Source organism: Rhipicephalus sanguineus, chromosome 5 (assembly GCF_013339695.2).
Source record: "Rhipicephalus sanguineus isolate Rsan-2018 chromosome 5, BIME_Rsan_1.4, whole genome shotgun sequence".
In the NCBI taxonomy this organism is placed as follows: domain Eukaryota; kingdom Metazoa; phylum Arthropoda; class Arachnida; order Ixodida; family Ixodidae; genus Rhipicephalus; species Rhipicephalus sanguineus.
This window is the reverse complement of record NC_051180.1, coordinates 87,790,157-87,919,364: the sequence shown is the minus strand read 5'-3', so window position 1 is coordinate 87,919,364 and position 129,208 is coordinate 87,790,157. Positions and strand designations below refer to the sequence as shown.

Sequence of the window (129,208 nt, the reverse complement as noted above, 5' to 3'; positions counted from 1 at the left end):
CGATGTTATCGATTTGGAATTTATAAGGAGCATGACGGCAACGAGGACGACGGTAAAAACCCACCTAGAGTGTCCATACAGTTGCTACCGCAATAATATTAAGGCGAAAGTCTTTAATGTCTCATACTTGCGTCCGTCCGTCCGTCCGTGCTCTGGCACAGTGCCAGCTGGGGCCTCTCCCCCTCACACTCTCTCAGCAATCCCGTGATGGCACAGCGGCGCATAGCAACAGTTGAGCGTCACTCCTTCCAGCGCGCGTTGCGCAACTGTTGCGCAATACGGCGGCGGCGTCCGTCGGCGGAGTCGAATGGCCACAGGCTTTCGCCGAAGACACTTTGGAATTTACAAAGTGTCCTTCAATTTTTGGGGGACCACAGATTCACAGAGGACACACAGATGCGTCCGGGTACAATGTCGCTACTGAGCCAAAGAGAAGCGTTTGGCATTACTCTGTGAGCAGGTGGACTTTGCCTCAAAAGGTGAGGTAGCGGCAAATAGGCTTAGCTCAACCGAGTTCACGCAGCTTTTCTTCAGTACGGCCCCTTACTACAACCTGTAGCTTGCTCATTCTTGGCTAAGTGATTTCACTGGTTAGCCGATCTTACACTGTGGTGTTGCGATGGCACCGTAAACCATAGTGTGTGGTGCTTTAGTGTACGATACTTGTAGGTGGATATAATCACCGCAACGGACGCATGACGGATGCCGCAAGCACCCTTGTAACATGTGAAAACTGCGCGAAAAACTTAGACAAAGGAATAAACGGACGACACATGACACATGACCTTCGTTTGTCTGCGTTTTTCGCGCAGTTTTCACATAATGCATTACCAACTCGCCAAACAGTCTGTTCTACACCCTTGCAAGTAACTTTTAAAGACCCGTGCTATCATTAGGTGTTCGATTACATGCGTGTTCGTTTTAATCATTGTGTAGGCACGCATCATTGAGGTCCATTGTCAAGCCTCCACCTGTCTCTTGTCGGCAGCAGTCCCACTCAGTCTGTCAATAAATATATAATTTAGTTGAGGAGCAAAATCAGGTAAAAGCCCGGCTATCCGAGTTTCCATTGTGCCGTCAGGCGCCGCCACAACGGAAATACGTGAAATGTGTGCAGCTGTCGCACACATTTCACACAGCCTTGAAACTGGCGCAGTGCACCGCATAGCATTTGCGAGCAACGCAAGTGTGCTTCGCACGCGCGCAGCAGCCGCATATTGTGGTGCCGACGTTACCACTGTTGGAACCGAGTTGACCAGAATGCATGGCGTAAGCACGCGACGGTAACGGTCGAGCCAGTGCGGCATCCTGTCTTCGTACTCCTTCTCATTCAGTAAGTCACAAGACATAGTGCCCAGCTTCTGGCTGAATGTAACTATGCGCGGTAAACACCGCCCTCCAATGGCTTTTGTTTTATGATATATGACGCAAATTGCTGTGCTACGTATTGTCACTTGAAATCAAAAGTAAAGCAAGGAAATATGTTAACGTTCACAAAACTTATATTATTTGTGATGGTGGGAGCCGCTTGAAACAAACCCGCGTAGTAATCCGTATATAGTAAATCATATAAATTGCACAAGACGTTCTTAAAGGGGTCCTGAGTCCCACCTTCGACTTCTCGAAAAAACACATTCTACGGATAGCAAGCACCGCTTTGAACAGCTAAGCCGAAATTGTAGTCGTGCATGACGATATTGCCACGCCCGCTTCTTCTTTTATTTTGATGTGTTCGAGTTTGACCAGCAAGGACGGTTATCAACGCTCGACGCTGGCCGTGAAGCAGTGTTCGAGAAGCTTCACGATTTTAGTAGATCGTTTTGTTAAGATTGCGTGCCGCACGCGAATGATCCAGCTTTGTCGAGAGATAACGCCGCCACCAGCGATATTGCTGGAAAGTTCCATAGCGCCTGTATAAAAGCCGACGCGCTTGACCGCTTGTCAGTTGATCGACGGTCGACGCTCTGTCCGCCGCTATCAGTGTGTTGCTGTAGATTGACTTACAGTTTCCCGGCCACAAGTTCGGCCAAATAAACAGTTTCATCTCGAACGTGCTGACTGCTGTCTTCGTCGTCACGACCACGTGACATCTGGTGGAGGTGCTGCTTCATGATCCGGACGCCACCGCGGGGCGCTGACCCAAGCCCAAGCCGAGAAGAAGACGACGCTAAGGACAACCCGGATCCTCGAACCAGCCGCCGGCAGAAGGGACTACAACCAGAGTACGGGCTCCTTCCCGAAACACCAGGCAGCCGAAGACCGTCACATCGACCGCCGAGACGATGACAGACCCCCTGCCACCTACAACGGTAGTGATGCAACAGCCAAGGGAGCCACCGACTTTCCGTGGATCGTCGTTTGAAGACCCGGAGAGCTGGCTGGAGACGTACGAGCGAGTCGCCGTCTTCAACCACTGGGACACTGAAGAGAAGCTGCGCCACGTCTACTTCTACTTAGAAGACGCCGCGAAGACGTGGTTCGAAAACCATGAATCGAGCCTTCAATCCTGGGACCTCTTTCGGACGACGTTCCTTAATACCTTCGCGAGCATCGTCCGCAAGGAAAAGGCCGCTGCTTTGCTGGAGACAAGAGCACAGCTACCGAATGAGACGGTCACCATCTACACGGAAGAGATGACGCGACTTTTCCGCCTGGCTGATGCTGCGATGCCTGAGGAAAAAAAGGTCCGCTTCCTTATGCGGGGAGTGAAACAAGACCTCTTTGCAGGATTGGTGCGGAACCCACCGAAAACTGTCATCGAATTCCTAAAGGAGGCTACAACAATTGAAAAATCCCTCGAGATTAGGACGAAGCAATACAACCGCTCAACCCTGTCGACAGGCTACACAGAAGCGCACTCGCTAGGCACCGACGACCTACGGGAAACCATCAGAGCGATAGTGCGGGAGGAGCTGCGCAAGCTGTTGCCTTCAGCGCAGCCTCAAGTGGATTCGATCGCCGACATGGTCCGCGAGGAAATCCAGCAGTCGCTGGGCACCCCCGATGCAGCGCAGCCGCAGCTGCAAGCAATGAACTATGCTGCAGCAGCCCGACGCAACGCCCCCGCTCCTCGTCCACGTCATGACGCCGCGCCGCCGCAGCAGTTCGGCCGCCAGACGCCGCCGCCGCCACCACCACCAACGCCCTACCGTCCTCCTGTCGCCGGCGCTATGCCCCGCGCTATGCCCCAAGGAAGACCGACGTTTGGCGCGCCCCTGACAACCGCCCGCTCTGCTACCACTGCGGGGAGGCCGGCCATACCTACCGCCGCTGCCAGTACCGTCAGATGGGGCTACGCGGATTCGCCGTCAACGCGCCGCGCCCCCAGCCAGGCGAACGGCCTCGCGACATCGACGACTTCCTCACCGGAACACAGTGGCAAGAACGACGACCTTCCCGCTCGCCGTCGCCCGGCCGCTACATGTCACCGCACCGCCGGCAGTACACTGGCCCAAACCGGGGCCGGTCGCCTAGCCCGTATCCGGAAAACTAAGGGCAGCAACCGATGGAGGTGCGGTTGCTGCACGACGAAATGCCGAAGATCCTCCGCGGCCGCCGACGACGACAACGCGAGGAGACCTGCAGAACACGACGCGAAGCAGACGAAGTCCTGCCGATGAAACCTCGCGGACCGAAGTAGACCTGACGACGCAACGGGGAAGCAGCGGAACAAACCGACGTAGCCGTGACCCCACGCCACGACCTAACTGCAACGCGAGACGACGAACTAGCGACCTCGACGTTCTTATCGACGGCCACAGCGTCACAGCTCTCGTCGACACCGGAGCCGACTATTCTGTCTTCAGTGGACCGTTCGCCACCAAGCTGAAGAAAGTAAAGACCGCTTGGAGTGGACCCGAAATCCGGACAGCTGGAGGCCACCTGATAACGCCGATTGGTGTCTGCACGGCGAGAGTCACCATCAATAACCGGACTTATCCTGCGAGCTTTGTAATCCTACAAAATTGCTCTAGGGATGTGATACTTGGAATGGACTTCCTAAGTGACCACGGCGCCGTCATCGACCTGAGATCTGAGTCGATAACGCTAACCACAGACAAAGCGCTCCCGCCCCACGCGACGCCAGGGAACCATGCATTGAATGTGATAGAAGAGCAGGTGACCGTTCCGCCCCGCTCCAGCGTCATTATTTCCGTCGGCACCGAAAAACCTGCGAACCTTGAAGGCGTCATCGAGGGCGATCAGCAATTACTCCTGAACCGTCAAATTTGCGTCGCAAGAGGTATAGCCGAACTGCGTGACGGTAAAGCAAAGGTAGTGCTGACAAACTTCAGCCACGAATATAGGCACCTCAACATTGGTACGACGGTTGCCTACATTGACGAATGTGTAGCCGCCAGCGATGCTTTCGCCCTCTTCGATGCTGCCGAACCTGCTTCGACGAATAGAGGTCCCGAACCGGATTTTGACGTCAACCCGAACCTTGCGAAGGTCAAACAAGACCAGCTCAAAACCCTGCTCCTGCAATACAAGGATTGTTTCTCGTCGTCATCGCGGGTACGACAAACGCACCTTGTTAAGCACCGCATTATAACAGAAGAAGATTCTCGACCACTCCGTCAGAGCCCCTACAGAGTTTCGACTCGAGAGCGCGACGCGATAAAGAAACAAGTCGACGAGATGCTACGCGACAACATCATCCAGCCGTCCAAGAGTCCGTGGGCGTCACCCGTGGTGTTAGTGAGGAAGAAGGACGGGACACTGCGCTTCTGCGTTGATTATCGGCGCCTGAACAAAATCACGAAGAAGGACGTGTACCCCCTCCCACGGATAGACGACACCCTGGATCGACTTCACAACGCGACGTACTTTTCATCGATGGACCTCAAGACCGGCTATTGGCAGATCGAAGTAGACGAGAGAGACCGAGAAAAGACGGCTTTTATAACACCCGACGGCCTCTTTGAGTTCAAGGTCATGCCTTTCGGTCTTTGCTCGGCACCTGCGACGTTCCAGCGCATCATGGACACTGTACTGGCCGGATTGAAGTGGCAGACGTGCCTTGTGTATTTGGACGACGTCGTCGTGTTTTCCTCGACCTTCGACGAGCATCTCCGGCGGCTCGAGGCAGTACTTCAAGCAATAAAGGCCTCTGGACTGACCCTGAAGCCAGGAAAGTGCCGATTCGCGTACAACGAGCTCTTGTTTCTGGGCCATGTGATCAGCAAGTCTGGAGTGCGCCCAGACCCGCGGAAAACAGCGGCCATCGCCGACTTCGCGCCTCCCACCGACAAGAAGGCCGTGCGCCGATTTCTCGGCTTATGCGCCTATTACAGACGCTTCGTCAAAAACTTTTCACGCATCGCCGAACCACTGACGCTTCTCACGAAGACTAACGTGGAATTCAGGTGGGAAACGGAGCAAGTGCAATCATTTGAGGAACTTAAACGACGCCTGCAGACGCCACCCATACTTGCGCATTTCGACGATTGCGCCGACACTGAAATACACACCGACGCTAGCAGCGTAGGACTCGGTGCCGTCCTTGTGCAAAGACTGACGGGCTTGAAAGGGTTATCAGTTATGCTAGCCGGTCACTATCCAAGGCAGAAGCCAACTATTCCACAACAGAAAGGGAATGCCTTGCCATCATCTGGGCTACGTCAAAGTTTCGCCCCTACCTCTATGGCAGGCCCTTCAAAGTTGTCAGTGACCATCACGCCTTATGCTGGCTAGCTAACTTGAAGGACCCTTCAGGTCGTCTCGCACGATGGAGTTTGAGGCTTCAAGAATTCGACATTACCGTCGTGTACAAGTCCGGACGAAAACACTCTGACGCCGACTGCCTCTCTCGTGCCCCCGTCGACGCGCCGCCGCAAGACGACGACGATGACTGCTTCCTCGGAACTATAAGTGCCGACGACTTCGCCGAAAGGCAACGAGCCGACGCGGAACTGGGGGGCCTTATGGAGTACCTCGAGTGCAAGACCGCCGTTGTTCCGAAGGTATTCAAGCGAGGACTGTCGTCGTTTTTCTTACGGAACGGCGTTCTCCTGAAAAAGAACTTCTCGCCACTTCGAACGGACTACCTTCTTGTCGTGCCCTCATCATTGCGACCAGAAGTCCTCCAGGCCCTACACGACGACCCGACGGCTGGACACCTCGGTGTTTCCCGCACCCTCGCCAGAATACAGGAAAAGTACTACTGGCCACGCCTTGCTGCCGACGTCGCCCACTACGTCAAGACTTGCCGAGATTGCCAGCGACGGAAGACACCACCGACTAGGCCAGCGGGACTTATGCAGCCAATCGAACCACCTCACCGGCCGTTCCAGCAAATCGGGATGGACCTACTGGGGCCGTTCCCGACGTCGACTTCCGGCAACAAGTGGATCGTCGTAGCGACTGAGTACCTCACCCGCTACGCGGAGACGAAGGCCTTGCCCAAAGGCAGTGCCGCCGAGGTAGCAAAGTTCTTCGTTGAGAACATCCTCCTGCGTCATGGCGCCCCAGAGGTCCTCATCACCGACAGAGGTACGGCGTTTACTGCTGACCTAACTCAGGCAATACTGAGATACAGCCAAACAAGCCACCGCCGGACCACAGCGTACCACCCACAGACCAATGGCCTCACCGAGCGGCTAAACAAGACCATCGCCGACATGCTGGCCATGTATGTCGACGTCGAACACAAGACGTGGGATGCCATCCTTCCGTATGTGACCTTCGCATACAACACGGCCATGCAAGAAACGACGCAAATGACGCCGTACAAGCTGGTCTACGGAAGGAGCCCGGCAACAACGCTCGACGCAATGCTACCAACCGCCACCGACGAAGACGATCTCGACGTTGCCGCCTATTTGCAACGCGCCGAAGAAGCTCGACAGCTCGCCCGCCTGCGCATCAAGAACCAGCAGAGGGTCGACAGCCGTCACTATAATCTTCGACGACGCCACATGGAGTACCAACCCGGTGACCGTGTGTGGGTCTGGACGCCGATACGCCGACGTGGGCTCAGTGAAAAACTTCTTCGGCGATACTTCGGCCCATACAAGGTGCTTCGACGTCACGGCGCTCTTGACTACGAGGTCGTCCCGGACGGCATTACGAACTCCCAGCGACGCCGCGCACGACCTGAAGTCGTCCATGTCGTGCGCCTTAAGCCGTTTTTTTGCGCGTTAGCGAACCTGAGAACTCTACTTTTTCCTTTGTTATTGTAATTTATTTGTGCATGCATTTGTTTTTTCCTTTGCATGTTCTGTTGCAAGCATCGGGACGATGCTTTTTCAGAGGGGGGCAATGCCACGCCCGCTTCTTCTTTTATTTTGATGTGTTCGAGTTTGACCAGCAAGGACGGTTATCAACGCTCGACGCTGGCCGTGAAGCAGTGTTCGAGAAGCTTCACGATTTTAGTAGATCGTTTTGTTAAGATTGCGTGCCGCACGCGAATGATCCAGCTTTGTCGAGAGATAACGCCGCCACCAGCGATATTGCTGGAAAGTTCCATAGCGCCTGTATAAAAGCCGACGCGCTTGACCGCTTGTCAGTTGATCGACGGTCGACGCTCTGTCCGCCGCTATCAGTGTGTTGCTGTAGATTGACTTACAGTTTCCCGGCCACAAGTTCGGCCAAATAAACAGTTTCATCTCGAACGTGCTGACTGCTGTCTTCGTCGTCACGACCACGTGACAATATAGAGGAGCGCGAAGTTGCCACTTCCTCAGGGCGCGACTTTCATACAGAGGACCATCCTCATTCTTTTCCAAGCCGGCAGCGGCGGCTCCGTATCATCACTTAGATTGCTGTCGTTGACCGATAGCTGTCGTTGACCGATAGCTGACATAACTCAAGAGCAGTGTTTATATCAAATTCTTGCCACATGGTGCCACCGTATAATGGCACTGCGCTCTATAGTGTGCTATAATTACACAGTAGCAACACTAGCGTGCACAAGAACCACACCGGGAGTGACGCACGGTCACAATCAACAGAAACACAAGTACACATTTCACTATGTACTTTAATATGCGAGAGATGTAAGACGTCCGGAACCTGAATATGAACTTACTAACTGATTGCGTGCTTAGAAAAAAAATGTTAATTGATATCTAGAATTTTAGGTGCCGAAACCACGGTATGATCTTGATGATCATATACATGGAAACCACGGTATGGTCATATACATGAAGACAGCGTTATCTTACGCCATTTATATTTCACCACCGCAGACTAACAGTAGCTAATGGAGTAACAAACAGGCAAACTTATACACGTGCTATCACATCAGTTGGCGACTGCTGCTATATGCATACTCGAGCATATGTGGCGGGCAAGTGTGGTGGCACCTCAGGTTGGCTCATATGCAGCTTCAAGTTAACTCATCATATTGTCACGTAGGCTTGGCGATGAAGGAAAATCCAAGGCGTTGAAAGTCGAACTGTTTATTGGGCGAAGCTGTGCCCAGCAAAGCAAGCGAATGACACTGCAAAACGATAGCCGCGAGTACAGTCATCGGTACCCGGAAAACTGATCGGCGGAGAAATGCGTCAGCTTTTATACATGCGTCACAGTACATTCCATATGCTCGCGCACAACTTTTCTTGGCAATGAAGCGAAGGCTATAGAGCGAAATCGTGCGCATCCTACCGCTAATGAATGTAGTCGCACGATTGCCCCACCTGTATTTTCTTCGTAAGATACAAAAAATACTCCTTTATTTTCTACATATAGCTCTTTGATAATAATAATAATAATACCTGGTGTTTAACGTCCCAAAATCACGATATGATTATGAGGGACGCCGTAGTGGAGGACTCCGGGAATTTCGACCACCTGGGGTTCTTAACGTGCACCTAAATCTAAGTATACGGGCCTCTAACATCTCCGCCGCCATCGAAAATGCAGCCTCCGCGGCCGGGATTCGATCCCACGACCTTCGGGTCAGCAGTCGAATGCCATAACCACTAGACCGCCATGGCGGGTCATGTAGGTCTTTGAGACACGACACAGGTCACACAAGTGAGATATTTGCATTCATTTCACATTATACGTTGTCACATTGCGTTCTTGCACGCGTGAGAAAGACGCGCCTTTTATGTGTATGTACCTTTCTCGCACATGCCAGTCGCACATGTCGCACATATTTTCTCGCACATGCCAGCAATAGGATGCCTTTAATAGGTAGCATATGAAGCTCCATATTCCATTTCCGCACCACAAAAAGTCGTGTGTGGACCTTTTGAGGAAAATACTTCATCCACGTGAGTTGCTATTTGTTCTGACAGGTGTCGAACCACGAAGGAAATTAAAGACTACGGGACTCTGAGCTTTATAAAGCACGCCATTGCAAACGCTCCTGAACTGACCACGTTATCTATAAGCACCTGCATAGTTGCCCTAGGCAGTCGCTGATCTTTGACCTAATAGATCTTTGGCAACTTTTCTAAAAAAAAAAACTACAAACAGCGAGAGCCCATAAGTTTTTAGGCAGCTTTTTTTATTTTACTACCTATTACGCTAAAGAAAAAGCTATCAATCAATGCATGAAGCAAACCACCTCAATGAGCTTAGCCACAACGAGTAAAGTATACAACGCTTTCGGTTCCTATAAGCAGACGCTTTCAAACTTGCAGGCGGATTGACGGCGTTTGCTGTACGTGAACATCGTGTGTCAGTTCTGAAACCATATCCCCAATAAATAAATATTTGGAATATGTATGTAAGACAAGACATGGCATAATATCACACCAGAATCAACTTTAAGTTGAAGAAATAATACTTGCGTTGACATGATATTCGGCGGCCATCACAGCGCAGGCGTCGCAAGTTATGACGCAGCATACTGAAATGTGCGTCTGCGTGTACACGTTCCTTCGTATGTGTGTTTGTGTGGGCATTGCGTTATAGACTATGGTATGGGCGCCACCATCATGGGTTGTTAAACGAATGTTTTCTTATATTTGTATCCCCTGACGCGACCTGATAAAGTCAGGAAACACCGAATGCACCAACGGAACAGTTTTCATGTGTATACGCCCACCGTAAAACTGTTCGCTTAGCTGTTCAAGATAAAACACGGCAAGGTTAACAGCCCAGCATGGGGGCACCAAAACCCGTCCGTAAAACAGTCTATACTGATGACGGCCAGCGCAAACGGAACACAGACGAGAAAAAGAAAGGACGACAGGCGCAGTCCAACAACTGAATGTTTATTAGAAAAAACACCAGATATATATGGGTAAGAAATATTAACAAAAAAGTCACAGTTTCGCCGCAACGGCGAAGCAATGAATGCGATAGCAATAAATAGGAATGTAACGCGAAGAACGAAAAGCAGCTCGAAATTGCCAGCGCGTCGCTCTAGCCCAAAGGACGCACGAAAAGAACGCACGCAGGACGAGTGCGAACTAATGCGCCACAGCTCGACACTTGAAGCGCACTGCTCAAACATAAAGCAGGACGCACGAAACGAACGAACAGGTACACACAAGACGAGCGCGAACTAATTGTCACAGTTGTTACTTATTTCTGTTGAACAGCGCGCTCCTTTCGCAAACGCGGCCGCTGCAGCGAGCGAAGCGAAGCACCCCACCGGCCGCCCCTTCTTTCCTCGAGATAAGCGCACGAAAGCGACCACGCCCTGTAGGGCGAAGAGCAACGGCGTTCGCAGGAGCGGGGCGACGATCTTTAAAGCGTACCACACGCGCGCACATCGCGCCATCTATGTGGCCACTAAGAAAGCATGCTGAAGTACATGGTGTATATAAATAGCTCGCCGTTAGCAGGCTGAAAGACGGTGCGGTCGTGGTCTAACATCTAACGCGTCCGGCTGCAGAGCGAGAGGTCGCCCGTTCGATTCCGCGCGTCGGAAAGTATTTCTGAATTTTTTCTTGGTGGCTTTTCTATATATATACATACTTATACATATGCGGTGAATGGCGACGGGGACGGACATTTTCCAGCCGAGACTGTCCATATAATTGCTATCCTAATAAAAAAATTTGGCCGCGTATCTGCGTGCTTCGCTGCATATGTCGTCGAAAGACGATAGAGAAGCGCTACGTTAGAGTTACTGTATATGCTACCTTTGGGTAGCAGAGTTGCGCATAGGTCTGGCTAGCAACCATGGCTATGTCGCGAAGACTCACTCCGTTTTTGCAGGCGACATGCCTACCGGGTCACCGGTCGACATGTTTGGCGTATCGAAGACCGGTGATTTACTTTGATGCGAATGACAAGTGTCAGTCCAGTTCGCTGCAGCAGCGCCATCGAGAAATACAAAAATTGGCCCCAGCGTCAGCTTCTCCGCAACGCATAGTTGCTAGCGGCGTTTGGAAGACAGATGCGCAACTCTGCTACCTAAAGGTAGCATATGCAGTAACCGCTGATCTCCCCTAGGTGGAGATCAGTGGCAGTAACTCTACGCTGCATGAGATATGGGCGCCATCTGGCAATACATAGGGAAACGAGCTTGTGCAGAGGGCACGGAGGAGGAAAGTTCTTTCCTTCCTCCGTGGCAGAGGGCTTTCGTCGGCGCGTCGCAGTTTCAGCGCAGCCGCATTTTCAGCGCAGCTTAAGAAACTAGGGTCTTTAGAATTACGTATCTATGTATTTTCTATTAAAGGAACACACCCCATAATACTTACCTAGTGATGTTGCGCCTCAGACATGCGTAATATTTACTTTTTGGTCGACAACGTTCACAAGTATGAACAGCCGCACCAGTTCAAAATGGGTGGGCGGTAAGCAAGTGCTTCAACTTTGGCCGGGTGGCTGAATCGGGTGACAGACAGACAAACAGAAAGACAGACAGACAGATCAAAATTTCTGCGTTTAAGTTCCCCAAAAAAGACTATCGTCTTTAAAAACCGTGCCACCCCCCCCCCCCACACCCCACCTCCCAAAGATGACCAACAACCACAGCAATAATATCTTGTGTAGAATATCAGAACTGCGCACGTTCCAGGAAAGCCACTTCCTCATCAATCAGAGCAATAGAAAAACAGCTCACGCGCGTGTCTTTCTTTTTTATCATTTCGAACGCCTCCGCGATTTCCTCGTGGGGTCAGCCACGCAATACAACTGTGGCAAATATCTAGGAGGCCTTAGCGTCATAGTCATCTTCGAGTGGATAGAGTTGAGACATCATGATAGCGCTATCAAGGTAGTACACTCCTGGGTGCAATTACCTGCAGTGAGACGGCTTCTGTTATCAAGCAGTGGCGGAACTTGGGCGTACCAGACAAAAAGCCACACGAAATTGCTGCCCCCTGCGATTAGGCGTCCACTCACTCCCGCCGACCTGCGGGTCACACTCAAGCATCCCACGACGTTCCTTCAGCAACTTTGCTTACATAAATACGAACGTTGGCACCCATTACGTCAAAGGATACCTTGCCCGTGAGTTTCTCGTACATTATTAGCTGGGCATAGTATTTGATACAGAGACCATTGTTTAGATTACGCCTTTTCAGTCTAAAAGCTATACACTGTGGGTTATGAGGGGCGATGTTGAAGATGGCTTCAGAGAATTTCGGCCCACTAGAATTTCCCAAATCCAAAACAAAATCTATAGGAACGCAAACGCTCCCGCATTCTTCTATCGAAGCACGGCCACCTACAGCTCATATTTATCAGCTTTATGCAATGAGCACTATGCCGCCCCGATCTGTCCCGTATGCGCCGAGAGTGTTTCCGTTGCGCTGAAGAAAGCAGTTGTAAAGCAGGCCTGACTGTAGGCGGGCCAGTTGTTACATACTGAGCGTGAAAACCAGCCTTTGTTCCAATTATATCTAAAGATATGCAACAGGTTGATGGCGTCGGTGTGTGGCAAGCTGCTGTTTGCGACGTCAGGAATCTTGACTTATTTCCAGGTTTATTACTTACGAAATGTATGAAGTAATGTATCAATGCGTTATCTCATTTACTATGGCAGACACGCTTGTAGTCAATTTATTTAGAATTATCTTGCATGTTAAACCATTCCCAGGAGCGTTGACACCGTTTATTTCTAGAGGAGGTGAACCACTACACTCACCTGAAGTCGCAGCATGGACAGTCCGCCTCAGCTATCCGACGAGTTGCCATCGGCGTTCCTCGAGAAAGAGCTGCCCAAAATCTACGACGAGATTAAAATGCATGATCATGAGTCTTCGGTCGAGCTTCTGAACTGCTGGCAGGCATCGTTCTTCACTAGCCGTAACGAAGACGGTGAATCCAACGAGCAGTATCTGGACATCGGTTGCGGCCCGGGTAACTTCACGCGCCACTACCTTCTGCCACTCTGCCCGCCCGTCAATGAGAAGACTAGTAGCGGTGGACAACTCGCACCCCATGATCGATTACGCTAAGCGAGAACACGGCCACCCGAAGATCGAACACCGGATGCTGGACATTGCGATCGACGACGAGGTGTCTCAGTTCATTGAAACCGAAGGGCAGTTCGATCGCGTCTATTCCTTCCTGACCTTTCACTGGATACACGACAAAAGTGCCGCGCTAAGGAACGTCGAACGCTTGTTGACCTCAGGTGGCGAGTGCCTGATCGTCTTCAATCCTCATCCTGGACCGCTACAGCTTTCCAAAGCAATGATGAACTCGGATCGATGGAAGGAATACAGTGACGTGAGTAACTGCATGCTCACGTGGTCCAGCTACCACATATAGTGTGAGGCCAAGCCCCTCAAATCGCGCATTGTTGACTACGTAATAACTTGGTCATAAGGCATGTTCGGAGGCAACGTAGAGCCGCAACAAAAAAGAACACATATAATTTATTTGTCGCGCTATATCACTTTCCTTCGAATGTGCTACAGCGTACACACGAGGCATTGTTGAAGCTGCTCCAGAGAATAACTGCTGTGCACAAGCACCACCATATATTCTGCTTGCGCCTTCCATTGATCTAAACGAGGATGAGTTCTTTCTTTGTCGGTATATTCTATTTTGTCTGAAATCAACTTCCCTATAATTTACTTTTATTCCTCCCTTTATGGCTGAGTTGCTTTTCATGCGGTGTCAGCACGCATGTATCTCGATATTGGCGATATTCAGGACAGTAGCCAGCACGTTATTTCGTGAGTGGGGGTGCGAAATTGATATATGCGCCGTTTTCTTTTTGCTTTCTTTTTTTCTAGAGAGCCATATCCAGAAACCAAGACTGAGCTAAATTTCACGGGAGTGTAAAGCTAGCCTAAGTATCTTTCACTTTTAAAACAACTATAATCAAAATGGAAAATTCTTTACTGTAACGCGAACTCGAAAAGATAATTTCGAATCAAAAATGAGCCAAATTCTGCACCTGTTTGAATCAAACTGCGCCACATCCATTAAGCCAGCGTGGAATGAACAATCATGACAAAAAAGGCGAATATTGCCGCATCCAATCTGTTTCATTTGTATCCTTGTTTATTTGCTATCGTGCTTTTGTTCCGCAATTAGTTTTTTTTTTAGCGAGTTAGTACTTACTGTAGGACATGATGTTGTTGGGGAAAACTCGAACATATTGAGAGTAAGAGGCCGACTTTCCTATTTCTTTCTGCCTCTTAGTGTTTATTTTCGAGTTTTTTGTCGCGTTATCATGTCTTTCTTTCGCCCCAAGACAGTATATTTGAAATAGAAGACAACTGATTTACTTACTTACTTATTCATTTATTTATTTTTATAGCCATCAACATTCAATGCTCAAAATACTTCAAAAAATTTCGCAAGATGAATTCTTGGCCAGTCCCCCGGAGTGGGTATGAGCCATGCGGTAGAGGATACTACTACTACTACTGGCGCGGCGTAAAACGAGCTAAGAGGAAGAAGAGCTGAAGCATTTTTTGAAGGCCTTCAATAGATGCAAACGACAAGAAAACGCTGCCGACAGTCCAGAATGGTGCGCCTTTTGCTAGAAAGGACCACTCGCTCTTCAAGTCTAGGCATCGCCATTACGGCCGTGCAAGAAAAGATGGCATGCACGGAGGCACAAGGATGGTGTTAATTTCGTCGAAAAATATTGCTAAATTGTTAATTCGCTGCGATTCAGACTTATCTTGCGAGCTAAATCAAGCCTGTTACAAATACATGAAATTCTCCCACATGAAAGTCTCCACTCTATAAAAGCCAAATCCAAACTTTACTCCTAAATACCTACGATAGTGGGTCACATAAATTTTAGCCGCAGTGTAAATTTGAGGAATTTTGGTGACATGAGCCCACTGGCAAAAGATTGTTGGGGCAGGCCCGATCATATTGTCAGTAGTACAAACCTACGTTTCTCTCAGTTTCAGTTAAAGCGCACTTGGCTTCTTACAGAAAAAAAATGCCTCATTTATGTTTGCGCATGTGCTTAAATGCGTGCGTGTACACCTAAAATACAAACTGCGAAAATTTCGAATTTGTAAACCCCCCCCCCTCTGGTAAACCTATGTTGCTCTTCAGTCTCCTTTTTCCTCTCTGCTGATGTAGAAATATACTCAGTTGTTTCTCTGAGCCGCGCTCAAACCAGTGTTTCCGAGGATTGTGCCATCGTTTTCTCTTCATCAAAAACCACCAAATTTGGCATTTGGTTCAATATTTGAGGCTGCTTTTTCTGTAATAACCTGGCTCGATTCATGAATTTCGGTACTCAAACATTCATGATTGCAATAAGCAGGTGCTGAAGAACGTTGGGCCAGAATTCCCCGGCACCAACAGCCCAACATACCTGAGAAACTACATTATCGACATCGTGAGATCAACCAGCCTCGTGCCGCTGACGTGCGAACTGCTGCGCGTGGAGGCCCCGAGTGCAAGTGTGGACGAACTGACACGTAAGTTCTTGCGCAAGTTTTGCCAAAAGCTATGCGCTGCGGTTGCCTAGATATCACAATAATGATGGTCAGTACGTGGAGTTCTCATATTCTTGTCCATGGCTTCAAAAGTTCTGCAAACATTTTTTTTTTGTTACGATCTATTTTTTTAATCTTCCAAGTGGTCACGGACTTGTAAGCATTACAAGGCAGTCTCAGCTATAATATACAATTACTGTATATTGTAGAATAATGAAGTTCTCTTTAAAATAATGAGTTCACAAGTTAGCAAGGGCCCTTGAAACAACAGTTGAGATAAGCAGGTCCTCGTTTAGCCCATAACTTCCGTGCTGAAGTATTCGTGAAGTTTCGTGTTATGAAGGATTCGCTAATGACTGTGTATTGAGCTCGTCACGGAGGCTGCAGACAATCCCCCCCTGACACGACGGCGAGACAGACGATGTCCAAGATGCTTACACTGCAAGCCATATTTTCAGCTTACATAAAGACTAGCACCTCATTTCCACCTTCTGATATATAGTAAACGAGACGCCATGCACGCAGCTTTAATTGTAGCCCAGGGCACAATATGTTTAGTTTCACAACAACCTCGCCTAGATTTATGTTTTCGGCGTCGCTAAAGCGGTGGGTCTCACAATCTGTTAGGCGCATTTAGTATGCTTGGTTGTTACATCTGTATTACGGCGATAGCAATGATATGGACACTCTCAGCCGGATTATTGCGTCGCCGTCATGTTCTGTATAAAGTCAAAATCGATAACATCACAACTCGCGTAGTATGTTCTACGCGCGAGTTAAGGCGTGCGAACGCTGGCGACGAACGCAGCTGAAGCAGAGATGAAACGAGCCGGCCATCTCTGTCGCACGAAGGGCGCATGCGATAACATCGCTCCGTGTGCGAAGCCTGCCTTCGATGGCTCCTCAAGCAGTGAGGAAACGCCCCGCCCGTCTTTCGCCGTGTGATAGAGCATGAAGGAGCACCGGTAGTGGAGGGGGTCTGCGTGACTTGAGCGGCAACTGCGAACTTTGACCAAAAGGCTGCGGTCGTGCGCGGTATGTCTACACACATCAGTAGACGGTTCGTATACCCTTGCAAATATTGTGCTTTCACCGCTTACTTTGCGTTGAGGTGACAGACAGCAAGAAAAACCGCTTCGCTCCATGGAGCGGCCATGTTCCCTTACACCAGCGTTTTGTAGAGTTACGTGAGATTGGATACAATGAAGTTTGTTGCTAGCTTTACTTCGAATAATATTCCAATTTGTTGCTATTGCATTCATTGCTTCGCCCTTGCGGCGAAATTGACTTCTTTTTACATACGTGATCTGTGGAACATCCAATTCACTACAAATACTAATTTTAAAAAACACTTCAATTTACTCGTGTGCGAGTGAAAGCGGTTCAGTATTTTTTTTTCATGAATATCCAGAACGGCTTCAACATTTAGACTGCTGTATACGAAAACATTCTGAAATCATTGTGAGGCATAGGCGGCGCAATATTGGCTCTCTGGAAACTATGAACCATTCATGAAACAAGAAAAGCCGACAAACGGCATCCTTACTGTCTTATTGTTGCGTGTGCTACCAATAACCTAAACAATCCAAGCTGCTCAATATAATTACCTTATTGACAGGCTCCCCTCGAAAGATTTAGTTCCTGGAACACGTGAGCCTATAGTGATAGCGACAGCATCATGTTGTCAAAAAGAGAAATGTAAAGTTTAGTGGCTCTGAAATTTGACCACTGTCATGACGACAAGGTCTGTAAATGAGCACTCTGGATTATAAGTTTAGGCTCAAAAATCCTTCAGTGAAATCGGAGATTATCGCTGTTATTGGAACCATTCGTTCTCTGTTTTCACCGGTTGTCAGTTCGCCTTTCGGTAACCATTGATAAAGCGGCTGATATTACATGCAAAGTACGCGTTTTCTGCATCGCGTCGGTAAAATTTGACGCAGTTGACTTCACTGAATTGAAATAAAAAAAAGACAGCCCTCTAAGTAGCCACTACTATTTTCCTCATTTTCCTGTCTCGCTTTCTGACTGCAGAAGTTCTGACATAGGTGCTGGAACGTGCATGACGCAGTCCATCGCCGGCCGGGTGAAATTTAAATATTTGATATATGCCGCGATCACTCAACAGTCAAAACTTAATGATCCGTAAGATCAAGTATCTCTGGAAGTTATAAAATAATGACGGCCTACTCAAAGGCATATAATAATACATTTCTCATCTTCACAGATCTCGTTTTGCCGATGAACCCCGTCTATTCGCTTCTGACAAAAGAAGGAAAGGCCGAGTTGGAGAACTTCGCCAAGGAGCTCATGACACAAGGACATTGCTCGAACTATTCATGTACAGGGACACTTCGGAAGCTGAAATTCATTTTTCACGGATATAAACCGTAGTGCTTAGCGCTGCAGTTCACAAGCTAGGACTCGAAGAGCTAGTGCATACACTCACTTCAAGACCTCCAAGACCAAACGAATACGCCTATCAAATGTTTCGGCGTTTGGAGTGTTACAACACAAAGCTCAATTTTGCTGCCCCAAAGCAATTTGTCCTTGTGTCTGCTTTGTTATTATGCGACCGAAAATAAATGCAAATTGCCTAAAAGCAATGAACTTCCGGTTCCATTTCGCACACAATGCCTATCAATACTATTCCTCGCAGATGGCCGTAGAAGCACGCACACCTCAACAGCCTATTAAACTGGTATAGTTACAGTGGTTCTAAACTGATCCTTCTGAAGCAACACCCCCTATGTTTAGCGCTAGTCTCAAAATTCCTGCATACATAGCTGCAGTCATGTATATTAGAGTAATGATGTGTTCACCAAAAGATAGTGGTGTTTGACGTGGCACGTAGCTCTGCCGACGTGTATGTACCCCTGATTACCGAAATGTTATCAAGTTTTTGTTTTTGTATGTAGTGTAAATAAACTTTGTCTAAACAGTTACCATTTCTATTCTTGTAGTCAACAGAAGCTCATTTCTCCCAGTATCATACCAGATTTTTCACACACCGCACAGAAACCAAATTAGGTAAATTCGAGGAAAGTTGTATTCCGCAAGAATATTGCTCAACGAGGGGCGTTAATTTACCGCGTCAAACTTGGTTAACTTACAACTACTATATTCACAGCCATCATTTTCGCTGCCTGTGGTAATGCAGAAACACCTATTCGACTCATTTAATGTGAGCAAGAAATGCACAGAGCGTCATTCTTCATTCCGTTTCTTCATGCACCTTTTTTTCCCAGTTTTATAAACCTTCAGTTATCACTAAACAGGGGTTTGCTCATAAGCAACTATATTTTTTAGCCTATTCCCTCAGGTACGACACGTCTTGAAACTGTTGCGAAAGTCCTTGAGAGTGGCTTGAAGTATATACTCCGAAAAAAAGAGTAAGGGAGCATAGGTCGTTTCTGAAGGATTAAATCATTAAGAGGTTTGTAAGTAACTACATAATCAGTATAAATTGATCATTTTATCTTGATCCGTTCTACTCGTGGCCGATCTCCCTGAGTTGCAAGGTGCCAGTCACCCATGCATGATCGTCATCATAATTATCATCATTTCAGCAACTATTTCATGGTCACTGACGAGACCTTGTAGCTGGTCAGCGACCCTCCCTGTCGTACAACGGCAGATTTGGCGAATCAGTTCTACGGAATACCGCGAGGAGAGGAATGGTTATGTAAGAGAAAAACTGCTATTCATTCGTTCATCGCTCGCAACTACAAGGAAACCCGCAACGATTTCTTAGAAGGGCTTCCTAATTGACGAAAAAATTGCCCTGCTTTGTGGCTCTAATCCAGGACCAGCACCTTCCCGGAGTGGCCACTCTGCCGACTGCTTCAGTTTTAACTACCATCCTCATGTCGTATGGCGACTTCTTTCATAGGACTTCACGCTCACTGCAATATTTTTAATCACTAAGACACTGATTCTTGAAATACACTTTTATGTAACTTTAGGCAGGGCTGTCAAAGAAAATATTACAATTATGCCAAGAAAGGCAAGGAGTTATAGGTCCGAGTCATTTAATCTCGTGCCGGCGTATCCACGAAATTGCTCTTTCTTTATGTCTCTAGCTATTATGTGTTTATCAGTTTTATTCTCATGTGTGAAATCTGACGCTACAAGTTGGTTCACAGTGCATGCGCTTAAAGTTCTAAAATTAAGATTTTGCTAAGTGACTACGTAAGTAAAATGGCGTGCTTCTTCAAAAAGAAGACACTAATATTTCTTTAAATATCCGCGAGTGAGAACATGATGACCGCATTGGCCAGCACTCAACAATTATTTTCGTATCCGGTGAAAACCAATAAACCTCTAACTCTGACGCGCAGTATTTTGTTCAGGCTAGATGCTGTCGGGCCGAGCTCACAGGACACTAACTGCCATAATAACCTGCTATGACTGCTATACGTTAAGGTGCTATTGTGTAAACTGCTATAAAATAACGTCATTTCATTTAATGGTACGTTTTAAAGTAATTTCAGAGCGAAAATATTTTGAAGACTTGCTTCCGCTGGATCCGCTGGTTTAAACAGCCGGAACCTGAAAAAAGAAAACGCAAGGAAATATTTTACGAGCGACTATCACTGCTTTATATGTTCCTAACTGTACCTTTCAAAATATCTTACACGGCACTGTTGCCTTCGAAGGAATCTAAACCATCGCCAACGACAAAGAGCTCAAAAATACAGAAAAGTGCCAAATAGCTAGCGTACCAACACAGTCGCGTTATCGGATAAGCTGCGCGAACTGAATCAACAGCGGGTAGCTGAGAGGCACGCAGATGACGGAGTCGCGGTAACCGGAAGTGGACACTGTCGCGAAGAGCGCGTCGGCGATGACATATGTGACGTGAGATTGGGAGGGGCACTCGGCGCGGAGGGCAAAGCGCCTTTGGAAGAGGAGACATCCCCCCCCCCCCCGGCTTATAGCACGGGGGGTGACCGCATATTTTTCGGGAAGATAGCCGCCGTAGAAGACTGGTTGCCACATTTTGAAAAAAAAAAGTAATTGATTACCGGCAATCAATTACAAGAAAATGTAATTGAATTACTCAGAACTTTATAATTTCGGAAAAGTGATCGATTATAGTACAAAATTAAAAGAAAATGTAATTTATTGCAAGTAATCGATTACTTGTAACGCGCGACGTACCGTATTTATTCGAATCTAAGCCGATGTTTTTTTTTTTCGAAAAAACGATGCGTGAAAGAAGGGGGTGGGGGGTAGGCTTAGATTCGAGTACAATGATTATGTTTCGTTTTTTTCTGGCCTTGCGAATTTCGGGGGTCGGCTTAGAATCGGGGCCGGCCTAGATTCGAGTAAATACGGTACAACTCTGCACGCGAGCTACAAGACGTCAGGGGCGTAACAAAGGGGGGGGGGGGGAGTAACCCCCCGAAAACTTTTCAATTTTGCTTCCGTATATATACGCGCACACATGCAAACGAACGCACGAACATACGCAAAGTATGGTTGAACCCCACCCCCGAAAAAGATTGCTAGCATCGCCCCTGCAAGACGCCTTATTTGCTAAAAGTGCTGTCGCGGCAGAAATATTCGTTAGAACCGCCAATGGACTGGCGAGCTTTCCGTTGTCTGTACGAGGTCTCTCACGGTTCTGCTGTCGGCGCTGTTCTTCGAAAGTTGGGTGACGCATGCGTAAGTGAGGCATCGTTGTCTCTTAACGGACAAGGAGTTCGCCTATCTTCTCAGCACGTGTACCGTTAGGTGATACGCTATGTTACTTTTTCCATTTCTTTTTAACACTCCTGCTTAATGTTGATACGTTTCTTTTTTTTGTTGCTTTTACGTTCATGTGTTCTTGAAATAAATCTTTTCAGTTGCGAGTCAGCGCTCGTCCGTGTCCATTCTGTTCTATTCAGTCTTCGTCGTTCCTTGCGCTGTACCCAAACATGTCTTCGAAAGTTGTCTGCTGTTCGGGAGTTCGTATGATCCGTGGCCTGCCCGTATCGAAGTTGTAAGTTGAAACTACTGCGCGCGAGCTCGGCGGCACGGCTGCCACGGAATGAACGACGTCACTGACGGCGCAGCCAATGGAGAAGTTTCTAGCGACATGAGGACAGGCGGATTTTCGTTTCGCCTAGCCATATACAACTTCGCTGTAAGCTCCAGCGATTGAATTGTACCTCACAATGCCAATCTCGCCAGGGACACTCTACCATCGCAATATGGGCCTTTGCGTGAGCCACTGGTGTTGATCGCCGAATATGACCCCTTTTCAGTTTTTTTTTAGTTTCAATTAATTTATTTTCGTACCAAACATAGATGCTTACATAAGTATACAGTAGGAGGTCCCAGGGCACATGGTGCGAGGGGAGCCTCCTGCCAGAAAATGCGTGTCATATCTACTGGTAAATTACAAGAACTTGTAGGGTTTTGCGGCTGCAGCCAGCCCTGAACCCTTTAGGGATGAGGCCGAGACCTAAAGAGACACGTCTTTACTGGTGCAAGCCTCGGCCGCAACTGCCCGTGACACGAGCGCACATGCGATCGTCGTTTTCTTCTACGCGCACAGCCACCGAGCGCCCCCATGAACTTTAACAACGCAGAGGTAGTTATACAAAAAAAAATGTAGTACGAACTTGAAATAGTCGAAATTCAACAATTACGACAAGAACACTGCTTCGAAGATTTTACACCAGACCAAACCAGAAATGGTGGCTAAATGAAAAATGGACTATCAAATAAACAAACAAATTAAGGCAGATTCGCACTAGCGGTGAGAAGCCTGAAGAAAGACGGAGCTGGGCTGCCTGACTTGTCTGCCTTTTAATCTGTCTTTCTTTCGCCCGTTCTGTCTCTTTTTCTTTGTCTCGATTTTTACTATACTTTCTTTTTGTCTCAGGCCCTCTGTTTATTTCTGTTTCTCTCTATTTTTCTCGGTTCTTCTTTCTATATATATATATATATATATATATATATAAAGAAAGACCGAGAAAAACAATATATATATATATATATATATATATATATATATATATATATATATATATATATATATATATATATATATATATATATATATATATTTCTCGCTTCCTTTTTCTTTCCATCTCCTCCTTTCTATCAGTGTTGCCCTCTCCTTTTTCTATCTCTTTTTTGTGTCTGCTTCTTTCTATATCTTTCTCTCTGTTCATTTCTTTCTCTGTCTTTCTATCCTTTTTAGATGCGAAGCAGCTTTTGCTCGGGGCTGTGTCCGGCGGTGGCGTCCGCGCTCCACTGCGCATGCGCCTACTCTCTCTCTCCCACCCTCCTCCTTTACGCAGGTGTTCAGTCGCCTTCTCTCCTCTCCTCCCCCGGCCTGGAGCCGCGGCGCAGCCTCTCCTCCCACGTGATGCGGCCGCGCCGCTGTGAGTGTAGCAAAGCCATTTGAGCGCGCGCTCGCGCCAAGGAGAAGTCTTCTTCCTCTTGTTCTTCGACCGCCTATATGATACGTGCACAGCACTTTAGGGGCCCGGGCTGCCGTATGCTGTCCTAGCTTGGCGTAACGCAGACAAAACTGTGTGCTGGCACGCCTGTGTAAGGCCTGTGTAAAGGGCCGAGGTAAGACACTGTGACCTCTCCCCCTTACACTCTCTCAGCAATCATGTGATGGCGTCGGAGAACGAGATTCTGCAGACGCGCGATGAACCAACGCGTTGTATCCTAGTCAGAACACGCGGGCACGAGCTAGCGCGTTCGGGCCTGTGTAAGGGATTCGCTGTGCCCTTTCCCCCTTACACTCTCTCAGCAATCACGTGATGGCGAAAAGCAACAGCAACTACATTGAATTCATGGTGTGATCCACTTGCAAGGACGCGTTAACATCGGGGAAGGTGCCATCAGGGGCGTAGGCAGAAATTTTTTTCGGGGGGGGCACCTCCTTGATCTGTAGTGGGGACGAGCAGGCAGATGTGGACGAGTGTCATTTTCTGCTCTGTATGCTATGGCAAAAAAAAATTTCGGGGGGGGGGGGGGGGGCACGGGCCCAGGTGTGCTCTAACGTGGCTACGCCCCTGGGTGCCATGAACGGAACTTTAGGTCAACCCATGCGCTGCTTCGCATCCCCACATGGTTCCCTTTAGTGGGAGATGGTGTAATTTTTAGATGCGAAGCAGCTCTTTGACTAGCCTGTGTAACGCTGTCCCTCCGTCCGCACAAACGCGAGGCAACGCGCTTCCCTCGGCGCAGGTGTTGGAGCGATGCCAAGTAGGTCACGCCGCAGCTGGGCGTTGACGTCACGCTCCCCTCGCACGCATCCCTCGCAGGTGCGCGCGTACGTCACTCTCTCCCTCACCCGCCGGAGCGCCCGCAGCTGCCGGCTCCAACGCCCGCTCGCCTCCCGTGTCTGCGTTTCAAACAAACGTTTGCACCGGTAAACGCTACACCGACTTTCGCTTCAAACGAATCTTCCAGCGCTCACCGCAGCACCCGCGTTAGCGCCGTTCAACCCGTGACGCCACCCGTGCGCAACGCTGCTGCTTCGCATCCCATCAGGGTTCGCTTCGGGGAGATGGTCCAATTTTTTGTCATTCTTCTCATTCTATTTCTTTCTTTCTCTCACCCTCTCTCTGTACTCGTTCTCTCACTCATCAGAGTTATTGCATTCCACGCCGGACAAGTCGACGCCCGTGTTCAGGGAGCGAAGTAGGAGATGAAGAGGAGGACGAAGAGAGCGCGTGCCGGTTAGTGACGACAGTTTTCTGTTCGCTCTGCACGGACTAACGTTCCACTTGAACAGCTCTGCTGTTAAAAATGAGCAGGTGTGGTTTATTATGCAAGAACAACAGCGCTAATAAAGACACAGACCAAGAAAGACGCGACACAGGCGCTGACTATCAATTACTACCAACTATTACCACCAACTAGCCCAAGTATCCCTTCAAGAGCAGGTGTGGAAGTATGAAGAGTAAATGAAATCGGAACAAGTGAAGATTTCATACATATAAGAACTCAAGTTATCCAGTAGAATTGCGATTGATGTTTTTTTAAGAGATAACGAAGAACACCACTTAACATTTAGAGGGAGGCCGCTCCAGGTCGAACAATGATGCGAAATAACCAAGGTGTTTTCCATAGTTCAGGCTAGAGACAATAATAAAATTATCGATCGATTGCCATCGAATTAAAATCAGTCCTTACTTCGACACCACACAATTTCCCATCGATATCTATTACATACAATAGCTTACACAATCCAGCTTCAGACAATTGTCTTAAACGGCGTCGTGTGCATTGTTTGGTAGTCGAAGCTATTATATTAAAGGACACGAAGAAAAGGTATGAGCCTTAAAGTTTAGTCTTTCTACAGCAGTTTCCCATTGGGCCCATCAAATACGCACGCAAGATATCTTCAGGCTGACCGGAGCCAGTGCGAAGGCTTTTCCAGATAGAGAACGTTAGCCTCGCCTACGTGATTTCGGCTCCGACGAAGCAGTGAACTAGTCCTTTCATTCAACGAAGGCTGACGCTTGTATTCTCACAGAAGCCTCTACTCGAACTTCACTTGACTGAGCTTAGCACAGCGCCGCCGCTGGACTGAAAATGACTCAGCTCTTCTCACGAAATGATCCCGGCTATCGCTCATACGCAGCGAACATTCCTGCCGCCTTGATGCTATGCTTCGCGATTTTCCGTTACACGAAGCGAGCGTTGGCCGGCGTGTGCAGTTTTTATATGTTTGCGTGTTGTGCGCTCTTGCCGCCGCGATGGTTAACGGTACGCACCATTCGTTCATCATGCTATGGTGCAAGGATACTTCAAGACCGAGTTCCGCAAGATTCTGCCATGTTCCGAAAAACTATAGGTCAGCATGCGGTTTGCGCTCGGAGCCACACATACGTAGCTTCATTGCAGTTGGGCAACAGTTGTTTTTAATCATGGCTGAATCGTGAAGAGCACGATGTTGCAGTTAATATCGTTGTCCTAAGAAGCAGCGAAAATAAAGCACTTTATGGGGTACATTTTAGCGCAAACTGTGAAAGAAAGCACGGGAAAAGAGTAGAGGAAAGCAGAAAGGTCGAGCGCTAAACTTCAACTGTTTATTCGAAATGTGAGGCCAACAACAAATAACTGTGTGCGCATGCGTGCGCCAGTAAGGGAAAAAATCACACTTTCATATCCATATTAAGAAGAGAGGCACGAGTTGTATCAGTGATACGTCTGTTTGTCTGTTCCAAAACGAGATGCAATTATTTGATATGAAAGTGTGATTTTTTCCCTTACTGGCGCACGCATGCGCACATGGTTATTTGTTGTTGGCCTCACATTTCGAATAAACAGTTTAAGTTTAGCGCTCGACCTTTCTGCTTTCCGCTACTCTTTTCCCGTGCTTTCTTTCACAGTTTGCGCTAAAATGTACCCCATAGATTTCAACCAACTCGCCCAGCGACAAGTCTTACTAAAGCAATTTAGACCCGTAGTTTAACTCATGTCCGCCGCGGTGGTATAGCGGTTACGGTGCTCGGCTGCTGACCCGAAGGTCGCGGGTTCGATCCCGGCCGCGGCGGTCGCATTTCGATGGAGGCGAAATGGTAGAGGCCCGTGTACTTAGATTTAGGTGCACGTTAAAGAACACCAGATGGTCGAAATTTCCGGAGCCCTCCACTACGGCGTCTCTCATAATCATATCTTGGTTTTGGGACGTAAAACCCCAGATATTATTATATTATATTATTATTAGTATTTAACTCATAGTTTAATTGCGTGTCTGACATGACTGCGTCCTTGGAAGTGCGTTTTGCATTTTTCGCCTGTTTATCACTCGCCATCGTTTAAATACGCTTTTCTGAGGCTCTATGTATCTCAGCTTGCACTGTGCAGAGACGACGAAACTACGTTTGCGTAATGCGACTGCGTAATTTGTCTCGTTGGAATTCATAGTGCCGCGTGTCTTATGTTTCATGAGTTGAAGCTACACCCCCCAAGACTGTCAGCAACGCTCAGCGCAAACCGCGCCACATTGTTCGCGAAGCTTCCCGATCATTGTAGATCGTTTTGTTAAGATTGCGCGCCGCACGCGAATGTTCCAGCTTTGTCGAGAGATAACGCCGCCACCAGCGATATTGCTGGAAAGTTCGATAGCGCCCGTATAAAAGCCGACACGCTTGACCGCTTGTCAGTTGATCGACGGTCGACGCTCTGTTCGACGCTATCAGTGTATTGCTGTAGTTTGACCTTCAGTTTCCCGGCCACAAGTTCGGCCAAATAAACAGTGTCATCTCGGACGTGCTGACTGCTGTCTTCGTCGACGTCACGACCACGTGACATCTGGTGGAGGTGCTGCTTCATGATCCGGACGCCACCGCGGAGCGCTGACCCAAGCCCAAGCCGCGAGGAAGACGACTCTAAGGTCAGCCCGGATCCTCGAACCAGCCGCCGGCAGAAGGGACTACAACCAGAGTACGGGCTCCTTCCCGAAAACGCCAGGCAGCCGAAGACCATCACATCTACCACCGAGACGATGACAGACCCCCTGCCACCTACAACGGTAGTGATGCAACAGTCAAGGAAGCCACCAACTTTCCGTGGATCGACGTTTGAAGACCCGGAGAGCTGGCTGGAGACGTACAAGCGAGTAGCCGCCTTCAACCACTGGGACACTGAAGAGAAGCTGTGCCACGTCTACTTCTACTTAGAAGACGCCGGGAAGACGTGGTTCGAAAACCATGAATCGAGCCTTCAATCCTCGGACCTCTTTCGGACGACGTTCCTCACTACCTTCGCGAGCATCGTCCGCAAGGAAAAGGCCGCTGCTTTGCTGGAGACCCGGGTGCAGCTGCCAAACGAAAACGTCACCATCTTCACGGAAGAGATGACTCGACTTTTCCGTCAGGCCGACGCTGCGATGGCGGAAGACAAAAAAGTTCGCCTGCTCATGCGGGGTGTCAAACAAGAACTTTTCGCGGGACTTGTCCGCAACCCGCCCACGACGGTCGCCGAATTCCTTACCGAGGCTATGACTATTGAAAAGACACTGGACATGCGGACGAAACAGTACAACCGCTCACCGCTGTCTGCAACCTATTCCGAAGTGCACTCACTAGCCACCGACGACTTGCGCGAAACCATCCGAGCGATCGTGCGGGAGGAGTTGCGCAAGCACTGTTACCTTCGCCGCAGCCTCAAGTGGATTCGATCGCAGACATTGTCCGCGAGGAAATCAAAGAGTCACTGGGTGTTGCTCAGCCGGCACCGCCGCAGCTTCAAGCAATGAGTTATGCTGCTGCAGCCCGACGCAACGCCCCCCCTCCTCGCCCGCGTCAAGACGCCGCGCCGCCCCAGCAGTTCCGCCGCCAGGCACCACCGCCGCCACCACCGACGCCATACCGCCCGCCAACCGGCCAGCGATACACGCCGAGGAAGACCGACGTTTGGCGCGCCCCCGACCATCGTCCACTCTGCTACCACTGCGGAGAAGCCGGCCACACCTACCGCCGCTGCCAGTATCGACGGATGGGACTGCGCGGGTTCGCCATCGACGCGACGCGTCCACAGCAGGGTGAACGACCACGTGACATCGCAGACTATCTGGCAGGAGCGCAGTGGACCCCCGAGAACCTTCCCGATCGCCGTCGCCAGGCCGCTACGCCTCTCCCCAACGCCGCCAGTACATTGGCCCATTCCGGGGCCGGTCGCCTAGCCCGTATCCGGAAAACTAAGGGCAGCAACCGATGGAGGTGCGGTTGCTGTACGACGAAACATCGAAGATCCTCCGCCGCCGACGACGACGCCACGACGAAACCTTGAAGACCCGACGCGAACCAGACAAAGCCCTGACGACGAAGCCTCGCGGACCGAAGTGGACCTGACAACGCAACGGGGAAGCAGCGGAACAAACCGACTAGCCGTGACCCGACGCCACGACCTAACTGCAATGCAAGACGACGAACTAGTGACCTCGACGTCCTTATCGACGGCCACAGCATCACGGCTCTCGTCGACACCGGAGCCGACTATTCTGTCATCAGTGGACCGTTCGCCGCGAAGCTGAAGAAAGTTAGGACAGCCTGGGAAGGCCCTGAAATCCGGACAGCTGGAGGTCATCTAGTAACACCGGAGGGAATCTGCACAGCGAGACTCACCATTAACAACCGGATTTATCCCGCGAACTTCGTAGTCCTGCAGCGTTGCTCGAGAGAGGTCATTCTTGGTATGGACTTCTTAAGCCTTCATGGTGCAGTCATTGATCTGAGATCCAAGTCGATAACACTATCCACAGAAAAAGCACTACCGCCGTACACGCCGCCAAAAAAACACGCCTTGAATGTGCTGGAAGACCAGGTCACCATTCCCCCTCGCTCCAGCGTCATCATTTCCGTCGGCACTCAGAAATCAGCAGACCTGGAAGGCGTCGTCGAGGGCGATCAGCACCTGCTTCTGAACCGTCAGATTTGCGTCGCAAGAGGCATAGCCGAGCTGCGCGATGGCAAAGGAAAGGTAGTGCTGACAAACTTCAGCCACGAATATAGGCACCTAAACATTGGTACGACGGTCGCCTACATCGACGAATTCGTGGACGCCAGCAATGCTTTCGCCTTCTTCGATGCTACCGAACCTGCTTCGAAGGATCGGGATCCCCAAACAGATTTCGACGTCAACCCGAGCCTCCCGAAGCACAAGCAAGACCAGCTTCAAGCCCTGCTCCTGCAATTCAAGGACTGCTTCTCGTCGTCGTCAAGAATCCGACAGACCCCAGTCGCGAAACATCGCATCATAACAGAAGAAGGTGCCCGACCAATCCGTCAGAGCCCGTACCGAGTTTCGACGCGAGAACGCGAGGCTGTTAAGAAACAGGTCGACGAAATGCTACGCGACGACATCATCCAGCCGTCGAAGAGTCCGTGGGCATCCCCCGTGGTGCTAGTGAAGAAGAAGGATGCAACTCTACGTTTTTGCGTCGATTATCGTCGCCTGAACAAAGTGACGAAGAAGGACGTGTATCCCCTTCCCCGGATAGACGACGCCCTGTATCGATTACACAACGCAAAGTACTTTTCGTCGATGGACCTGAAGAAAGGTTACTGGCAAATCGAAGTCGACGAGAGAGACCGAGAAAAGACTGCCTTTGTAACACCAGACGGCCTGTTCGAGTTCAAGGTCATGCCCTTTGGTCTTTGCTCGGCACCTGCGACATTTCAACGCGTTATGGATACAGTACTGGCCGGCTTGAAGTGGCAGACGTGCCTCGTGTACTTGGACGACGTCGTTGTGTTTTCCTCAAACTTCGACGAACACCTTCGGCGCCTTGAAGCTGTACTTCAAGCAGTCAGGACCTCCGGACTCACCCTGAAGCCTGAAAAGTGCCGCTTCGCGTATGAGGAGCTCTTGTTTTTGGGTCAGGTGATCTGCAAAGATGGTGTTCGCCCGGACCCGCGCAAAACAGCTGCCATCGCTGCCTTCTCGCCACCCACCGATAAGAAGGCCGTACGCAGTTTTCTCGGCCTGTGCGCCTACTACAGACGCTTCGTCTAGGAATTTTCACGAATAGCCGAGCCACTAACGCACCGCACGAAGACCGACGTGCCATTCAATTGGGAAACGGCGCAAATCGAAGCATTTCAAGAACTTAAACGACGCCTTCAGATGCCTCCAATACTAGCGCATTTCGACGAAGGCTCCGATACGGAAATCCACACCGACGCAAGCTGCGTAGGACTCGGCGCCGTCCTCGTGCAGAAGACTGACGGGCTGGAAAGGGTCATCAGTTATGCTAGCTGGTCGCTATTAAAGGCAGAAATAAACTATTCCACAACAGAAAAGGAGTGCCTGGCCATCATCTGGGCTACATCGAAGTTTCGCCCCTATCTCTACGGCCGGCCCTTTAAAGTTGTGAGCGACCACCACGCCTTGTGTTGGCTAGCTAACTTGAAGGACCCTTCAGGTCGCCTCGCACGGTGGAGCCTACGACTGCAAGAATTCGACATGACCGTCGTGTACAAGTCCGGACGAAAACACTCTGACGCCAACTGCCCGTCTCGTGCCCCCGTCGACGCGCCGCCGCAAGACGACGACGATGACTGCTTCCTCGGAACTATAAGTGCCGATGACTTCGCTGAAAGGCAACGAGCCGACGCGGAACTTGGGGGCCTTATGGAGTACCCCGAGTGCAAGACCGCCGATGTTCCAAAGGTATTCAAGCGAGGACTGCCGTCGTTTTTCTTGCGGAACGGCGTTCTCCTGAAGAAGAACTTCTCGCCACTTCGAGCCGACTACCTTCTTGTCGTGCCCTCATCATTGCGACCAGAAGTCCTCCAGGCCCTACACGACGACCCGACGGCTGGACACCTCGGTATTTCCCGTACGCTCGCCAGAATACAGGAAAAATACTACTGGCCACGCCTTGCTGCCGACGTCACCCACTACGTTAAGACTTGCCGAGATTGCCAGCGACGGAAGACACCGCCGACTAGACCAGCGGGACTTCTGCAGCCAATTGAACCACCTCACCGGCCGTTCCAGGTAATCGGGATGGACCTACTGGAGCCGTTCCCGACGTCGACTTCCGGCAACAAGTGGATCGTCGTAGCAACTGACTACCTCACCCGCTACGCCGAGACAAAGGCCTTGCCCAAAGGCAGTGCGGCCGAGGTAGCCAAGTTCTTCGTCGAGAACATCGTATTGCGTCATGGCGCCCAGGGGCGTAGCCAAGGGGGGGGGTTGGGGGGGTTCAAACCCCCCCGAAATTTTTCACTTTTGCTTGCCTATATATACACGTACACATCAATCGCACGCACAAACATACATAAAGCATGGTTGAACCCCCCCCCCGAAAAAAATTTCTGGCTACGCCCCTGATGGCGCCCCAGAGGTCCTCATCACAGACAGAGGTACCGCCTTTACTGCGGACCTCACTAAGGCGATCTTCAAATACAGCGAGACGAGCCACCGTCGCACCACCATCTACCACCCACAGACCAATGGCCTCACCGAGCGTCTAAATAAGACCATCGCCGACATGCTGGCCATGTACGTCGACGTTGAGCACAAGACGTGGGACGCCGTCCTTCCGTACGTGACCTTCGCTTACAACACGGCCGTCCAAGAAACGACGCAGATGACGCCGTACACGTTGGTCTACGGAAGGAGCCCGGCGACGACGCTCGACGCCATGCTACCGAACGTCACCGACGAAGAAAATCTCGACGCCGCCGCTTATTACAACGTGCCGAAGAAGCTCGACAGCTCGCCCGCCTGCGCATCAAGACCGAGCTGAACACCGACAGCCGTCGCTACAATCTTCGACGACGCTTCGTGGAGTACCAGCCCGGCGACCGTGTCTGGGTCTGGACACCAATACGACGACGCGGACTGAGCGAGAAGCTTCTGCGTCGATACTTCGGACCGTACAGGGTACTTCGAGGTCTCGGCGCACTCGACTACGAGGTTGTCCCCGACGGCATCACGAACTCTCAGAGGCGCCGAGCTCGACCCGAGGTCGTGCATGTGGTGCGCCTTAAACCGTACTATGCACGTTAACGCACCAGAGGACTCTAATGTTTGCTTTCTTTATTAGTTTTCTTTAGTATTGCATGTATTCATGTTCTGTTTTAAGCATCGGGACGATGCTTTTTCAGAGGGGGGCATTGCCGCGTGTCTTATGTTTCATGAGTTAAAGCTACACCCCCCAAGACTGTCAGCAACGCTCAGCGCAAACCGCGCCACATTGTTCGCGAAGCTTCCCGATCATTGTAGATCGTTTTGTTAAGATTGCGCGCCGCACTCGAATGTTCCAGCTTTGTCAAGAGATAACGCCGCCACCAGCGATATCGCTGGAAAGTTCGATAGCGCCTGTATAAAAGCCGACACGCTTGACCGCTTGTCAGTTGATCGACGGTCGACGCTCTGTTCGACGCTATCAGTGTATTGCTGTAATTTGACCTTCAGTTTCCCGGCCACAAGTTCGGCCAAATAAACAGTTTCATCTCGGACGTGCTGACTGCTGTCTTCGTCGACGTCACGACCACGTGACAATAGTTTGCAACTGCTTTCCTTCAGGACGTAAACGTTTTCGGAGTTTTCGAGAAGGCCACAATGCGTTTGCCCAAGGAGGGGTTAACGACTATAGAATCTGCTGTCCCCGAAGTTTCGATCCGCAACTTCAAGTGCACCAGCTTTCTACTCGGCCCCCAGTGCTTTCTTTCGGTGCGTGAATATTCCATGTACTTACAGCTGAAAACGTACTCTTCGTGTTTATGTATTATCTCTGTAGTTACCTATAGAAACGCTGCTCGAAGAATCTGCATGCGTAGACATGAGTGTTGTTGCATTTTTTCTGGTGAGCCTTGAGTATTACAAGTGTTCTATATGCAGAATTTCACTGTTTGCGTTTATCTCAATGAAGTGCTTAGCGTACACGGCGTGACGTTCTCCCTTCAGTGACGTTATCTTACAGCTATGCATTGTATTCGCGGTGAAAGAAAAGCTGCGTAGTAGGCTTATTTCACCTGGCCATTGAGTAATACGCGTTTCTTCAAATGTTATGTGCTGCTGCATAAACTTTACCATCGCCTTCATCCCGTTGCCGCCAGCTAATTCTCCAGTGGTCAAGTACAAATAATGTGTCTCTCTTTTTAGTGCAATGTACTGCTTACTCTGCTAAATCTGCATTTTCATTTTGCTTATCAGTCTGCTGCATCAAGGGGTGCAATATACCATATACGACAGTGTTGTGTTATTTGCTGGCGTGCTGGTAGGTGGTGTCTTGTATGTGATTGGCTACCATCAGCAAAGAGGCTTCAGGTGTTATAATGACGGTGCCGAATGAGAGAAGGCTCTGGGGTCTCAGAGAATGGCTCATCCAGTCGCTCGCCGCTCTATGCTTTACTTTAGTCTTTCCTTTTATCATGTAAATAAGTTTGTAAAAGTGCCATTAAACTTGTTTGTTTTCGTTTTCTAAACTTCCGAGCATCAGTTCTTCCTCAACCCGAAGAATTCATTCCCGCTACCAATGGAGTCCGTCTCAGAGGCAACCCTGACGCCACAACAGTACTCTAAATCAAGAACTATTTCTTCTAAACAACCAGTGCATTCGCATTTTGTTTTAAGCACCTATAGTCAAACGTCTTTTGATTTTATGAACTTTCGTGGTCAGTGCCCGTTTTTATTGTCCTCGTTAAACTTCTTGCGTGTGAGACGTTACACATCTTCCGTGTGTCCCGTCGGTCGAGCCCACAGGACAACATGCTTCCCAATAGATGTAAAAAATGAAAATTATTATTTCATTATTTCTCTCAATTTTCTCTCTCCTGCTCGTAGTGAACCAGTGGTGAGTAGTGGGATTTTCCCAATTTCCGTGCCACATACCCGTGACGATAGCCATTTCTTGGGCTAATTGTTGCCTTCTTCATTTTTAGTGGACAAGTGGTGAGTAGTGGGATTTGCCCAATTTCTGTGGTACATACCCATTCATGATGATGATAGTTTTCCGAGAGGCCGCACAAATTACGGCTAGCTTAAGGAGCTTCTCTGTTTAAAAAATTATTCACCTTTTTTGAAACTCGTGAACCTAGTGACAGTGTCAGCATCGCGCTGTTGAAAAGAGGCATGCGAACATTAGTGGAGGCTGTGGAGCCAAAATGCGGCCGGTATGACGAACACAGTACTATAAATGAGCACGCCGTAAATCGAGTCAGACTGAGAGGGCCTTCAGTGCATTCAGGACTGAGTGTTGCTAGTGAACATTCTCTCTGCTTTCTCCGGCAGTAGATTTACCTTTCATAATCAATCCGCCTCTTTCATTTTCCTGTGCTGCCCTCTGCCGTTTTGGTAGGGGTTTGGTAGGGGCCGGGAGAACCGGTATTGCCAGAAGCGAAGCCTCCGAGATGAAGAGGCGTTTCGCGACTTCTCTGCTACGGGACAACGCATGCGCCGGGGCTTCGTGAAAAAGGCAGGTTGATGAAAGGTGTTGACATAGGCGTGCGCAGGGTTCCCCATTAGGGGGGGGGGGACAAAATTTTGTCGCAGCGCCTGAAAATAGAGTAATGACGTGCTTCTCACAGTGGACTGCCTTTGGTCCCTAGCATTCCGGGAGTAAAAATGGGAAAAAAAAACAGTTTTTGGAGTGAAACATCAGGGGCATTAGGCCGGCATTATCGTCAAAAAACTGCGTGTTCGTAACCCCGCTCTTCAAACAATGACGGGGCAGGTCCGACTTAGTAAAATTATGGGGCAGACTCCCGCTTTAGTGATCAGGGGCGGCGGTCATCCGCCCGAAAGTCCCAAGATTTTTGCCCTTTTGAAGAGAAAAATAATCTAGGGACTTTAGCCCGTCCCTCTACACCCCTCGTGCGCACCCCTATGGTGCTTTTGACGACGGCTTCGGGAAGACCAGTCGAAAGTGCAATAGCACGTGGCAGTGCAGATGAATGAAAATATCAACTGAATCCTTCCGAGAATGCGCTTAATACTCCGGTTTTCATGCAGACGTCGAGATGTGCTCATGGGGTTGTGAAATGGTAAGCGATAAGAAGATGAACCCGCTTATGAAGTAGACATAAATGTGAAACGGAGCGAAGGGCATTGAATGCCCGTGGATCCAAGTTCTTGCTTAAAGTTAGCAACACTGGAATGGCGGTCGTAGTTAGATTACATGAATCTGGCGACCCTAATTTTGGATCGATTCTAGCTTGTTAATCTCTTTACTCTATGTCTTGTTAACCATAACCACTGTAGACCACCGTGGCGGGTCGTGTTAATGTTTATAGTCTAGTCAATACATAAGAAACCTGGTCCGGGCCACTGTTCCGTTTGAAATATACTTAGCATACAGGCCATCACGGAGACGCCGACGGCGGAAATTTGTCTGGAGCGTCATTATAGCTTTTTCGCAATAGAGTATTGTAACTGCGCAATACGTCGCGAGATCTGAGCATTAATGCTACTATTTTTATACAAATGTTCCAGTGCTCTCTTTATATGTATATACATAAACTCTCCTGCACCAAGTAACGTCCGTCTCCCCCCCCTTTCCCACGGAACCCGTGCTGAAGTGTCCTGCGTGGCGCTAAGCGTTTTTTCTTTTATTTCGTCCCGACGAGCGCGCTGGAAGCTACACAGGGAAGGATGACACGGCGCAGAGAAGCTACGTCAATGCGCATCATGAATTGATCTTTCTTGAGCTTATTTGTATAGCTTTTTTTCTATTTTTGCCAAAGCTAGCATAGGTGCGGTCAATGTTTTTGGTCGAGCATGTTCTAGGGACCTCTATTACCCCACCTTAAAGGGTCCTGAACAACCACTACTACTAGGTAAAAAAACATATACTGCGGAAAGCAGACGCTGCTGTGAATAGTTCAGCTAAATCTTGCAGTGTGCGCGGCAAGGAGCGTTCACAAGCGGTCACTTGTTCAAGTGCCCTGTCTTCGCACAGAGGACCATCCTCGCTGTCGGAGCTGCCAGCGCCAGCTCTATTTTGTCATGGAGCAGGTTGCTTCTATTGGCTGACAGCTGAAATAGAAAAACAAGAGCGGTGTTTGGATCAGACGCGCTTCGTGACACGCGGTGCCGCCACACGCCGGCGCCTCGCTTTATAGTGTGTTAAAATTACACAGCAGCAACACTAGCGTGTTTTGGAATCGCACCAGAAGTGAGCGAACGCGCTTCGTGGTGCGTGATCAACCTCATGACACGCGCTGACGTAGCTTCTCTTCCCCGTGTCATCCCTCCCTGTGTAGCTTCCAGCGCGCTCGTCGGGACGAAAAAAGTAAAAGCGCTTTAATGCGCGCAACAAATCCCTGTAACTCGTACTGCGTATACGTACTTGACGGATTCTAAACATTTTTGCGGCAATCGATTCGTGATGCATTCAACTCCGATACTAGAGTCACTTGATGATTACTTGAATTGTTTCAGGAGCCCTTAATGTAGACTTAGAGCAGTAATTGCACCGCCAATCGATGTCCATTCGCTGTGTCTTTTTTTAAGTGCACCTCGAATTTTTTGTTGGTTAGTAAATAAGAAACATCAAAGCTACAGGGCTTCCTAAAAAATTCGCAGACAACTGAGTCACTGGATTGAAATCAAATGATGAGAAGAACATAGCGCTGTTTAGACTTTGATACATATGCGCTGCCGCGTCGTATTTCTTTTTCTGCTTTCCTATTTCGGTATTATTACGCAAAAGTTTTAATCTCTTGCTTTCTCTCTTTTATTGTGTAACGTTATATTTCTTTATGTTTATTTAGTTCATTTACTTCCGTTTGTATAGTCTTGCTTTTCTTCCATGCTTATTCAGGTAAGGAATTGCCATCTCACATCGCGTTACCACACGTCACACAGTTGCGGAATGTAAGTGGAAGCTGCCTAGGAGGGCCTCGTTTTCCCTGCACAGATCGAATGAAGCTGACCTGCTACATTGTGACCAATATGAATTCACTGTAAGCCTGCACGATAATAAAAGCCAGGGGCGTAGCCAGAAATTTTTTTCGGGGGGGGGGGGGGGGGTTCAACCATACTTTATGTATGTTCGTGCGTGCGTTTGTATGTTTGCGTGCCTATATACGCAAGCAAAACTGAAAAATTTCGGGGGGGGGGGGTTTGAACCCCCCCAACCCCCCCCCCCTTGGCTACGCCCCTGATAAAAGCAGACAGCGTCGTTCCAACCTTGAAAAATTCCCAGGGGTTCTGCACGCCTTCCTTGATCGTCTTGGCCTTCGGCAGCCTCGGGTTGTTGGTGGGCGTGAGCACGGCACAACAGCGGATGAACAACAGCACACCGAGAAGGAGCATCACACCGATCAGGATCGCCACCCAAGTGTATTGCTGCAGCGGTTTATCGTAATAAGGCATCAGGGATCCGAGCACACGAAGGCGAACACTGCGCGTGATATCTGGCGTCAGGCATACTAGAGCTGTGCACGGGTTGTATTTCCGAGCCCGAGCCCGGCCCGGGCCCGCTGACTTTGTCGAAGGCCCGCCCGAGCCCGACGGCAAAAGGCTGCGAGCCCGCCCGGCCCGGCCCGACGTACGAAAACACAATCCCGGGCCCGGCCCGGCCCGGCTTTTTGAAGGTTCGCTGCGAAAACAAAACATCGTTTTCCGGTAATTTGGCATGCAACAAATATTTTATTTGCAGTGCATACCTGCGACAGCGCGGCTCTGTTGCTATACAAGTAGACGACCTCATGCCAGCAGCAATGGAGTTCGCTCGTCAAAGCCGTCACTGTATGAGGTAGAGCACTGCACGGGCCGAGATTCTCGGCCCGGACCCGGCCCGGGCCCGGGACTCGTTCCAATTTACCCGCCCGAGCCCGGCCCGGCGACTCAAAGCGAGACCCGGGCCCGGCCCGAACCCGAGAAAAAAAATTGGCCGCGTATCTGCGTGCTTCGCTGCAAATGTCGTGTAAAGACGATAGAAGAGGCGCTGTGTGAGATATGGACGCCATCTGGCAATACGTCGGGAAACATGAGTGCTGTGTTGCGTGCTGGTAGTCCCGGCGCAGCAGCAGGCGAAGACCGGCGGTGACCAACGCGACCGGCGTTGACGCCAGCCAGCCCGAAAACGCGGTTTGGCGCGAAGCGCTGAAGCAGAGAAACGTCCGCATTCAACGAGTACTCTCCACACACTCTTTTATTTACACGTCGCCTGGGTAAAACAGGAACGCCAGAGCGGCGCCCACAACCGGCAGCCTGAAGGCCGCCCACAACGCTGCTTTTTCATTTTTTAAATATTTGTTTTCACCTTCTTGGCCTTCTCAAAACTAAAGTTTTTCAACACCAACCCATGGCATTCGTACAGTGCAATACAGAACCGAAACCGAAACACAACAATGAGCTCATGCGAAGGGCACGGAGGAAGGCAAATTTCAGCGCAGTCGCTCTTTTACTTCGTCGTCGTCTAGTGAGCGCTGTTTCAACAAAGATGAACGCATACCAACTCGCTCAAGCTTCCATTCTTATGCATTTTCAGCGCAGCTTAAGAAACTAGGGTCCTAAAAATTACGTATGTATGCATTTTCTATTAAAGGAACACGCCACCTAATACTTACCTAGTGATGTTGCACCTCAGATATGCATGATATTTACTTTTTGATCGACAACGTTCACAAGTATGAACAGCCGTATCAGTTCAAGACGGCTGGCCCTTGGGCAAGTGGTTCAACTTTGGCCGAGTGGTTGAATCGAGGGACGTGCCGACAAACAGAAAGACAGACAGACAGAAAGACAGACCAAAATTTCTGCGTTTAAGTTCCCCAAGAAAGACTATCGTCTTTAAAATTTCGCCTACCCGGCCCGGCCCGGCCCGACCTCAGATCGGGCCCGACAGAGGCCCGAGCCAATAATATAGGTGGTGTTGCCCGAAGATAGAATCGACCGCAAGAGCGTTTTAAGCGGCAAATATCTACGCATGCTTGGCGCATGCTTCGCTAGCAAGTATACTTTAACCTACGGTACTTCCTTGTAAAATGGGGCTGGCTAACCGTGGAAACGGTTGAGCGGACATACTGAGCACAATGAACGTTCGTTCGCCAGTGGTATACTGTACCTAATTTTCTAGGAATACAATTGGGATCATAAAGAGCGTTTTGTAGCAGATATTGTTGGAAGAAGAGTGATTTGCAGGATGAGTCCGGTTTCGATAAGGAGTTCAATAAAAACAGAGGGGACAGACAAGAGAACGCTCTCTTCACTTAGTGATTACAGTGAAACCTCGGTGATACGAATCTCACGGGACCACCAAAATTATTCGTATCATCCGAAATTCGTATCACCAGAAAGCATGAAAAATTACCATGCGACTAAAGAAAGCCGGTGTACATTTTCATTTATTGTTTTTCAGGGCCGCAGTAACATCAGCAAGAACCCTGAATAATTGTCAGTTAAGTTTTTAGATGTCGGCAATTATACCAGCACTCGTAAATATACGGCCCGTACGCTCGTATTTAATTAATGAACCAGGTGCGTTGTGACCCGCGACAGCAGTAGCCCCTTCGAAATTTTAGTATGCTTTTTTGTATGACAAAGGAGTACTGCAGCGAAAGTAACAAAAGAAGCGCTTTGACGCGATGAATCAAGGCCAGAAAATTACTAAACCATGCTCCTGTGTTATGATTTTGTCATTGCGGAAGTGTTGGGGATGCTTTTTGGGAGATTTACGGCTGCGCCCGCACAAGTGCAACCTCAACGGTCGCGCACGTTGACGATGTGAGGCCTTACTTCTTCGCCAAGACCGTCCTCGCTTTCTTTCGGTCCTCGTCCACCTGTCATAGGATGTCTGATGCTCGATGCAGGCACGTGTAAACACAGTACAACGACAGCAGCCCGCGTCGACATGTTAGAAAAAAAAAAGCATGGCGCTAATGTCCGCTGCATTCTAAACGCGAAGGCACACGGGGGCACATAAGAGCCTCAAAGATTCGCGCACACAATCTCGGAGGCCGTGGCGCGTTTCTGAAGGTTCATTCTGACCGTAAGAAAAGTGTTTTTCTTGCACCGTGATTCTGACGGTTTGGTGGTGCGGCGCGCATGCCCACGCTTGCGTTCCCGCGCTCGCACGTGCTTGGCGCGTCTTCCGCGACAGCGCGGACAGCACCTCTTCGTACCTGGGCGGTAGCGTTCGTTCGTATCAAACATCGCTGGGTGAAAATCGGTTCGCAACAACCGTAATACATTACAATGCAAGCCAATGGGCCTTGGCCGAGACCAACGAAAAATTCGTATCACCCCGAAATTCGTATGAGCTGTGATCGTATCACCGAAGTTTCACTGTATTGCGCTCTCCATTGAAATTTTAATGGACACGAAAGTGAAACAATGAATCAGATTAGACTGATAAATTTACTCTGAGAAATCTAATGTGGTTAATTTTACCAATAAGATGCATTAATAAAGGATAAAATTAAGGTCAAGTTTTCATTTTTAAATATCGCGCCAAAATCTCCAGGCGTGACAACACGGATTTTAAAGCCTATTTTTCGTATTTTGGCGACTTTGGATTTCCTGAAGCTTCGTATGTTAAGTCTATGCCCCCCCCCCCCCTCGGAAAACAATGCACTTCATTTTTACTGATTATGAACTGCGTAGAACCTATCAGACGCCGTCAAAATCTATGACGCGTTTGATGCGGGAATTTCAAGGTGGCGTTGCTAGTCGTAATTTCTTTTCGTGCATTTTCTCGCTTCCCATGAGTCTTCTCGCGGCGGCCGGCATAGGGATTTTGGAATTGTGAAAGAGTAATTTACTAATAATACGAAAATCGTTTTTCCCTTTAGTGTCCTTTTAAAGCGTGCTGTAAGACAGTCAATTTTGCACCCTTCTTGATATGTAGCACATATATCTTCATCATAGTAGCGCCTTTCCACATCAAGAAAAATAGAAGAAAAAAGCCAGATTTATTACATTTATTGTAATTACATTAATCTACATAAAAAATATAACGTACCGCACGCACCACGTACACTTCGGAAATACGTATAAGAAGCCGAATGAAAAAAAAAAGAAACTATATGTCATAGCATTCTTTTCCTATATCACACCACTACTATTATGTAGAGTCTATACGTTTTGTGCCATATTTTATAGTTTATTTGTTCGCATGTTATTGTACAAAAAAATTAAATTATAAAGAGATTCCATTATATGTCACACTTACGTGGCGGTCTTGGCCCGGAAGCACGGAGACGAGGCGACTTGAAAAGAAATAAACTTTATTTGAGCGAACTTGTGCCCATAAAAGAACTGCGTGAAAAAAAACGGTCGGTGGCCTCGAAACGGCCTGTGCGGTTCAGCGTCGGCGGAAGGAATGCCCGCGCTCTCTTCGCCGATACGCATCAGTGTCTCACGTGGTCCCACTGCTTATCAAAAGCATGCCCAGCGCGCGAGCGACGGAACGACGCGCTACCGACGCCACACTGTAGATAAGCTGAGGGCGGTGCTGCGCAAAGAAGTGGGCACCAACATAAACGCACGTGGCAGTGCTCCCCCACGAAAGAGCATCGTCCCGATGCTACAAAGTAATCAATACAAATGAAACTGGAAGCTTTCTAACAAATAGTGTAGGAAAAAAATATACACATCACAAAAGATTGTCCGTGAGTCCGCTAACGCTGGAAAAACCTTTTCATGCGCACGACATGCACGACTTCAGGGCGCGCCCGGCATCGTTGAGATTGCGCAACCCCATCAGGAACAACTTCATACGTGAGCGGCCCCAGACGCCGTGTGATCTTGTAAGGTCCAAAGTAGCGACGAAGGAGCTTCTCGCTGAGACCGCGACGGCGAATTGGTGTCCATACCATTACACGATCACCAGGTGCGAAATCCTGCTCGCGGCGTCGCAAGTTGTAGTGCCGGGCATCGGCGTGTTGCTGCTGCTTTATGAGTGTTCGGGCAAGCTGGCGGGCTTCCTCTGCACGTTGTAGAAATCCGGCAACATCTTCGTCGATGTTCTCATCATCGACGTGTGGTAGCATGGCGTCCAGCGTAGTCGTAGCGTCTCGGCCATGAACAAGTTTGAAAGGAGTCATATGCGTTGTCTCCTGCTGCGCTGTATTATACGCGAACGTAACGTAGGGGAGAACTTCGTCCCACGTCTTGTGCTCGACGTCCACGTACATAGCAAGCATATCGGCAAGCGTCTTGTTGAAACGTTCCGTGAGGCCGTTTGTCTGGGGGTGGTAGGCTGTCGTACGGCGATGACAGGTGTGGCTGAAACGCAATATCTGTTGTGTGAGCTCTGCAGTGAACGCCGTTCCCCTGTCGGTAATAAGGACCTCAGGTGCGCCATGACGGAGAACGATGTTCCTCACAAAGAATCTTGCGACCTCTAGTGCACTCCCTGACGGTAACGCTTTCGTTTCGACGTAGCGCGTCAGGTAGTCCGTAGCCACCACTACCCATTTGTTCGCATTGGACGACGTCGGGAACGGACCAAGCAGGTCCATACCGATTTGCTGAAAGGGCTTCGTTGGGGGGTCAATTGGCTGCAGGAGTCCAGCCGGCCTAACAGGTGGGGTCTTGCGCCGTTGACAGTCGCGGCAGGTTCTTACATAGTGAGCAACGTCGGCGTTGAGACGCGGCCAGTAGTATTTTTCCCGGATTCTTGATAAAGTACGAGCGAATCCAAGATGTCCGGCGGTCGGCTCGTCGTGAGACGCCTGCAAAATCTCTTGCCGCAGATTGTGTGGCACGACTAAAAGGTACGTCGACCTATTCGGTGCAAAGTTCTTCTTCAAGAGTACGCCATTGCGGAGGCACAGTGACGAGATGACACGCCTGTACATCCTTGGTGGTGAATCGGTGTTGCTCTCCAGGAAGTCAATGACGCTGGATCTGCGCGGGATCTGCGCGTTGGTTGTCTGCGAAGTCACTAGCACTGATTATCCCGAGAAAACCGTCGTCGTCATCGTCGTTAGGTGGAGCTGGTTCAACGGGTGCTCTTGAGAGACAGTCTGCGTCTGAATGTTTTCTTCCCGACTTGTAGACCACTGTTACGTCAAACTCCTGTAGCCGTAAGCTCCAACGAGCTAAGCGACCGGACGGGTCCTTCAGGTTGGCGAGCCAGCACAAGGCATGGTGGTCGCTGACCACTTTGAACGGCCTGCCGTACAAGTACGGTCGAAATTTTGTGACTGCCCAGATGACGGCCAGACACTCCTTTTCAGTTGTCGAGTAATTGCGTTCAGCCTTCGAAAGAGATCTGCTGGCGTACGCGATGACCTGTTCCTGTCCGTCCTTTGTTTGGACCAGTACAGCGCCAAGCCCTAAGCCACTTGCGTCTGTGTGAACCTCGGTGTCGGCGTCCTCATCGAAATGACCAAGTAGTGGCGGCGACTGTAGCCGTCGCTGAAGTTCCCGGAAGGAGTGTTCTTGTGGCTTCTGCCACTCATAATTCACGTTGGATTTCGTGAGGCGAGTAAGGGGCTCGGCGATTTGTGAGAAGTTCCGGACGAAACGCCTGTAATAGGCGCAAAGTCCCAGAAACCTCTGCACCGCCTTCTTGTCAGCTGGTGGTGGAAAGTTTGCGATGGCGGCTGTTTTCTGGGGGTCAGGGCGTACGCCATCACGATTAACTACATGGCCTAAAAACAGAAGTTCTTCGTAGGCGAAGCGGCACTTCTCTGACTTTAACGTTAGACCCGACGATTTGATTGCCTCGAGTACTGCCTGTAGCCTTTGGAGGTGTTCTTCAAAGTTTGCTGCAAAAACAACGACGTCGTCGAGATAAACGAGGCAGGTTTGCCACTTGAGTCCTGCCAAAACTGTGTCCATAACTCGTTGAAATGTGGCGGGTGCAGAACAAAGTCCAAATGGCATGACTTGAAATTCAAATAGGCCGTCCGGTGTAATGAATGCGGTCTTCTCCCGGTCTCTTTCATCGACTTGAATCTGCCAATAACCGCTCTTCAAGTCCATCGAGGAAAAGTACTTGGCACTGCAGAGTCGGTCAAGAGCGTCATCGATTCTCGGTAGTGGGTACACATCTTTTCTCGTGATGCTGTTGAGTCGGCGGTAATCGACGCAAAACCTCAGTGTACCATCTTTCTTCTTCACGAGTACGACGGGTGAAGACCACGGGCTATTCGATGGCTTAATGATGTTTTCGCGAAGCATTTCCTCGACTTGTGCTCTGATTGCGTCGCGCTCTCGTGGTGAAACGCGATATGGGCTCCGGCGGATGGGTCGGGCTGATTCGTCGGTGATTATACGGTGCTGCGCAATCGGCGTGTGTCCGATTTTAGATGACTTTGAGAAGCATTCGGCATAACCCAGAAGAAGGCTGCGTAACTTTTCTTGCTTGTGCTCTGGAAGGGCAGGGTTGACGTCAAAGGTCGGGTCATCTTTCATCAGCGATGATACGTCGGCGGATGATTGTGACAGCGTACATGCGCTTCCTACTTCGTCAATCTGTTCTACAAATGCGATCGTCGTGCCTTTATTCAAGTGCTTGTGCTCGGAACTGAAGTTCGTTACGAGAATGTCTGCTCGGCCTCGATGTAATTGCACCACGCCACGTGCGACACATATTTGTCGATCTAAAAGCAACTGCGCATTTGTTTCGACGATCACGACTCCGGCTGATTTTTCTTTCGTTTCGACGGATGCGAAGACGCTTGTACGGGGTGGGATTGTCACTTCATCTTCAAGGATTGCGAGGGGGGCACTTTGGTAGCCGGTGCTTTCCGGTGACAAGGATCGCTCACTGGTAAGCGTAAAAGATCCCGTTTTGAGGTCGATCACTGCACCATTTTCGGTCAGGAAATCCATCCCAAGGATGATGTCACGTGAGCACTGTTGCAAAACGACAAAGTTCACTGGGTACGTATTACCGTGAAAAATCACTCGCGCGGTGCAACGTCCAATTGGCGTTACGAGATGCCCTCCTGCCGTGCGAATCTGTGGTCCGTCCCACGCAGTTCTTACTTTCCTCAGATGCGCTGCAAACGGTCCGCTTATCACTGAGTAATCGGCGCCAGTGTCAACGAGCGCGGTTACTTGACGTCCGTCGATCATGACCTGTAAGTCGGCACTTGGCGTACGGCTTCGGGGTCGAGTAGTGATCGATTGTGCGGTGTGTCGCTTGGACCGGTCACGGCTGCGTCGACTGCAAGTTTCGAACTTGGGCGTTGTCGCGCTGTTAAGTCGTAGTGACCCAGCGTCGGATCGTGGCGTCACGTCGTCGGGTTGTCGCGCCACGGCAACGGTTCGTGGCGTTGCTGTTGGAGGGTCTTGCTTGGTTCGCTGGGAAGCGGCGTCACCTCCGTACGTCGCTGTCGTTAGTTTCCCTGACGAGGGCTTGGAGATCGCTCTCCTGTTCCGTAGAAGCGCGCTGAGTGTGGCGACTGGGTGCGGCGTGATTGCGGTGAAGGCGACCTGGGGCGGGGCTGCGCTTGTCCTTCCATTTCTCTCAGATATGCCTCGATTTCATGCGGCCGCTGGCCTGGAAGGGGGCGGGGGGCGTTGACGCTGAAACCTCGCAGGCCCATCCGGCGGTAAGGGCATGTTCGGAGCACGTGGCCGGCTTCGCCACAGTGGAAGCATAACGGGCGTCGGTTTGGTGTCCGCCAAAGGTCAGCCTTCTTCGCAGTGGCTTCTTGATAAGCCATAGGTCGGCTTTGCAGCGGCGGTCGTGATAACGGCGTGTAGGGCTGGGGAGGCGGTGACGGTGTGTACGTATCAGTGCGCGTGACTAGAGGCATCTGGCTACGGATAGCATCGGCATAAGTCATCACTGCGGGCTGCGGCACTGGTTGCAACACCGTCTGGGTCGGAAATGCTGTTCCGAGCGCCTGATGCAGCTCGTCGCGAATGACGCTTGTCAGAGGTGCGACGTGTGGGCTAGCCGCAGGGAGCAATTTCTGAAGTTCTTCGCGGATTATGGTCCGTATGGTCGCACGAAGACTATGAGCGTCTGGTGTATCAAAGTCCACATTGCCCGAAGAAACAGCTGGCAAGCCGCGGTTGTATTGTCTGGCTCGCAGGTCAAGTGTTTTTTCAATTGTTGCCGCCTCTGTCACAAATTCTGCAACTGTCTTCGGCGGGTTGCGAATGAGGCCGACGAACAACTGTTCCTTCACGGCTCGCATCAGGTACTGGAGTTTCTTTTCCTCAGTCATATCGTCGTCCACGTGTCGGAAGATCTTCTGCATTTCCTCGACAAACACAGTTACAGGCTCATTGGGGTGCTGCTGACGGGTCTCGAGCATCGCCTCAGCCTGTTCTTTTCGGTGGGCGTGTGAGAATGTAGATGCCAGCCGTCTTTTAAAAATGTCCCAAGTCGTCAAGGAAGTCTCCTGGTTTTCATACCAAGTTCGGGCGGAGTCTTCGAGAGAGAAAAAGACGTTGCGCAGTTTGTCTTCTTCCGACCACTTGTTATACGATGCGACTCTCTCGAACCTGTCCAGCCACTCTTGCGAGTCCTCGCAGGCGGAGCCATGAAACTTCGGTGGTTCCTTCGGTTGTTGGAACGTAAACGTAGCGGGATCAGCGGTGTTTGTCATCGTTGTTGAAGGATGCGCTTTCACGTGTCGTTCAGGGTCTTCCAACAGTCCGTACTCCGGAGGCAGTCCCTGGCGCCTTCGACTGGTTCGGGTTTCTCCCGGGTTGTCTACCTTCACGGCTTCGGTGCGGTCGTCTTTGCGTAAGGGGCTAGCTTCACGGCTTGAAGGGGGTGATCCAACCATAAGCACCTCCACCAAATGTCACACTTACGTGGCGGTCTTGGCCCGGAAGCACGGAGACGAGGCGACTTGAAAAGAAATAAACTTTATTTGAGCGAACTTGTGCCCATAAAAGAACTGCGTGAAAAAAACGGTCGGTGGCCTCGAAACGGCCTGTGCGGTTCAGCGTCGGCGGAAGGAATGCCCGCGCTCTCTTCGCCGATACGCATCAGTGTCTCACGTGGTCCCACTGCTTATCAAAAGCATGCCCAGCGCGCGAGCGACGGAACGACGCGCTACCGACGCCACACTGTAGATAAGCTGAGGGCGGTGCTGCGCAAAGAAGTGGGCACCAACATAAACGCACGTGGCAATAAGCACATCATGCGCCGTTGCATCACATCTCCTGCCGCGTTAAAGTTCCTTGCACTGCTTGCGCTAGTCGCAGGGGTGCACATGTGCCTTGAGAAATGTCATGGCGTCGGCAGTCGTAGTTAACTTCCACCACTGGAGCAAATTTAGGATGTCTTTTTGAACATCTGCAGAATAAACATAGCTGTTCAGCTCATCCCTTTATTTCTCTCGTTCCCGAACTTTGTGCCACTCTTCAATGTAATCTATAAATGCCTCTGAGGGCTTCTCCTTGCACTTCTCAGCAGTGTTTGTTATGCACGGCTTGCACAGGGCTCTTTTTTTTCATATTATAATGGTGCATGCCTTCCTTACGATATTGTACCGGTAGAAGATGGCCTACGCTGGTAAGACTACACTGGTAGGACTGGTAATAGGGGGACGAAGCGATTGCGATCTATTTTCGGGGTGCAATCCTGTTTGGTAATGAAGGTGCGAATAATGTTCTCGACGCTTACTCTTTAGGTGCATATGATTCGAGGTAAGGGGACATCCCCCGGTATGGAATTCGTGATTCTTATTTCAAGCCAGGTATTTCTTCAAGCTAATATAATTTGCCTTTAAACATGAATATACATGTTTAATAGACTTCTGCTATTCCTGCACCTTTCAACGCTGTTGTGGCAGTATCATGTAACTCTCGCACTATATAGTGCAGGGGTCTCAAACACGCGGCCCGCGGACCTCTTGCTAGCGGCCTGCGGCCCGCACATGACTATCTTCGCCCCACTTTTTTATTTGTTTATAAGTACGTTTGAGCTACACAGTCATGACAGGTCTAAAGCATTTTTTTTCTTGAGGCACGGCCTGCAGCTACCATGTGTTGATACTTAACCGTGAAACGAAACATTATATTGCAGAATTGGCGTCCAGATTTTAGTCATTTTGGAGGTAGGTATCGATATGTTGGTGGAAACTTTCCGCCAAGTATGCCCTTCAGAAATGACCCATATATGATATATTAAAAAGGTCTTTCGAATGGCAACGTTAGCTGACATCTGGTACAACCAGGCCCGTAGCCAGGAATTTTTTTCGGGGGGGGGGGGGGGGGGGGGCACTTGCTGAAAACCTTGACTATTCGAGAAAAACACCTATTTTCATCATTTATTTTTTGGTAAAAACACCTACTTCACCAAAATTTCGGGGGGAGGGGGCACGGGCCTGGGTACAGCCTATTCCTCCCCCCCCCCCCTCGACTACTGCCTTCCTCACTGACCTGTCCCTTGCGGAAGTAAATCTTCGTGAATGCGGCCCGTTAGCTGAGGCGGCGTTCAGACCCCTGATATAGAGCGGAACAAGACGAACGCTCAGATGTCAACAATGCGGGCACACAAAGCAGGCTGTGCATGTCCATCTCGCGTCACATGACCTCTGGGAACCTAGACGAAGCCACGGAAAAACTGTCTTTATAGGGATTTTATGCAACGAGACTCCGCGCAGTCTTTTCGTTTTAGTGGAGGGCTGGAACTTTCAAGAACGTTTCCCCGCCTGGTAGCTCCGTAATCGCACTTGCGATGATAAGTTAAAGATATAAATTTAATATATTACTTTTATTACGGCGATTGCAGAATAACATTCGGGATATAAAATAATAACGAATGCCAATAAAGCACGGAATAACGAGATGTTAACTATATTTGCGCCTCGTGTACTTACTTTTAGCTCGCCCGTTTCAGATAAATCAAGTAGCCCCATATGCAAGAGGCAAAAGATGATCAGTACTTGTCACTCATAAAACTTGTCCAAATAGCTTGCCCCACATAAAAAAAAGAAAAAAGAATCGTTTTATCGCGATAAAATCTGAAGTGTATATGTACGTGCAACGCATGAGGAACAGACTTGAAGGGACACTAAAGAAAAAAATTCTTCTATTATCAGTAAATTACTCAAATATCATAATGACTACACTCGCTGCGACAAGAGTCTTCGTAAGCGAGAAAACGCGCAAAAAGCAAATGCGGGTGCCAACGCCATCTTGATTATCGTGCAACAAACATGGTGACGTCATAGATTTTGACGGCGTCTACTGAGATCTACGTAGTTCCTAATCGGTAAAAATTAAGTACATTGACCTCTGAGAGGGCGATAGACTTAACACACGAACGTTCAAGAAGTTTCGTTGAACCAATGTCCCCAGAATACGACAAATACAGTTTGAAAACCGTGACGTCACGCGCGGAGATTTCGGCGCGAGATTTAAAAATGAAACTTTGCGCTTGATTTTGTCCTTATGATGGTTAAACCAGTTACATTCGTGTTCTCACTTTATCAGTCTTAACCGATTCATTGCATCGCTTTAGAGTCCCTTTAAGAACTGAGCAAAGTCCAAGCCCGGCCCGACCCGAGCCCGCCACCTCAAACCCGGGCCCGGCCCTAAGCCCGGAGCTTCAAACCGGAGCCCGGCCCGGGCCCGCCGTGAAAACTACTTTACCCGGCCCGGCCCGGCCCGTGGGCCAGGCCGGGCCCGGGCTTTCGGGTAGGCCCGAGCCCGTGCAGTGCTCTAGTATGAGGTATGCCCATGCAATGGCCCATGCAAGCATCAGCTTGCACGAAGGCGATCTACGTCGGGGCGCTCGTCGCTGCCGCGTGCATTTTCACTCATGTGGGATTTGGCCTTAAATCTAACGCGAACAGTCGCGTGGCGCCGTCACTAGCTCCGGTGGTGTTACTTCTCTGTTTGTTGGAGTGCAACAGAGGCAGTGCTTTACCTGCTCCCCTTTTGTTTAAAGTAGCGAATGGAAAGGGCGGTCGCGGAAAAGGCGCTGTGTGCGTGCTGGAAAACAATTCCCGCTCATTCTCTATATTTCGGGCTTGAGTCGCGCTTTGCGCTGGGCCCGAGCCCGGCCCGATAAAACTCCGAGTAGCCCGAGCCCGGCCCGGGCCCGAGGTGAAAATACGTCGGCCCGCCCGAGCCCGGCCCGCGGGCTGGGTCGGGCTACCCGGAGCCCGTGCACACCTCTAAGGCATACATTGTATAGACCAGAACACAGCGAATTCCATGCGCAGTGCCATATTTGCATCGCGCGTCGCGCCATCTATCGCATACGCGACGAAACAACATGCCCGGGCTGCCATGCTAGCAGACGCTACACAGAGCAAACGCGAAACTCCCGAAATTCTGCCCGTCGGAGAGCCTGTTTCGCGTTTTTTCTAGCCTAGACATTTTCGCTGCTTTTATTAGAACATCATGAACACCTTGCTCATGCAAGTCCACAATGTATACAGTACGTGCTGAGCAGGCTGCGGAAGCAACCTTGTCAGGTATGCATACGCTGTTACATTTGTAAAAAAAAACGTCCTCGCTGTAATGCCCGTCAGCCTTTGCCGCATACTACAAGTTGCGCACAAAGTTTTGTGAAAACTTCATCATTTCAACATGCATCGCGTAATAATTAGAATACGCTTTGCGGGTAGTTTCGCCGAACGTAATTTTTGTTTCACGAGCGCTCTTACAATAATGCGTCTTGCTCACAAAAAACATTCTATCAGAGAGTATTACCTGCAGTATCGTTCATCGATCCATTTTGGAAGCTACCGGCGTGATTTTATTCTTGTAACGATGATGCTTTACAAGCAAAACCGTGCTATTCTTAGTTAAGGCGATATTGAAATGGGCGGAATCCAGCTGTTTCTTATCAAATGTGTGCTGTGTAAATATGCTAAACATTTAGCTGCTTGAGCTAGCGCTACGCCTGCGACGTAAAGGACACTGGCGCGAGTACTGTTTGTGTAAGTGCCAATATATGTATTATGTGCAGTTGGATGCCTCGTGTCCAAATAAATTTAGGGGTATCAAACACTGAAATGAAAGTACGAAATTCTGGCCAGCTGTGAAGGAACACCGTATACCATTTACTACCTTTTGAAGACGAAAGCTTGTAACCTTGAAGGCGTGGATGCCATCAAAAGCACTAAAGCTTGATACTACTATAAAGGCGATTTATTGAGTGCGTAGCTGGTCGCTGGTCGCGCAATGCACCGAGAGCAGTTCGCCAGCTCGAGCCTCTGCTGCACACTCGATGATGCTGCCTCTGCGCCAGAGCACTTCCTCTTCGTTACACTACGTTCAAAGTGGCAAAGCACGCTACTTGCGTGTTCTTGAAAGGACAACCTTGCACTACATTTTCGTCAAAGGAGGCGTTGAAACCTAGCGGGCACTAAGTGCACCAGCACACAAATCGTGCGTCTGCCTTCAGCCCAGCTACGTGTCACGCAAACTATGTTCGTAAAATGGAATAGGTGGGCATCACACTGCAGAATACACGCAGTTAGTGTACTTACTCGCGCATTTGCACTTGGCTCCCAGTTTTTCTTCTTGAATTACAATTATCCGCTTGCGGCGAAGCTGAAAACACCGCACCGGCACTATTCCCCTGGAACGTCGTGATTGTCGCAGACAGCGCTAAGTAACATCCTCCTGTTGCGCTGCTTCTTTTGGTATCCAAAGGCGACGAAGTAGTGCCCAGACGAGCTCTTATACGCAGAAGCGGCGTGAACGGGTACTTTTTCGCACTTTAAAGCCTGAGAACTGCAGTTTGCCCTGTTTACTTGACGCAACCCACGCGCGCCGTGGCAGCCCGGCTAGCCCGGCGTCTGGGTGCGAGAGTATCCACTCGGCTCGCCAGCAGCCTGGCTGCGAGACAGGCGTGCCCTGGTGTATATACAGTCGTACAAAAAAATGCGGGACGTTTGCACTAAGTTGCGCAAACCTTGGCACAGCCAAGCTGCTTGATCCTCAGCTCGTCGTGCTGCAGCACGGGAATCACAATGCGGGCGGCGATTGGATCCCGTGTGCTTGGTCGAATAATCGGCAGCTAAGAAACGACTGTCTCTGAGCCACGTTATATGAAACTGTGGAGAATGCTATGATCAAGGCCTCGGCGGCGGTTGCTCCTCGGCGCGGCGGCGGCTTGGCTATATTTAGCACAGGCACGGCACAGCAGGGGTTGCTGGTAACGGACATCTTACTGCCAGCTTTAACATTAAGCTTAGCAGTTAAAAATGCTACAGGGATCACAGGCAACACGCAGCGCTGGGTTCATGATGACAGCGAGTCGTTTATTATTAAGGCGAAAGCCTTTGATGCCTCGTCAAACGCGAAAACTGGCCGTCGAAGTCGGCGTACGCTGTATCAGAGTGCGTCTAAGAGTCCCGCTCACCTTGACCAGCTCGCGCACTCGGTTTGGAACCAGCAGCTGTTGTAGGCGCGCCAGCGGCCCATTCTCGTCCACAATGCGGCACCGGTGAAACACGTCGCAGTAGCCGCGGTTCTGGCTGCACGCGGCGCCGCGCTCCCTCTTTAGGCCGCACAAAGACTGCAGAGCTGGTTCCTTGCACGTGTCCAGGCAGGGGCCCTCCGTACCTGCGTTGTTCGCCGGCGTCGAAGCGTCATAAAGGCAAACGACATCTGCCGGACTGGTGACATGGCCTGGTTACTATGGTAGTCCACCGTTCTGTCTACACATGGGTCACCGTGGCCTGGGCCCAGTGGGCATGGACAGATTGCGGAGACAGCGAATCAACGGGTCGATCCATGTCGGAGGTAGAGAAGGCTTCCCACAATGCAAACTGGACTAATATTTGCGGCTCAGTATTTCCTTTTTCACAATTCAAGGGTAAAACGCGCAGTTTAATCACATCATGTGCGCGCTTGAGGGCAGCTTGGAGTTCTAAAACTATAATAACACATAAGTGCCATACTGTAGCAACCTGAACTCATCACACTGGGACTAAGGACGTACAAGAGAAAATACGAGAAAGAACCACAATATGCACAAAAAGAAACAGAATACTGCACGTGTGTGGGGGGATGGTAAATACAACACTAAGTGAGAGTATGTTACGGTTACTTTAATACAATACGCAAACACTATTCGCACAATACGCGTGCTAAACAGTCACGACCTCAGCAGCACCGAGCTGAAAGAACATGACGATGCGCATATCTTAGTAATTCCCGCTCAAGGAGGCTTCGCTAATCTTTGATTTTCCTTATGCTTTGGTCTTTAAATGGCAAGTGCTCAATTGAGGCGACTGCGCAGTTGGCTCTGCCTGCCTTCCAATATCCATTTATTTCAAAAGACTTAGTAACGAGTTAGTGCATGTGGTATCTTCTCTGCTTCTTTGTATTTATTGTATCGTGGTTGCAATAGTGAAAAGAGGTTCCCATAAGCACTTTGCTGTTGTTATTTTTATTTATTTACGAAAGGACCCACAGCGCCTTCATGGGCATTACAGTCGAGGGCGGGGGGCATTACATAAAGAAAAACATATTACGGGTTACACTGAATAAAACACCCCAACATATTCATACCTACACTCTAAGACAAAAAAAGAGTCAAAAGAGGGTCACGGCCGCGTGATTCTCTTCGGGTGTCCATCTGACCCCTTTTGGAAGGTACAGGCAGAGAAAGAGAGTTCGCAATTCGACTGGAGTCACGGGACTCTCCTGAAGCGCGTTTCGATTGGCGGCGCCGCCGTATTCGCAATGCCCATAGACTGTCGCGCCGCCAAGCGGAATTGAGGAGCATCCTCTCGAGGAGGGTTAGTAGACGACAAAATGGCAGCACTGCGCAGTCGCTCCCTTGTTCGGCTGTGCTAGCCTCAGTGTTAACGCGTTGGCAAGAAGGGAACACTACGACTTTGCATGTTCCCTGCATCAGTGAACAAACCGGGCCCTCCGTGACACTAGAAATCTGATTCGTTCTTGCGAGACGCGAAGTTTTCGTGAAAATACGTGGCAACTCGCGCTTTCAATGCTAGCCCACAGCGTACACATACTATCAGCTTCGCGAGGCTTTCTGTAGCCACGTAGGTTAGTTAAATGTTATCGTCTGACATATTCAGTTGAAGCTCACCCTGTTTTACTTGCATATAGCATTGGTCAGTGTTTCTTGTAGTGCATGAGTCCCATAATACTGTACGCGGGAGGCCGCGCCGGCTCGCGGTGTGCTCTTGTATAACTGAGCGATATCAAGTTCGCGACACGTTAAAATAGGACCTTTATCCTTTGTCAGCAAAGCGCTGTTACGAATCGTGCGAGCGACGTTTCAATCATTCGAGGACGCGTCTGCTCGACGCCTTTCTTGGAGCGAACGCTTTCCACGCCGTCCTTCACCAGTGTTTTGGGTTTCGTAGCCACCACTGCGCCGCTTGTTTTTGTACGTTTGTTGATAGGTGGCAGCACACTGCAAGCGATTTGCTTGTTGACCGGTCTGAGAGCAAAATGGCAAAATGTTCTCCGCGCCCAGACGTCTCTCTAATTGTAAACGTGGTGACGCGGAGTGGTCGAAGTCGTTCGGCGGAGGAAATTCTTCAGATTGCTTTCAGCAGTGATGTTGAAAAGAACCATCTTGACGACGAGGATTTTTCACTGGACGTAGAAGCAAGAAGACTGAAAGCACCGAGAGTGACAGCGACGATGAACCATCAGCTGCTAACTCACGATCGAGGAGCGAGCACTTCACGTCCCGTCGTGCGTTAATGTTCTTTCACACTCGTAAGTCACTTTGATTGCATTTAATGTATAATATCCTTGAGCGAGATCAAAATAAAAGCATAGTTCCTCTTGTGCATTGCATGTATCACAATTATTGTGGATATTATGGAGCGCCGCATGCCGCCAACACGCTCGAGCTCGACCAGCGAAGTGAAATGGTTAGAGCGATGGAACGTGCAGTCACGGCCACAATCCACGCCTCTCGGCTAAATTCTTGGACGTTGCGAAAAGCATACGTGTGCATTCTTTTCGATATTCATGTTTCGATCGTGCTGATCGAACCTGCAACATGCGAGTGAAGTGAATTGCACACGGCTAGAGTCTCAGCATGGCTGTGACACAAGCGCTACTGAATGGGATGTTAAATGCTCGTGTTCCGTTGAAGACGTAACTCCGCTTTCCCGGCTGCGCAAGTAATGACGACGGCGTATTATGTTTGCAAACCATCGCCACATTAAACATGTGGTCCCGTGCAACAGCGATGGCGCTACTCGCTGGCGGCCTACTACTGCCGCAAATCCGTCAGGCAGGCTCGGTACGTACTACCTCGGAGTGCCGTTCAGCTCATACGACAATTCTAGTTCATGCAATTTTATGTAGCACGCACAGTATTTCGCAAAGCATCGTTATGCACGGTAACGGAGCTGAAATATAACCTTTCACACCGCAGCAAATAATTAGGTGACGAGTACTTAGCACTTTCCATGGTTTGAGAAAGTATTTTAGTTTCATATCCATTTCAGCGCAGCTCATGACTTCATCCGGTGAAAGTGACACGGGCCGTACGTCCGCACGTCCTATCTGTTCCTAAGCTAGCAAACGGGTTGACCTTCCTCCAGGCGCCATCTTGAAAAGCACGGCGCGCCACCTATAGTTCGTGGGCATTGCGAATACGCCATACCATGGCCTCCGAGATAACGGGCGCGCGGCGGGTTTCTCTCCGGCCGTCCCAATTAGAGTGACCTAGAATAAGGGGAGTGTCCAAAGCGCCGGCTCCCGCGTGGGCCTTTTGCCGTGAATTCCCGCGCCGCGCCGCTGCTGCGCCGGACCCGTGGGCTTTCCGCGCTCGGGAAGCGCGCGGAAAGCGAGGGGCGTCTGCTACGCGCTGTAGTTTTTTGCGCCGCGTTTCCACACCGGGCACTTGAAGTCTACTTAACTTTAGTAATGCGGTGCGGAATGAAGCTTATCCATCTTTAAGCGTTGTGTTAATGCTGGGCAACAACAGAATGCAAAAAATCATGTGTCAAGCGGCATCAGCGTGGCCTAGTTCCGGTCACAGAGTTCGAGAACGTTGGTGCGTGTGTAAAATGCGCAAAACGGACACGCGCAAGCAAAAATTCGCGCGAGTAATCGGGCAATAGCATCACGCATGCACGAATTAAGAGTAATAAAAAAAAAGTAAATTGCACGCGCAGTCAGCTGAAATACTTGCGCGCAGTGACTTCAGGAGCTTTTTACTCATAGTCGCCACTGGTTTCTTAGCCATATGCCCACCGCTTTATTTGACAATTCATTAGCCTCCACAAGCTCTTTATTATGTACGGAGCACACCGGAAAGACGCAAGGGAAAGCAAAAAAAAAGATAAAAAAGAGTATAGACGGCCATACGACCGCAATGCTGTTGGCTTCTTTTTGTTTCTGAGGTAGCGTACAACAAGGCTCACCGTGCGCAAACATTTGAAAGAAAAACAATGCCAGGTAAACTAACCTTACTCCACAAGCTTTTGCATAAAAGGCGTAATATAGAAAATGTTTTACAAATATCCAGATATCATGAAACAAAGTTGCAAATGCCCCCATTCTTGCTGTACAAGCTGCCTGAACGAAAATGCGGTAAGAAAAAAAAATTATATATATATATATATATATATATATATATATATATATATATATATATATATATATATATATATAATCGCATGTTGCATTGGATCGCTGAACGTCAGTATGAAACGTTCGCGCGAGATGCGTGCATTGCTTCAAACAACTCATTCTCAACTTCAGATGTTTTCACGGTTCTCGGAGGTTACCGTTCGCCCGGTTCAGAGGCATTACGAAAAGATGTGGACGAGTAGTTACATAAAATACAATTGTTTCTGTGGCAGTTGAGTGCGCGCCAACAGGGCACCCGACTGCAGCGAAAGCTGTTATGAGATCATTTCACCGGCCGTTTTTGGCGCCGTAGTTGTCCGCCGCCGCCGCCGCCGCCGGTGTCCGTAACCAGTATCGCTCGAAATAAGAAAAAAAAACGAAATAGAAAAAATTCAAGGATGGAACGAGGTTCGAACCTGGGCCCTCTGCGTGGGAGCCCAGTATTCAACCTCTGAGCCATGCCGGTGCTTGAAATTGCTCTGCAAAAAGGTCCTATACAGGCTTCATGTCGGGAAGGAACCACATTAGCATATGCAATATAGCGTGGTAGAAGAGTGAAATAAGCACCAATCGTCGCACAACGCGAATTCTGTAACCAGGCGTCACACAATGCGAATTGCGCAACGAGTAGGTTGTTGAATGCTTCCAACCCATTACAAAGGACTCTGCCATAATTCTTCATCGTCATCAGGCACAGCATCAACAAAGTGCGCATAATGCCTTACATGCGTATAGCAGGTACCAACGCTCTCCGTAGAATGACGAAAAATGGCACAGTGCCTGCTGCCCTACTTCTCAAAAATTACAATGATTTATAGCGTAGTGGGTTCCTCGCAAGTGCACTTGTATTAGTTGCCAAGGAAGCCCATAAGCGCATGATCCACTTCCTGGTCTCAGTAAAATTACACTGATTTATAGCGTAGTGGCTTCCTCACAAGTGCACTTGTATTGGTTGCCAAGGAATCCCATAAGCGCATGATCCATTTCCTCGGGGTCTCGGTAAAGTTCTTTGCCCCCCTCCCCGTCTCTCTCCCATGTCAACGTATGTTATACAGTATGACGGGAGAGGGAAATAGTGACCGGGCGTCACCCAATGCAAATTACATAACTGGTGGGCCGTTTAAAGATTCCAACCCATTACAAAGGGCTGAGCCATAATTCTTCATCGTCATCAGTCGTCGCGTCAACAAAGTGCACATAATGCCTTACAGACGTGTAGCTGGTGCCTCGCTTCTCCGCAGAATGACAAATAATGGCTTAGTAGGTGCTTCCCAACATCACAAAAATTGTGATTTATGGCGTAGTGGGTACCTTTCTATGTATTGTAGCTCCAAGAGAGCTTAATGGGCTAACGCCGCTCTTCCAGCTTTCGCTGTGACTGTGCTGCGGTTTCAGCGCAGGCCTGGCGTTTTTTCCTGATGACCTCAATATAGCGTCCACCAAAATTTCGTGCTGAAGCTCCGGAGTACTTAAATAGCGAGTCTGCTCATCTCTTGAATAAATATAAAGAGATGACCAGACGGGTAAAGCAAGCCTCTTTTGTCCCGCAGCCGCGTGTAATCAGCTGCTCTGAACTGAGAATCACGTTTGTTTTCGGGCGATCGCTCGTAACATGAAGTGAGGCATACACGATGTTGCACTGTTATCGTTTCATTTTCTTTGGTTTGTCTTTTTTTTAAGGCTAAAGCCTTAGATGCCTCATCAAACCCGAAAATTGACCGTCGGCGTCCCGCGTAGCCAACACGAGTGATGCACAAAATCATCACGCGATGACGTCGACAGAACTTGTGACGTCAATATGACATTATTCAACGTGACGTCATATGATGGAGCCATATGGTGATGGCGTTAGACGATGATGACGCCATCACATGACATGGTTGCTTTCCATTGCCTCCGTGATCGGCCCCCGATGTAGGCAATGTAAAAGCACGTGAGGTGCAGAAAGCTTGCAATGCCTTCGATCCTGTGGGCAGTCCGAAACCACGTTATGTGCAGAACGCTATGGGAGAGGGGCGAGGGAGGATCAATGCATCGACTGACGAAAAAGATGGCTGTCGTTTTCGAGTCATCTCCGGCGAATGCATAAGGGACCATGCTTTTTTTTTCATCTAATTTTTTCGCATACATTTTACCGACGCGGTCAGTTCTTCAATATCTATGGGTAAGTCTAACATGTTGACATCGCTATTGGTGACCACCACGTTTTTTATAACCTGACGGAAACAATCGTCAGACCACACATCGTCAGAATTATTTCTGGATAAAGAAAACCGGTTTGCGCGCCACACACCATATTATTATTGTTAGTCGTTACGCAAATGGCAAGCATGTCAAGTTAGCGATGCCATGACCTATCAGTTCTGTTATGCATACGTACATTCGTTCCCCTTCGTGCCAATTTTCATGTATACCAAGTGGACGAGACGCGAGTGCAATAATTTTTTACTTTTGGTACCGCGGCCACTCCGACTGACACATTCGGCTTCGCATGAAATGGCTTGAAACAGCAGAGCGCCGTAGGGAGCCTTGTAAAACAAATCGAATGCACGAAATAAAAGATAGGATATGAAGGGTGCAAACGCGTTAGCATGCATGAGCTAGTTACTACGTGCATATGTGCTACGTTCTCCTGGTTATCTCCAGTTTATTCTCTCCTGCAGCAAGCTTACGTTCGTCATTCCACACGAAAGTAAGGTAAGCGCCTTTTCTCACGATGAAGTGCGCGCAGGATGCGTTCCTCAAACAGCCGCGGAAGTGTCGACCGGTCAATGCGGTGATAAAGCAGCTGCAAGGATATATACAAAAACACAGTTTCTCAACGCACAAACGCGTTCTCTGTGTGATGAGTCGCTGCAGTATTATGTTGCAGTGACGCAATATTCAATTTTGCCTAAATTTCCACAATTTTAGCTAATAGCGGCCAAAATATCACGCGCGTAGCAGACGCTCGCCGCTTAGGCGCGGCTTCCGCCGCGGAGAAAGCCCACGGGTCCGGCACGGCAGCGCCGCGGCGCGGAAGTTCACCGCAAAAGGCCCTCGCTCCTCCCATGTATTTGCGCGGCGCTTTGGACACTCCCCCTATTCTAGGTCACTCTAGTCCCAATCGCCGCGCTCCCCAGCAAATAAAACGAACGTCGCGTCGCGCGCCCGGCTACCGCGGGATGGCGCGCTCACTTGGGATTCCGGCAGCAGCGGAGACCGCGGCAGAAAGCAGAGCGCGCATGATTGCAGCGTGCGTGTTTTTCTTTTTCTGCGTACGAGCAAGCATCGCCGCCAGGATCTTCTGGATGCACTGAAGGCAAGTATTTTTTTCTGTTACTGCATTTATTTTGGTCCAATTTACGCAGAAAACTACGGCAACTGCTGAATTTTCCTGATATAAATTATTGTAAGGAGGTATCAATTCGTCTGTGGTAGTGTTACCTTTTTTTTTTTCATTACGGTCCGTTTTGTCTCTGCGCGAAATACCTTGATTTGAGAAATATACAGGGGCGTTCTAGCATTCTTCCTTTCTGGAGACGCGTATGGGTGAAAACTGGGCTAATTTTCGTCGTTGAATCATATTGTCCTCCTATCGTGACACATCGTTTTACTATTTGATCGCGTACGGATATTTATGAGTTGGTCAACCGAAGCACGGTTACGCTCTAGATAACTGAGTGTCCTGGCGTTGTCACTGAAGTAACATGATAAGTAATTTTGCCGGAATATTGTTGAAGGCTTCGATTAGCCGACCTGCATTTATTTCACACGTCGTTCACAGTGAAAGTGCCCGAGTTGTCATCGCCTCCTTTTTCGTCATCCGGATTTTCCTTACATTTTGGTAGCAGAATGGCAATATCAGTGTTCATTTACTGTGCTCTCGACTGCATCCAAATCAATCAATCGATCATAAATGAACAAAACGCGCCTGTAACCAGTTCGTGGTCGTCGCAGAACCGGCGACTTTCAGTCTAGACCACGGTCTAGACGTATGGCGACCGCCTGCAACCTCCTCCCTGTCTCCTGCGGCGCGACGGGAGGTACATAGTTGGAAAGGGAAACTGGGGAAGCCTCGTGGGCGAGTGCGAGGCATTGTGCGCTATGCGAGCGCGGCTGTCGCGCCAGACTTGATGGCGCCGGCGACATCGCGAGGAGAGAGCATGACGATTGCTGATGCAGAGTTTGGTCGGCTCAGGTGCGTTCCGCTCCAGCGTGCGCTCGACCTTATTTCTTTGTAACGCGCTCATGCTGCGGCGTTTGCGCGGTTTTTTTATCTTGCGTGCTTGTGTCGCTGGCGTTCTGCGTAAAGAAGACAAAATTTTGGCGTGGAAGTGGAAATGAATGTTCAATTCAATAGCAGTGATTTATTAATTGAAGTTGCAGACTACTTACGGCTATATAACTGACACTGTCAGTGCTGTCTTTTTTTTTGTTGTTGTTGTTGCTGTTGCTAGAGAACATGCTGCGAGGTCCTGTGTCTTCTCTTTAATTTCAGGAATATGGCATACTGCTGCGTACCCTTCTGCAAGTCGAAGAGCAAAAAGAAGCTTGGGATGCCTGTAAATCATTCCGTATAGAAGGAAGTGCCTGCAAGTTGTTAATAAAGGAAATATAAACAAAGTGTCCCTAATGGAAAATTTGAGTGCTGCTGTACGTTTGTGTTCATTTCGCTATATGTTGTTACACCGAAGGAAAAAATGCACAAAGGAAGCAAGCACCGATACCTGCTTTTTGCGATACTGCTTCCAAACGGACTGCTTCCGTCGCAGGCCTTAAATCTAGCTTACAACATTATCAACATATCTACTGTGGGCTCGGGGGGCCAGTGGTCGGCCAAAGCCCTCAGAGAACACATAGGCGACAAGAAAAACGCGTTTAATTTACGGAGGCCTGGCAATGACTGATCGGTCCTTAACGGCAGGGCGAGCGCGAGCCCCGGGCGTCATCACGCCCAGCCTCATCATGGTTCTTTTTTTTTCTTCTCCTTCGCTAGCGTGCCCATACTATACAGCCCGCAAATTTCGAAGCATAGTAGGTTTCTAGCACATGCGGATCTCTTGCAGAGGCATCGTTTTTCTAAATGCTCTGATAAAGGCGGCGCAAATCTATAGCAAAAAAAAAGCCAATTTGAGAATCGGTAGGCCCCGGCATTGACTTGGCCTCTCGTACACCTTGACCAGACGTTTCCAAATCAGCGCGAGGTTAATAAAAGCGCAACACCATTTTTTTCCTCGCCACATGCAAGCTGCGCCAACAGCGCGGCAGCGTTTCCGATCCCTTTATCCGATCCTAGAGTCACTGTATATGCTACCTTTAGGTAGCAGAGTAGCGCATAGGTCCGGCTAGCAACCACAGCTATGCGGTGAAGTCGCACCCCATTTTTGCAGGCGACATGCCTACCGCGTCGCCGATAAACATGTCTGGCGTGTCGAAGGCCAGCGATAAACTTTGGCTGTCGATGACTAGTGTTAATTGAGTGAGCTGCAGCGGCGGCGTCGAGAAATACAAAAATTGGCCCGAGCGTCAGCTTCTCCGCAATGCATGGTTGCTAGCGGCGTTGGAAAACAGATGCGCAACTCTGCTACCTAAAGGTAGCATATACAGTAATTCTATCCGATCCTAGGGTGCCTTGATGCCCGCGCGCTCCGCTGAGGGTGAGGACAGGCGCGTCGTCTGCTACGACGGCCGCCATTGCGAATCCCGCCGCATCTCGGCAGCATGCGAAACGCGCTACACAAAGCGCTTGCGGTGCGCGGATACGTCCGGAAATAAGTGCACGCTAGTGAGCTTTCCCTATTTCTTTTCTTTTTTGAAGCTTGGGCAGCTTTTATTGCTGTTGTTGCCTAAATGTTTATTAAGGGAGCATGTAATTCATGTAAGCTGGCGGCCTGTGCATGGATTATGCGTTAGAGGTAGACGTAGACTCTCTTATGTTGAAAACGAATCCTCTTCCTTACGCTGGAAACGACAAAGTCTAAAGCCTTACCTAATTTTCTCGTAAGCTCTGCATTTTAAATACACAAATAATCGTTTGAAGTATTTGTATACATGTCAGCAGCAGCAGTATATGTATCTGAACACACACAATTTAGTGTTGCGAAGCTACCTAAGCGCAATTAAGGTGGCTCATTTTGCTAAGTTTGCAAACAATTTACTCGTTCATTATAAATGGCATCATACATATTGTACACAAAATAAAGGGCCGAGGGGCAGTATGCTCATTATTATTGCTGATATTTCTTGCTCACAATATGTAGCCGCTACTGTATCGGCACTCGATATCAAAACGTTGAATACGTTGTTGAGTAGTATGCCGTAAAACTTTGCATGCGCGCAGTATCAGTCCGGTTTTCCTTCTTTTTGTATCTGCAGGTTTTCTCGCATGCCCAATTGCATGCACATAATATTGAGTGTTTCCAATACTGTTTTACACTTTGTGCGGCAGATGCACGGCGTCGTTTATTTGTCTCTTTTATTAATATTATTGGAATTTTACTTGCCAGAACCATGATATGATTATGAGGCACGCCGTAGTGGAGGGCTCCATGAATTTTGACCATCCGGTGTTGTTTAACCTGCACTGACATCGCACAGTACACGGGCCTGTAGCATTTTGCCTCCACCTAAATGCGACCGCCGCAGCCGGGATCGAACCGTGACTTTCGGGTCAGCAGCCGAGCTCCGTCACCACTATACCACCGTGGCGGACGTATTTTTTAAAGCGAAAGCCTTAAATGCCTCATCAAACGCGAAATTTGACCGTCGGCGTCCCACGTATACGGCGTCAGCGTACCACGACATTGGGGACGAGGGATGCAAAAAAATCATCGTCACGTGATGACGTCACCATATGACGTTGTCATGGCTTCACAAATTTTGGCGTGACGTCATATGATGCCGTTATCACATGACATCGTAGCTTGGTCAAAAGTGGGCAGATCACGGAGGCAGTGCAAAACCAGGTGAGGTGTCTCCGATCTTGGAGGCAATGCAAAACCGCGCTTCGTGCCCAAAAAACTGAGAAGAAGATGGCTTTCGCTTTCGAGTCGTCTTAAGCGAACGCATAAGGGAGCCTGTGAGTTTTTATTTCATTAACTGGTTTTCCATGACGTGCTCATTGTACAACTTGACTTTGTTTCTTGTATTTTTTTTACTGACATAGCGTGTCTACTGTACACAATGCTTTCCCGTCTTCTTGTGTTTATGCGTCTTCTTTGTATAGACGCTTCGCGAGAACTGTTTGTATGCGCATTCATGTATGAGCCTTCAGGGCTTACATTATTAATAAATAAATTATGCTTGCTCAAAGAAATAAAATACTGAATGTGTGTGTGTGTGTGTGTGTGTGTGTGTGTGTGTGTGTGTGTGTGTGTGTGTGTGTGTGTGTGTGTGTGTGTGTGTGTGTGTGTGTGTGTGTGTGTGTGTGTGTGTGTGTGTGTGTGTGTGTGCGCGCGCGCGCGCGCGCGCGCGTTAATACCCAGTGTACAGGCCATTTATTTGTGCGCAATAATGCTGCACTGACAGAAGCAATTACACAAATAAAACGGAAATTACACAATAAAACACAACTGCAACTAGTCGATTCACAGTGATCGTAAATGATTACAAAGCAGGAACTGCGTAAATATTTAGGACAGGACGAAAATGTAACCTTGAAACACAAACAGGGAAGGATAAAAAACATTTAACTGCACACCTATATGGGCATCAGACCAGCACTGAAGGCGTACTTGAAACACGGAAAGGAATATAAAAAACAAGAACCCGCCGTGGTTTTAGTTATGGTGCTTGACTGGTGACCCGAAGGTTGCGGGATGGAATCCCGGCCGCAGCGGCCCCATTTCGATGGAGGTGAAATGACAGAGGCCCGCGCACATAGATTTAGGTGTACATTGAATAACAACAGATGGTCAAAATTTCGGGAGCCTTCCACTAATACGGCGCCTCTCATAATATCGGGGTTCTTGGGACGTAAATTCTCACGAATAATTATTATTAGGAAAAAAGAAGGATCTTATCTGCAGACAAACACGCATAATATAGGCCATGATACATTTCAAATCACAAGATTACAGAAAGCAAAAATCAAAGGCAGATACTGAACCAAGCAAGTGCATGCAGTAAAGAATTTTTGCGAAGAAAAATGCAGGATTCATGCACACGTGAACCAAAGCATTTTAAGCATGTAGCTGATATCAGTGCGTCCATTTATTACGCGAGGTTAACACCGCCAGAAGTTATCCTTGCATGTGCATTCGAAATACCGGCCGGAAACTTACGCTGCAAGTGCATAATGTGTTCTTCGGATGCCGCTTGTCACGTTTGATTTTTACTGTTCAAAGAAACCTCGTATCTTCTAAAACGATACAGCACCCAGCGTTTCTGGAATGATTGGTGCACTGCGGCACGCAACACCCGGCAACGGTGACGGTAGCGAGCGCATAAAACTGGAGGGAAACGAGCACCGACCTAAAAACAGTACGCGCGCCACTCACAAGTGACCGGGCGAGGGATTCAAAATGGCGGTCACACTGCCGCCAAGGCCGCGGAGGCGGCACATCATGCCCTTTCAAAAGCTGACACCACTCTAAGCGGGGGCGCGCGCATCGAGGCACTCTATCCGGATGGATGCTATGAGCGTCCCCTTTATAACGGGGCGGTGACATGTCTGCCACCAGGCTCGAAGGCGAAAAAAAGAAAGAAAAAAAAATAAACTTCCTTGTTTCAAGTTGTCCTAATGCCTTATCTACATTGATTAAATCTACGTTATTATACCAAAAAATATAAATTCACGGTCCATCTCTCTGCCTCTTAAGGCAGAATGACCTTTTTTTTTCCCAGTTATTTATTTTTGTACTTTATCTCTACTTTTCTGCCACCAATACTCTAACCGTCTCTTACTTATTTCTATCGCGGACGTGTTCAGCTTTCCATTGTTGTCCCTAAAACCCAAGGCTTCATGTAGACTCGTGCCCACACGTATACCTGGGTGAATATCGCCACATTCAATCAGTACATGTTCCATCGTTCCTTAGTTCCCCCGCAGCATGTACATTGTTCTTCTTCGTTACTGAATTTCGCTTTATAACTACGCGTTCTAAGGCAGCCCGACCTTGCTTCAAACAGTAAAGCGCTTCCCCTTGAATTATCATAAAACCTTTCCCTCCTTATTTCGTTTTTTCCTTTTCGGTAGTTACTCAGAGCCGGCTTCTTTTCCATCGCTGTCATCCAATAAGTCCTCTCCGCCTCTCTGACCTTCCGCTTAATGCTCCTTGTTGTCATATCGCCCGCACTGCCAGCCGTATATTTACTGGTGAGCCTCCTAGTTCTTTTTCTCCACTGCGTGTCAACGCTTTTTCTATACAAATACCTGAAAACCTTCTCTGCCCATCTACTCTCCTTCATTTTCCTCAGCCTCTCTTCGAATCTCATTTTGCTCTGCGCTTCCCTCACTTCAAAGCCTGTCCATCCCATATCACCCTTTACCGCCTCATTTGTCGTCTTCCCGTGAGCGCCCAACGCGAGGCGGCCCACCGTCCTTTGATTTACATCCATTCCTGATTGCACCTCTGACTTCATGCACACCACTGAGTTCCCAAATGTAAGCCCCGGAACCATCACACCCTTCCACAGCCCTCGAAGCACCTCGTACCTATTGTATCCCCATAAAGCTCTGTGCTTCATAATTGCAGCATTCCTCTTTCCCTTTGCTACCGATGCTTTCTCTTGTACTTCCATATATCTATCCCCCTCATTTACCCATACTCCGAGGTACTTGTACTCGCTTACCCTCGGTATTTTTTGGCCCTGTATTAAGACCGTATGGTCTCCGTGATCATTGAATACCATCAATCCACATTTTGTTGCACTAAATCCTAGTCCTAGAGCCTCACACTCCCTTCCGCATATATCTGCCAGTCGCTGTATATCATCTTGACTGTCCGCAAATAAGACAATATCATCAGCATAAAATAGACCAGGAAGCTTCTGCTCAACCATCGCTCCGACCTGTTTGTGTGACAAATTAAATCCAATGTTGCTACCTTCTAGCGCTTTTTCCATCCTCGCCATGTACAGCATGAATAACAGCGGGGACAGAGGGCATCCCTGTCTCAGCCCCTTGCTAATTTCAACGCTGTCCTTGCCACTTATTCCTTCCCATTCTATACAAACTGTATTTTCTCGGTATATTTCCTTCAAAAGCTGTACACAGTCGTCACCTATGCCCACTTCCTTCAATATATCCCACAAAATTTCCTGATTAACGTTGTCATACGCCCCCGGTGATATCTAGATAAGCTACGTATAATGGCCTGTTTTCTATTTTAGATATTTCTATCCGATCCCAAGTAAGAGCGCCGCGGTGCGGAGAAAAGAGCGCGCCACGCCCACCTCGGGAAATACGCTCTCTCCGTGCGATTGGGACGGCCGGAGAAAAACCCGCCGCGCGTCCGCCATCTCGGAGGCCATGGCTACACCATGGCCATACATATCGCGCGCTTGCCCTTTGGCGCCGTTGTGGCGCGTTGGCTCGACGACGGAGGCGAGGCAACGCGCCACCAGGCCCCGGAAAGTCTCAAGTTCCAGCGATCGCCGCAGAGGGCGAAAAAATCGACCGCGGCGAGTTCCAGCTTCAAACACCGGGAGTGGATCTACTAACCTCTGCGTTAGGATAACATGGCGACGTTGTGGTGGCCGCCATTCGCGCTATTTGATTTTTTATGTAGGGGCGCCCTCGTCGGGCCCAAACTTCAAATTAAAATATTCTTGAAATAAGGAAGTTTAGTTGTTTGCTTACTGTTACACTTCAATAAACAAATTGCTGTTTATACGAAGTGGCCTTGCCTTGCCAGGTACCACGTCATCAATCTTTTGTAATAGTTTTTGCTCCAACAAAGTCGTAGTTGTCAGCAGCCTATCGGCATCATTATCGTCATTTCAAAATATAGCGCGGCGCAACGACAGGTAACGGTTCGCGGTGCATTGGGATGGGTCTCGCGCTGTTTCGTTTCGCTGTAAATGTTTCGAGCCACTGCCGGCCGACACACTTGCTTTTGTTCTGTTCGTTTTGACTCGTTAAAGTCCCTTCGCGATGTGCATTCAGATGACTTCAGGGGAACGAAGGGACCGTTGAAGCTTTCACCGGATGACACTCGTTTCAAGCCCGAGAATACACGGACCGGTGAGTAAGAACCCATTGCTTCAGTTTTTTTTAACCAATGGCTTTGCGTGGGTGTCACACGGAGGCGACGCTCTGCAATATTCAATTTTTCAACGTCATACTCTGTCGTTGAGAAAACGTGCGTTCCTTGCGGCGTGGCTTCACGTGGGAGCGGGTTGCTGAGTTTTATCGTTCGGTTAACATTAACCAGGCCACTGCAATAAATAAAGGGAGGCAATTGCATCACCAACGCCTCGCATGTATCTTCGTAACTAGCCGTATATCAGTGCAAAAAACATATGAGTTATAGTTTGCCGGATCGCATTTGAAAAAAAAAAAGCCAGGTTTAGAGGTCTCATTTCTCCTGCTGTTAGTTTAGGTTACCTTTACTACACATTTAGTGTAACAAAAGCTTCACATAATTATGAGTGTACTTTCACTTTAGTGTGATAAAAAACCGTCACTATAATCAGAAATATATTTTTCTGCTGTAGCCTCCTGGCCTGACAAGGAAACAGCTGTGTGCAATGAGCAATGCACCTGTTACATGACACGCCTTGTAAAGAAGCTAGCCCGAGTGATACAACATGCATTATGAGGTACGTTTACATATATGTATAACAAACCGCTGTTTTTGTTCACTGTGTTCATATGTTTACTTTTGCAAAATTTAATATTTCATTGATTATGCTTATCAATATCTGGTGATGTCATTACTTGTTTTTCCAGGATTGCCAGGCAACGACAGGGTGACTACCCCCGAATGTCCACTCTGCAAGTGCGGCGAAACATGTGAACGTCTGCTGCTACAACAGGTCATCTTGAACCTCACGCTTGCAATGCTGTATTTGTGAATGGTTTACCAGGCTTCCCATGGAGCTGTGCCTACAATCGTCTACAAGTATTAGCTGTCTACTGTGTCATGCAATCTACACCGCAATAGCGTTGAAATTGAGCACTAGCTCCGTGCATTAGTTACGTCACCTGGCACTGCTGAGCTCAACGACGCAGGTTTTATACCCAGCCACGGTGGTCACGTTTCATTGGGGGCGAAATGCAAAGACACTCGTGTGCTTAGATCTGCGTCTGAAGTTCAGGGAAAGACGGAAGCTTGAAGAGACGAAAAATTTGTGAACAAGAGGTGTCACTGGAGCAAATGTTTCGACAAGCAGTCTTGTCTTCTTCAAGGCTACAACTGCGTTTGTTAAACTCCAGTCAGTTAGAATCAATCTAGAGTTGCCCACTACTGTATGACTCATAATCACATCATGGTTTGCATGTGAATCATCAGAAATTATACATTTAAGGGTAAATATATAGAAGTCTGTCTGGCTGGGCAAGATGATAAGAATAGAAAGACTCTCCAGCCACATTTAATCATTAGTCTTCTTAATTTAAAAAAACTAAGAGACCAAACGAGTCTCGAAACGTAGGGTCAGTTTTTTTTTTTTAATTATAAATCACATTACAAAACGAACATCACGGCAGTGAGGGGAATTAACAGTCTTTCCAACATCTAATAATATCTGGGGTTTAACGTCCTAAAACGACGATATGATTATGAGGGACGCCGTAGTGGAGGGCTCAGGAAATTTCGACCACCTGGGATCTAAGTACACGGGCCTCAAACATTTTCGCCTCCATCGAAAATGCAGCCACCGCGCAACATAAATGGAACATTTAGTTGTGCATTATGAGAGAGTTTACAAACTATGCTCAAAACTGTTTTGCCTTAATTAACTGTGTTTAGATCATAGAAGTTTACAAAAAGATACGACAAAGCTTTACAAGGCTGTGCTCAATTACATTAGCCTTTGCATATATGTTCAATGGGCTCCTTCAAATTATTTACAGCTAATAAACAAATTATAAGTGTGACGAGCACTTCTTCCAGCACAGCTTCACCAAGCACGTTTACGTTGTCGTGATGAGTGAGATTGTGTTCAGTGAGTATGGTAGTGTTTTCTTTTTTACATAGCAGAGAAACGTCCCAAATTTGTTTGAACACACCTACTTCTGCTGTTTGATTAAATTAACATGTCACAGTTGTAGCACCTACCACTATGAAGTGAAAGTCTGTGAACTACTGTCATGAAAAAAGACCTAGGAAATCGAAGAGGTAATTTAAAACACACATGAACTTGGACTCATCCACAGCCACACTACAAGATTTTACGTATTGTCATGGGGTCGTGACGTCGACGAAAGCAGCAGTCGGTGTGTCCAAGATAAAACTTTTTATTCGGCCGAACTTGTGGCCGGGAAACGAAAAGTCAAACTACAGCAATACACACTGCACACTGATAGCGGCGAACAGGCGTCGGCCGTCGATAAACTGATCTGTGGCAAGGCGCGTCGGCATTTGTACCTGCGGCATCGAACATTCGAGCATTATCACTGGTGGCTGCGTTAGTTCGACAATAAACTGAGCTGTTTGCAGTTGCACGCTCCAGTCTAACAGAAGATCCTAAAATAATCTGGAATGTTCCCAGACATTCTGGCACGGTTTGCGCAACGCAGTAACTACACGTGCAATTGGCCAATAACATAAAACATAGAAAAAAAGGTGCGCATGTGGCAGTATTTCAAGCAGGAGCTTCTAAAAGTAGCAGGGAGAATACATACTTGAGCTCTCAAGCCCAAATATATTGAAAAAGTAAATAACACAATAACAAGTATGCAATATATATATATGACCTTTATTTATCCAGCATTGGCACAGGTTCACATCATGCCCCACAGCTTGATTTCGTGAGTCTGCTTGCAATAGAGTGCAAAAGTTCTATCGACATGTCTATGTGATACAGGGATTGTGCTTACGGCTGAGCAGTTGTTTAGTGTTCTGTGCGAACACCAACAAAGATGTACACTGCATGCCTAAAGCTTATTTTCTTAGAATTGTGCTTCTAGAATCTGTAAGCACTCGCGTTATATCTGTTTCTTTAGCGTTCATCTATGCTGCATACTCAGCAGTCCGATTACAACAAGCGCCAAGAAATTCTAGCTGTAGAAACTGTGTAACTGAACTATATCGAGGAACAAAACGAGCCTGAAATATTTTCTTCCACCTATTACCTGAATACGTAATACCTATGGTATGGCTTCACGGCCGAGAATTTAGCCGAGAAATTCGTGCCTGCCCTGTAGACACAACGCGATATTCTTTATTTGTAACGCATTCAAGGTGACATCGCAGAGCGAGAAGGATGCAGAACTGTACGCACCCGCGATTGTTTTCGTAAAAGATTGATCAAAACTACATTGCTCTCACTGCGCCAACTATCTGTCGGCGTAGCGCACGTTTCGTTTCCGACTCCACACCATGCACTCAAAGATCAACACAACCTGGCAAGCGCCGCATAACTAACGGAAGGATAAGACCCTTGTCCTAAAGCTATGCTGTTAAAACTCGGACGCTGCTACACAACGAGAGCAACGTTCTTTCAGCGATCTCGGTGTTCAGTTATATGCACATATTTGTCAGCTTTCAGACTGATTACACACGTACGGGTTGAAAGCTTTCGACGTGTATGAGTGACTTGTTTTGCTTGGACCTGACTGTATACATTGCTTGTACCAGCTTGGGCACTCACAATAAACGATGCAAACCTTACTTGATTGACGTTGTTTTTGCCAGTCGAGGCCAGTTTGGTCACCTGGCGATAAATATTACACACGCGAGCAGCGATTTAGCAACGACAAAGAACAAAATACCACAGGGAACAAAAAGCGCAGTAGCGCGACCAGGGCGAACCAACCGTAAAAACGCGTTTTTCTAATGATGATGATAGTACTTGCAGCGCCATCTCGCCTCGCTCTATTGCAGTTCAGTACGCCGCCGCTACCCTTATTTCCGTACTACAGTCAAAGGTACAGTTTCCGTTCTCTAAAGTGGTAGATATTCTCTGGCGCCACAACGGCGCCGGGGTGGCGTGCCGCTTCTGTTTTCCTCTCTGTCTCCTCGTCTATTGGAATGCGTTGCGTGTTGGTTGCGCGGGTTGTGTGTCTGTTCATGCGCGTCTTCGGTGGTGTTAGTGGTGTTAGTGTTGACGCCGGCTCCGTGCACGAAGTGACGCGGTGACGCTTGGAGGACGGAATATTCCTGGAGCTGCGGACAGGAACAACGGGCGCCAGTTAACGGTGAGTGTACTGCTTTCGTAGGTACTAATCATACAGCTTTAGCTGGGCGTCTGCAGCAGCTCTACGGAAGTTATCTGCCAGCCATTTCCAACAGCAGCCTGTGTCCGCAGGGCTGTTGCGGATGCCCAACTAAAGCTGTCAGTTAACGAGTTGCCACCGCTATGCGCGTTGCTGTGCAAGCTCCCTTATAGTGACCGATGCAAACAATTATCAAGGGTCATTTTTTGCTGATCGCACGTTGTGTCTGCGCAACTGCATGTGCAAGAAGTCGTTTTGAGATGCACTTTAGTCTACTTCATAACATTTACATCGACCTTGAGTGTGTAGCGTGCTTCGGCGCGCGGGAACGTGAAAAAAAAAAAGCCTGTGTACAGAACGCTCAGACGCACTATATACTATAATAGTTTTTGTTGGCTTAAAGACGGTAGTTTGAGGTGCAGATATGGTACGGTGCTTCCAGAACGTACGCGGTAGTCATTCAAGTTGGACACGCTTCACCGGTAAAGTGAAAAAGCTCTGGACTTTCAACGGCGCGCGTTGGTGCGGCCGCGGCCATGCACTCTTCCCTCGTTTCTGTTTGCTGTTTTCGTGATTTGCATACAGTGCGATGACGTTGGGTGTTATTAGAGAATCGAGTGAGTGTGCGTGATTGTGGGAGCTATGTGCGGTAATTCTAGCATATGACATGTCTGATCTCGACGTCAAAAAACTTGGTTCCTGACCATGCCTGTTTGCACTTGTTGTTAGCCTTTATTATGTCTGTGTGAACCACTTATTGTGCAGGTTTTGCAAACCTTTACTGCAATTTCATTTTCTCATCATAATATCACGTTCTTATTTTCAGATACCGTTTTTCAAGGTGCTCACGCTGAACAGGAGCGACAACCTAGCAAGCCACAAGTCTGATGTCTCCAGCCGTCACCACTTCTTGATTTATTCTTAATCATAAGAATAAATATGGAAACATGATGCCAATTTCTGCTGTTTATTTAGCACCATATGACACTGTGCACATCACAGTCACACATTTTAGTTGGCTATACTCATACAAGCATGGAAATGAGGAATACCTTAACTTCTTAATTGGAAATCACTGACCATCTTTTCGTGCTTTCTATATAACTTTGCTGGAAAATATGTGTTGTTTTGACGAGTTTTATTACAATAATGCTAAAATTGAACTATTCTTATTTTGCAATCGCTGGGCAGAACGGCAAGTATTATTGCACTTGCTTAAAATGAATACTCCACTATTTTCAACAGTAGTCGCGCAAAAGTAGAGCAAGGGTCAAAGGAGTAGCTTAAGATACTTGGGGAGTCGCTTCACGCTTCGGTGTGGCTCACTTGACCCCCGTAGGAGTGTTACCGGCAAGAGTCGTCTGACTCCCTATAAGTGGTAACGTGATCCTTCGGATGAAAGTCTTTCCACTCTTCCTAGAGTGTCAGGGGACTCTCCTAGAGCGAGCTGACCCTGACCCACGAAGAGAGTCACCGTGACTATTTAAAGAGAGTCCTATACGTGGCAAGTCAGAACTCTCCGAAAAGAGTCACGCATACTCTTTTTTTTCTGAGAGTGTATGCTAATACGTGATGTAGCGATTGAACAAACACAGCATTTGAAGTTATATTCACAATATCACTTGGCAACCGTTTCCAGATTGAAATTGTAATGGGGAAAAATGACTTTCTAATCATGTTAGTTTTACATAATGTTTCTTTCTCGTTTAGTTTGTGATCCACTCTCGTATCGGACTCCTGCAAATACCTCAAGCGATCAATTCCTGTTCTTGAATGATAGATATGATGGAACAGTTTCAATTTATTAATTAAACGTTCTTGTTACTTCCCTCGATCATCAATTGCTAAGATCTACCACGTACACGATGCAAGAGTTTGCATGGGAGCACTGCTTTGGAGGTTTAGGTATTGCCATCCTCCGTATCTCTGGAATAGTGTTCCGTTGGGGAGCACCTCACCTGCGTGCTTGCAGTCCACGAGGCACATCTCTGCCGGACCGCTGGCGCCAGTGGCCATTCGTTGGCAGTCCTCGTAGCCAAACTTCTCGCAGATCGAACCTTCGCAGCGACCTCCCCGGCACACCTGAGTTCCGCGGTTGCATTCGGTCAGGTTCGCCCGGTGCAGCGGTTCGGAGCAAATGGCCGCGGCTCCGGTGCAAGCGCGTCCGAGTCAAGGAACGATCCTCGAAGAACTGCTCTACAGCTTCCGAAAATTACAAGCTGCTTTGCAACGTTCAAGCATACTACGTATGTTGCTACCCGCACATCATTAGCCTTACATAGAAAGCAAAATATGACAGACCTGACTGGTACTCAAGGCCTAGCTCCACAAGGCCATTGAAGACAACGTCACCGCGATGCCAATCTCGCCTATCGTAAGGTGACGCGCCGACTACTTGAAATTTGAAACTTTATTACCAACATTTGGGATGCTGAGGACCGTGGTCAAAAAACCTCTAAAGGGCCTGACTACGACCGCGACCCCTTTCGAATGGGCGGCATAGGCAACATATTTCTTACAATAATAATGCACTAATGGATCAAATAAGCTTACTTACATAGTTACCACAAATCTAATAAAGCATCTAGAGTGAATAAAAAAATAAAATGAAAACTTCGAACTGAGAGAAACAAATACCAATTGAAAGACAATAGAACGTTATACAATATAGTTACTTCCTTGCAGTGAGGTTAGTGGAACAGGAAAAGTTTTAATGTGACGCCTTCTACACTCTAACAATAAAAAAGGGGGGGGGGGGAGTCATTTGACTCTTTTTGTAAGTCCTGACTTGCGATGTATACGACTCCCTTGAAAGAGACACGTGAACTCTCTTAGGAGATCACTATACTCGCGTCGTAGAGCCGTGGGACCCAAAAGAGGGTAGCGTGTCTGTTTAAAAAGAGTCATATGTGTGGCGAGTAAGAACTCGCCGACAATAGTAAGACATGCTCTGTTTTTGATCTTAGAGTGTACATGACAAGCAAACAGGAATTAGACAACATGCTTCGAGCGAAAATTAGGAAGAAGATGTACGGTGAGGTTAAAGCAAAATTGAACCAAGACACGATATATCGCAGGAAACTCTAATGAATATGAAATACACACTTCAAAATGAGTTATCTTAAAACGTATACTTCGTGCGATTCCAACGGTACTTACTCGCATTACACCAGAACGGGCTAATGATAGCTAGTTATTACATGATTCCTGCCTAAATTTCGGCTACTATTCGGTTTTATAATTGTTTATTTGAATACTTCTGCGCTACCGTGCTTCTGCCTGACCCTATTAAATGCTTTGCACACAGCGACACTCTTGCGTAGTCTCGACAGTAAAATTGTGTAAGGATATGTTTTTAAAAAATATGTACTGTCTATCCCGGCCGTGCGAGAGTGGGTGCCTAGCGAAGCACTTAACGATTACGATCAGCTGTTAATAATAATAATAAGATTATTATTATTGTAGCGAAGCGTTGGAAGTTTGTAATGGGTCGCCCTCTCGAGCGCTTTCTAGTGGGTCGTCCCCTTCGGCTCTTCGCTGACAGCACGCTCCTCGCGCTCGGAGTCCGCGCTCTGTCTTGACTGTCGCCGTTGTGCTTCGTCGACTAGTGCCGTCAATAAACGCATTTATAATTTGGTGGAGGTGCGGGGTATTACGAGTAGCCACTGGCGGCCGTCGCCGTAATTGCGTCGATGGAGGAGGTCGTCGCGAACGGCGAAATGGTGGGCTTGACGACGCAACGCGCGAGTGGATGGTGTTGCCGATGGATCAGTCAGCAAGTCTATCAATGAGGCGATCCAGTGATCCTTGCGCTGTTCAGTAGCGATGGTGTGAATGTCGATAGAAGAAACGGCATTGTGAGACACTGAGCTATGGGTATTGTCGTCAGGCAAGGGGGAGCGCGAGAGTGCGTCGGCGTCAGCGTGCTGGCGTCCATTGCGGTACAGCACGCGGATATCGTAGTCCTGTAGGCGAAGTGCCCAGCGGGCGAGGCGACCTGAGGGATCCTTCAGTGACGACAACCAGCATAGTGCATGATGGTCGGTGATCACATCAAATGGGCGACCGTACAAATAAGGTCGGAATTTCGTAAGGGCCCAGATGATCGCCAGGCATTCCTTTTCGGTGACGGTGTAATTGGTCTCGGCTTTAGTAAGCGTACGACTTGCATATGCCACGACATATTCAGGGAACCCTGGTTTGCGCTGCGCAAGGACAGCGCCAAGGCCAACACAGCTAGCGTCTGTGTGTACCTCTGTAGGAGCCGTAGGGTCGTAGTGGCGTAGTATGGGAGGCGACGTCAACAAACGGCGGAGCTTTTCGAAAGCGTCGTCGCACTCGGACGACCATGAATGGAGGGGCCCGTTACTTCCGAGGAGCTTCGTCAGAGGCGATATGATAGTCGCGAAATTTCGAATGAAGCGCCGGAAGTAGGAACACAGTCCTACGAAACTGCGCAGTTCTTTGGCGGACGTAGGTTTCGGGAACTCGGTCACGGCGCGAAGTTTGCCTGGATCGGGGAGAATTCCGTCCTTGGACACGACGTAGCCGAGGATTGTCAGCTGCCGTGCTGCAAATCGGCACTTCTTTAGATTCAGTTGCAGACCGGCGTCGCTCAAACGCGTCAAAACATGCCGTAGGCGTTGAAGATGGGTGGAAAAGTCCGGAGCAAAAACGACGACGTCGTCGAGGTAGCACAAGCAGGTGTGCCATTTCAGGTTGCGCAGAACGGTATCCATCATGCGCTCAAAGGTGGCGGGCGCATTACACAGCCCAAACGGCATGACGTTGAATTCGTACAGGCCGTCGGGCGTGACAAAGGCGTTCTTCGGTCGAGCGTCGTCAGCCATAGGTACTTGCCAGTACCCTGAGCGCAAATCGAGAGATGAAAAGAATTCGGCGCCTTGCAGGCTGTCAATCGCATCGTCTATTCGCGGCAGTGGATACACGTCCTTACGAGTGATCTTGTTGAGTCGTCTGTAGTCGACACAGAACCGCACAGAACCGTCCTTCTTCGCAACAAGAACGACAGGAGACGCCCAGGGGCTGTTGGAGGGTCGAATAACATCGCGTCGAAGCATGTCGTCGACTTGCTCGGTGATTACACGGCGTTCTGTGGGAGATACGCGATATGGACGTTGCCGCAGTGGCAGGTGGGCGCCAGTATCGATGCCGTGCGTAACGGCCGACGTGCGGCCGAGAGACGTTTGAGCGACATCGAAAGAAGAGCGAAATTCTTCCAACAGGTCCAGAAGCTGGGAACGCTGGACCTGCGTAAGGTTGTCAGCTATGGTGGAACCAAACACGTCAGCGGGTGATGAACCAGACATCGAAACAGCACTGAGCGTACTGGAACTGCGGCTGTGTGTGTCATCGGGTTCGTCCATAACTTGTGCGTCTTCGAGGGGTTCCACGCTGCCGAGACATTCCCCTCGCACCAACGTAACACTGTACGGGGAGGGGTTGATTACAAAAATAGAGGTGCTTCCCTGAGTGATTTGAACGGTCGCGAAAGGCACCAGCAAGCCTTTCCTCGTGCAAATACGGTCGTATGGCGACAGGAGTGCAACGGTGTCGGATAGACTGGCGCAGTAGACGGACACCGTCTACAAACACGTCTATCACGTTCGATGGGCTTCGCTGAGGGCTTTCGCAGTTCGATCGCGTCGCAGCCCTTGCCTCGTGGACTGCGACGACTAGTTTTCCTGGTCGCGTGGGACCAGACGTGGCCGCATCGGGGACAGTGAGCGGCGTCGTGGTGACGGTGAACGGCGGGTAGAGGGCGCTGGGCGAGACGGCGGTGACATAGGCTGCGGGGAATCGTAATACGGGCGGCTCGACTGGCTTGGCATGGTTGAGGCGACTTGAGGCGACTGCACGCGATTGCAATAGCGGGCGACGTGACCGGCGCAACCGCACGCGAAGCAGATGGGGCGGTTGTCGGAAGTGCGCCATCGGTTCGCCGGGGTGGGTCCCATCCATGGCCCAAGACGCGGTGGACGGGGTGGCGGCTGATAGGACTGCATGGTGGGCTGCAGTCGTGGCCTAGGAATGACGTCGGCGTACGCAGCCGGCACACTCGCCTGGAAGGCCTGTGGTCTGGCGACGACTTCGGCGTAAGGATGTGGGGCAGACACAGGTATCGCTGGGGGTGGCCTGGCTACAACTTGCGCGTAACTGAGTGGCGCAAGCGCCGGAGGTGGCTGGTGGTATTCCGGCATGACCTCCGCGATTTCCTGTTGAATAGCGCGGCGTAAGGGAGGCAGCAGTGTGGTCGACGGCTGTTCAACATGCTGCGACTGCGGCAAGGTCAGTAGAGAAAACTGGCGGGCAATTTCCTCGCGCACAAATGACTTGACCTCAGCGAGCAAGCCCGAGTGATCAGAAATGGCCGACAAGCCAGTGAGGTCGGCGTCGCGTGATGGAGGTCGACGGGTCAGCAACCGCTGCCGGCGCAGCTCCTCGTAGCTTTGGCAGAGCGTGATCACCTCTGTCACGGTACGAGGGTTCTTGGCGAGCAGCATGGTGAAGGCATCGTCGTCGATGCCTTTCATAACGTGTCGGATCTTGTCAGACTCAGACATGGTTACATCGGCCTTCTTGCACAAGTCGAGGACGTCTTCGATGTAGCTGGTAAACGACTCACCGGTCTGCTGAGCTCGTTCACGTAAACGCTGTTCGGCTTGCAGTTTTTACGTACGGCAGGTCGGCCAAACACGTTGATGATGGCGGTCTTGAAATCAGACCACGTGAGGAAGTCGGTTGCGTGGTTGTTGTACCACAGGCTAGCCACACCCGCGAGGTAGAAAACCAGGTTGCTCAGCTTTCCTGCCTCGTCCCATTTGTTGGGCCTCACCGAACGCTTTAACCGCACGCTCGGCGACATGCTCTCGATGTACGTCGCCGCCGATCACACCAATTGGGATGCCATTCTGCCTTTCGTCACCTACGCCTATAATACCGCCCCTCAGAGCACTACTGGTTTCTCCCCATTTTTCTTATTGTACGGCAGACACCCGTCGCACACAATCGACACAATCCTTCCATACAAGCCGGATCCGTCTGAGTGTGCGCCTATTTCTGCCACAGCCAGACTTGCTTGAGGAGTGTCGGGAGCTTGCCAAGACGTTTACTACGCATGACCAAGAGGCAAAAGAGCATTCGCGGTGACACCACTACTTCTGCGCCCATGTTCCGCCCTGGAGCACTCGTATGGCTCTCAGTCCCTACCACTGCACCTGGCCTCTCTTCCAAACTGCTGCCCAAGTACGACGGCCCATACCGTGTCGTCGAACGCACATCCCCGGTCAACTACCTGATCGAGCCCATTGAACCATCTTCGGACATGCGCCGTCGAGGGCGCGACATTGTCAACGTGGAGCGCCTGAAGCCCTATCATGACCCGCTCATAGTGACAAGCAGTTAGGTCGCAGGCGGCTCCCTTTTTCGTACCCGGGGTAATTGTAGCGAAGCGTTGGAAGTTTGTAATGGGTCGCCCTCTCGAGCGCTTTCTAGTGGGTCGTCCCCTTCGGCTCTTCGCTGACAGCACGCTCCTCGCGCTCGGAGTCCGCGCTCTGTCTTGACTGTCGCCGTTGTGCTTCGTCGACTAGTGCCGTCAATAAACGCCTTTATATTATTATTATTATTATTAGTCCCGCACCATGGCTCCCAGTCGGGACGCATGCTTGCTATGCTCCTGCCCGTTTTTCGGTAAGCAGCAGTTTTTCCGCTGTGAAAATTGCTCTGAACGTGTTCATGCGAAGTGTGTAACCTGGCCTGATGAAGAGCTGCAACTCCTGAAGTCTGGATCGCGCTCGTTTTGCTGCAATTTATGTGATCTGAGCCGTGCTGCTGGTAAGCCTAGCGAAGACAACTCGGCGGCGTGCATCGATGAGTGTTGCAGCTCTCAAACCGGTTCCCTCTCCACGTGCACCCCTCCGGATGGCGATCTCACTGTGCTGCGCCGCCTTCTCCTCGACGCTTTGGAGGGAATCTCGTTCCTCAGCGACGAGGTATCCCAACTACGCGAAGACAACGAGCGCCTCCGTAAGGATCACTCTCGCGGTGTTGAACAACAAGCCCGCGTGGTCGCCTCCCTTCGTGCAGAGGTCCGCTTCCTGCGTGAGGAGCTGACGCGCCGCACGGCCGGAGTGGCAGTGAAGGCACCTGTGATCCCCCCAGCGCATGTGATCGTTGAGCGATCAGTGACTTCCGAGCAAGCTGCCTGTTCTGAACCACCTCTCTCCAAAACTCTTTCATCTTCGAATTCGCCGCCAGCTGACGTAGACACGTCCGAGCGTGGCAGTGTGATGCCTGCGACAGCCTCTTATGCAGCGGTGACTGAGGGGGAAAGAAAGAAGAAACCCGCCTCTTTTGGAGCTATGACAACATCGAATATATCTGTAGCTCAACGGCCACAACGGCCACAACGGCCAAAGGCCATTTTTGTTACGAAGCTGAGCCCGGACACCACTGTTGCTGCCATCAAAAAACATATTGCTTCATTCGATCTGTCTCCCATCTCCTGCCGGCGACTTCAAACCAAATTTCAGTCCTATTCTTCGTTCTACATCGAAGTCGACAAGGAAACACTACAACGCCTGAATGACCCTTCGATGTGGCCCCTCGGATGCCTCTTCAAGCCATTTCGTGGGGAGCTGCGCGATGACATGCTTCATCCCTCTGAGCAAGTGACAGGAATCGAAAGTGCCGTGTAACGTAGACATATTCTACCAAAATGCTCGTGGTCTACGTACCAAGACACGAGAGTTTTTCTCTAATGTTCTTTCGTCTTCTTTTCCTATTATTGCTATTTCTGAAACCTGGCTAGGCACTGAAATTCCTTCATCTGACTTTTTTCCCCCGACCTACACCACCTTCCGCAGTGACCGAGATTTCAGTGAAACCAAGCAGAAAGGCGGTGGCGTGCTGATTGCCATTGACAATTCACTGAAATCCGTTAGACGGAAAGACCTAGAAACTATCGAAGAATCCATTTGGCTAGAAACCAACCTTGAGCGCAGTGAAAAATTGTTGATTGGATGTTTCTATTTACCTCCCAGCATGTCCCCTGCCTCGTTTCATGATGTCATGTCTTCCATTGAACTTGTGGTATCTTCTCATAGTGGGCACAGAATTATTGTTCTTGGGGATTTCAATGCACCTGGAATTGACTGGAGCACGCTTACTTTTTCTCATTACAATCATTTCATAGAGAAAAAGTGCAGCCTGCTCTTGGACTTTCTGGCGTTTAATTCCCTACTGCAACATAACTCAGTCGTCAATTCCAGTGGCAACGTCTTAGACCTGTGTGTGTCAAACGATCAACCCCATGAAGTTTCCCGCTCCGACATCTCTCTTGTACGTCCGGACAAATTCCACCCACCACTTAACGTAAGATTATCCGCATCAGCCGAAACAACGAGCTTCAGCAGTTACGTAAACAAATCTCCAAGACTTGCCTTCAAGCGAGGTGATTACACGGGCCTCTATCATCACTTGTCTACCGTTGAGTGGTCACAGGTTACTGACAAACCAAATGTTGATGAGCAGGTTGATCGGTTTACGGAGCTTGTACTGAGCAGCATGCGTAATATTATTCCCCAATATACACCTAAACAACGTAAATATCCCCACTGGTTCTCATCTGAACTTATCAGTGCACTGAAGCATAAAGATCACGCACACAGGAAATCTAAATGTTCTCCATCTAGCGAGTGGAAGGAAGAGTTCAGCTTCCTTCGAACTCTCTCTAAACGCCTATATAAACGGGATCATAGTTCGTATATTGAATTCTTAGAAAAAAGCGCCTCTGACAGGCCGGCTGAGTTTTGGAAGTATGTACGTAAACGGTCCAGCAAAAGCGGAGAGTCCTTCAGACTACTGGACTCAAATGGGGTAGAAGTGCATGCCGTCGCTGACTGTTTTGCCACGCATTTCTCATCCGTTTATAAGGCCTCAGACTCTAGCACTGATATCAGACAACAGCCCAAGGCGGTTAGCTCATCCAGTGCTTTGTCGCTGGATGAAAATCTTATCTGCGAATGCATTAAGCGCTTAAAACCATCCTTATCATGTGGGCCTAATGGCATCCCCTCCGCCATACTAAAAGCTTATGGTAGTATATTTGTCCCAGTACTAACTACGATATTTAATAACTGCCTGGACACTTCCACATTTCCAAGCATGTGGAAAGCTGCTCGTGTTTTTCCAGTATTTAAGTCGGCCTCTAAAACAGATGCTTCTAATTATCGCCCGATTTCTCTACTATGTGCCACATCAAAGATCTTCGAGCTGGCTCTTCACGACATATTGTCTTTTAGTGTGAAAAACTCATTGATTCCTAATCAACATGGTTTTCTCGCTGGCCGCTCAACTACTACAAATCTTGGTAGTTTCATGACGCAGATCTCCACACCTATTTCTCAGAGAGGACAGGTTGACGTAATTTACTGTGACCTGAGCAAGGCTTTTGACGTAGTCAGCCACACGCTGATTATGGTTAAACTTGCGCACTTTGATGTTGACTTGTCAGTTGTGAATCTCCTGCAGAGCTATCTGCTCAATAGATATTGTTATGTTGCCGTAAATGGCCAAACGTCTTCTTTGTATAAAGTGACAAGTGGGGTCCCTCAAGGGTCGGTATTAGGCCCACTCCTATTTTTAATTTACGTTAATGATGTTTCTTTTGCCATTCGTAATTCTTCTTTCCTCTTGTATGCCGATGACATCAAGATTTTTAAGAAAATTCATACAGTTAACGACTGTCGCTTGCTGCAGTCAGACTTGCGCTCTTTTTCCGAATGGTGCGACGGTAATAACCTTTCTCTGAATACCTCGAAGACAAAATTCATGTCTATCACTCGCAAAACATCTAGCGTGTCATTTCAATACTCTGTCAATTCTGTGCCGTTATGCAAGGTTTATGAAATCAGTGATCTTGGTGTTGTTGTTGACAGCGCGTTAAACTTTTCTTCTCACGTTAAACGTGCTGCTATGCGGGGCCTTCGTTCTCTCGGATGTGTTTGTAGAATATCTCGAGAATTCAAGTTTCCCATGGCCCTACACAAATTGTACACGGCAATATGTCTTCCGCAACTTGAGTATGCGTCCGTGATATGGAATGGCATTGCTCAATCCAGCGGTAACACCATTGAACGAGTCCAGAAAAAATTCCTCAGCATATATAACCATCGCTTTGCTAAAAATGACTCTGGATCTCGTTCAAGTACTGCTGGATTATTATCACTGCCATCACTTCACTGCCGACGAAATCGCTCTGATCTCTTATTTCTTTACAAGCTAGTCCACGGTATCATATCCTGCCCTGTATTTCTCAACTGTGTAAATTTTCGAATTCCGCGTAAGTTAACCAGAGAGAACAGACCGTTTCATGTACCCCCCTGCTTCTTCCAACACTCTACCGTTCACAGAATACAAAGTCTCTATAATGTTAATTTTCTTGATCTTGACGTTTTTCATCGCCCACAATCATTGTTTTTATCCGAGCTTTGCACTGTTTTGACATAGTGTGGCACAATGTACAAAGTCTTCCCTTCTCAGTCTTTCCACATAGTTGTATATATGCAATCTAATTTTTTATGCCCCGTCAATATTTCTCGTGTTGTCTTATTTTATTCCTCCCCTTTTGTGTTCATTTCTCTTTGTCTACGTGTTTTTGCTCTTTTTATTTCTGAAAACTGTCTGTATTGTATTGTTTATTTTTATTTTTTTTTGCGTGCGCCAGCACAAGGACCTTACGGTTGTTCCTGGGCACGTTAAATAAATCATTGATTGATTGATTATTATTAATAATAATAATAATATTATTATTATTATTATTATTATTATTATTATTATTATTATTATTATTATTATTATTATTATTATTATTATTATTATTATTGCACTACCTTTTGGATCGGCCGCCATCCTTTTTCTGATAGCAAGAGGTAGGACGTCAGGAAAGATCATGGCCAACTAGAGGCCAGCAGCTTCGCGGGAAAAAAAAATAATAAAAATGACCAGCCAGGTACTGCAAATTGTATTCTTGTTCATAAGCAATATGCAGATATTCGGCAGTTAGTTAGATTATCTTAGGGGTTATTTTGATTTCTCCTCAACCAGAAGTCGCGCCAATTCAAAGCTGCATCTCTCGTCCATACATTCGCTTTTGTTTTTTCATTCTCATGGCTCAACTAACCTGTCTCCGCTCAAAGGATATCTGCAGAACGCCTCATGCGTGCATTCGGTCTCAGCGGCACATCGATGTTGAGTGTTGATGAAGTGACAGTCATCCGTGCAGCAACTGCCAGCAGACGGACTGCGCAGACAGATGAAAGTAGCGAAATAGCATCACTTGCAGTAATTGGCCCAATATTCACCATCGGCCTTTTGGGGGCGAAGCACCCTAGGGTCTCACTTTGTCGACGTGTCATGTCGTCGTCACGATCCATCATAAACGGGTATGCGCCACAAAAATTGGATAAATCCCGCTACACGCCACCGGTCCATACTATGCATATTATGAGTTCAAGGTTCATCGTTACTGCCTAAAACATTATGCTTGGCTTGGCAGCGCTGTCAGAATCCCGGACGAAAGTAAACAAAGCGCTCAAGTTTCTTATCTAAAACCAGAGACACAAACGTCGATCTCCATGGTGAAGTCATATATTTGAAACACCGCTTCTTAAAACATATCTGCAAAGCATAGGTCAGCAAACTCACTCAGGCTCTGAGTGAGTCCGGGCGAGTATTGGTGAGTTTGAGTCCGAGTGAGTCCGGTTGAGGAAAATTTTAGTGTGTGAGTTCGAGTGAGTCCAGCTGAGGAAAATATTGGTGAGTAGTCGTAGTGAGTCCTGAGCGTAAAATATAATTCTTGAGTGAGTCTGAGTGAGCGCCACCTTTTATTGCCGACCGATGTTCCTATCTACTCATCTTCAGAATTATGATGAGCCTTATATCGGCTTACGTTTGCACTCAAGTTCATTCACACATATCTCAACGCACTAGCGTTCATGCGCTACCTCAGTATTCATTGATCAGGGGCGTGAGTTGGAGGGGAGCAGGGGGTGGTATGACCTCCCCCGCAAGCTCTTTCACGGGAAGTTCTTGATAACAATATCTCGTGTGAGTCACGTATTTCATGAATGAATTAATTGAACCTTTATTTCGCAGGAGCGCAAGGCGCTCGGCCGCAGGTTGGGAATAGGTGGGTAAGGGATTGTTGCGTGAACAGCATAAGCAAAATAAATTAACATCACTTGGTGTGAATCCGTTTTCGGTAGAGGTTCATAAAAGAGTCACAGTTTCGCCGCAAGGGCGAAGCAATGAATGCGATAGCAAGAAAAGCGGCCCGTGATGGACGCGCTGCGACTGCCGTGCGTCCACCACTACCCGGCAGCTACTAGACAGTTTTAATTTCACGTACGTAGGGACTTCTCATACGCAGACGTGAAAAGTACACGTACGTTACGTGCACGACATCTGAAACGCTTTTAGCTACACGCACACGACGCGCGGTGAGAGCTACCACGTAGCTCGATCTGCTGAGAATCATGAATACTGCGGTAGTATGTTCGAGCGCCCGCGCGAGCAGACAGCGGAAGGGCAAGGTTCTCGCTGCGCAATTATAAGAAGCGAGAGAGCTGGCCGACGCCTTTAAGTGCGCCCGCGCGCTCCTAGCGCCATCTCGCTGGTAATGAAGAAACGCTTATAAGCGCCTCCGTCTCGGAGGACTGCAAACGGTAAAGGGTGTGTATATAACGCTCGCCGTTAGCTGCCAGAGGGATGTACGCTTTGTGGAGTTGTGCTTAGCGCACCGCGCTGCGCATTCAGAGGTCGCTGGTTCGATTCCGCGCTTCGGAAGCATTTTTCTGATTTATTTTTCTTTGGGATATTGATGTATATATACATACTTATACATATACGCAGCATGACGGCGGCGACGGCGACGGGAAAAATCAGCCGAGACTGTCCATATAATTGCTATCGCAATAAAATGTATTAACTGGATTGAAACCATTGATAACTCGTATTTGAATGTACAAGATCAAAAGACGTGTCGTAGAGCAACGATTATGAGAGATATTGGCCTTTCAGGATCGAAGAAGCTAATTTTACACAAACAGACTCATGGGTAGACACATTCAGGCTCACTCAGAGTCAGGTCAAGCCGTGAATCTGACTGAGTCCGGCTGAGAAATATGTTGGTGAGCTTGAGTCCGAGTGAGTCCGGTTGAGAAAAACTTTGGCGAGTCTGAGTCCGAGTGAGCCTTTAGAGCAAAATATATTTCTTGAGTGAGTCTGAGTGAGCTCCAATTTTTTCGCCGACCTATGCTGCAAAGTGATGGTGCTTTCCTCGCCACCGGTGCACCAAAATGAAGAAGGCAACAGTTAGCCCAACATGTAGCCGACGACGTTAGTGGAGCTGAAACACCCTTCCCTACATGCCGTAAGGAACAGAAACCGGGCATGTAGGGAAGAAGAAGAAGAACCTTAGGCTAAGCTGCATTCCGATGCAGTTTTCCGGCGACGTTAGTGGAGCTGAAACACCCTTCCCTACATGTCCGGTTTCAGGCTTGACAACACTAGTGCCTCATCAAAAGATCTCTCTCAAAATAATGGGGCCAATTACCGCGGTCAGGCCCATCTTCTGTCTCTTCTTCCTCTTCTGCTGTCTCTTAATGCCCATTAACAGAGATTTTGCTGTGGGAAACACCGGCGCACATCGCATGCTCGCCCCTCCCCAGATTTCACGTTAGTGGAGCTGAAACACTCTTCCCTACATGCTTTTGTTCTTTCTTTTTTACTTCACGTTAGAGTGTACTGTGTTCAGCTTGGCAACTTGTTGCGCCTGTTTTTTTTTATACTGTTTGTGCTAATTACCCAAGCATACGACCATTATAAACGTCGAAGTAATAATTTTGTCCTTGTTTCAGCATCTGTATTCGCATCAATGTACAGTTTGTTTTTATCTATATGAATGCATATTTCGATGCGCAGATACCTTATGTTACTTCACTTTCAGCTGCATACTGCCTTCCATAATCTCACACCTACGTATTTCCTCGACTTTTCACCTTATGTTACTATTACTGCTCGTTATGCGCAGGGGCGCAGGCCTCGTCAAATCTGAACATGATTTTTTTTTTGCATCCACCCGTATCCGTTTGATTGATTGATTGATTGATTGATTGATTGATTGATTGATTGATTGATTGATTGATTGATTGATTGATTGATTGATTGATTGATTGATTGATTGATTGATTGATTGATTGATTGATTGATTGATTTCAATCATTCTACAGCCGGACTATCATTCTACATTCTTCGTTCTACAGCCGGACGTATCGTCCTGTTTTGCTCATTTGGTCCCAACTATTAGTGGCAGTTATGTCTCATAGCAAGTGACAGCTATATCAAGATCTTTTGCAGTCATTAGCGCACAGCTTGTCCTCCGCCAAATAAGCACGAGCCAGGTCTGTATGATACATACGCATAGAGAAAAAATGTTCTCGGATTTCTTTTTTTTTTCCAGCGACACCTAGTACGAAAACGAATTCTCAATCCACTGCGGTGTAGCTTAGTGGCAGTGACGTTATGCTGCTGAGCTTGAGGCCACAGGTTCGTACCCTGTCACGGCAGCCTCACTTCGAGAGAGGCGACAACAAGAAAACCGCTCATGTACATGCATTTGGCTTCATGCAAAAAAAAATAATAAAAGAAAGGAGAACCAGGCGGTCACAATAATACAGAATACTTCACTACGGGGTTGCCTACTCATTTGATCGTCATTTTCATCACGGGTTACCGTGAAATTTACTTACTTAGTTCATTACCGAGTCCTAATACGCGATTTTCCTTTCTCATCCACCCTGTGTATCAGCGCGTTTTGTTGTGTACGATGCTAAGCGATTAAAATGCTATGATACGCCGTCTTGTTTGTTGCACGAAGTGTCGTGCAATATGTTGCACAAACTGTTGCACACGAAGTCCACGGGAAATATATAGCATTGTGGCAGTGTTTTGCCTTCGGTGCTTATCACTGGTGACGCTAAAAGACGCACTGCGGCGCCGATAAATGGCGTAATAGGTGCAGATTATAGCGTACAGAAGCGATGAGTTCCGCGTTTTCTTCGTAAAATGCACCCATATCACGCCCTATAATACGATGAAAGAAATAAAACACTTATTGGACGCGACAGTACATTTTTTAACACGGTAGTATTTTATGCCGAGGTCCACCAAGACTTCAGTGACGTATTTCCGTCACGGAAATGACGTCGAAAAAATTTACACGATTAGATAGCAAAGAAAAAAGTTCCGTCGACGGGCATCGAACCCACGACCGCTCGGTCCGCAACAACAGATGCCGGGCACGCTATCCACTGCGTCACGATCACAGACTCTAGGAGCTATACAAACGCGCCTTTTATATCTACCACTCTCCCTGTCGGCGGGGTGGTGTTGCCCTCTGGGAGCGGTAAAGTAGAGTAATTCGTCATTACTGTGGCCTCCGCGATTAGCACTTGCAACGCGTTACACTTCCGTCTCATTCGGCGCGTTTTCAATAGAAGTTCAATTTTGTCAATGCCTTAACACACCACGAGGTGGCGACTTAGCCCAAGCGTCGTAAAAGCGTCGGCCTCGCTCATAGCATCACGCTAAAGGCCGAACCATATAGAGCGCTTTTGCCGGCGTTGTCCCGGCGTTTTGTACGCCGGCGTCCCTCTACGTCGACGCTACCGGTGACGGTGGCCGAAACGTCCACCTCTGGACGGTCCAGACATCACGGGCGGCAGCGTCGACGCCGGAAGCAGTTCGATAGACGCAGAACCAATCAGCGTGCGGCTGGCAGCGACTTCCGCTACGTAACGGCGTTGTTGCTGCTGCGAAAATGGCTGCCGCCCGCCTCGAATCTAATAAGTCGTCGCCGTGCGCTGTGTGGCCCTTAAGTTCTCAACTGATGCTTGTATTTGACTTAGCTTGTTCCCTAGAAGCTTCGACAGCAAAGCGCTCGTGATATCTTTGAACTCTTTCCGAGAGCCGTACTCAAGTTCATCGGTAGGCTTAGCAGGAATGAGTGTATTGGCCGAATACGTGGCCTCAAAGACGTGCGGCAGCTTCAAGCTCAGAGGCCATATATTACGAGTTTGTGGTTCTTCTCAATGCCAATAGCTGGCGCTGCAAGTCAAATAAAAAAATAGACTTTTCGGCGGCACTGTGACTCGTTTTTTGCACCACAGAACTGCAAATGAGACATAAAAGGTATAATCAGGAATATATCTTGTTGGTCCATTGACGGAAACTGTACACTGCTTTACGAGGTGTCAGGTTCATTCCCTCTGGTCACACTGTGCGACGCTGAGTTAACGCTCCTCATATGGTTTGCCGCCCTCTTTGACGGCGTTGATGCGACGACGCCGAGGGACGCAACGTCAGAAAACGCCTGCCAAAACGCTCTATATGGTTCGGCCTTAATCCAAACCAAAAATAGCTCTGCAACGCGCGCCTGCCTCACCTGGCTGTAACACCGCGTTCGCCGCTCACGCGCTCGCTCCGAGAAAAATCGCGGCCGGGCTACCGGGGCGGCATGAAGCGCTTTGCGTTTCCTTCTAGTCCGGCCGTGGTTTTCAATCACATTTTAACATGCCGCGGGATGGCGACCAAGTTCTGCGTCCAATATGCGACGCTCTTCTGGCTGCCACACCTCGTTCTCTGATTACGCTTTCACCGTTAACTACTACAGCTACCACAAGGTTTTGTGTAATCATTTAACATGTACGTTAGTCGTCGGGATGGAGATGTACCACCAATCATCAAAGTGGGCGCATCCACGTTAAACGGTGCTATAGCTGCCAGACATCAATATACATTGCGCAAACTCTCTTATATCAATGTGCAGTAAACATCCAGTTACTTCTGCAAGGGCACGCTTTACTTTCGTGTTATTCCGATTCCCATGACAGAGGGATCAACCATCTTTTTTGTATTAGGTGAGCTTCAAGAATAAAAAAACGACTTACGAGTGCAATACAAATAACTGTAAGGTACCTTGCTTACCGCCAAAATTTATTTTTAGTGCGTCAAAAGTGTACAGGAACTTCAATGCAATGTAGCCTTCTCGTATACGTTATTTCTACGAGTGCTTCTTTGTTTATCTCGTAAAAGCTTCTCAAGTGTGTGAAGATGAAGGTTGAGCAAATGCACAGGAAACAACGTCGATATATTGAGGGCGTGCGTCGACACCTACTAAGTTCGCCTGTAAAAGCCGCGAGTCGGCATCTGCACATGTAAAGGCCTCGGTTACAAACACGCGAGTTTAAAACACGGTCAACCACGCTTCATTTCAACAAGTACTCCCCCAACTAAACACGAACCAACGCCTTCTTGGGCCGCCCTTAAAAAAAAATGTATAAATAAAGCACTGCTATGAAATTTGTCGTGACAATTTTCGCGCTTAACATCCTGGGCTTCGCCTTCGGCTTTGCTCTTCACACGCAAATGACATAACGTCGGCGATTGGTGGCGTATCTTTGTAAACGAGACCGCGCGTGGAATGGGCGTCGACGCACCTGCACTGCATGTTCGGGCGCAGCGTGCAACCTGGAGCACCGTGCGAGTTCTTGCGCGCGAAGCAGCACTGGTCGTGGCAGTCGTTCTCCTCGTAGCCGCAGTCGCACTGCTCTTTGTCCTCGCGCACGTTGTTACCGCAGAAGGAATCCTGGTGAGCTGAGAGGACACGACGAGCACGTTACACAGGACAACTCGTAAAGGCACGCCGTCTGAAGAACTGGGTGTAAAGGTTATCTCTATAGTGTAGTATCTCAAACCGGGTGTTGTATCAATGCTAGGCTGCGTGAGCATTACGCTTCCTTGAACTCGAATGACTGCGCTAGTCTGGCCCGTCATTGTCGGGCATGTGGTTGCCACCCGCTTTTCAGTAACGCTAGCTGCCTGGGAAGAGGAAAGAGCTAGGAGGAACGTGAAATGGTGGAGGCATACTACATGAACTGGGTATAAGCACACTGTCGATTTGCCTCCTTGACAAGGAATTTGGTATTTTGCAACATGGCAAGAAAAATGATTGTAGTTTTTTTTACACCTGGTGACGTTGTAGGCGATAATGATGTACCGCACATGCGTTGTGAGGTTTCTTGGGTAAATGCTTCCTTTCAATAAAGACACAGTTGTTAGCACCAGCGTTGTGTCAGTTTGCGTCATTCTCAAGTCCAGTGAATTTGCTGGCTTTTCTTCAAGTATCTCTATAGTGTAGCCTGTTCTGACCTTCTACATATTTACAGCATCCTGCGGTCGAAAGATCAAGCAGGGGGGCATAACAAAAACAAATTGGCAAAATAAATTCAATAAAAAGAATGGAAACAATAAGAACGTGGTGAAACAATAGAACACAGTATAACAAATAAATACAGTTAAATGACTAAGATATCGTAAAACATAACTAGGCGAATATATGCAATGTGAGACACTCACAACAGATTGTTACGTGTGGTTTATGAACATGTTTGGTCATTAGCACAGTAATATGTGTACGTGATTACTGAACTCTAGACACGCGCGTACTGTAATTTGCGAGTACGTAGTTATCTGTGTTTACCATTCATGATTTGATAATGCTTGCCGAATGAGGTATATAACAGCTGCATCTTACCGGTACTTACCTACGGAGCAGAAACCTGGAGACTTACAAAGAGGGTTCAACTTAAATTGAGGACGACGCAGCGAGCGATGGAAAAGAAAATGATAGGTGTAACCTTAAGAGACAGGAAGAGAGCAGAGTGGGTCAGGGAACAAACGGGGGTTAAGGACATCATAGTTGAAATCAAGAAGAATAAATGGATATGGGCCGGGCACGATGCACGTCGGCAGGATAACCGGTGGTCATTAAGGGTAACTGACCGGATTCCAAGAGATGGCAAGCGCCTGAGGGGGAGACAGAAAATTAGGTGGGTAGATGAGATTAAGAAATTTGTAGGTATAACGTGGCAGCAGAAAGCACAGGACCGGGTTGACTGGCGGAACACGGGTGAGGCCTTTGCTCTGCAGTGAGCGTAGACAGGATGATGATGATGATGATGATGATGATGATGATGATGAGTTATCTGTGTTCTTTCTAACTAACTTCGTAACGTTTATTCTCACTCTGTACACGTCTACGTAATTGAAACCGCATGTCGCCATACATGCAGATGTACAGTACACATTGATGGCTAGCAGATGACACCAGGAGCAATCGACACTGAACTTGCTCCTGATGGCAATTCCGCTCGATTTCGCTGGGCCTATTGCTTGAACATTCAGAACAAATTGCTTTATGAACTTTCCCACTAATGTTTCAATAACTCGAGCAGGACAGACTGGCCGGCAGCGTCGAACAACCTTCTCGTATCGAGCGCGTGCGTAAAGAGCGGCACCTGAGTCCTCTCTCTGACGTCACACGCGAGAGGGCGCTACTCAAAGAACTTGAGGCGAATAGTTACACTGTGACGCACCACATATGCAATCCGAGAGCTCTGCTGGCGCGCGGAAGTAGGGGCGGCAGGTTTTGTGGCGGAAAGAGACGCGCCGTGGATATTCCCAGTTACGATAAGAGCAGTGGCGCCGTTCGCCGTTGCGTTGGAAGCCTGTGCTTGCGCTCATCTTATCACAGCGATAAGAGCAACTCTACACAGGCAAGGTTTACACGCTGGCGGTAGATGTTGATACAGTAGGCTTGTCGCGCCGGGTGCCAGTCTTCTGGCTCAGTTGAGTCCTTAGCGGCTCTTGCCGAGCGTCCGTCAGGAAGAGTTCGCTGGCAAAGAGTGGGTTTACTCGCCCAAAACGCACGGCAAGACGCACATAAACGCGATCGAGTCGGGCTGTATGAGACTGACTTCTTAAATGTCCCGCTCGCATCGAGTTCAAATGAAGCACCCTCGAGTGGCTGGCGACTCCTTTTTGACTTCATGAGTGTACGACCGCTAGTAAGACCTAGTCATTAAAATTTCTTTAAGCCCTTCTAGACATGGCTGAGTGGTCTCCATAGTATTTTTAAGTACTTGTGCTTGGGCGGCCTCGTTTCTTCTTACTTTCCGCTTTAAGTAATATTAATTTTCCTTCCGCAGAACTGGTAGCTCGCATGACATGACGAAAATAAGGAAGCCGTTGTTTTCATCATACTTGCTTCATAAAACATTCAGGATTAATTTCTCTTATGACCGGGAGATTCGCTCGCTGATCAGTCCACTAGATTCTCAGAACGCTATGCCACCAGCACCATAGATACGGCAAATCTAACCTGTTTTCTTTCGTATTTACGCGAGGTGCATGACGCACCCACACGTTTCACGGGACTGACTAGGACATTTTTTTTTCGCAACATGAACTTTAATTTCGGGACTGACATATTTATCCTTAATTGCCTTTGAAAGTGCGCCACGGTAATACCGCGTTTACGGTGCTCAGCTGCTGAACCGAAAGTTGCGGGTTCGATACCGGCCGCGGCGGTCGTTTCGATGGAGGCGGAAAAGCTGGAGCCCTCTATTACGGTGTGCTTCAATAATATTGTGGTTTCGGCGCGTAAAAGTCCGATATTATTAATATAATCTTCGAAAATCTACCCATTCTAGTTTAGGCAAACGAAATTACTTATGGCACACCCATGAGCAATAGGGGAAGGCGAAACGTACCGAGGAAGCAGTTCTCCCGGTCGTACTTGCTTTCGAGTATGAAGCGCACTAGATGCCCTATGCTGCTCCGGCTGCACGGTGAGAAGAGCCTGTTGTTCGGCTCCAGCCCGGTGGTCGCTCGTGGATACATGATGTAGTGGCCCCTGGGGCTGCCAGGGGTGCACTCCGGCGTTTCGTCGTGCTGTGCGTTACACGCAAGCCAGAAACGTGACTTCAGATGTTGCAAGTTTACGAGCAGTGGCTACGTGAGAGCAGCTATAAAGACGCAGGAAAAAGCCAGAGTCCATTTAGGCTACGCCAAGAAGAGCACAGGCGAAGGGCTGTGCGCTCAAGAGATACTCATTTTCAATTGATTGCATTGTTCCTCCCGCTGAAGTTTATTGCACCTCAAGTATAGTGTTGCGCCAACACTGAAATTGGCCCACCTTTGATCAAGCGACGTTGTGATAACTTCATCGGATGACGTCATGTGACGTAATTTTGGTACAGTCCGTGTTGTTGACGCCGGACCGTAAGAACATGAGACGTAAGTTAAAAAGACACGCTTTGTTCTCGTGTAACAGACCTACAATGCGAATGACCTGAAGTTTTTTGGAGGCCGCACCCTTCCGTGGTTTTGCGATTGCGATCGTGAGACCGTCTGTAAACGAGAGTTTTCGCCGCTTTTTAGGGGTCAGCTATCTTTCACCATAGGTTGCGGCTCAGGTGGAAGAAATGACCACGATAGTAGACAGTTTTCGAACAGCGTACGCAAAGCTTTGCGTTGGCTTTTCGTGCAACTGCGCATGCGTCGTAAGTTCACCGCTTGCGGGCTCCCGTTAAGTGAGGGAAATAGCGGGGCGCTCACGCTAACTTAGCGTACGCTATTCGAAAGCTCCCAATTGTCCGGCCTGTCCTTATCGCACGTTGGCGTAAGTCTTCGCTCGTGATCAATTGCGACGTAGCCAAACCCTAAGCCGGTATGCTGGTACCGTCGACAGCAGACAGCTCGGTTAAAGATTGTGTATGTTCTCTCTAATCGCGGCCTCGAGAGCGAAATAATCTGATCTACAGCCGGCTCAAGTGCCGGCGAAAGACGAGGTGCCAGCGTCGCCAAATCCGGCCTTTAGGGGGAACGAAGAAAATGAGTCGTCATTCCACATGTGCGAGCAACCCATGTGTCATCTTCACGCGGAGCTCTACCAAGCTCGAATTGACAGACGTTCACGCTTCTTATGTATGTCGTAAGCACGTCCTAGTCATGCGGAGTGTATATGCGCACTCGGAAAGCTACATGCATTAGAAACCTTTCCATTGCACTAAGCGAACTGGAATGTCTCGATCAATGTGCATCGTTTCGTGTGCCTTCAAGTTTCCATCCAGCGACCGTTCGGCTATATGTTCTGGCGCTACTAACGGATGTGGAAAGCTTGAGCGCCAGCTCCTACATACATGCTTCCTAGTGTGCCTCGATGTGTGCGCCCCCCTTAGGGTGTTGCCATTCTTTGAAGGGGCTGATGCCGCCACGACGCCATTTTTTGCCCCGCGTCTCGTGCCTTTCAGCGCAGCTGCCGTAGAAAGGTGAGACGCCGGTAAGAAGCCGTGGGCTAAAATATGGCAGCCACGCCGCAGTAGACGCCGCAGATGTCCTGACCCTGCACAAAACGCGCAACAAAACGCGCATCAAGGCACCCTAATGCTTCCTGTCTTCGTGCGCCATGCCGCGGCCGTGGCAATGCCTAGGAACAATGCAATCAACACAGAACGCGAAAGTAAACTAATGATCGTCTCGTGAGAGCATAGGCTTTCGCCGGTGCTTTGCTTAGCATTACTTAAAAGGGAATGAATTTAAGCTGTACCAGCGTACGGGAAGCATATTATTACGTTTTCAGATAAAAGGAAGACGTTTAATGCATCAAGACTAATACTTCCCATCCTGCCGTATGGCTTACTGTCATTTTGACTCGCAAGATTGTTGTTATCTTTAGAGAAGACTGTTGAAATTTCGTAGGCTTCGGTTTTACCGCACTTCCGCTATCACTAAATTTATTCGGCTGCATCACGCACTTGGTGAAGTACAAGTCATCACGATTAAGTTCTCGGGGTATTAGGGAAGCTTAACGCTCTCTCATTGTACACCTCGTGGTATCTCAAATTGTCTCTGTTTTCTAAGCGCACGTAGATATACGAAGTTCCTTAAGCCGTCAACCTTCTTTTTCGTTTTTTTTCTAAAAAAAGAAACACCAAAATTCGTGCAGGATCTGTTTTTACGACAAGGAATCAATTAAAGAGCGCTGGGTCCCGCGTCCCCCAAATAAAAAAGGCTTTGACGCGTCTAAAAGCCGCCACGGTTCTCTAATTAAGTCCCGGCTGATTACCGTCATTGATACCAACACGGCAAAATTTTCACAGCGAAACCCCCAAGGCCTGATGTCAAGACTCTGAGCCAGCTTACTGGTGTCGCGTGGTCAAGTGACCCGTTAATCAATACAGAGTGTCCCAAAGCTGTGGCGACTCTCCACGAGCCTCAAGTGTCAACATGCTCGGACGCCATGGTCTCAATAACGTACGTCAACGTGATCATTTTAGTATAAGACTTCACCAGGGTGGCAATCTAAGCGTAATGCTCATGACTCCAGGCGAGTTTCATAAATTTTTGCGGCGAAAGCCTTAGATGCCTCATGGAATGCGAAAATTGACCATCGGCGTCAACACCGGTGATGAAAAAAATCATGATCTCATGATACGTCACAGATCGCCAAAATTCGGTGACGTCATTAAGACGTTCACTGTGACGTTACATAACGTGACGCCACATAATGAGGTCATCCCACGACATCGTCGCTTGGTCAATCGTGGGCCGATCACGGAGGCAGTGCAAAATCAGGTGAGGTGCAGAAAGCTTGCGATCGCTCCGATCCCGGAGGCAGTGCAAAACCCCGTTTTGCACCGCAGAAAGCTTTTGGAGGGGGTGGGGGGTGGATCAATAGATTGACTGAGAAGAAAAAGAAAAAAGGAAGATGGATTTCGCCTTCGATTAGTCTTAGGCGAATGGCGAATGCATAAAGGACCCTGCGAGTCTTTGGTCCAATCTTTTGTCGGCAGGTGAGACATACTATGCTCACCGGGGATCCGTAGCTGTGTCCGATCTCATGGGCAAGCGTGACTTCGCTTACGGCTGCCACCACGGGTCCGCCGTGCAGCAGGAAGGTGATGACGCCCGTGTTGAGAGCCAGGCGCTGCCGGCCCTCGCGCGTGTTCACCGTGCGAAACTTCTCGCACGCGCCACCGGGCTCTGCATACAGAAGTGAGCAAACGCTGCAGTTTAGGCTCGTTGCAGAGCGATTCTGCGGTTTTTTAGGCACGAAAGCCTTAGGCGCTTCATTAAACGCGAAAAGTGACCGTCGACGCCGGCGGAGTCAACACGAGTGATGCAAAAAAACATCATCACGTGATGACGTCACACTATGTCGTCATCATGAATTCACAGGTTGCTAAAATTTGTGACGTCATCATGATGTCACTGTAATCGTGTGACGTGATGTCATCATACATTATGATAATAATAATAATAATATCTGGGGTTTAACGTCCCAAAACCACCATATGATTATGAGAGACGCCGTAGTGGAGGGCTCCGGAAATTTTGACCACCTGGGGTTCTTTATCATCATACATTATGAAAAGAAATAGTGCATGGTGTCGCCTTCGAGTCGTGTTAGACCAATGCATAAGAGACCACGTGACTTTTACTGTCAGTTTCGCAGCAAATTTACTGCAAAAAATTCTGGCCTTTCGTTCATGCAGCTCAATCAAGGGAGTGTTGGCTCATGCAACATTTAGCGATTTATCAGCGAATTACGTAATGTTATTGTGCTCCGCACGAATGTAGAGGCAGTGCTACACTGACATCGAGTATGCTCAAGTTGGTTGCACTTCCTGCACCAGTTAGAGCCCAGATTTTTTAAAAGTCTCGCGCCCACTTCGAGATCAAGCTTATGTAATCGCGACGCTAATTATGATCAGTCGGCGAGGCCAGCACGGTTACGTCCCACTCACATCTGGTGGCGAACGAACACTGGCGATAAGGACAGACGGGAAACTATCGCGTTCATATTGCTGCCTTTCATAGGCAATGAAAATTCTGGCGGATAAAAAGGAGAGCCTACAAGTGATAACTAGGGTCAAGTTACGCATTCTTGCCCAAGACACAGGTGTGAGAGCATAGGAATCGGTCCTATAACTGGTGTACGAAGTGCAACCAATGCACGCCAGCGTACCAGAGCGTGAGTCTCTCCTCAATGAAACAGATGTCTGCGCTCAAACGCGAGTGTCGACGATAGGTCGGACTGTAAGCTGCCTTTTAGGCGTCACCATTACCAGGTGGCCTTTAGGCGTCGTTGTTATTGACTCTGTAAGCAAAACCTAAGCACATGTTTCCAGTCAACTCTGTGCAGCAAAAATGGTTACTAAAATTATAATATTGACACCCAGAACAGACAGGCCGAATGAAAAATTGTCGGCGCCTCTCCTATAAGGAACAGCCCTGCCCGGCAGAGCGGAGCAAGCGCGGCCCACCCATAGCAAAGCTGGCCTCGAACGTGCGAGAAACAACGCGCGCGGAGCCAGTGAACCTTCCTTTCCCTTCTACGGAGGGAGGAAGCGCTTGCGGTTGGCTGGGAGAGTGGCGGGATGCGGTGCACCACTTACGAGAGCGGATGGTTTCCTGCCGCCAGCTGCGAGTGAGGAGTAGAACCTGTCGCCTCTGAGCGAGACAGGGTTTTTTCGCACGACGACGGCTTCACCCGACCTCGCAAGTCAGCCAATACAAGCTTCGCAAACGAGAAGGAAAATATGTCCCTGTGTGAGTTTAATAGATGCCGACACCCTATGCTCCTCAAGGTTTGATTGAGAAGAACGTCGTGCGGCTCACCATTAGGGAGGCCGATAAAGGCGAGACCTAGAGTGCCTTCTCCCAGGTCGCGATTGGTCCAGACGTACGATAGGCAGAAATCGTCGTGGTCTATGTAGGAGAACAGATGCAGCATCAGGTTTGCGTCCAGGTCGTTTCGGCAGAACGGGTTAGTGTCGATCACCGCTAGCTCGCATGCCGAGGTGTCGTTGATCTGCACGCAGCGTCGACGGCTGAGGTGTCCGCATCATCGTTCTTTTTGTGGTGGTAAAGTGTGTCCTTGGTTAAACTTGATTTACACGTACAGAAATAACCACGCAAAAACTCGAAAACTGGATAAAGGTTCGCGAACGATATGAGTGGACTTGCTTCATGCACCGCGTTCTAAGATTGGCCATTTGGGCCCACGAAATTAAGCGGATTTATTCTCACCTATAGTCGGATACAACTTTAGCAGACTGCGGGTATTCCTCCTCTTAGATAAGTGCAAAACATTTCAAAGGAAGACGTGCGCGACGTCTATTTACGACAGAACAAGAAATGTTATTGTTTAAGGTGACACACAGGCACCAACAGTTGAACGTAGCCGTGCAATTGACCTTTGTCACGCACGCTTTGCAGAACACGGTATATCCGCTTATTCTGTAGCGAGGTCAGTCAAGTGTCCACTGTCGAATCAGCACACACCTCTGTGCCTTTCTTTACGGTATGACTGAGAGGGCAGAGGAGGAGCAGACATCCAGATCGCTAAAAGGCCACAAGGAGGGGATTCTTCCTATTGGCCGGGTCGAATCGCGTAGAACCAGTTTCTCCGCAGGTGGTGAACACCTTAACCTTTTGTCTACCGAGCTTTAAATGCGAAGCACTTAGCGAACCTCAGGCATTTCGGGCGTTTCTATCTACGTATCTATCTATATATCTATGTAGCCGCCTACGTCTGGGCGCTCTACCAGTCATCTCCATAGGTGGTAATATAACAAAATTTGCATAGCATAGGATGAGTGTATGGCGAACACGATTCACTGGTGATGATATGAATAACGCAAAATACCTGTCGCGTACGTCATGAAACCCTTTTCCTCAGTCACGTGTGGCACATACCCGCATACCAGAGTTCATGTTATGCGGGTATGTGGCACAGGTGATAACAGAGTTCCAATCAACGCAGTAACCGCGAACGTACACACTGACACGGAAGCAACGTGATAATAATATTAATTGTGGGGTTTCACGTCCCAAAACCACGATATGATTATGAAGGACGCCATAGTGAAGGGCTCCGGAAATTCTCTGGTATTCCTTAACCTGCACTGACATCGCACAGTACAGGCGCCTCTAGCATTGCGCCTCCATCGAAATGCGACCGCCGCGGCCGGCATCGAACCTGCGGCCTTCGTGTCAGCAGCCGAGCACCGTAACCACTACACCACAGCGGCCGACGCAAGGAAAGTTATTAGGGAACTGAAGACCGAGCACCCCTGGAGACGCTGGGCTGCCATCCACTCGTCCACGTGGTCCACAACGTCGACCACGTGGATTACGCAAAAACCAGGGTCAATGCTTCTATACAATAACGCTACCGGGAGGACTATGTGCCTCATGATTACCGGTGACTTCAGCATTGATTTATTAAAACCCCACAACGCCTGGTTCTTAGACGGCTTGAAAGACGGCGTGGATGTGGACAGGGCATCACAAGACCTTGGTGCCACGTCCATGACAGAAGACATCATAGATCATTTCTTCGTAAAAGCCATCTGCGGTTTCCACCAGCTCTAGTATACCTTCACTACACTTCAGGGCTGGGCAGAGATACTCAGAAAAGTATTCCGGAATACAGATATCGAAATACATGAACTGGAAGCCTCAAATACAGATACTGAGATACATTTGCCTTTAACGTAACGGGATATTTCGGAGATACTTTTGCAATAAGACGAAAAAAGTATTCCGGAATACAGTTACAGTGATACAGATACTGGAATACTTTTTTTATTTCAAGGATGCTAATACTACGCAAGGACACTCATTAGTGCAGCATAATGTTGTAAATAAAGTTACAGCGCATCGAAACGTTCAGTTCATTTATTTATTTTTTACAGTACCCTCAACGCCATTAAGACATTGATGGGGAGGGGGTGGACAAAGTACATAATTAGTAATAATGACATAATTGCAAGTATCAATTGCAATAAAAATACACTATTTAACAGCAACAGTAACAAGGATTGGACACCGAAATCGACATACTTGGCGAACAAACTAAGCTATGCTAGAAATTGCACACTTTGAGCAAATCACTCGAATCACTAATGAACACCACTGAATTGAGAAAAAGCACACATTTATTTTGAAGATCCGCTTTGCTGAGAAGGTTTCTGTGTAGCCTTCTCAAATAGGCTGTCTTCTAACAGCGTCGGTTCAGCCTCAGCACAAGACTCACGAAAGAAAAAAAAGTCTGTCTACCGCTGAAGGCGAGCACGAATTCGTGTTATAGTGAATATATATCGTCTTCATAGCTGGAGTGCCCTGCAGCGTGGCGATATCTCTTCTCAGGTCATCTAGATACCGAAACACTTCCGCCCTCACTTGGGTTGTTCTGACCGTTGAGAATCCGAAGTCTGTCCCCATCTTCGGAATCCTCAGCCGTCTGACCCTGTTGGCTTCAATGAAGCTGTCACCACCACCGACGCTACCAGCACCCATTTCAGAAAGCCGCAACAGGCGAAGTCGGCTCCGGCGGTGGGGGAGCCTGCTACCACAAAAGACCGTTTCACGCATGTAATCAGTTAGGAACGCACCCTGACATTGGAGAGGTGGCTGAAAGTGCGTCAAAGATAGCCATCTTCTAGTCACTTCCGCCGCGACTACGGGAACTGCTTTTGGAAGTGCCGCCGCTTTGATAACTGAACGCACGCGAAGCATTGCAAAGCCTGTTCCAAGGCGGTATCCGCGCGGGGGGTCGCGAAGTAATGGCTTGCCACCCGAAAAAAATTTGGCGTGCTGCACTGACCTTGAGAGACAGCGACTTTCGTCGGCAGAGGCCGACAACACTGCCCCCGCGATTCTGCCGTCTGCGGCGTCGCGCGCTTTACCACACGGACCATTCTGTGCTTGAGGGGAAACCATCGCCGCCCTATCTGTCGGCGACCGGCGGCGCGCCTTTGCTTGTCTTGGCACAAAAAAGAAAAAAGAAACGCCATTCCCCCATTGGAAATACGCCTGAACTCATTTCCGACACAAAAAGCAATGTAACGAGATACCCGTGTCCTGCATAGTATCGCGATACAGGTGATACGTCGTAAATATATTTCTGAGATACAAATACATTTTTCAAATGTATCTCGATGCAGAAATACAGATACTCAAAAGTATCTCTGAAATACTATCGCGATACTCTTGTATCGCGATACTGCCCAGCCCTGCTACGCTTAGACCTAAAACGGAAATCTAGGCGAGTTTGTAAGAATTCATCATAGAGCAGGTAGCGCAAAAAATACGTTCTTGGGTACGTTCTTGGGTGACGATGTGCTGTTTTGATATTTGCTGGTTGATAAAAAGGCGTGGATTTTGAGAATAAATTTTAGTTTGAAGTTAGCGCTCGTGTGGTGTTTATGTTCCTTTCTTGTGTCCCCGGATTTTTTGCGCTACCTGCACTATGATGAACATTCAGGCCGTAAGTAGCCGCGGTCACGAACGGATCCGATAACAAATCCTGTCCAGCTGCTGGTGCTCACTGATCACGGTGATGATTACCTTATTCAAGAACTGCCAAGAACCCCTTCCACATATGCACACGGGTTCGTGAAACGTGCGTGCGTTCTCCGTCACCACGGATAAGTATAACAACTGTAATAACTGCAACTGTGACTGTAACGTACGTGCAGTGCGCCTGCGCGTGCCACTCGGCTGTGTATATATCTAGGGAAACTTTTCTGAATAAAGCTTAGTTGCGAGTAGCGCCTGTCCTGTGCATCTGTGCTCCTTCGTTCTCCTATTCGAATTCGCGCTATCCAGTATTGAAGAGTATAAGCGCTACACATCGGCTTACTGCGTTTGGTGTTGGTAACACTTATGTTGCTGTTGCCATCGTTAAGCAAATATAAACAACTGTTTATATAATACATGTGCGACTCTTCAAAATATGTGTGTCCGTATACCATTTGCACATTTCTCTAGCGTCGTTCCGTAACGGTTCGCTCAATGTGAAAAATTGCGACACAGTCACCTTCCTGCGCATGCTTCGCATAACATCGATTCCCACGGTACGTGGGATCTGCCGATATTTTTGTCAAAAACGATACAAAAATAAGATTTTTTTCTTCGCCGATTTTATTATAGACGTGCCTTAAAACAACTAAACAACTATTTAAAGGCGCTTTATTCGCACAATACCAGCAAAATAATTTTTTTTCATATGCAAATAGGCTTCACTGCACTGCACCACGGAAAGTGCTCTAACCTCTCCTGTATTCGGTGCAAAAAATATCTCTGAAATTTAAAAAATAAGTGCAGGTACAAAGGAGCCCGTGAAAAAAAAAGCTTTCGACGCGTCGGTGGGGGTTTGTTTACACCTATCGGCGTCTATGCCGAAACGTTGGGACGCGGTCTTCGTCCGAATCCGATGATTTAGAAAAAAATTCACCCCACCTCCCCGAAGGGAATCGTGAGGAAATGCAAATATTTCTTTGGGCGCGAGTGTGCGGCGAAGTAATTATATAATGAATGACGAGACGGTGATTTGTAGGGTAACCATTTATTTAACACCTGTTTGTGTTATCGTTGCACTTGACGGCCACGATCACTGCCTTGTGGTCGGTAAAGTGCACGGTCAGAGGGTCTTTGAGAAGCATGCGGGCGTCACAGTTTCGGGTAAAGACTAGATCAATGTGAGTACCGTGAATGGTTGTGGGGCAGAGTTCGGATGCGGCAGAGGCACACTGCATAGAGTGCTTGGTGCGCATGTACTCGACAAGCCACTGTCCACTCGTCTTTCGCACGTCAACCTTAAAGTCACCAACCAAGACAACGGGGTCAGAGCTTTTGGAGCGCGCACAGACACTTTCCATGGCCGCATCGAGCTGCGCGGCAACGGCGTCTCGGGCGAGGTTGGGCGCGAGGTACACGGTCACCACAAAGACTCCGTCTCCGGTGTAGGCGAGCATGTACATGTCCTCGTACGGAGCGAAAGCCGGCGAACTGGTCGAGAGAGAGTAGAGCGCGCGCTTCGCTCCATTTATATACGCTTGCGAGCGAGCGAACGCGAGAGTGGGGCGCCCGCCGAGAGGAGAAGCGCCGAAGCACGCGCCTACCCTCGCCCACACTCTCCCACACACGCGGGATCTCCGCCGAGCTTCCGCGATGCGAGCGCCCTCACGCGCCCGAGCGCGCTCCTCCTCTCCACTCACTCTCCGCTGATCCGCCCGCACCACCTGCTCCGGTTGCTAGGGGCGAGGAGGGGCGCGCGCGCTCGCAGCTGTTGCTATGGGAGATGGGGGCGGGAGCGGAGAGATCGCGGACGCCGCACGGCGCCTGACATAGCTCGACTAAGTCGCTGCTTCACTCGCAGGAGAAGTGAAGTTATTAATTCCACAAAACCTCGGCGAACAAGCGTTTTCTTCTTTTTCTGAAAAAAGCTGCTGCCGGTACGCGCGGCCCAGAGGAAGACGCCATTTTCTAATTCTGCTTACCACAATCCAGTACTTTCATGCTTTGATGGGGTTTAACCTTTTACTGAACCAGCTGTTCAAGTCAAAGAGAACACAGCAAAATGAATCAGGGTAGCCTAATTTCTCTGCCCGCTAATGCCTCTTTCAGCGTGGACGAGCTCAGCTTGTCTTCGGTAGGGAAAGGGTTGAAAAATAAACTATAAACTAAACAAAATCCGCGTGCACATCACATTTTTCTTTCTTCTTTTGCTCTTCACTCTTCCCTGATGGCTCTCCGCAATTTCGCATTCGCTAACCACTCGCGCCATGTCAGCGCGGTGGCGTATGCTCGCCGGTGCGTTCCATTTCACTGCTGCTAGCGGTTGTTTCCGGGAGTTGGCTGAACTATAGGAGTAGGTTGAACCCCATAGAGTTCCGAACAGTCATTGTTGCGCGGTAAAATGAATAACGGGCTCAACCTGCACCCGGATGGGAAACTTGAGGCTAAATAGTGTTCATATAGGCGCCAATTTTGAAAATAGGCATTTATAGGCACTTATAGACTAGGCACGAGCGCCAAAAATAGGCATTTATAGGCACTATAAAAACACTATAAAAGCCCTCCTTAGCCTCTAATTCATGCTCATATATCAAAATGGCGCGATAGGAGCGTAAGGAACAAAATAGGCATTCGCCTAAAATCCGGTCTCTATTTATAACCCACGCACACATGAGAACTATAGTTAACTACTTCTGCGAGAAGCTTCTATCCTGGGGTTTACTTAGGCGGGCTCATGATGAAGAGCGCCAGGTGCACCGCGATATTGTGAAATATAGCGGATCGCCGTCGTGGCCGACCTACTTTCAGATCCTGAAGCACAAAGCGCAGGCCGATGATGCCTTCGAAATCGGTGGTGGAATAGATGATATTGGTGGAGGTGATATGCGAGCTCACCACGGCGGTGATTCGTTCACGGGCAGTCTTCTCATCCACACCCGTGGCATAGAACTCGTACAGAAGGTGGTCTACCACGACCTGCGCGAAAGGCCGAACATGGACATATGGCACAGCAGTGATAATGATTGAGTAATAAAGGTGCGTTTGTGACAAAATGACCCCCAGAGTTCCGTCTTTTCTCCAAGTTAGGTTAGTACATTTTTTTTCTGCAAGCGATAGATACAGTGCACATCGCACTCAATTGCGGAAGGTGCCTCATACATAGGCGCTCGTAGGGTTCTTCATTGGGGGAGGAGGGGGCGAAGTTTGGACTTTCATTGGTCGTGTCCGAAAAAGAAGCTTCGCAGTGAATACACAAGTAAAAATGAAGCGACGGCACGCTTCTTGCAGCGGCCTGCTTTTGTTCACCGGCTTTCCAATGGTAAGTGTGTGAAGTAAACAGTTAACGGTATTCAACATGATGGGTCCTCAGGCACCACTATCGTCAAAAACCTGCAGAGTTAAGGCCATTTCGCGACCCCCCCCCCCTAGGTCTTTAGGTGGGGGGTGGGCGCCCTCCCTGCCACCCCCATCTCTCTGTGCGCACGCCTACAGCCCCGTATATAGTGCCCCTGTGTGCACGTTCTCCTTGCTTGTTAAATAGCCTTCGCAAAACGCAGCCTCACTGTCAGTTTGCCTAATGAAGGGAATCTGAACTCGTAATCCTGTGCACTTCACCAACGACAGCGATATAGTGCCCCAAATACAGTTAACCCTATAGGTTCCTGATTCCTTCCGTGGCTAACTCCCTTTAGGTTATAAATATTTATATAATGAGACGAAGAGGACTAAGGAAAGGTTGTTAAATAAGGGCGAACTCTGCAGGTAACCCCATGTACGGCGAAAAAGGACTCGTATTGGCGATAAGAAATCAGAAAGAGACAACAAGCAAGCTTCAAAAACAACACAGAGGCAGCCAGTGTAAATATACGCACTCGCGGCTAAATGCATATAGGGAGTGAACAATAGCCTCGCAACACGCACTGCTATGGTACGAAACCTGCACTTACCTGCATGTTGCACACGCGCCGATTTTCGCCACTACGCGAGCTCCCCTCCCTGGGTTGGCCACTGCGATTCCTCGGCTCATAGGTACCCGGAGGAGCTTCGGCGTAGTCGGGTGACCTGCGTACTCGGCGATGACCACCTCTTCTCCACCAGTGCCTCGTAGAAGCGATTTCCTTTCGCTGAGTCTGCGTTTGCATGGGTCATGCAGTGGACATCAGTGACGAATGAAGCGGCTAAACCCGTGCCACACGGGCACTCTTCACCAGTCAATGGACACCGAAACATCACAACTCTATCGGCTCAATGGAGCTGTCGCGCTGCTACAAGGCCGTTCTGAACGGCAGTTCAGGGGTTCGGGCGTTTTTCGCAAAAATGATGTGGCGCTACGAGTCGTTATCCTTATTTTCATTTCACCAAAAGTCAAATAATATAAATCCACTTAAAAGCACGCATTGAGTATCAGGTGAAAGGCCTTCCAAACGCGCGTGTGACACACGTATTACGTACTACACAGAATATGGGTTGAGGAAAACGCATCACAGGCAATTAGTAAAATGAGCAGTGAAAAGAGAACAACTATATGTGTTATTATGGGGATGATACTTTAGACCAGGCTTTAACACTCTCATCGTCGCGGCGTGCCACGGTTGTGTGGGCCTCGCTCGCCGATTGTGCGTTTCAGAGCAGCACGACTGCACTGTTTAAGCGCTCCGTCAAGTGGCTTTTTTTTTCATATTTCGCAGGCTCTATTTACAACGCATAAAAAGGACTACCTTAGACGTATCGTACAGGAAACAATTCAATCAAGTTTATGAAGGTACTTTCCTACACTGCGATCATACTTCGGGTCTTCAGACAAAATTAAAAAGTTGAGTAATTGAACATAATTATTAAATGATAGCCGGACTAAATATAGGCTAGTGCGAACGGTATGCGTTCGGTTCAATTCGCTTCCGACGCGTCTTTCATTTTTAAAGTCTTGGATGAAGCAACGTGGGACAACCTGCTTAGCATTGATGAGGAAGCTGCCACGATGGCGATGCTGATAATGATAATCATGGCGGAAGTAGCGGAGGTCGTAAAGTCAAACACATTTGACAAAAATATTGTTGACGCTGAACGTTACATATGACGATGCCATCACGGTGTTGGCGTCACGATCATGATGCTGTTGAAAACCTGCTCCAGTCGCGGTCAACACGTATTTTATCATCATTGGTTCCCACCTTTCCAAGTCTCTTTAAAGAAAGCCAATTCTAAACCACGGTGTCTCGCCAATGTGAATTCTTTTCTTTGAACAAAATTAACAAAAAAAAACAGCAGAAAGCGATTCCACTGCTGTTCTTATCATTAACACTTGTGGTAATAATATCGCCGAGAATATCGTGTGAACATAAAACAAACTAATTAGAACAACCCAGATTCGCGTTCGACTCCTAGTGTATGCGCTACTGTCTTTTTCCCCCACTGTAACATTTCACGGTAAGGTTTTGACCCCCACTGTAACGTTTCAAGTAACCGCGTGCATCGAGTTCAGAATATGGTCATGATCAACATTTTCAAACGCGGCAGCGCCCCCACAAAACAAAACGAACAATCCCGTGCTCCTCTAAGTCCTCTCGGTATCACCAGCGTCGGCCATGACGTCGCCAGGAGAATCTGGTCAGGTCAGCAGCAGAAAGAACCTGTTTGTCTACCTGCAGACACGCGCGCTCCCCTTTCTTCCTACTCTCACGGCGAGAAGGAAAGCTCGGAGAGGAGGATGAACAAACCAATGAACGTAGCGCAGCGAAGGAAAGAGCGAAACGAGCGATAGCCGCATTTTGATCATCAAACGCGTGTAACACCGCTATTACGGCACCATTTCGAAAAGTTCTCGTGGCTTTCGTGTTCGTTGTAGACATGTGCGCAACACCACGACTAAATTTCAACCTCTGGGTGGTTAAAGGGCCCTTTAGTGGCAGCATTTCGAGCCCGAGCGCTCAGCAATGACAAAATACAGTAATCGCACACTTTTATTTCAGAGAACAACCGAAAGCTCCAGTTAGCTGCGTAAGCGATTATCTAACTTTTGGCTGTCCTCACGAATTTGCTCCTTCTAGGTTCTAGTTCTTTGTAATTTTTTGCTTGCACCTGGCCACTTGCTACTTTGATTTTCTTGGGCATATGCATTAATAGTAGGAGGTCCGTACGACAGTTTTTCTTTACTTTGGCACCTCTCCATAATTTATGTAATATGTAGGCGTGTTGTGTACATACGATGAAAATAAAGAATAATGTAGTAGGGTACTCATTTGAGCTGGTTGGTTCATGATTACGAGTGAAAAAGAGCGCTAGAAAGACAGGACAAGAAAGAACACGAGACCACGGCGCTTTGGTCAGCGCCGTGGAATGATGACTGTTTTTCAAGTGTTACAGCTGTGTTCGATTCGATAGTGCTCGGCATGCTTGCTTTTGCAGCGAGGACATGAAAAACCATAATCTTTCACAGTGCTGTTACTGGAGCGCCAGCTCGCAGTCAGCAGAGCGCTCACCGTACGACGCCGCAGGTCAATCCCGTGAGCCGCCATGTGCGCCTGCAACTTGTCGAGCCCGCATCCACCGTGCGCGGCAAGCTGTGGCGGCAAACGGACATCGTCGGCCGCGTAGAAGACCGTGTGCCCGTCCGAGTTTTCGGGCAGCCGGCCCGCATACTTCCAGGCCGCCTCGGCGTAGAATGTGCGCCCGTCACTTGTGGTGATGCGGCCTTCGAAGACGCCACTGACAACGGAGCCGTACACGTGACTGCCCGGGTCACCTGAAAATTTTCATTTGCGAATTTTAAGTGCGCAGCCCCTTAAGGGCCTGGGATGCTGTCATGGTATGCCGTCACCTCATGTCGTCGCTTGGCGTCAGGCAGGCAAAACCGTGTATAGCATAGTCATGTATAGCATAGCCATGCGTAGTACAGTACAGCAAGGGGGTGGGAGTAGGAGGGAAAAGAGGAAGGAAGAGGGTAAAGCATATCACAGCCATTTACTCCACAGTGTAGCAAGGGGTGGGAAAGAGAAGTGAAGGTGAGGAAGTATGCGTGAGCAGGATGAAAAGGAGGAGGGGAGGGTAAAGTATAGCATAGCAGTATATAGTATAATATAGCAAGATGGTGGTAAAGGGATGTGAAAGTGAGAAGGAGAAGGGGAGGGTAAAGCATAACGTATCCGTGTATAGTATAGTATAGTATAGTATAGTATAGCAAGCGGGTGGAAAGGGAAGTGGGGGTGAAAAGGAGGGAAAGGAGGAGAGAAGCCCTGTCACTGCATCACAAATGGGTTTTCCTTTCCCGCCATGGACGACGAGCAGTCTGCACGTTTGGAACGCCAGCACGTGCTTGCCCGCGAACGCGAGCGTCGCAGAAGGGCAGGCGAATCACTGCTCCGCCAACGCCTCTTGGCTCCGCACTTCCTACAGCTTTCACCTTACTAGTCGGCGACTTGACTTTGTGGACCTTAGAACCTACCTCTGTCGTCGACTCTTTATGTCACTTTATGTCACTCAATTTACATTATATGGGGCAACGCTCGGGTAACGTACGGTTAGTCACCCATACGATACCCAGAACTTCGCCCACTCGTCATGATTCACTTCGTGGAAATGCGTGGTTTCTTTTTTTTTTTTACAACAGTGCTGTTTTACTCTCCTCTGTACCGCCGTCGTCGTCGTCATAGTAGTAGTAGTAGCAGTAATAGGCGTCACGCAGGTCACGTGACGAGAGGGGGAGTGAATAAAGAAATAGATAAAACGACATGATGATGATGATTATGATGATGATAGATGCTGATTGATGCTCGAAATGCGTAAGCGCGCGTATTTCAAATAGAGCGGCGGATTCACCACGTGATCTCGCAAGCCGATCACATACACTCGCGCACTTACAGATTCGCTGTCCGACACTTTTCAAAATGTGGAACTGGCTGACTTTTCTTTTTAACACGAAAGTGTATTATGCCGGCGTCCACCAAAACTTTCACGACGTATTTCCGTCACGGAAATACGCTCTAATCCGAGCATCAAGCAGGGTGGGGGAATGGAAAAAGCCCACAGTTTCTAATGGGAGAGGCTATCCATAAGAGCAACTCAAATATCAGACAGAATGTGAAAGTAGACCAGGGGTGTGTGCTCTTCTGGACACTGTCTAATTCCGCCTTGTCATCGAATTTACCACTTTTTTCAGCTCTGATTGACCCAGAGGGCTACTACGACCTTTCTGATTGATTTAAAATGCAGCCTTTACGAAAAATGACAATATGACGGAACTTGACAGTGTAAAGAATAGTGGCCATAATAAGGTGCAGTGCTATGTAGCAACACTAAAACGAAACAGATGTACTGTGTCATACACGCACTACCTTTATTTTTAAAGAACTTCGACATGAAAAAAGCAGCGTACGCGTAACAACAGAGTGTAAAAGTAATCAGACTGACTCGGTGCCAAAGTAATTTCGTTCTTCTTATGTGCGAAACAGCGACAGTTTGCTCACACATAATTCGCGTCTCAATTTTCGAATACCATATGCATTTCACGTTCGTGCTGAACCTCAGTCAAGTCACGTGAGCATACGCGAAGTTTCGCGAACATCTTGTAGCGAGATCGCAGTATTAATATTGTTACGGATGATATGGGTTTATTTACAATGAGGTCAATGAAGCGGCAGGCAAAAGACAAGGGACGATCCGATGATGCCGAGCACCAAATCCCTCGCGCCCGTTCTTCTTCTTCGTTCTTCTTTCGCGCTCTTCCAGCGCCGCGTTACATTTTCCTCGGGGCCAGACGAAGCTCACCGAGCAAGTCAGAGGGCTCGCTGAGTGCAGGGCTTCAGTCGTGCAACATGGACAAGTTGCGTCTTGCGTGAACGGCGGTTGCCAGCTGTCACTTTTGCGATGACGTAGGTGACGTCGCTCAAACCTTTAACGACGACGAATGGACCGGTGTACTTAGAAAGAAGCTTTTGGCAAAGTCCCTGCTTTCTTAGTGGTGTCCACAACCATACGAGATCACCTGTTGCAAAGGTGACTGGCAAATGTCTTGCGTCGTAACGGGCCTTAGCACGGGAATGGGACGAGAGAGTTCTGAGCCGGGCCAGTCGACGTGCTTCTTCAGCGCGACACAAGGTCTGCGCGACACTTGCATTTTCGTTGGTCGAGAAAGGAAGCACGGTGTCTAGGAAACTTTGAGGATGGCGAGCGTAGAGCAGAAAGAAAGGTGTATAACCTGTTACTTCGTGTTTGGCGGTGTTAAAGGCATACGTTATGAAAGGTAGTACGGCATCCCAGTTCTTATGATCCGCTGAGACATACATTGAAAGCATGTTTATGATGGTACGATTGGTACGCTCAGTTAGCCCGTTGGTTTGCGGGTGGTAAGGCGTGGAATGCCGATAGTGAGACCCACAGAGCCGTAGTAGTTCTTCGACAACGTCAGCGGTGAACTGCCGGCCACGATCACTTATTACCACACGGGGAGCCCCGTGACGGAGGATAATCGAATGCAGTAGGAACCAGGACACATCAGATGAGGTGGCTGAAGCAAGTGCCATCGTCTCAGTGTAACGTGTTAGATAATCCACGCAGACGATAATCCAGCGGCGTCCGGTGGAAGACTTCGGGAAAGGGCCGAGCAAATCTATGCCGACTTTTTCGAAAGGCGAAGTCGGTGGCGTAACTTGTTGCAGTGTACCTGCAGGAAGAGCAGTCGGTTGCTTGTGGCGTTGGCATACATCACAACTGGCGACGTAGTGCTTCGTCGTCTTCCACAGTCGAGGCCAGTAGAACCGCTGTCGGATGCGATGAAGCGTCCGAGCAAATCCAAGGTGCCCAGACGTAATGTCGTCGTGCATTGCTCGGAACACCGCAAGGCGCAAGCGTTCTGGGACGACTAGAAGCAGTGGGGCACCATTGCTTGAGTAATTCTTGCGGTACAAAACACCGTCACGAATCACAAATTTCGTTGAGTGTCGAGATCTGTTGGTCGCATCAATAATTGGTCTCAGTGATGGGTCGCGCAGCTGCTCCTGACTGAAGATGTCCATACTCGCAAAGTCTAAGGAGACCGTCGCAAGGTAATTGTCGAAATCGTCGTCATCGGTGCTTGTAGTTGGAGGTGGTAGACGAGATAAGCAATCGGCGTCGGCATGGCATCGCCCACTCTTGTAGGCAACAGAAAAGTTATATTCCTGAAGCCGCAAGGACCAACGAGCCAACCGGCCCGCTGGGTCACGTAATCCGACAAGCCAACATAGGGAATGATGGTCGGTTACGATCTTGAAATGTCGGCCGTACAAATAAGGTCTGAACTTGTGTATGGCGAAAACAACTGCGAGGCATTCCAGTTCTGTTACAGTATAATTGCTTTCAGCCTTTGTCAAAGCACGACTTGCATACGCAACGACGTGTTGGCGTCCGTCATGAAACTGGACGAGGACGGCACCAACGCCCACGACACTTGCATCGGTATGCAGTTCTGTGAGTGCCTCCGGGTCGAAATGATGCAGAAGGGGCCCAGAAGTGAGCAAAAACTTCAACTGTTCGAAAGCAGCCTCATGCTCAGCGGTCCACCGGTAGGGGGTGTCCTTTCGAAGCAAGTCTGTCAGTGGATGAGCTAGCTGGGCGAAGTTTTTAATAAACCGGCGAAAATAAGAACAAAGGCCCAGGAAGCTACGAAGGTCCTTCACCGTCTTTGGTGGCTTGAAGTTGCGGACTGCAGTGATCTTGTTGGGATCTGGTCGTATGCCGTCCTGGTCGACTAGATATCCAAGAACAACGGCTTGGCGCTCACCAAAGTTGCACTTCTTGGAGTTTAAAATAAGACCAGCTTGTTTGATACAACTGAGAACAACGCTGAGCCGCTGGTTATGCTCGTGGAAAGTCCTGCCGAAAATAATGACGTCATCGAGATAACACATACAAATCTCCCATTTGAGACCGCGAAGTATGGAGTCCATGAATCGCTCGAAGGTTGCTGGAGCGTTACATAAGCCAAACGGCATAACGTTAAACTCAAATAAGCCGTCGGGCGTAACGAAAGCAGTCTTTTCTCTGTCAGACGGATGCATTGGTATCTGCCAGTACCCAGACCGGAGGCCGACGGATGAAAAGTACGAGGCGGAGTGCAGGCAATCAACAGCATCGTCGATGCGTGGTAAAGGATACACGTCTTTCTTCGTGACGGCGTCAAGGCGGCGGTAGTCGACACAAATCTCCATGAGTTTTCTTTCTTTTTTACGAGTATAACCGGAGCTGCCCAGGGGCTGCATGACTCCTGAATAACGCCCTTCTGCAGCATGTCGTTGACCTGTTCGGCGATCACTTTCCTTTCCGAAGGGGATACGCGGTAAGGCTTCTGGCGTATCGGTGTAGCATCTCCCGTGTTGATACGGTGGTGCATACGGGAGTTGGCAGCGTAAAACAATGATCGCTTTGAGCAAATCAAAGACTGGCGCGTACCTGGCGAGTACCTCCTGAAGAACATCCAGCTCAGTAGAAGACAGTGATTTGTTTATCATGCGCCGCAAGTCGGCTGAGTAGTCAGGAGTAAGTGGATGGATGTCTCGGGACCCTTCAACCGTCCGGACGTTAATTGTGGCCATCTCCTCAAACGTTCCCAATTTGAATCCGGCTGGCAGACAGACAGACTCTGCAGAAGCGTTGACTGTCCACAAGAGAGCACGTCCGTCGATAACTTGAATAACGACCGAGGGACCAGCACATTCTTCTTAAGTGCGTTGGTATGATCTGGTTCCACTAGGCCGCTGCAGGATCCCAACAGGACACGAGAAGAGCACACCGGGAATAAACATGGCTGAATGACCAGGGATCAACGCATCTTCTGACATCGAAAGAACGTCGGCGGGTTGAGCCCGAAAATCGTCAATTACGGCAGTTGGCAACGTGCTTTGGAGAATAATTTCCCCCAGTTCCACAGTCAAGTGTAGCGCCACATTCTCGCAGGAGGTCTATCCCTAAGATAACACTATGAGTTGCTTGCGCCAATACAATGAATTCTGCTCTAAAACTTTGTCCTCCAATCGTTACTAAAGCCGAACAAACACCAACGGGGCGCAACATTTCTCCTCCAACTCCACGAAAAGTTTCATTGCGATCCCACGCAAACATAACCTTATGTCCTAAAAAGTGATTTTTAAAATGAAGGCTCATCACCGAAATAGTCGCACCAGTATCTACAAGAGCTACAGTGTTTACACCGTCTATACAGACACGCACTTTGTTCTTCAACATCACAGCAGAAGGAGGAATTGGCGAATCGGACCGTCCCGCGACCGCACCTCCATCGGTCGCACCAGCTAGTTTCCCAGCTGGGGAGGAGAAGGCGACCGACGACGCGGGGACGGCGAACGGCGTGGTCGTCTCGAAGGCGGCGTAAGGCTTCGCTCGGATGCTGGGGACTCGTCACGCAATCTGTTAGGCCACTGCTGTCGTAGAGGGCTAACGACAGATGGAGATGTCGAGGTTTCGTGTACACGAGCCGGGTATGCCGAGAAACGTGGCGCTCGCGGCTGGCGGCGACAGGTAATTGTTTAGTAGTGATTGACCGCCGGATGGTGAAAGTTGTGGTTGTGCTTCCATGTTCGGCCATGCTGTTGTTTTCGGATAACGGGAAACGCAGCATGGGCGCATAGGCTGTCTATATCAATTAGCCGCATTTCAAAATCGGTACAAGTAGTAAGCTTGAGGGCGCCACCTTTTCTTTTTAACAGGAAGATGATGTAATTATATGAGCAATCACTTTTGCCTTGACACAGGGGAGTAGCCAAGGGTGGAGGGGGGAGTACCTGCTGAGGAAGAATAGAGGTAAGTCCACTGCTCGTCTTCCTACTTTTTAAACTTGTGTGTGCGTCTTCTTCGCTAATTATCTGTTCATTAACAAGTGTGCACACGCTCGCCCTAAAAAACGTATTCTGATTAAAGTTCATTAAAGAACCTTCGCATTTAAAACAATGGAATTTGTTGTGGTGTTCGACATGTAAGTGGTCATTAGAGTCACGTTGGAAGTGTGTGCTGTAAGTACCGACACTTACAACGAATGGCGCGAAATGAGACGAGATATAAGAGAGAAAGAAAAATAGCGACAGACAAATTAATCGACAGCTTCAAGTTTATAGTCGTCTATGCAGAAGTCCATTGGTCTGTCACGATGTAACTTATCGCAACTACCTGCGTTCTTTCTTAGTCATCGACTGATATGGCATTAGTATGTCTCCCTAAGTGAAAAAGAACTGAAAATACAGCAGGGAACCTCTTCCACAAATGTACACCAGGCTTAATACCAAGTGAAAATAAATGAGGAAAAATATCCCAGAACGTTTTTTTTTTCTTATTTTAGAAAAGCCACTTTTATAAAACGAGTATACAAGCGGCACATGCACCTCGCATGTTGTGAAACTTTTGTTCTTAAAGCCAAACTAAGCCAAACTGTAATTAATAAGGATCGAATGAATCGCCTCCACTACCTTTATCGTGATAATTTTGCTCAAAGGACAGCAAATGTGAGTGATAGAAGTTTTTGAGATAAATTTTGGAGAGGAACATAAATATCTATGAAGGGCTACTGGTCGATGGTTCAGCAGTGTCCCGGTTTGCATTTAAGTATAAAGGATGAGTTATTGTGGAGAAGGTAAAGCATAAAAGAATGAAAGTCTTGACGCTGTGACTGTAATATGATATGGCAGCGTCTGCACAACACCAGCGAAGACGTTAACGTGTGCTAATCCCTACATTTCGCAACACTATATAAGTTCTTTGTCGGCGTTGTAGCGTGCATGCGTACTTATCGCGGCATGTGCACCACGAGCAATATGCCCACGGCTGTCAGTACTGAGGTTCGCTGAACATGTGTGCCCGCTCCACAGCGCTGTGGGCTTACCGTCAAGGTAACCGGAGTAGATGTGCGAGAGATCGGCGTCCACAGGCCCCGACGTGGTCCTCATGACGAAGTTGTCCGCGAAAGCGGAGAAATCTCGGCGCAATACGAGGTGAAAGTCCCTGGAATAGACCAAATATTTGATGAACCTCAAAGCAGGGCAAGGTTATAGGAATGATGCTTTTATCATATGAAAAATACCGAAAAGTGTGTCTAAATTTTGTTTGCAACAGTGATAGAAAATAGAATATGGTGACGAAGGCAACGTTTTTTTTTTTTTTACAATGGCAGTTGTCCTCGTTATTCTTAACTGTTTTTCTTGGCCGCTTTTTTAACCTTAGCTCACTAATTTAATCTAGACCCAATAACAGAAGAAATGCGTTTAAAGCAAATCGAGCCGCTTCCTTCGCTTCACCTAACATATCCTACTATATTCAATCTCGTTGAGGGTAGGGCATTGAGGTTCCCAAATGCTGCCAAGAAAAGCATTTGCACTGACGAAGAGAAGCCCTCTTGCTGAAACGCTGACTTCATTGCCATTCCCCTTGTTTTGACAGCTGTTCCCGTATGAATGTACGCACACACTATGTATGTATGTATGTATGTATGTATGTATGTATGTATGTATGTATGTATGTATGTATGTATGTATGTATGTATGTATGTATTATGAACGCACGCACGTGGTATGGTTATCTATCTCGCGATCTGACGAAGAGAAGCCCTCTTGCTGAACGCTGACTTCATTGCCATTCCCCTTGTTTTGACAGCTGTTCCCGTATGAATGTACGCACACACTATGTATGTATGTATGTATGTATGTATGTATGTATGTATGTATGTATGTATGTATGTATGTATGTATGTATGTATGTATGTATGTATGTATGTATGTATGTATTATTGAACGCACGCACGTGGTATGGTTATCTATCTCGCGATCTGACGAAGAGAAGCCCTCTTGCTGAAACGCTGACTTCATTGCCATTCCCCTTGTTTTGACAGCTGTTCCCGTATGAATGTACGCACACACTATGTATGTATGTATGTATGTATGTATGTATGTATGTATGTATGTATGTATGTATGTATGTATGTATGTATGTATGTATGTATGTATGTATTATGAACGCACGCACGTGGTATGGTTATCTATCTCGCGATCTGACGAAGAGAAGCCCTCTTGCTGAAACGCTGACTTCATTGCCATTCCCCTTGTTTTGACAGCTGTTCCCGTATGAATGTACGCACACACTATGTATGTATGTATGTATGTATGTATGTATGTATGTATGTATGTATGTATGTATGTATGTATGTATGTATGTATGTATGTATGTATGTATGTATGTATGTATGTATGTATGTATGATGTATGTATGTATGTATGTATGTATTATGAACGCACGCACGTGGTATGGTTATCTATCTCGCGATACCCCACCTTCCTTGGGCCTTGAAGTGGACGTGGATGGTATCGGACGGCTCCTTCACGGATCGCTTGACTCGGTGGGAGCTTGAGGCGGCGTTCATCTGCGACTCCGGATACGAGAGCAACTCGTAATTGCGGAGGAACTGGCCCAGCTCCTCTGCAGCGCGTAGCAGCGGTCAAAGAATTCGTCATGACGTCATTTCTCGCGTAAAAGCCGCAAGTATCGAATAAGCCTCACATACCACACTCACTGAATGAGACAACGGTACATATATAGAAACTTTTATGTAGCACACTTCGTATGCGTGCATACTTCTCAGCCGTGCATATTTCTCAACATTAAGTGAAACCGTCAAAGGACGAAAGCTCACAGGAATAATAAAAAAAGGCACAGTTTGGCCGCAACGGCAAAGCAATGGATGCGATGGCAACAAATTGAAATGTAACGCGAAGAACGGAAAGCAGCTCGAAATTTCCAGCGCGTTACTCAAGCGCAAAGGACGCATGAAAAGAACACACACAGGACGACCGCGAACTATCAAGTGTCACAGCTCGACACTTAAAGCGCGCTGCTCAAACATAAGGAATCACGCATGAAACGAACGCACAGGTATACACAGATCGAGCGCGAACTAACAACTGTCACAGTTGTTACTGACCTCTGTTTGAACAGCATGCTCGTTTCACAAACGCGGCCGCTGCAGCGAGCGAAGTGATCTTCGTACGCTCTCTAACTTCAGCGCGGACATCGTGGTGAAAGCACGAGGCATACAAACCACCCCCTCGCGAGATAAGCGCGCGCGCAGGCGACCACGCCCTGTAGGGCGAAGTCCACGGAGGCGCGTGCGCATTGCTACGAGCGGGGCGATGACCTTTAAAGCGCGCCTCGCGCACTTCGCGCCATCTCGCTGGTGCGCAAGAAAGCACGCTTAAGTAAATGGTGTATATCTTTTGCTCCCCGTTAGCATGTTGGAAAGGCGGTACTCTTCGTGGCCTAGCCGCGAACGCAGCGCTCTGCGGAGCGAGAGGGCAACCGCTCGATTCCGCGCGTCGAAAAATACTTTTCTGAATTATTTTTCTTTGTGGCTTTTATATATATACATATACACATATACATATACGCATAGGCGTGCGCACAGAGGGGGCAGGGGGAGGGGCGGCCGCCCCCTCTAATGACGTAAGAGGGGGGGGCGCGAGATCTGCCCCGTACATTGACCTTTCTAGTCACCTAAGAGGGGGGGGGGGGCGCAAAATCTGCCCCATACATTGACTTAGTAGGGCTGGGGGGGGGGGGCGTTGCGATGAACCTTCGCCCCACCTTAATGGGGAACGCTGCGCACGCCTATGCATATACGGGACATGAGGCCGACGGCAGAAACCAGCCGAGAGTGTCCATATAACTGCTATCGCAATAATATTATAGTATCTGGGTTTTTACGTCCAAAAACCACGATATGATTATGAGGGACGCCGTACGGGACGGCTCCGGCAATTTTGACCATCTGGTGTTCTTTAATGTGCGCTGACATTGCACAGTACACGGGCCTAGCATTCCGTCTCTATCGAAAAGCGACCGCCGCGGCAGGAATCGAACCCGCGACCTTCGGGTGAGCAGCCCAGCACCGTAACCGCTACACCACCGCGGCGGACGGCTCACAGGAGTGCGGGCTGATCAAGTGTGTGATCGAAAAGGGAAGCTCAGAGGACTCGAGAAATCAGCTATATGATGGATTGTGCGACGTATGATTAGTACAACTCAAGTGATCGCGGAGGCCTGGCTTCACACTATTTTTTTCTTCTGGATCATTTCCAACCTTCCGACACCAAGTGTCACTAAGGCGCTCGTCTCGTACACAAGATCGGAGTATTGCGGGCTATTACACATACTGAGCCAAGTATGAAGGGATAGACACACTATGCGGTGCATCTGGGGATAACGGGGAACAGCCGAACACCTGATACTTCTGTAAAGAGCTTCACCCTACTGTCCAAGGCAATGAGACTGAATTTTTCAAAGCATTGGTATTTAGGGAGAGTGAAGGAAAATAGACTTTAATCAGGTACAAATGACCAAGAAGAGGTTTTCTGATTGGTGTGTTAATGAAGGCTGGAGTGAAATTTAGTCCTTCACTACATAGAGTCAGTATACTTCACTATGTGTTACGGCTAGCTGGCGTGGGACGCCACCCGATCAAAAGAGTACAGCCCCATCCATCCACCCATCCGTGCTACCCCCGCCAAAATGCATAACGCCGTCGTCGTCGCCGCGCATGGGCAGACTACCCTCCAGGGAAAAGTGCAATTATTCTTTAGTAAAGTGAAGCTTTAGGCTAGTTGGTTTTGCATTATGAAATATACATTATGCATTACGTCTGTGTTGCTCCTCTTGTGTGTCTCCGTGTAGAATATCGCGCTATTACTATTTCATAGTGCATTTATTCACGATACGACGCTCAATTACGGTGCCAAACGTCGAGTAAGTGCTCAGCATTTCTAACGACTGTCGGATGTCGGAAGCACACCGCAATTTGATGTATATAACTGCGCAGCAGCTTTCATATGCACCATTACCTTCAAATGTATCAACAAGAAATGTCCTCTATGTATACGCTATTGCCGTGGGCGTAGGCAAGGGGGGGGGGGGAGTTGGGGGGGGTTCAAACCTTCCCCCCGAAATTTTTCAATTTTGCATATGTACACATGCACTCCCACATACAAACGCACGCACGACCATACATAAAGTATGATTGAACCCGCCCCCCCCCCCCCCCCGAAAAAAATTTCTGGCTACACCCCTGGCTTTTGCCAAGGTTCGGCGGCTGAATTTCACGGCTTCTTGCCGCATATGCTTACCTGCCCCGCCTTTGGCGCCGAGGAACAGAAGGGCGACTATTGCCTTCGCGATGACGCTCTTGCTTTTTGTTAACTTTGCTGTCATTCGGTCTTGTTCAGATGCTTGGAAGACCATGTCAGCAAGCTTCTTCTCCTTCTTCTTCTTGATGATGATGATGACCTCTTCTTGATGGCGCTCCCCCACAAAGGGGGATGGGCCAAGAACCGGGCGGCAGGATGCTTAAGGTAAAGACCTATGAAACTAAAGAAATCTGGAAATTTAGATAAAAATGAAACATCGAATAAATGAAAATGCTTAACGAGCAAACGGTCAGACTATCGTTCGGGCTTTCTAAGAGAAATAGTGACAGATTTCAAACCAAGATTTTGAACAGAGAAAAATAGACTAACACGGTAATTTTTTTGTTTCATTTATGTAACCGAACACAGCAGAGCAGGCATCCCTGTGGCTATAACCTAACGAAGTGCCGCCAAATGATAAAATTACCGGAACATTTATTGTTAATCCTAACTTCTGAAATGGAGCGACAAGGTATCTTTTTCTCTGATTAGAATAGCGGCGACAAAATAAAAATAAATGCTCAGTTGTTTCCATTTCGCTGCAAAACATGCATAACGGGGACGCCTTGAGTCCAGCTTTATGTAGGTAATAATTCAATTGCGGAATTCTACATCGTAATCTTCTTCTTCTTCTTCTTCTTCTTCTATACCCTCCGTCTTGCATGTGTCGCATGCTCATACACTCGTATGTTGATGTTGATTCTCTTTTAAACATAACAGATTCATAAAGGCCGCTCATCGATGCCTTGTTTAACGGACGTAATTGTTTATATGTTATCAATATGTCTATTGTGTTTAGGTTTCCCAGCAACTCCCTGACAAATAGTTGTGACGAAATTACGAATGCGCACGTAGAAATGGGAAAGCTGACCATGAAAATATTGCGCTAATAGAAAGCTTCTCTAAAACTCAAAGACCACGAAGACCTTCGAGGCGAAGGATAAACTTTTCAGAAATATAGAGCACACATGTAGAACAAGCATGGAAGCGTTTCGAAACGTAAACAACGCATTTATCGCCAGTATGATGCATTACTGTGGCCATGTGGATAAAAAGACAATAATAAAAAAATTAGCATGGTTGTCCAGTTTTTCACAACACAATTATGCGGCTTGTAACTACAAGTTAGATAGAGGCCTAACATCACCGGCCGACAACACAGCAAAACATGTCATGTTTGATTCACGTAAGCTTTTTTGGCTCCAATTAAATATACTAACCTACACGTGCGCAACGGCAACATAATGTCAGTAAAATATTTATCTGTGTCATAAAAAGACTGCACACATCAACAAGAGGTAATGATAACTGTTGGGGCTTTACATCCTAAAACCGTGATCTGATTATGAGAGACGCCACAGGGGAGGGCTCCGGAAATTTCGACCATCTGGGGTTCTTTCAAGTGTACCTAAACATGAACATACAGGCCCCTAGCAATCGCCTCCATCGAAATGCGGCCGCCGTGGCCGGGATTCTACCGCGCGGCCTTCGGCTAAGCAATCAAGCACCGTAACCACTAGACCACCGAGGTGGTTTCAGAGAACAAGAGGTAGAAATAAATTTGTGTACGTGAATTTGGAAAAGCCTTTTTTTTTGTTCCGTTGGTTGTCCAGTACGAAGCCGCAGACATCGTTATAATATTCAGTGTTGTTCAAAGATCAGGTCCATATGTTTCGTTTCCACGGTGAACCCTGACAAACTCCCTTTCATGTGTATACGAGTCATTTCAAAATAAGATAAAAGCGACGTTGATTTACTGCGCCACTCATAACTTCATTTTGACAACTCCGCAATCGTGGCCTCCTGTCCCTCCAAGCATGTATTTGGAAGCTATCCCTGAGTTGAGCCGCAGAAACACTCGCTTGGAAGTCCACAACTACCTTATCAAATCTAATTAACATGACAGATTGGTAAGTTCCCATTCAACTTGTCTTTCTTTCAAGTTGTTTTACTTTTGTCTTGATTGTATCAACGTTTTCCACCATACAACAATTCTGGTATATAAGATACAACTTCCGATTGACGACGATGATGCTGATGCCGGTTTGTCAGACCCCTTCGTCCTCACAAGTTTTTGCCAGCACTCCAATTCATGGCCTATCTACCACTGCGAGTAGTATGTGCCATCATCACTCAAGACAAGAAATTTTCCAGATAGAACGAGGCTATTTTAAAGGGACACTAAAGAGCAAAACGATTTTTCTCATATTAGTAAAGTACTCTTTCACGATGCCAAAAACACCACGCTTGCGGCGAGAAGACGCTTAGTAAGCGAGAATACGCGCAAAAACAAAATGTGGGTGGATACCCCACCTAGAAGTTTCCGCACCATTCGGCGTGACATCACATGTTTTGACGGCGCCTACTAGGAACTATGTAGTTCCTAATCGGTAAAAATGTTCTACATTGTCCTCTGAGGGGGCCATAGACTTAACATACGAAGTGTGGGGTAATATTGTTGAGCCAATGGCGCCAAAATACGATAAATACACTTTGAAATCTGTGACGTCTCGCAGGGAGATTTCGGTGCGAAATTTAAAAATGAAACTCTGAACTTGATTTTCTCCTGTATTAATAAACCTATGATGGCGAAATTAACGACATTAGAGTTCTCAGAGCACAATTTATCGATCTAAATCAATTCATTTAGTGTCCCTTTATTAAATGTCTCTGTCGTACCATTAATTTCCTTTTTTGAAAAAGACAGCTGCTCTTTAATAAAAGTTATAGAGGCTTGCGCGTGGCGGCACGCCTAGCATAATATTACGAGTGAATGCACTGCTAAATAAGTCATTTACTTAAATGATGCCCGTGCAAAAAACGTGCTGCACAGACCATATAAAAAACAAGCGCGAACGCGCCACGTACAGCGTGAACAAACTGAAGTGTGTATAGCAAAAATGAAAACATTTAGAGTACTGTGGGATACTGCATGCAGTGCTTAGAATAAAAGGTAACCGAGAGTACTACATGCACTCTGCTACATATAGCAGTAAATATTTATATCATAATTACTACAAATAACGTCCCCTGTACTTTCCTTGGCTTGATTGTCTGTTCTCAATAATGTTGTGTTTAAAAGACAAGAACGAGCCCTTAAAATTACCATTCTTTTATTCTATTGCGGAATAGCTTCATGTAGCTGTCTCTAAATACTGGAACGTGTGGAGTGTCTTAGAGCACTCTAATGGAGTCATGTGTTTAGAAAAAGTTTATTCCAACGTATGACGATACGAACACTCGGGCACAGTGACGATACATATAGGACAGTAACACATACAAAGGACTAAGCACTATTTAGACGAGATATCTTAACATGAATTTATTTATTTATTTATTTATTTATTTATTTATTTATTTATTTATTTATTTATTTATTTATTAATACTGTCAACCCTCTGTTGAGGGTCCTTACAGGGAGGGTAGAAATAAATGCAAAAAAAACAGACAAACAGGTATGTCAAGTGGCAGCGCAATCATTTAAATACATGTCTAACAATTTTTCAAATTGGCAAACATCACTTGCATTTACTACACAGCTTGGTAACACATTCCAAAGTTCAATCACAGCTGGGAAAAAAGAATGACGAAACACATCACTGCGAGCGAAATATGGTAATAAAGCATAATTGTGATTAACACGCCTGCTTCGTTTCCCTGGCAGCTTCAAGTACTCATCTTTGTTAATTTTCAGCTGTCCATGCAGTATCCTAAAAAAAACTTTCAGCCGGTTCTTTTGCCTTCGTGCTTCTAGTGGTTCCAGTTCACATGACTCTAACATCTGCGTGACAGAATCCAACCGGTGGTACTTTGTGCATATGAAGCGCACGGCACGGCGTTGAACTTTTTCCAATTTCTTTTTCAGGCTGTCCTGATGAGGACTCCACACGACCGAGGCATATTCTAGTACTGGTCTAATGAAAGTTTTATAAGCCACCAGTTTTATATCTCGTGTAGCTTGGTGCAATTTTTGCCTTAAGAAGCCTAGTCTTTGATCCGCTTTCGAGCACACATTTTCGATGTGTGTATGCCATGCCAGATTTTGCGTAAGAGTGACACCTAAATATTTAAATTGGTTAGCATGTACTAATAAATTACCATCGATACTGTAGTGAAAAGACATAACGTTTGCTTTTTTAGTCATATGTGTGTATGTTGACTTAGTGTTGTGTATTTTCATACCCCATAAATTACACCATTCGCTGAAATTTTCCAAACAACGACTAATTCTGAATTGATCGTGTGCGCTCCTTACAGTAGAATAAATTAGACAATCATCTGCAAAAAGTTTCACTCTTACCGGCTGTTCGACTACTCTAAAGATATCATTGATATATATAAGAAATAACAAGGGGCCCAATACCGAACCCTGGGGGACACCTGAAAACACTTGGAGTGGACTCGACGAACCGCCATTTAAATGTACCGTCTGTGTTCGATCATTTAAGTATTCTTTTATCCAAGTCACTAATTTGTTATCGATACCAATTTCTCGAAGTTTAAAGATTAGCTTATCATGAGGCACTTTATCAAAGGCCTTTGAAAAATCTATACAAATGACATCAATCTGTTGCTTCTCATCTAAGGCAGCAGCAAAATCATGAACAACTTCAATTAATTGTGTAACAGTGGATAGTCCAACACGGAAGCCATGCTGGGATGCGCAAAGTAAGGTGTTCTGTTCTAGATATTGTAAAATGTGTTTTGCGATGATGTGTTCTAAGAGCTTGCAACTAATACACGTGAGTGAAATGGGGCGGTAATTGTTTACAAGTTTGCGATCACCACCTTTGTATACCGGTATAACAACTGCCCTGCGCCAGTCCATGGGTAAGGAATGCGTATGCAATGATTTCTCAAATATTATCGTTAGGTAATACGACATCCATTCAGCATAGCGTTTCAGGAATTCAGGACAGATCTGGTCAGGCCCACTAGATTTTTTCCCATCTAGGTTCAGCAGCAGTTCAAAGACTTCCCTCTCGTTTAATTACAAGTTCTTTCATTGGAAAATGTATGAGATACCCTAAGTGCTCACCCACATTAGTGTCCGTATTGTTAGTAAACACAGACTGGAAAAAAAAAGTTGAAATGTTCAGCAATGTCAGCTGTTCTCGTTAACGTTCCTGTGCCCTTTACGATTTCTTCAATTTTATCTTTTTTACTGCTGAGATACCTCCAGAATTTCTGTGGGGAATTTTTTAAGAATGTGATGTCCACAGGATGCCACTAACACATGCTACTAAGTAAGAACATTGGCACACTTATCGCAAGCTTATTGTCACACAAAATATACATACATGTACAACAGATGTTATGGCGAGGACAATTCACATAACTGTATAGTTTCACTCAAGCAAGCAAGTGTTAAGTAGCAAAGATCAAACACTTTCGTAGCGAGGACGCACAGGGTCCATGCGGCAATGCATGGTCTAAGTACAGGTTGCAAATAAAACTGCTAGCTCTATCGTTCGAGGCTTTTCATATGTTGTTTTGTTTTCCTGTCACTAATATATGGTCAATGCAACTGACTTCAAAGTTCTTATTCTCCGAATATACTCATACAGTCGTCTTTAATCTTTCACTCGACTTAACTCTAATTTTATCTGTCTATATATGTTGCGTTGTTGTGGTTGTTTTACTTCCGTCTTATTACAATGATAACTTTGGTTTCTCTCGTTGAGTTTTGATGGTAGGTAGGTAGGTAAACTTTATTGATTCACGAAAGAATCGTGCGAAGGCGCGGGGGGAGGGGGGAGGAAGCAGGACGACGATGGCCGTACATGGCTCTAGATGGCCAGGCACTTTCGCGCTTCGGTGAGCCCCCTGGCCCAAACCACGGTTCGCAGCTGTAGCTCCGGTTGCGAGTTGCGCAGGGCAGCCTCCCATCGCTCCTGATGGTGTTGCATGCGACAGAACAAAGACGAATTTAATTGCGCTAGGCCTCGTGGGACAGAGGAAAGCATTGTGTTTGCACAGTGAAGCCAGCTAGGGTACCCAGTATTTTTCAAATGCGTCACCAAACACGTACGGGCCGCACAAACTGGGCACCTCCTCTTCACCCCTCCCCCCACTGGCCACTGGTCCACTAAAATGAAGAAGGGAACACGCGGGCGGCAAACACCAAGTAAGATCGCGCAGGAAACGTCAGGCGCACGCGGCAAGCCAGACTAGACGACACAGGTCGCGAAATGGTGAATGCGGCAAAAAACGATGCAACTACCATGCTGCTCAAAATGCACCTCCAATGGAAAACGTTAAAGGAGCATACGCTGACTTCTAAAGCATCTTTCTGGACAGATATTTGGGATTTAGTTGCAGGGTGTGTGGTCGGCTACGGCTCAAAATTTTGTATCATCTCTGTGTGGAGTACTAAACAGTTTTCGCTGGTCATCCACTTTCCCAGAGTGGAATGGCTCACAATTTTTGCGTTTAACATTCTTAAAACCTAAGCTGTACCAAGAAGACTACCCCCATCACTACCTTTGTTCTCTCCTTAGAGTATTGCACTAGAGTGTTTATTTGGGCAGTTTGGTATACATGTTCATAGAAAACGAGAAGCAGCTCAAACCACAGGAACCACACGACAGAGACGGACCAAGTTGCCTTGTTTATGTGCTCCCTCGAACGGAATAAAGCTTCGGTTGCAAGTCAGCGCTTGGTCCACCTCTGTCGTGTTGCCCTGTGGTTCGCGCCGTTTCTTGTTTTCTAGGAGTATTGCCTGTTTCATTGCTCCCCCTATCGCAATCTGCTTGACACATCCCATGAATCCCGGACACTTGGCATAAAGTATCATCATCCTCATCAACGTCGTTATCAATACGGACGCGTGTCGCGTGCTTGGGAGTCAAGGTAGAAGAAGGAGAAGAAGAAAGCAGATCGAAGCGGCCGCCATGGATGATGACGCTGTCAAGAAACAGCAGACACACCGAAGGAGGTCGAAGCACAGCAGGAGAAAATCTTCGGCAAAGCCTCGAGGACAACATGTAAGTGCACGGCCCCGAGTTCTTTCTTTGCGTGTGCTTGCCATGTCTCGTTTCTCGTCGACTCGCCATTCAGGCTCAAGACTCAAATCATAAGATCACACTTGTTCAGTTCACAAAATATTCAACTAAAAAGCTTCGTTTTACTCAACACTATATTTAATTTCTCCACGTGCAAACACCAGCAAGCGAGCAACATATTAGTAAAAGCTTCCGTATCGCAGCAGTGGGGACGGCGAACGATTATCAGAGTTCTTTAGCGTAATAACTTGGAACGCTGTGCCCGCGAAAATGAAGGTAACAAGAAACTTTGACTTCGCATGTAAACGCAAGTTATTGTCTTGTCAGATGCATACGGGTGAGTTTACAATATGCGCCAGCAACGCAAGGAAGGCCTTAAAAGCGGCGATCCCAAGGACCAAGTAAGGGCTGTCCAAAGTGCCCGCGAACGGGTGGCAGACCATGGTCTTCCGGTTCCAACGGGCCTCAATAAAGTTTGTTGAATGACTGATTGATCAGCGCAGAAACCCGCAGCCTAGCGAGCAAAAGCGGTCATATTCGGTCCTGCCCCGACTAGAAGCGAACGCCGCTCACGCGTCTACCCTAGGCTGTGCATTCTTGGCAGGACCATATCGCCGCAGGATCGCTGTGGAGCACGCGTCTCGCCCTCCTTCATGGCCCTATATACTGCACTGCTGCTCACGCGAACGTCGCAGACGACGTGGACGAAGTAGAGGTGCAGCTCGCGCGCTCACGTACTTTTCTATTTTATCACCCATATTTTTTTTACCTCACACTACCTTGAAACGTAAATATTTAAGGCTTTCGCTTTAATACCTGTTTCTCAGTAAATTAAAGGGGTATTGACAAGAAAAATTTTAATTGTCGCTTTCTTGCATAAAATGAAAGGCCAAGCCCTGAGTAGCCCACAAAAAGTACCGCTATGCGTCAATGCACCGGGAAAAATTAGTTACCTACAACACGTTTTTCCAAAGGTAGTTTCGGTTTCTACTGCTTCGAAAAATATGGCTCAAATAATAGATCCAGCTTCGAAAATTGGTGTCAGTACCGCTTTAATACTTGTTCACGTACACAATTGCCTTAATCGTTGAGCAAATATGCACGTGGTTACCTTTAAACATATTCTGTGTTCGTACAGGCTCTAACCACGTACGTTATTGGTACAACTAATACGATAGCAATTATATGGACACACTCGGCTGGTTGTTGCCGTCGCCGAGAGGGTCCGTATATATATATATATATATATATATATATATATATATATATATATATATATATATATATATATATATATATATATATATATATATTCAAGAAGCTTTTCCAATGGGCCACCAAACGTACTTGGGAAGAGAAGAGACACAACTAAGCGGTTGTCTTAATTTTATTTGCCAACGGTTTCGACCGGAGGACCGGTCTTCGTCAGGGCTTATGAGCGCTGTATTTGCTCATAAGCCCTGACGAAGACCGGTCCTCCGGTCGAAACCATTGGCAAATAAAATTAAGACAACCGCTTAGTTGTGTCTCTTCTCTTCCTATATATATATATATATATATATATATATATATATATATATATATATATATATATATATATATATATATATATATATATATATATATATATATATTACCTGAATAGGAGGTAATTTAATTTTGAAGCTAACCTCGTAGGTTGTAGAGCACTATAAGAGCGGCTGCAACATTCAAAATCGCTAGTGCGGTGCGTTGCTTCGCACC

General features: G+C 48.1%; 2 protein-coding genes and 1 pseudogene across 2 annotated transcripts; 1 reads left to right on the top strand and 2 right to left on the bottom strand.

Moving 5' to 3' along the window:
* Nucleotides 1-13,094: 13,094 nt before the first annotated feature.
* Nucleotides 13,095-18,354, top strand: LOC119394804 (uncharacterized; annotated as a pseudogene).
* Nucleotides 18,355-20,156: 1,802 nt separating this feature from the next.
* Nucleotides 20,157-100,280, bottom strand: LOC119393953 (disintegrin and metalloproteinase domain-containing protein 10-like). Its single transcript, XM_049415996.1, has 8 exons — nt 100,158-100,280; nt 98,572-98,764; nt 96,764-96,933; nt 93,660-93,840; nt 90,546-90,702; nt 52,453-52,655; nt 37,389-37,547; nt 20,157-20,327 (listed from the first exon to the last, which is right to left on the bottom strand). The coding sequence occupies exons 1-8, from the start codon at nt 100,278-100,280 to the stop codon at nt 20,266-20,268; spliced, it is 1,248 nt and encodes a 415-aa protein (XP_049271953.1). The 3' UTR covers nt 20,157-20,265.
* Nucleotides 100,281-107,343: 7,063 nt separating this feature from the next.
* Nucleotides 107,344-120,516, bottom strand: LOC119394802 (disintegrin and metalloproteinase domain-containing protein 10-like). Its single transcript, XM_049415995.1, has 5 exons — nt 120,402-120,516; nt 117,561-117,705; nt 116,120-116,238; nt 108,738-109,000; nt 107,344-107,382 (listed from the first exon to the last, which is right to left on the bottom strand). The coding sequence occupies exons 1-5, from the start codon at nt 120,514-120,516 to the stop codon at nt 107,344-107,346; spliced, it is 681 nt and encodes a 226-aa protein (XP_049271952.1).
* Nucleotides 120,517-129,208: the final 8,692 nt, after the last annotated feature.

What these genes read in the sequence shown, in the direction of transcription:
- LOC119393953 (XM_049415996.1), bottom strand. Translation starts at nt 100,280, where the DNA reads ATGTCTTCTGTCATGGACGTGGCACCAAGGTCTTGTGATGCCCTGTCC. An exon ending in CCGGGAGAACTGCTTCCTCG is followed by an intron (nt 90,703 to 93,659) that starts GTACGTTTCGCC and finishes GTGTCCTCTCAG; the next exon opens with CTCACCAGGATTCCTTCTGC. An exon ending in CGCCCGAACATGCAGTGCAG is followed by an intron (nt 52,656 to 90,545) that starts GTGCGTCGACGC and finishes CGAACAACGCAG; the next exon opens with GTACGGAGGGCCCCTGCCTG.
- LOC119394802 (XM_049415995.1), bottom strand. Translation starts at nt 120,516, where the DNA reads ATGGTCTTCCAAGCATCTGAACAAGACCGAATGACAGCAAAGTTAACA. An exon ending in CACTTCAAGGCCCAAGGAAG is followed by an intron (nt 116,239 to 117,560) that starts GTGGGGTATCGC and finishes GGTCTATTCCAG; the next exon opens with GGACTTTCACCTCGTATTGC. An exon ending in TTGACCTGCGGCGTCGTACG is followed by an intron (nt 107,383 to 108,737) that starts GTGAGCGCTCTG and finishes CGACTGGAGCAG; the next exon opens with GTTTTCAACAGCATCATGAT.